This window comes from Pyrus communis, chromosome 12, assembly GCF_041283825.1.
Source record: "Pyrus communis isolate YQ-2024b chromosome 12, ASM4128382v1, whole genome shotgun sequence".
NCBI classification, from domain to species: Eukaryota; Viridiplantae; Streptophyta; class Magnoliopsida; order Rosales; family Rosaceae; genus Pyrus; species Pyrus communis.
In genome coordinates, this window is record NC_142576.1 from 3665901 (window position 1) to 3806599 (window position 140699).

Consider the following 140699-nt stretch of genomic DNA (forward strand, 5'->3'; position numbering starts at 1 on the left):
GTGAATGATTAAACAAAAAAAGAAGTGCACTTAACACTCTTTTCTGCCTCCTTATTGCTGTCGGACTATCTCATATCCGATCATCATTATATTTGGTTGATAATGCAACCTTTTGAACACCAAAATATACGGAGCTAGGAAAAGTGTAAAAGAAAGGATCCGGGTTTTTGTTTTTTTGTGTCTCACATGATTTTTCTAATTGATTACTTAACAACATTGTCTTCTCTTAAGCATCAAGGATTGTCCTCTAATGTTATTATGGTAAATACAAGATATGCCATACAATAGTAAAGGAGTGACCAAATATATTATGGTGCTTCCGAGCAAATGACTGCATTTCCCCTTAGTTTACTTCAATTTGTTGTTATAACATCTTCTTTAGTCATCTCTTTAAATGAAAAGAAAAATATTAAACAAGGGCCATTTTGGAGGGAAAATAGTGGACTTTCTTTATATAATCAAGGAATGCTAACACCTTGAACTTTCAACTTCTATTTTTCTTTTTCTTATTTTGCAATGTTGCATGAAAAGATTACTTAGGCAGATCGTTGACTCCACCAAATTGGCTATTCATTTATTTTTTGACAAAAGGTAGTATTAATGGGTTAAATTGTTAATTGTTAGGATAGAGAGGAATCAGTGGAGATTGAACTCAAACCATACTACATAAACATGAATACTTTTGTCACTAAAGTAAAGTGTCGTCTACAAATTGGCTATCCCTTTCAATGACCAGGTGATAAGTTATTGATATTTGCCTAGAAAAATAGTCTTCCACCGCCATAATTTAGCCTTCTTTTTTATTTTTTTTAATAAACGATATTATTTATACTAGGGATGAGGAGGATGAGCTTAGTCTCATAATGAGCTAGTAATAATATGGTTCAAATTCATCTTTGGCGAGAATTGACCTCTCACATAAAAGTAAAGAGAAATACCATTAGATTGTAGTACTAAGTGACAACCTTTTTTTTCATTTAATTCTACAAAATTGCAGTCCTTGTCGAAGAGGAAATAGACATTAGTAATTTTGTGGCAAGGTTAATTATGACAATAAATTAAGGGTCAACACAAAATAGGAGTTTAAGCATGCTGTCCTCAATTGATAGATTCTAAAAGCCAGGTGCTGATGAAACTAATGCATGCTGGCTGGAAGCAAAAAATGCAAGGAGTCCCCACGTTTTTGGTTGTAATTATATGCTCTCACATAGCATTCTGCTGATGATATAGAAAGGCTGACAAGCAAAGCCACCCAACAGAGAGACTTACATAAAACCAAAACAGAGATGGATTGTCTGCCCTTTTCATCACATGCTCTTCTTATCCCCTTATATTTTTATGGTTACGGTTAATCCACGTCAACATTTTATATTTTCATTGCTTTTTATCTTATTATTTCTATAAAAAAAAATCAAAATAAGATGTTGACGTGGCTTAACCGTGACCGCATAAATAAAAGAGAATGGAAAGGGTATATGATAGGGGAGGGCAGACAATCAATTTCCAACGAAAACACCATAATTTTGGTGTCTCAAATTTATCATGTTGACAATGATAAGATGTGCTTAATTTATTGATGATCACGTACACGATAAATTTGGGACACTAAGGTAATTAATAAAAAGCAAAATACATTTGAAACACGAAAACAAAAGCCGAAATAAATTTGAGACACTAACATGAAAGCGTACTCGTTTCGCATGAGTTCTTATTTAACAAGCCAGCTATTAGAAGTAGAGACCACTTGTGGCCACGTGATATTGAATTCAGATGTACCATGAAAGAGTACTGACATGAAGAGAAGGGCAACCGGAATTAGGTTAGTAATTGTAACACTTTCCGAGTACTTTCCACAATAACAAGCAAAGAATCAATGACTAATCTCGCTTAATTTTTCTTTACTTAAAAAAAATCAAACAACCAACAACAGCTGGCTGCAATTACAGCTACACAATCAATCACATAGAAAGATACACAATTTTTATTCACTGATTTTTTATAAACATAGCTCTCGTTGCTTTTTTGGGCACCCAAAATAGGTAGGGTTTGTGACTTTCCCTTGCAAGATACGGCATCTAAGTGTATGCAATGAAAAAGGAGATGTCATAAAGAGGTAAATAGATATGATGGTGTGTCAAGCATAGTCCATCAATCATATTGTACCTAAAATTCATGTGAGGGGTTCACACATATAGGGAATAGTATTCTTTTGGTTACCAACAACAGATGTTTCGTTGTTTCAATGTCGTCATTCTCATCTTTCGATTTCTATTCTTTCGCTATTGGAATCATATCGTAGAAGTATTTTTCCTACCTTGACCAGTTTCTCATGACTCTTTTCAAAGCATGATTGGCCCATTAATTTACCTCCAAAACTAACAAAAGAAATTAAGGACAAATAAGTGTGCGAAAATCATTTTTTAAGAAAATAATTACGGTGGCAATCGAAAGAATAAGCGATTTTATATGGTTTTTTTTTTTTTTTTTTTCCGGCGAAAGGAAAGCAAGGCTTGACATGACTGATTAACCTATGCATCAGAGTCAGTGGTGCAATTCAGTTGCTGACTTCCATAGGCTTTTCCCTCAAAGAGGATTAAATATTTAAAGCATTACGAGCTGTTTTCGGCTGTTTTATGATTATAGATATGGTTTGATGAGATGTGAATGTGTATGCACGTATCGGTGTTGTATCTATTTTTTGTCTATCACTCTCGTCAAATAAATTCTTTTTTTTCTATCTATTTCATCACATGAATGTAGCATACAACATGTTACATGCGAGCATCTGAATAGCAAGGATTTTCTGGAGAGAGAGAGAGAGAGAGAGAGATGCATACTCCAAACTACAAAGAACATGCTACATTGTGTAACTCTAGCTCAATTACAGGAAAAAGTTCGACATAACTGTCGATAAATTGGGCATGGAAGCCCTCAAGTCAGATGATCAGAGTCGTCTAAATTTAGAGCTAATTATCCCAAGATACTGCCTAATACTTTACAACATCGATTACTATTCAAGCTACATACTAACACCCAGCTGCCTTGAGGAAGTTGTCAAATGGACTAGCAGGAGGCAGCCTCATAGCCAACCAGGGATCTTGTGCCGATGCAGCTCCATGAGCAGGTCCAATGTCACTCGTTATCTGCATGAAAATTAACATGCGCGTCGAACATCAAATAAAGCATAAAAACAAGTACATTGCTACGTTACACAGTTGCTTTCATGGAAAGGAATTTAAATATCAGAGATTCTGAAAAACCAAACTGTCCCGTGTGGTATCTCAACAATTCTTCCATAAGCATGTCCACAATGCAATTCACTGTAACAAGCGAAAAAGAGAGAGTAGGGAAATCAAACAACGCCCGACCTTCTGGAGTGCTGTGCGTCCATCTGCAGGAAATGCTGGAAAGATTCTGTCCGAGACACTGCTCTGATAATTTTCATGGGCCAACCAGTTCGAGAGTTTCTTCCTTGTCCCTGTGCCGAGGGCTTCGCACTGGCTTGCTATGGTGTTGTAGGGGAGAGGTGATGTAGAGACAGCTGTTCCCGCTACTTGACCGGCTACCTCAAGTGCCTAAAAACAATTTTGTTCAGTTTTTGTCAAATGTACAAATACAAGATGTCAAGAACCTGACAACTGTCAAATGATTCAAATCTTGTTGTATATGTGGTTGTGTTCTTTTGTACACAAAGATGCTTGTAGACACAGAGGGAGGTGGGATAGGGTGCACGTGGTTACCGATTCCATCAGCTGTCCAATGCTGATAACATGGGGCGGCACAGAGGAGGATGTAGGCATTCTGGGAATGAAACGAGAGAGGTCAGCAACAGATGCTTCACTTGTTGCATCATCCTCCTCTGATGAATTTGTCGGAAATTCCTGCAACATGAGGTGAAGTCATTGAGAATGCTCATACTTTTAATGCTATAATTGTTATCGTTGTTTTTCTGAATTGGCATGATACATGGTTGTGATCAATGTGGAACGTCACTCCAGCAGTAGCAAGAAAAGCTAGACTAAAGAGTATACCCCATCAAATGATGATTCCTTCGAATGGCCTGGCATTTGATTTTGGTCAAAGTCAAGCATTGACTGTGGGCCAAACATGAATACATCATCAGGTGTGAATGACTCTGAAAGTTGCTTCGCCACATCTTCTGCCTTCATCTTTAAAAAGAAAACCAAGCACATCAGAATTCGTCTGGTTGTATGTGTGCGTGCATGTGTGCGCGCGTGATTGAGAGAGAGTGGCAGAGAAGGAAAGAAGAAAATTGTGGTCCATAGTTAGCCATCATACCTCAGAAACCTTCGATAGAAACTGAATCAAAATTTCCATCATGATATTGTCTGATTCGTATATTTTGTTCCGCAAATCAGATAGTAATGATGAAGCCATCTGGTTATCGGTAACAGATCCATATTTACTAACATCTGCATCAGGCTTTACATAAATCTGAAGATCATCACTGATGCCCAAATATGGATCAACCTGAATCTGAAAGATTAAGGAGATTTGTTAAAATTATAATATGCTCTAACGCTCCTTTCACTTAAAAGCTAGAAAATGTCACACTATGATCATATTGCTGCACATAGTTTCTAAATAGCAAGAGTATTCAGGATGAGGATAAGGTATACTCACATCATACGGTATTAATGACTTAAGCAAAGGAATGTGATAGATCTTAGCCGCAAACATCAACATGCCAATCGATAGTACAAGCATAGATCTCCGACATGCTGGAGGCAACGTCCCTGCCAAGCATTTAAGAAGTTTAATCACAACTTAACCCTTTTCATCAGAAGTAATGACTGTTTAAGGATTTTTTGCTGCCCATACCTTTGTTAGAATCAAGGGATATATTCCTCAGAGACAGCAGAAGTTGAATGAAACGAACCATAAGGTTGTCTGTTGGATTCTGCAAAATTACAAATTAAAAAAAAAAAATGTAAGCAACTACAGAAACACTCAACCATGCCGTCATGGCCATGGTCCCTAATAGAGGTGTAAAGGTGAAGCGGGAAGAATAGAAACATAATACAAGACATAAATGAAGAAAAAACATGTAATGTAAATAAAAAAAACTTTACCTTCAAATGTGAAGAAATAAGCACTAAACTAAAAGAATGGGCTATAGCTTCAATATTTGAAGGCAAATTATCTGGGAGATTGGCTTGTATCCAAAAAGCAGACAGCAAGTGTGATATTTGATCCTCACTAAACTTCATAACATACGGATCCTGAGGAAAACAACAAACCCAAACGTATCAACTTAGTCAAGCAAGCGAAAGTACTCTCCAAATGTTACCAGTTATAAAATAATTAAACTTCTTAATATCTTACTGGCTCTATTAAGCTGATGGTTCCAGCCGTCCAGTCAATAATAGAGCTAATTTTGTAAAAATTAGGGGAATTTTTTCGGTTACGCCCCTGCTTCCAGTCTTCTTCAGCAGTCTCTTTATCTTTAAAATCATCACAAGCATTATTGTTCCCGTGCTTTTCGGATTTGGGGCCATCTTTTTCCTTCCTTAGCTTTTCAAGTCTGGTTGTGATTGAAGCAAAGGTAGATGCTGTATTCGACTGCCATCCCCTTGATTGGTATCCAAAACCAGATGGTAGAGATGAAGCTTCATGTCGGGACCGGTTAGAACTTGGAATGAGAAGAATAGAAAATATCTGGTGTGCTCCAACACGGACCTCAACATCTGGATGCACCATGACTTTCAGAAGTTGGACAAGAAGGGACTCGGGAAACACCTACAAAGACAAAAATGAAAAATGGTTCAGTATGCCGTATTTTAAAGACAATAGCAGAGAACAATAATGTACGTTCTGCCATGACTCATGAGTCATATCTAGTAGATGCTGTTCCTTATAAAACCAATTTATCACAGTACTGGAAGCATGTTCTTCAATTAAATTAAATACATGTTATTTAAAAGTGTGAACCAATTTTTATATAAGTACGAATTACATATCTACCAATTTACATCTCCCTTACGTACAAATTCAATTTATGTCACCGGAAGCCATTGAATCAAAGATCAGCGCTAGCCTTCCCTAATACAATTTTCAATTATGTGATCAATCCAGGAAAAGAGAGGGCAGGAATGCATAAAAACCTCCAAAAGCAGCAAACTACTCAAAGTTCCCTCACCTGCTGTGTACGTGAAGAGATCAATGCTAATGAGATCATGTGAGCAACAATCATTAATGATCCAATGGTAGCCCTAGCAACAATTCCAGATGGAAGCTTCTCCAGAGTTATAGCCATCATGTCAAATAGTGGTCGTACGTTGCCAATCTATTAAAATAACCAGCGCAGGCTTTTAGTAATAATAGAAGCACCACATACTGCAGCGACTACAAAAACCAACAAGTATAAAACTTACTCCTCTCGAAATTTCTAGTAAGCAGTCTTCGATGGAATTTTGTAGCATGATGTTAATGTTTGATTCTTGCTCTCCAACTGATTCAGCAGTGGCTTGAAGACTCTTCATCAAATGCCTACATAGGTCAGACACAAATCCAATTTCTGCCAACACTGCACCAGATCGAATCTGGCTAGCCAGAGCACTAGCAACTTGAATGACAGAAGATTTGAGTTGCGGATCATGCGAAATGTTTTTGTGGTCAAGATGACGGATCACATAGGCTAAAATCAACTGCTGATTCCCTGAAGCCAAATGTTGACATTAGAAATTAGCATCCCAGTAAAGGGTTTTACGTATGTAATTTTGCAAAAAATATCAAGATACCTGAAGCCTCCATAAAGTATGACATATCAGACAAAACCAGCATGGCCAACCCTTGTCGAGGAACCCAGTGGTGCCCAGAATCAAAGTAGACAAACATTGGATCCAATACTCGGCGCAGTGTTGTGCTCTCCTTGGATAACTCTATCATTCTCTGAATACAAATTTGAGCCCACACTTTTGGTGTTTCCATCTCTTCTCTGAAACAATGAACCAAAAGTATTACAAAAGGGCAAATGGATCAAAGCAAAATGCAATTAGCATTGTATACAATTCCAAGTATCAACCAACAACTACAACACCTCCCTTTTAGACTTCCAATAACTCCTACCTTGTCAGAAGAGCAGGATCCTTCTTTTCTGGTCGTGGCCTGATGATCTTGCAGCTAGGGCTAGCGTCATCGCCAACTACACCAACTCTGCTTTCACTTCGAACCACTTCATCCACCCAATTATGATGTGGCTGCCCTCTCTCATCATCTTCATTATGTGTATCTGGCTCATAGTTATCCAAGGTGACATGTACAATCTGCACTCACGAGAAAAAGGTTTGCAATGCTCAATATTTATGAAAGAGTGGTGCCACTAGCTTGATATCTGATTTCGGAAGGACTAGTGCAACAACTAATTAGACATTTAAATGCCCCAAAAAGTTTGTATAAGAACAATAATCACTGAAACATTTTTAATAGCTTGAAAGAATGATACTGGAAAAAAACTAACCTCATCAAAATCAACAAAAATATATGAAAATTCTGCCATGAATCGCACCTGCCAAGGTGGAAATTTATCAAATTAAGATTGTTCCAACTGAAAAGAAAAACAGTTCTTAAGAGTTTCAATAAGTCAAATCATAAAACTACCATGGCTGAAAGGCATTGCAAACTTGATGCTCTCAAGCTTTGATGAACTTCACCACTTTGACGTGCAAGCTTACATACTTTGTGAACCAAACTCTCAATGGTATGTGTGTAAGTGCCGTCTGTCTGTTCAGTGATTGCATCAACAAATGTAACAATAGGTTAATCATATGTATTAATTTTGTACAGAAAACTGAATATTCCAACCATCCATTAACATAATAAGAAATGACATAGGTAATATCAACCATTATATATACACCATTGTCAACCTATAGAGTTACGACACACCATTGATAGGCAGACCAAACAACTATTTAGAGAGTGTAACTTCGGAATCACCTGACTATAGATGAAATTCGTTAGGGTTTGGCATCCAAGTATGCGCATAGCATCTTGCTTAGAGTTGTCCAGGAGCTCAGTGACCACATGCACCAGACTGACTGCAAAACATGCCCTGAAAGATACGAAATATATTCAATACAACAAGAGAATTTCATGCAAAAAAGAATTCCCTCCATTTAACAACTTTAAAGAGGCTGGAGTGAAAATAAAAGGAAGAGTGAGCGAGAGAGCACATAAAACACCATTAATGGGCACAAATCTAAAAGAGCACAAAGTGAAATTGTGACTTGGTAACTAGCCAATCACACAAAAATAGTTTCCATCCACGAGATAATCATCAAACAGACTTTTTTTTCCACAAAAATCACTAACAGACCTCTATTAAATGGTGAGAGAGAGAAAGGAAACAGCTAAGACTTACATCTGCTCCTTACACAGGCAAAGCAACTTGTTGTAAGCCTCCACAACAATATTGATGAATTTGATGTGCTCCAATCTAAGCTCTTTGTAGCATCTATCTTCAAGATATTTGGCAATCTGTTGAAAAAATAAGTAACAACTTATGGATTAATAATAGCCTCAGCCGTAGGCAATCAATTTACGGTAAGCTCACTTTTATTGACCAAGACATAAATAAATGGGATAGAAAATTTCATACCTTTGGGATTCGAAAAGGATTTTTGGCAGCATATTCGCATAACTTAACAATTTTTCTTTCATTGGGAGGGCCATCCTGAAAATTTTGGAACACTTAACTTCAGTATGCCAGCTACTGATGAGAAAAGCATACATAGAATAAAATTTTCGATCTAATATAGTTATATAGACTAGCAAACAATTCCTTGGGGAGCATGCTCTGTTATTTGCTGGTCAAAAAAACTTTCAACACTCAATTTTGGCTTAATTGAGTCCCTGGGTCCAAGTATTCTAAACCTCATGTATAGATAGAACAAGTTTCTCTTTCCAAACAATCAGGTATCACATGTCGCTAGATTCTCAATCGTGATAACATCATAATCATTTAGACATAAGCCTAACAAGAGAAGATTGCCATACACACACACACACACACACAAACATACACCATGTACTATGGGCATAAATGTACTGCTGATATACAAGGAAAGACCCGTTGGGAAAATAAGGATGATATCTAAGCTCCATTCAGACTTAATAATTAAAGGACAAATGAAACATAAAAATTTCAATTGAAAATCCCTTCCTCAAGCATCAAAACCTACTTTCTTATTAATTTCAATTGTTCTAATAAAAAATGGAGGGATAATGTTCAAGAATGAGAAACTAGATAAACAACTGGAACGGAAAGTAGAAAGTATGATTTTTTCTACAAATACCAACTCCAAGGCACATGATCAAGAAGTCAAAATTACCAACTACTATCTGCCGTTCACAACATGTCTGTCTGCAATGTCTTAAAATCAAAGGGTTTAATATAGTTTTATACTCACAGGAGACTTGGGAAAGATTTCGGCAAGCAGCTTTTTGTAACGCTTAACGGGTTGTCTAGATCTTGACCTCATAGCAGGGCAGCATATGCACATACTCTCACACGCTGGGAACAGCTTTCTGGAGATGACCCCCATTTCCTGAAAAATTGAAAGAGTAATGCTAAGGAAACTGAATTTGGAGACTAAATTTTGGAAACTAAAGGACATGTAAGTTGATAATTGGTTTATTACTTAAGCGTTGATAGACATGCTCATTTCTATTGGTAACACATCATTTAGTTTGCAATTTTAGTCTCTAAATTTAGTCTCCCTAGCATTACTCAAATTGGAAAAAAAAAAAATGAGAATAAAAAACAGATTGCAAAAAAAACCCAAAAATTATTCCCTGGGGACATGAATAGCACAGTTCAACTAACCTAACAAAATACATAAAACAGGAACTTTACAATCCCAGCAGAAAATCCCATATCATACAGAATAAAATATACTATACATACTCAGACACTACAATCTAATATTTTTAAGTACAAAGAGAAAACACAAGGAAAAAACACCCAACAAGAAATATGTAAGGAAGGAAAGAGGTAGATAAAGAGAAATTTTATCTTCCTCGGTTATTTACACAGACCAAAGGAGAAAAGGGTGCTGATAGGAGATCATCCGAGACTGCATTGATATGAACATGAACAAGTACACACAAAAGTTGTATCACAGGAGAAACAAACATGAAAAAAAAAAAAAAAAAAAAAAAACTGATCACAACCAAATAAAAGCATAAAACAACCATAACAAGCCAATAATGACAACCCAGAATCGAAACGAACATAGAAATCCAAGTAAACGTGTAAAGTCTTCAACTTTGATAGAAGAAACAGAAACCCAGAAGAAAATTACAGAGAAAAACATGAAGTAAACAAGCCGAGAACTCACCTTTGTTTTTGCAGAGGCAGATCTGGGTAGGGAAAATTTTACCTCCAATGGGGGTTTAAACAGAAGAACAAGTGAGCATGGGGGAGAGAGAGAGAGAGAGTTGAGCTGCTTCAGTCCACGTGATGGGTTGTCAGTTTTCTCTCCTCCCCTTCTTCCCTCGCACTGAAAAAAGGGGACTTTGTTGGGTTTGTCAGAACTTGGAAGACTACAAAACTGTCCTTTATTGGTTTTTGATGTTTGAATACTTAGCTAATTTAGGAGGTAAGATTTTGTCCAACCAAAAAAACGTTGGATTGTGTTAATTAATCTTAAACAAACACTAATCCAATTGAATGATTTTTTTTCCTAGCTTTTGTGAATGGTAGGGGCATAAAAGAACCTGAAAATTTAACTTTCCCCCTCAAAACTCTCTTTTTTTTTTAACCAATAACCCGTCATATCATATTTATTTGAATAAAACTCAATAATTAAAATTCGACTAAGCAACTTACCAAATTAAGTGTGTGTGTCAATTTTATATTTTTTGGATTCCTAATATACTCTCATCTAAGCCAATATGGAAAGGTCTTGTAATTACGTTTTAATTGATCAAGTGCATTGAATTTGGCAAGGTATTGTAGCCATGAAATTTGGTTCTAGATATAGGAATTGATTTGGTATTATTTTTAATTTCAACAATATATTTCAATTTGAATATACCTAATTTAGTGTTTAATTTCAACAATATCTACTGTATAATTATATGAAAATAATTTACCTACCATGAAAATAACTTACCTACTGTTTATTTTATATGAAAATAGTGTACCTATCTTTGAATTTTTACAAAGTTAATGTATCTGCTTTTTTAATTTTTAACAAAATTAATTTACCTACTTCTTTTTATGGTATTAGTATACATAATGTAGAATATATGTCCGTATATAGCTAAATAAACACAAATTCATGGACGCCTTTTATTTAACGTGGCATCATATTCAAAATTTAGATTTTGTTTAGAAGTTATCATTCATGTGGGTTTTTGTCAAGAATTTAAGAGTTGTAAAGGTCTAAATCTAAGGAACCCTAAAAGAACTAACCTTTTATTTGAACTCTTTTTGGGTCTAGACTTTCCTTTGAACTCAAATATGCAATGGACAAGGAGATCTTTGTGTTTTTTAAATTCTGTAGGGTGACATTGCGTTAAGCGTTAGGCGTTAACCGTTATTTCAAGTCAGAGCATACATGCGTTTTTACTTTTTACGTTATCGACTTTAGATACTGTTATAATCTAGTTGCATAAGCATTTACTAGAAAATAGTCATGTGCCAAATTGGATCATTAACGAATAATTTAATGGAATGACTGTTTACTTAATTGATTGAAGAAACTAGGGAGTTAAGAACATCTCGATGTTAAAACGTTTACCATGAAGTTGCATATTTTTTTCTTGTTTCACGAATTTATTATGAATTGTTATTGACACTTCAGAAATTTAATTATGTCATTTCAATCTTTCTATATTTAATTTTTTTTAAAGTGCCAAAAATATGTAATAGATAAATATTTTCTTTGTGGACAGGTAATAGTTTAAACAGCGGACCGGTAACAAGTTAAACATGATTAACAGTTTGAAACAAATTTATATGCGATGCCCCATATTGTTCAGGACAAAGGAGGGGAAACCCCCCAAAAGAGTACAAATAAAGTGAGGAACCCCACGCTTACTTGGTTTTTGGGTTAAAAATCTTTCCCAATAATCTTTTTGGTTTGCTAAAATAATGCCCATATTTGATCAAAATCAACAACTAGACCAAAAAGTTGCTTTCATAGGAATCATAATTTGCATGTTAATGCAGGTAGTCAACATCTGCATATATTGTATATTAAGCTTTGTCTTCTTTTTCGAGCAATTGGTTAGCCCAAATTGATTTGATTAATCTTATCCAAGACTTTTGTGACATAATGATTTTTGTTCGTTGAAGAAATTTTGAGTGTATCTGCCATAGGTTGCTTCGTAGAAGGATCGGGATGGTTTCAAGATCACTTGAGATCTAAAAAAAAAGTCCATGGAAGTCTTATGAGGATCCTTAAAATGTTTGAGCAAGGATGATCGTTCTGTTCCTAGAATTATATGTTCTACAATCAAAGTAATTTTATTTGTATTGTTCATCGCCATATAAACTTAAAGAGTCTAAGCAATTTCATTAAAGAGGGTGAATGAGTTGTAGGCTTGCAACAGACTCCTCACAGGGAAAAAGATCAATGTAAAACCCTCTCTTCTCTTTTAAACGTTGTTATTCTTGATTTTCATACTAATTTTAATGAAATAGTATGGATATTTTTTTAGAACGGATATAAAAAAAGTCTATTAATGGACTCATAAATTGAGGGGACGGATTATTTTTATATGAATGACCTTGCAAAAAATAATGCTTACGATTTAGGCTTCGTAACTTGTAATAAATTAAAGAAAGAGTGATATCACGTAAGGATGAAAAAATCAAACCGAAAAATTTCTCATTGCTCATTGTAGCGGGGTTAACACGAAACGAAAGTGGTAGGTGATTCATGATTGTGAATGGCACGTGACCACCACGTGTGCAATCCAGAAGACCCCGGGGTCCTCCCCATATACTCATGGTGGTGACTCTGATCTCAAATATGTTGTTTAATGTTTCTTTTGATAAAAAAGGAGAGCTACGGTAGTCCACTATTTCAGAATCGAAAAGATTCACAGAAGCATTTAACCTCTTCTTAGCTATCATCATACAATTTACTAGCGCTAGAAATCAAACTCAGAATAGACCGTATGGATACGGGCCTAACCACTAACCACCCCATGGTGATTAATAATTAAGGTAGTCAATTATAAGTAGGGACATGAAGAAGTAGGTCATCGCCATTAACTTTTTGGACCCCCGGTTGAACGTGACTGAACAATAGAGTACGAAGGTCCAACCAACATAACATAGACGCTCACAAATGCACGTTTTCTTCACGGTCACATGAAATACAGAAATAGCAATAATCTTCTTCCTGAAAGTTATGTAAAAAGCTTGGTTTTACAAATTCAATTTACAGATGAGGCAAAATTTCGGTTTTTTTCATCGCTTGAGGCAGTACTTTGCACGCAGGTTACCAAGCTTCTCCGCATACTCGATTGGAGTTGCCTCATTGTAGAACACTTCATCCCATATCTTATCAAGATCTGTTTGCAAAGTTATTGGGTTAGTCTGTTACACGTTGTACTCTACGATATGCAACTAACGGAAAATATGAAACCTAAACCCCATTAAGATAGGCAGGAAACCAAGCTCAATCCAGCATATGAGCACGTAGTAAACGATAAACTTGTGACACATTAGGAGACCTTGCCCTATAGCCATTTCTGGTTTCTCAAAACCACATTGACTAGACATGCTCTAACGAAAATAACATTTGAAAACTAGGTTACTCTTAGCTTTTTAGCATTTCAAGGAACAATTTGAACTGTAAGGATGCATACCGGCCTTGTTTGAGGATGACAGAAAAATGATGAGTGTGTCAAATCTTGGAACCTTGGTCAAGTTCTCCAAATAATTGACGGCCAGTTCCATTTCTTCACTGCCAGAGAAATCAAAGGTGGACATAAGGCCATTTCATCAAGCTCAACAAGAAAAATATACTGATAACATACAAAGCATTACTTACACAAAAAAGGTCGCCACGCATTTGATAATGTCAATTAGTATGGGAACAGTCAAAGCATTTTTGAATATCTGTGGCAATGCACTAGGAGATATAGACTGCATGGAAAATGAACAAAACTAACATGAAACCGGTATGGAAAGTCAGAATTAGTTATGATTTCCTAAGCAAATACTAACTATACATACAATTATCTCACTCCTTAATGGAAATGTGAACTTGTTAATATAAATAGGTTTAATTGGGAACCTCTTGGATGGCAGTGGTCAACGAAATGGATGACCATCATGCAAAACAAACACACTAAAGGTCACCCACTTTGAGACGACAGAAAGAACACATGAATCTTGATTTTGGAATTCTAAATTATGAAAGTAAAGCACAAGAATATCTTTTCAGACCTTCAACAGACTAGCCTGCAGAGCACTATCTCCAGAGAGATCTCGCCAAGAAACCTCAAATTGATATGCAGTAGTTGGTGGGGTGATGTTTTTCTCTGCAGCTACAACCTTTGCTTTGGAAGCAGCTCGAGAAGCAAGCTCTTGTACCGATGCCTTCACCTCTTGCTTCTTATTTGTATTATCTCCCTACAAAACAATCATACAAAAGCAATTAAAAATAAGAAGATAATGCCTTTATGATAAAAAGACAAGGTAGGAGTAACTGACGTATAAGTCTGGTAGGAAGCTAACAAATGCAGTTGAATACGGCTTCATAAACTAGTCTATTTTACTTATTAGTACTAAGAACAAAAAGAAAAATCAATTACAACGAAACAAAAATGAAGTAAAAGGGCCAACAAAAGACCAATCCTTCATACCTTAGTATGATCTTGAACTGCAGTTATTTCTGTTATTTGAGCTTTGCTTGAGACAGGCTGGATGCCTTTTCCATTTACTTTGGTATCCGACTTTCCCCTTTTCTGCATTTCTTGTACAGAATTTTTCAGTGCTCCAGATGCCTTCTGAAGATTTGACTGGCAATTAACAATGACAATGAGTAAACCCAATAATTCAATGAAATAACCTATGAATAACCATGATATTAAACCATGAAAAGCCATTCTAACTTAACTCCATCTAGCAAAAGTTTGTACCGACAAAACAAGCACGAAGTTCGACTCAAGCCTGGATTAGGCATGCAAAAGACCTCTAAAAAGTCAAGGCAAGTTTATCTCAGATTCTTAAGCATGCCTAACATGTAAATATAATAGTTGTACTAGCAGAAATTATACAACGAACAGGGAATGCTAAAATGCTCTCTCTCTCTCTTAATTCATGCACACAGTTCAAAGTTTACATACGCACAAGGGTAGGTTTTTCTAAAGATTTAAGTAACAATTCCATGGGTGAATCAACACTACTAAAATGGCCTTCAATAATATATTGTAGAAACTTAGAACCAACTGCAGATGTGTGTGGAAATTGACTTACTTTGTCATACAAAGATTTGGCTTCCGTGTACTGTCTCTTGATTTCTTGGTTGTGAGGCTCCAACCTCAGGGCAAACTCAGCATCTGCAGTTGGCTATTCTCATTACATCGGACAGATCAAGATTATAATATCAGGAAACAAGGTCATTGTTTAGTTTTCAACCAACCCTCAAATGATTCTTTAAGCTTTCCAAGTTCTTTTCTAGCTGTTGCACGTCGTGAGTATGCTTTTATATAACGATCATCCAAATTCAAGGCCTCTGTACAGTCATCCTCAGCTTCCTGAAATCTAAAGAACAAGATGAAAAAACACATATGCTTCAGAAAAGTACAGTACCTAGTAAGAGCCATATGAAAACTATGAAAGCCTACTGGAATCCAAAAACTCAAACTTGCATTTTATAAAATAGCGGAAATAGATAAATAAAGAAACAAAATTGCATGCAAGAATTCTCTTATTAAACAAAACAGAGTGAATGGGGCAACGCTTGCCTTTTGATTTTGATATATGCCATTCCCCTATTTGCATACGCTACTGCAGATGGGGACAAAGCGATGCTTCTTGAATAGCAGTCGATAGCTTCCTTAAACTTCTTCTGCTTAAAATACTCATTACCCTATAAGTTAACAGGCAATAACACAATCAGCATCAACATTGACCCAGTTGTTCTGAGTAATCTTAATCCTGCAGTCTTAAACTTATAACTACAGCATAACATCATCAACTCCTACCAATTCTTTTTCTGAAGCAGCATCAGGAAGACTATCTTCGGATCTCAAACTACTTGATATTCTTTTGATGGCATCAAAATTCCTTGAGTAGTCATAATTCTCGGAACTGGTCCCGGAATCTCTAGTCTTCTGAAAAGACAACACTTACATAAAATTCCAATACAAAAACATATCCAAGATTAACAACCCAATCATCAGCTTAGCGAAAACAAAACAGTAATCGCAAATTACGCATCGATTTATGAAATGTTGCCATGCTACAATGAGAAGTGTAAAAAAGCTACCGGCTTTTCCTGCTGTGAAACTTGTGGTCTCATTTTCTTGTCCTTGTCCTTGAGAGAAAGCTCCCAGTCCTGCAAGTCACTCAAAAACCCCTGGAAATCCTGGAAACAGAGGACCAGCACAAAAAATACGAAAAACCCAATACACTACAATCATTAACTAAATACCTAATAACATATTCATAAAACGAAAAACCAAAACATGAGCTCTTAATCCGAAACTTAATTACATTCTGTTGGTTGAAAACTTGGGAATCGGAAACTGAATTTCACATGTAACCCCAATCATCAATTCTAGGGTTTGATTACATTTCAGAATCCAAATGAAATAATCCTTCAGTGGGCCAGTAAGTTTCTGATTTTCCCTCAGCTTTCCCACCTCCCAAACAGATTATTAAGTCGAGTATTAGCTAAAATAGTTGGAAGAAGTGATAGGGGAAGTGAAAATACCAGAGCTTGGTCGCGGCCGTGCTTGTTCGGAGGTCTAGCCATGGAGGACGCGTACCCGATGCTTCTGGTACAGAAGACAGACTGAACGACACGAACACGAGGGACTCTTGAGGTTTTTATCCGCGAAAATTTAGCAAATGAATAATAAATTCCTCCTCAAAATTTTTTTAAATTGTTCTTCATGTTTATAATCATAACATTATAAATCACTTTAAAAAGATCGTATTTGTAAAAGATTGATGACTAAACAATCTTAGTTTTAATTTATTTATTGTAAAAATGATCTTTACAGTGTGATTCATAGTATAAGTATAAAATTCTATGATTAAAAAAACTAAGATTTTTAAATATGAGTTCATACACATTTTTAAGTAGTCAAATATTATTTTTTAGCGAGGAATCCCTTTAGCAATTACCCTTAATTATATTCCCTTAAATATTTAATTTGTGCCGATGTGTACTTAGGAGACACCTTTTTTTATCGTTTTGTATACACATTGTATTGTATTTCAATGATGTACGGTTAACCTAGAAATTTTGGCCAATAAAACAACCATGTCACATTCATTTCAAAAATTTATTGTGAACAACTAAAAATGTACACTAAAAGGTACATGATGGAAAACTTAAAGGAATTACAATGAGATGACAATTTAATAGTTTCGTTCATATGACATTTTTTAAAATTGATATGACGAGTGTACAAGTTCATATGACATTTAAAAAATTTCTCTCTCCCTTAACTATCATCCCTAAAAAAAATTAACAAATAAAATCATTTGAATCGAAGACCGTTTAGGTTTAGCTATCCAAATGACAAAAACAAAACAATGATGTAAATACCAAGTAACATATGCAAGACGAACCGTTTATTTACTTGGTACATTTGAAGGATAATTTTTTGTGCGAATAATCTTCAAATGAAGTTTAAGAAGATGAAAAACAAACCATGGATAAATCCAAGCAAATCTTTCTTAAATCCATGGACGTTTCTGATTATGAAGTTCATACGATTAAGATACATTATTTATGAAACGTGGGATACGATGCAATGCAAGCATACGAGGGAAACCTGGCCAAAGACACGGTTTGTTGTAGCGCGCAAACAAGCTTAGAACTTTCTACAGAATATGCAGGCAGTTTTATGTATGATTTGTGTATACAAATTCCCTCCATATATACAGCACACCAATGTAATTAAAGTACATATGAAGTGGTGCCGGACTATCCAGCAACTGCAAGTCTGCAAAGCCGGTTTCACAGAATCAACAGGCAGATAGAGGGGCCATCTTTTCATGTATTGCCTTGTAACACCGGAGACTGCACAAAGGGAGCTTCGACTGCGAATCCCGGTACTTGTATGGATTTGTACAATATGGTCCGGCACACTTTTCTCGGGGAGGAGGGTAACTGAAATCGGCATAAACATAAAAACAAAAAACAAAAAATTATCCGATGAACTTCATGATATATTTTGTTTTCTGGAGCTAGAGATGTGTGCTTAAAAACCAGGTTTGAGACATTTGAGAAACACTTAAAGCTCAAATCGCTATGAAAAGGCTCCAACAGTCGCGGAGGCTGAATATTAAGGGTGGGTTCAGAAAAAAGCACGATGATATAGAATTGTCCAAGATCGAAGAGATGCATCATTTACGACAGCAATAGAATTATAGCAGTATCTAGATTTGAGAAAAGAAATTACATATAATCACAGAAATAAGTATCTAGAATTTCCAAATGCTCTTACCTGCAAGGCTTGGAATCGAATATAGCTGGCAAGCCCATTTCATTGGGGAAAGTTACAACCGATCCTGATGGACCCATCACCCATCGGACAGAATCCGGCGGAAGTATGAAAGCATTTGCAGCCCTCTCCTGCAAAAGAAATGAATGTACCATTAATCAAGAATCTATCGCATGATACACACAGAGAGGATGCTATTATACGCTATCTGTTACCTGAGCCATATCTTCTTGCCGTTTCTTTATCTTGTCTTCTCGTTTCTTCCTACTGGAATCTTGCCCCAGAATTTTTCTGATTGCCTCAGCCTAAGACGGCCAAATTTGAAAGAAAATGATAAGCAACTTCTTTCTAACACATGTATATCACAGGCAAAACAACAAGCTAAAAGACAAGCCAAACCTCAGATTCTCGAGTTGCCTTCTCTACTTGCATCCTACGTCTCTCCGCCGCCTCAGTTTTCTTGATTTGCTGCTCCAATGCGCAGGGTTTCTCCTTTTGCTCTATCAGTAAAAGCAACAATTACCATCATCAGAGATGTCAGTGTGTATTCAACAGAAGTTATTTATGATAAAAGGAAAAGGAAAAAAAAAAAAAAAAAAAAAACAAAATCTCGTACTTCTTGGTGGAGCCGGGGGCAACCCATTTGGGAACTCAAATAAACCTGCACCAGAGCTGGAAGAGACATCTTTGCCAGTGTTAAGAGCCCTTTGACGAGTAGTGACTGTCATCTCCTTCTTGTTATATGAGGATGATTCAACAAAGTCCTTTCTCGATTTTTTGCTTTTAGTAATATGCTCACTATCAGAAACAGGTTCCTCTTCCTCTTCAACATAATCAGTATCATCAGATACGCTTCCTACTCTGGACTTCTTACCATCCTTGCCTGATCTTGGTAAGCCATAATCTCCCAAATCTACACTTAGTCCAATACCACTCCCCTTCATCACAGTCGAAATCTTCCTTTCTTTTCTAGTTTTCCTTTCCTCATCCTCATTGTACTCAGCAGTATAATCTGAGGTGACCTTAGATGTTTTGAGTTTTTCAAGGTATCGAACTTCCATGTCATCATCATCTCCATCATCAACCGTATCCAGGATGCGTCTCTTAGGGACCCGTTTGCTCTTGCGCACAGGTTCTTCAGCCTTCCCAACACGAGTGACAGTTTTAGATGTATCCTTCCGTGGGACTCCTCGTAACCCACTTCCTTTATCTGAACTAAGGGAAGGACTATCATCTGAGTCTTCCTGCAACAGTGATAGAGTTAGATGTAGTCTTGATAATCCTTGATCTCTATATGACCTTATTAATTAAACAACTAAACCCTTTTGTGTGAAGGAAAGGAAGGGAAATTATGAAGCCAAAGACCTCAAGGAATTGACTAGATGAACCAAAAGAAGTAACTAAAAAATGAAGGATATCCAAGAAACTAGAACAGAAAATGACAACCTAGCAATCAAATATCTAATAAATTTTGAAAATTTGAAGTTATTAATCTTTCCATCTCATCTAATTTTTTGTAAAAGCAGTCCATATTAATATGCTACCCAATTCAAGATGTCTCCCTGAACTATGTGGATATTGAAATAAAATCACATCCAGATTTGCCACACACAGTGCTAGTCAAATTTAGTAAATCTGGAAGAATATTTCAAGGCAGACTAACCTGAAGAATCAACTTCTGGCGTGGTCGAGGGGCATCTGAAATGCGAGAAGATTTTACAGAAGACGGACCAACAGTAGATGCACCACCAGATGTAGACTTGGCCTGAATTGTGCGTGTAACACCACCAACTTTAAGCTTAACCATTTTCACTTTATTCTCATTCTCTGAGCCATCTGAAACAACTCCACCAGGCCCAAGCTTGTTTGTGCCTTTCCAATTAGCAGGGGCAAGAGCACCCTTGCTGGACCTTTTGGAATCAATCCCCCTATGCCTATGTTCATCACTGCCTCGAAATGAACCATCGTTTGAAGCTTCCTCAGATTCTCCAGAACCTCCTCCCTCACCTTTATCCATATTCTGGACAGTCTCAGCTTCCATAATGTTACTAAACGAAGCCCTTGCGCTGCATAAGTTCAAATTAATGTCTCTCTTTCGAGTAATTGAACCATCATCGTTATTCTCATCACTTTTGCTTACATCTTCCGAAGAAGGAGTTGATGACACATTATCACGACAATCCAAAGGTAGCTGCGACTCGTTCCGAGGACGACGAGACGTGTTACTCCTTTTCTTCCTCACAGCATTGCTTCCATCGCTGAATCCCAAACCTCCAAAACCCTCCATCGTAATCAGAAAACCGAAACAAAATCCTACTGCTGCCTTTATTTTCCCATAAAGGGAGCTGAGAAAGTCATGAGCAATAAGTTAGGGATTGTAAATGTCATACGCATAAGCATAACAACAGACACTAAGGAGATATTCAACTGAAATCTTCAATCTTGGAAACCAATAAGTGCAAACATTGTAACCGGACGAAGATAGTAAGAAATCAAAGAAGCCCTTCTCAATCTTCAATTAGTAGTCAACGAAACATAACTAGTTCAAAACAGTCTATTCTCTGTAGCGCAGAACACAAAATCATCTTCGTTTTCCTAAAGCTAAAATGTCCGCTGAGCTAAACCGAAAGGTTGCAGAATCAATTCAAGTTTCCTAAATCTAAACCGTGATCATAAATTCGTTATAAAAAGATCACCGGAAACATCTTTCTGCCCAAAGAACAACAATGCTTCCACTGAAAGTACAACCATGGAAATGCAAAAACCAAGCTAGATTTCAGAACATTATCACAAGAAAGCAAAATTCAACACAAATCAATTATCCCAAATTCTCAAACGGGAGAAATTATATTAACATCAATTGAATCCCCCATCAAAATTAAGAACAAACTTCATCTTTATTCCCTTATAAAACAAAATTCATAGAAATTCACACACAAAAACACGACAATTGGGCAAAAACAAAATAAAAATCACAGAAAAATTAACAATTTGAAACAATCGAGCAAGAATCGAAATACCCAGATAAGAAAATCAAATAAAATCAGCAAAAACTCATAAGGAAGACCAAATAAATCGAAAGATCTTACCTTTAAATTAAGCAACGAAGACCCTCGGAGAACCTTGAGATGATTATCACCCACAAGATTGCTCCGATCCAACCAGAATTAAAGAGTACGAATTGGGTTTGGGTGAATAGATGGCGTGATGTGATTGGAGGATGAGAGGTGGGGAGGAGGAGAGCTGGGTGAAAAGTCAGGGTTTTCGTTGCAGGGGAGGGGACCAGATTTTTCACCATCGTTGTAGTAAATTGAATAGTGCTGGGTTTTTGCTGGGTTTATTTTACCGCCTTGTACGGTTTCCTGTTCACTCTGTCGAGTTCTCCCGTCAGACCGTTGGGTTTGGTTCAGGGAGTGCGTAGGTTAGCAACCAACGCACACCTGGTGCGCATTAGCCTGCATGCAGTTTAAGGTTTATTTTTCTTTTCTTTTCTCTCATTTCCTTCCTTTTTTTTACTTGATATTTACATAAGTAAAATGATTATTTTGTTCTATTTTTTTCTCCTCTTTTTCCAGCTTGTTTTTTTCAGAGTTAAATAATGAATATTTACAAGGGATTTATCAAACATATGGTAGTTGTAAAATTAACAACGACGAGTTCAATTTCGACAACGAAAAAAAGCGAAACACTTCAATTTTTTTTAAATGTACAAGCGATATTGAAAAAATAAAGATTTATTTATTATTTGGTTTAGAATTTGAATACTAGAATGACGTTTTCTATTTGGAAATAGCCTATTCAGTAATCTTTATGTTCTTGATCATGTGTTAAAGAGTTAAAGAGTTATGTTAAGGTCAGTCGTTCACGTGCAAATAAGAATTTTCTTATTATAAATTAGCGTGTAACTCACTTTTGATCAACAAATGCGCTATGTATAACCAACTAACTTAACGAAATGACGACGACGAGAACAACAAAACTAGTTTCTGTAATTTTGTGGTGTCGAAGTAGCTCACTAAAATGCATAGTGAATTATTACAACCACCCCATTAGTAGAACAACGTTTCTTAAAGTCATTATTTCTCAAGTCTCATTGTACTCAAGTAATGATCAAATCATTCCATTGTCTAAAATAGTACAACTACTTTACGCTTTGTTTTTAAAAGTAGTATTGAAAGTTTTACAGATTACAGAAAATTTTATACCATTGTCGATAATTTGAAGATGCCACTAACTCAAACTTACCACTCGTAACTTAAAATAGTTTTAAATATCGTCTTGCCAAAAATATCACCTGTTATTAGTTAGATTTAGAGTTCAATATAAGATCTCTTTTCATTTTTTTTTTCGATACCATGCTAGCTTCCAATAAATGGAAAATTTGATCAAGTTTGTTGGACTACAGTAAGACAGCAATCTTCTATATTGTCCCTTGACACGTACGTTCCAAAGATTACCCCACGTGTGATGGTCTCTTGGGACCCACACCAATAGGTTGAGATCACTCCGAATCTTTGTATTTGAAGTCGTGGAATGAGATATTTAGACTATTTAATTTAATTATATATTTTCCATTAATTTATCTATTAATTTAATTATATATTTTCCAATTGAGCACTAGATCAGAGGGCTTGTAGACTCCACGAAATTTGAAAGGGCCAACCGTCTAGCCCATTCCAGCCAGCCCAGGTCTGGCCCAAATTTTTTATTAATACTGTCGAATATAACCTACAGGAATAAAAGCAATAGTGTAGGTTATAACCAACACGAATAGTAGGCAAAAAATTGAATACAACGGATACCTGATAACCGACACGAATAGTAGGCAAAAATTTGAATATAACGGCTAGCTGACGTCAGCTAGCCGTTGTATTCAATTTTTTTTTTTAATGAATTTAAACCCTTTTTTTTCCTATAAATACCTAAGTCATTCCTACACTATTTCTCACATAATTTTCACCATTCCATTTATAGTTTTTAAATTTAAGTTAATGTTGTTTTTAAATTTAATTTGTAGTTTTTAAATTTAAGTTGTAGTTTTAAATTTAAATTGTTGTTGTTTTTAAATTAAAATAATAAATTATGTTTGGTCCTTAGTTGGAAACGATTTTTTGTGACATAGCTAAAACGAACCTTATGGTCATTTGACCCTCGGTTGGAGATAGAGTCAAATATGTTCTTGTAATGTTCATTAAAATATTAATATCTTTGTGGGTCAGAAGGTTAAAACGAGCCATTTGACCAGCTCTTGGTTAAAGATGGCCTAAGAGGTTGCCTACTTCCGATATTATCAATTGATTTTATGATGAAACCTTCTTCAAAGACTTGTGATTTTTTTCTCTCTTAAACGGTCTGATTTTAGAATTTTTGTACTTCAAACACAGAGATGCAGAGAGAATCTCAAATAATGAGAAATGTGAGGAAATAGGGCATCTGAGACAGACAAGTCAGGAGGGAGAAAACGTACGTGGGTGACGCAACCGCCAATGACGGACAAAAATCTGAGGACGGGTGAAAAGACGGGGGACGTTAGAGTGACCCCTCTGACCGCCAATATCAACAACGATCAATCAGTCAATCACAAAGGACCATGGTGGGGTGACGTGGAAGATAGATCCGACGGTTGACAGTGACTCTGAGGCCCCACTTTTCCTAGACACCACATACACGACAGTAGCCCGCGATGCGCGGGTGCTCCTTTTGTGCACTCCATCCCATGTTATCAAATCAAAATCTCTCCTCCAAAATATTTCACCTTTTTCTTTTCGCTTTTGCCTAATTAATCTTTTTCGTTTGTTTTTAATTCTTTACACCAACTTCAACCCTTCGGGTAAATATGAGTTAAAACTCAAAACTTATTTCTCAGCCAAATTTAGCCCAGGATTCCTCCTAAGGTTAGTGGAGTTGGCCTATCATATATGTATATTTTTTTTTTAGTTTTATATTTATAAATTTATTGAATCCAACATTTAATATCTAATTTGATGAAATTCAACAGTAAAAAATATATTTAACGGACCAAATTTAAATCTAACAGATAAATAAAGTAATAAAAAAAATCTTTTGTGTGTTTCATATTTTTTTCATAGTGTTTAACGAGTTTCATGGTGTCGGTTAGTGATTTTTCAATATTTGTCACAATCTAAATATTTTTAGGTTAAAATGTTCATAAAATTAAATTATGATAGTCTATATAATTTTTTCTTTTAAAAAAAGTTATTTAAGAAAAAAAATTTAGCCTAAATTCATTCTTTAATAATATGAGGCTAAAATTTTAACATATAAGGATTAGTGCAAAAAAGTTGTTTCTGGGTTAAAACCTATATTTTTTGGGCTAAATTTTTTAGATTTTAACCCAAGGATTGGAGATGGTCTTTAGAGTTCATAAAGAAATATATGGAAAAAATTGGATTGGTCCTCGAATTTTAATTTAATTTGAACTTTTTACTCTTTTAACTAAAAAACTTTAGTGTTGGAATTTATGCATCTCATTTGCACAATTATTCAGCGTCCAACAACAACACACTATTAAGTCGAAATTTACAATTTTTTTATGAACTTTTTACCAACCCGTTAATTCATTCAGCATTCTCGTTTGCAGGGAATCGATGGTGTAATATTGGGTCTTAAAAATAAAAAAATTATACCTAGCTAGGGTTTCATACATGGACTGGTTGTGTTTGCTTCGATTTCACTTTAGGGTTTTTTTTGCTAGGATTTCGCTTTAGGGTTTTTGTTTTTATTTTCTAAAAGTTTTTATATTTTGAAAGTATTAGATTTATTTTCTAAAAGTTAATAATTGAGCGGAAAGAGAATTTGAAAATTTAACCGGAAATACAAAACATGAGTTCAATGACTTAAAGTCACAAATCAGTCGCTCTTTTTTCAATGTCTACACATAAAAAGTTGAGTGCTTCACTACTAATAAAAATCTTTATATCCATAAAATTTTGTGGTTTTAACGTACTCTATATTTCGTTACCTCAATTTTCATTAAAAGTTTATAACTGATTCTTTTTTCACATATTCTTCTAGAACATTATGCGAATAAGCCTTGAAAAATCTAGTAATCTTGGCACAACCATAATCATAATGCTAATTTACTAATATCATAATGCTAATTTACTAATATATTAGAAACTCATGACTAGCTAAACTCATAATATTACATTGACTGCAGACATCATACCAGCCGATCATCTTTCGACACAAAATAATTAACTTGCGACCAACTAATATGTGTCTACCTTACCTATCTAAAATCACAGATTCTTAAAAACCAAGTTACCATAGAAATATATGCCTATATATATATGTATGGTTGTCTCTAAGATCCACCAGGTGGACTTCCTGGTCCCCCAAGTGTTAAAAACACACCAGGAAGATCACTTCTTTCTTTGGCTACAGATGGATTGGCTCGAATGACCGAAAATGGTCGAGCAACCTGAGGTTGCACGAGGCCCAGGCCAGACTCCGGCATGGAATTCCTCATTGGTTGCTCAGATAGCTTCAAGGGTGGCTCTGGATGATTCGAGTTTGGAAATGGTTTTGCTCCAGAAATGGGAATTTGGCTTGTTGAAGACGAAGGATTTTGCACGAAAGCTGGCCGTCTTGAGATCATCTGGGGTCCCTGGTTTGACACATAAAGTTGCACAGACAAGTTAACATTGATTTTGTAGGCACATTAATGAATGGGCAGTGTGATTTTCGGACACCTTTTTTCTCCCCCTGCACACCTTTATTGACAAAAATAAAATGACGTGTAGAGGGAGAAAAAGGGCGTGTGGATATCACTTCTAACGATTACGTGTCAGTTTTACAGTGTAGTTGAAATAGGGAAGCTTACTGGTGCAAATAAGACTCCTCTATATATCTTTCCATTAACCATCGCAGTCATTAGGAAACCTGAGTCGAATGCTCCATCAACTTTGCCTTGAACCTCAGCACCCATCTAAGGAGACACAAAACCCCAACAAAAAGCCATGCATTGGCAAAACGAATAATTTTTTTGCCAATTATCGAAACAAAGTGAAATTAAAGGAATGCATACCATGTTCTGAATAGGCCCTGCCTCGAAGTGTTTTTGTTCTACTGCTTGAAATTGCATACTTGGTCTACCAATGTTGACATGATGATACTGTTCTCGTTTTGGTTCGGTGTGACACTCTCCTAACAAGTTAAGGTCTGGAGATCTTTGTCCAGAATTTCTATTAGCTTTATGGCTGCTTGTGACATTGGGAGATTGACCATTGCTCGGACTATGATTGAATTTCTTAAACAAATGAAAACCTCGAGAACCTGGGTTGGAATCAACAATATTAGGATTCGGGATCTGCTCTTGATCTGAGTGTGATGGTGATGAATGCTGGGAGAGTGATAGAGAATGCTCCTCTTGTTCTGATTCGAGGTCTATTGATTTTGTACTTGCGGTTCTTCTCCTCTTTGGATGTAAAGTATCTACATTTATGTTTACGAATGAATACTCATTAACAATGATTGTGTATACCTAGAAGAAAGAGTGAATTTTTAAACTATATGCTAACCTGATTTGAATTGAAGAGACCGTCTTGCTTCTGATTCTGGTCCGTGGGTTGTCTGTCGTACTACTACATGATTCCCCATTAGCATAGTTTTCTGCTTGAAGCATTTACAAAAACACTCCTCTTCATTATCGAAACATAAAGGATGCACTAAAGTACTGCATTGTTACAGTAACTTCTGTACCGTGTTAAAATCTGTTCCCTTTGAGATCCTCCGCCTCTCTTGGTTCCAGTGGCTTCCAAAAATTTTGCACATGGAAACATTGTAACGACCATTGAGATGTTCTGCTCCAAGATGCAACACCAACAACTCATTCAGAGGGCGCTCGTCCTCACCACACCTACAAGTTGAAACCAGAAAATTAAGAGGGAACCGAACTATATGGACAGGACTTAAGCTGTATAATTTATATGGCTAATTACCCTCCGTAGACGGCAATATCAGAATCTGTAACAACAGCAGTATGAGAGAACCGTCCTTGTGGATGTTGGCCACATATTTCAAGTTGAGTCCATGAACAAGTAATCACATCTAGGACCCAAACATCGTTGTAATAATGTTTGTCTCCAACCCCTCCAATGACATAAACCTGCATTTTTTCCTTTAGGTCAATCGCTTTCTCTTCTGAGAATAAATGCTACAAGGTGATACTTGAACTTCGTTAAATGTTAAATCGATCATGTACATGATTCAAAGATGGACAATTACCAAAAATAACACTAAACATTTCTTTTCTCAGAAAAGAAAATCTTGTAAGCATCGATGAAATAACTTGCCTTTGTCCCGATACTAACAGTTGCATGACCTGCCCTGGCACCCGGTGAAGATCCTTGAACAGCCAACTGTTGCAAAACAACCACCACAACCTCCATTTGACTCAATTTGTAGAAGAACTTGCATGAACTGTACATTATTCATTTATAAAACTAACATTGAAATTCTGACAGAATAAAAGGAAAACCATACCCTCGACCAAGTCAGTGTGTTCATGTCAAGCACATCTACACCACCATAATACCTATCACCACGGTCCCCACCATACACAAGAAGCTTCTTCCCCATCACAATTGTGCTATGACTGTCTCGAGGAACAGGACTATCGCCCTTCACCTCAGGGGAAGTCCATCTCATGGTATTAAGGTCTAGAACATGAAGATCATTCAAGTAATTTCCTTTACCTTCTCCACTACCCCCGAATATCACTAATTTTTCATCACCAACAAGGGTAGCAGTGTGACTTTCGCGGGGTGAAGGTGGAGTACCCGTACATTCTGGCCGTGTCCATTCTTTGGTCACAAGATTCAATATGTGAAGATCATTTACCTTCTTGGAGCCATTAGTTCCCCCGAAAACTATCATCTTGTGCCCTAGAACAATGGCACTATGGCTGTCTCTAGGACCAGGCCCTTGACCGGTTGACACAAGAGTGTTCCATACCATTTTCTCAAGATCAAGCACAAGAACATCGCTGAAATGCATACCGCCACAACATCCCTAAATTGGACAAACTAGAAGGATGAGATCAAGATACAGCAAGGCATCACATTACATTGAAAAAAGGCTAAAAGTTTCATAGCTTTCTCGAGTACCATGTCCTACAGAAATGAGTACTATACAGAACAATCCGAGGACACCGAAACACATAGAATCGAATGAACAATTAGTTATCACCATCTATTGACGCCAATTTCAACAAATGGAATGTAGGATTTTCTAGTCTGCTATAAGAGCTGAGCAATTATCGATCTTTGATGGTGTAGAATATCTAACAAATAGGTCTCAAAATGTTCAGAATTATTCAAACATAATCTGAATTATGATAATCTTAAGAGTCAGAAAAAATGCATACTACTAGCCACGTACATATAACTTTAATCCAAATTTATTTCTTTAATAATATGTCCAATTGAACTAAATTTCCTAAACAAAGTTTAATGCAGGAAAACACAAATTTTAATCCCATAACTAAGAGATTAGTGAGAGAAACGCGAATAATTTCGCATTGCACAGGTAAATTCAAGTTAAACTATCAGAAGGAAAAATCTGAAAATTAAAAAGAAAAGAACACAGAAAACTAAAAAGGAAAAACGAAATATGCTAATTACTACATCTGGTTTTTATTTTATTTATGCTAATCACTACATCTGGTTTTTATTTTATTTATGCTAATTACTACATCAAGCAAAGCAGGAAGGCAACTATCACTTTCCACATAAATGTCCTACTAATAAGAGAAATACAGGAATCAAGGAAAAAGCATTTTGCCATTCTCAAAAGAATTAAAATAGGAGAAATAAGGAAACCACAACACCCAGTTCAAAAGGCAAGTCTGTCATCAGCCAAGTATAGACGCATTCCAGATACCAAGAACAAGAAAAATAAAAATATTACTTCATTTTTTACCAAAACATGCATCCAGAAAATCGACTTTTCAAACTTGCAAAACAGAAGAACTAATGCACATATATATACATAATACATGTGTGTGTGTGTGTGTGTGTGTGTGTGTGTAGGTGTGTATATATATTATACATATATACAAACACAGAGATAAATATCATGCAGGGGAAATTATATTATAGAAAAGGAGAAAAAGGAGCATAATTTAATTTTCATGGAAGAAGATTTAAGCATACCCCAAAAATATACAAAACCCCACGAGAATAGCAGGCAGAGTGCCCCCATCTTTCAGAAGGATTAAATCCCATGATCTTTGGATAGAGCCACATTGCCTTCTTCCTTGCAGCTTCACCTCCCAAAGACCCCATCTCCTCTCTCTCTCTCTCTCTCTCTCTCAAGGCTAAACTTTGAGTATGTATTACTTGAACACAGTGTTGGACAATGATGTAGAAATAGAGGGGGAGAGAGAAACGATATAAAGGGTAAAAAAAGTGGACATGAACAAAGCAAAGTGATGTATCAACTATCAGTATCAAAAGACATGAAAAGATGGGCGCTTTCAAGTTGAAAACACTGTGGCAACCAACAGAAGCTCGTGGTGAAAAACAAAAGATCATTTCTTTTCCCCCTTTGGATAAGAAAGATCTGTGTTTCAAATCAACTAAGGTCACGTTTACTAATCTATAATTAAATTAAGGAGGAATTAAATTGAAGAGGAATTGAATTGAAGAGGAATTGAAATAAGGCGGAATCATAATCAAATTCATGTTGAAGTTGTTTACTAAAACTGTCTGGAATCGGAATAGAATTTCATAAAACTATTTACTAATTCAGCATAATTAGAATATAAATTAGTATGATTACTAAAATGCCCTTGGCCCAAATCAAATATTTTATATACTTTTTAATAAAATTTGATATAGTATATAATAGTAAGAAAAAATTAAATTGCTTTTTTATTTCATAGACATACTAAAATAATTTTGTTTAATTTTTTTTTTATAAATTTAAGTATTTATTTTAATATCTAAATTTTCTCGCTCAAGTTATAGTTTTTTCTCTTCGGCATATGTATGGAGTTGTCCATAATGTGAGTCTAGGGTTAAGGATAATCTTGGAAATAATGAAAGTAAGTGAGGGCATAAAGTGAAGAAAATTATCATCTCGATTGCTTGGGCAATCCGGAATCTAAATATCTTCTCTATGTTGGGAATCCAAATCAGCCAAATCTTGAAATTAGATTCTATTTTTTGTGTAGACCCCACGCACTTTTGATTCCTCCCAATTTTAGTAAACACATGTATAATCCGTAATTGGAATCGGATTCCTTATTCTCCTTTTGATTACTTCCGATTACGGGTTTGTAAACACGCTATAAATATTTATCATTTGGAATTTTTATGTGAAATATTAGTTTGAAATGTCATGACAATGATGTTCTTAAACCAATTAAACATTGTTATCTGTTTTATTTTATGTGCAATTTATTAGTTTGAGATACTGATACAATGACGTTTCTAAATTTATCAAACGTTGCAACTTGTTTTAAATTTTATATGCGACGTAATTTTATTAGTTTGAGATACTTCTATATGTTGCAAAACTAATAGAAAAACTGCTATTTATTTCAAAGTTTTTTTATTTATCGTGGTTTTATTTAGAGATGCTCCTACGTTATCATAGTTTTCAAACACTGCTAGTTGTTTTAACTTTTATATTGGACATAGTTTGATGGAATTTCCTACAAGTGATGTAAAATCATGGAAATATGACTGTAAGGCTGTAACTCTTAATGTTTGCATTGCCTTGCAGTAATTATCTAATGCAAGAGTCGGTCTCATCCACTTTTCACACTTGTCAAAGCGAAAATGATGGTTTTGTGGGGGGCCGTGGGTCGTGGGAAATGATGAACAAGTGTTTGGGTTAGTTCAGGTAAATCTGGAGAGCATAGGTTATAGAGAAGGTAAGAGCTTTACTTTCTATTTTTATAAACTCACATGGTTTGTTTTGTTTTCGTTTCCTAGCTTTTTGCAAGTGTGATATGATATTGGGATTGATGGGAGTGGATCTATCTCTCGCTCTCTCTCCTCTCTTTCTCTCTCATTAATTTGCTTTTCAATTTTCAAGGTGTTTGGTTTTTAAGTTATTGAGAATTGTGTCGTTTGAAGGGGGAGTTTTTTGGGGCAAGTGTTGTGTTGGGTTTTGGTGTTTATGGAAATTCATTTTTAGTTTTGGGGAAATGGGATTGGTGTTGGTTTTAGCTTTAAAAAGGTTGTGTTATTCGTACTATATTTTGGTATCATGTTTTTATATCATTTTAAGTGGTATTTGATGTGAATAGCCACATTATTTGAAAAATTTGCAAAATTCAAGGAAATAAAGGAGAAAGATTCTTCGTATACCACAATCATCATTTAATTAACTAGTTTTTCTTAATTATTAGTTTATTAAATAATGAACTAAATTTAAAAATCTGATTAATTCAAATGATGTAGATGTCTACATCAAATGCCAGCTAAGGTTGTATGAAAATATGGTACAAAAACATGATATGAATAGTATTACTCAAAAAGGTTTGGGTGTTTTCTTGAAAATTGCTCTATTTTTTTTTAAAGGAGAAATGATAAAAGCATTCTCTCAAAAGTAAAATTCTTTGTAGACTTTCATAATTTAATAGTTTAACGTTAATTTTGTACTAATATTATAAAATATTATGTTAAAAATATATGATAGCAAATAATTCATAGAAGTCTTATTTTTGAGAGAATTATTACAGGAGAGATTCATAGCTTTTTTTTTCTCTTATGAAGATCGGAATTGGATCCTCTTCGAGGTAACCCCTCAAGATCCTCTTGATCGGGATTAGTGGGCCGTTGAATTTTTATCCAACGGATACAAACAGATGGATTCTCTAAAAGTTATAATAATTGTAACCGTTGGATAAAAATCTAACATCCCACTAACCCTGATCAAAAGGATCCCAAGAATTTATCTCAGAGAGGATCCAATTCCATGAAGATCGAGTTGTAGCATCACTGTTTCAGCCTAGAGCTGCCTAGTACCCATCTAGTGATTTGAGCCCTACTTTTGACTTTTTCCCAACAAGTAAAAATGAATTTGATTCATCAATCAAACGAAAAAAATAAGAAGAATTGATTCCAAATAGGAGAAGCATTAGATGAGTAGTGTAAAGTGTTTTTTATTTTAGTGTGAAAGTTGGTCTCTAATTTGATTTGGATCTCATGGTTTCAAGTAACTTAGTAATATTAGATTCAACTCTTGAGTTAAATTTAAAAGTTTTAAATAACAGAGTGTGTGAAAAAGTATTATGTTTAAAATTAATTATACGTATTTAAAATATACTTTAAATTCTCATGTACAAGAGAAAAACGAGTTTTTGAAACTCTAACTTGTTATAATAGAAAGGAATCGGATCTCTTAACCTAATCTAATCGTTCTAACCCTTTCTCCACTTAAACTAAACAATTAACCAAATTTGAGAGCTTATCTTGGAATTCTGCTCAAATAAAAAGAATGTAGCTCTTGCTAACAAAACATCAAACACGTTTCTAAATTCAGCAGCACCTTTAAGTTCGGTAGTTCTTGTTCCATTTAGGCCACTATTTTGCTATTTCCATGAATTTTATTCACTGAAATTTTTAACTTTAATCTTAATTATTGAAAACAGAGTTTAATAGCAAAAAACCTTGATGACACTCTCACTATTTCATCAAGGGAGCATTTTTGCTCATCACCATTCAGTGTAGTGTATGCTCATTATTCTATTTATCATCGTTAGATGAGTTTGAATTTCGAGATTCTTGTAATAAATAGGCATAAATCTTAAAATTCAAATTCATTTAAAGGTGATAAATAAGATAATAAACATACACCACACTAAATAATAGTGAGCAAAAATGCACTCATTTCATCGAAAGAAAAGCTACGACAGGACATAACAACAACAAAAGAAGAAGAGTAAGTTAACATTAATTTTGGTAAATCATACCATGCAATTATATAATATAAATAGTGACGAGAAGTAAAATATCGCGAGTAGAAGGAAAGCACTCTTACCAACGTAAAGTTGACAGCAGCAGCAGCAGGAGGACCGGACCGGAGGAAGAAGAAAGACGTAAAATGCACGCGACAAACACGGGGGCGTGATATTTTAGGGTTTGCAGTCTACATTATTAGATATGCCGATTACCATAACTAATTGTTTTTTAGGTTATACTTTAAAAATATGGGATTTTAAACATTAATTCTTGTAAAAGATTAAAATTTAAAAAAAAAAAATCTGATGCTAGATTACATATTCAATTTAATCTCTTGAAACGTACTTTTATCAAAATTTATATTCAATTTTTTGTGATTTAATGTGTATTTTTTTTATTTAATCTCTCCATATTAAAATTTAATTTTATTAATATGCACATATTTAGTTCTTTAATTATAAATGAACATAAATGAGAAAGTATTAAAAGAAATTTGTGATACAAAAATATATAAATACATAAATGTATAGAAATGACTATGCTAAAATATATAAAATTGACTTTTTTTGTACCGAAATATTTGTACCTACATGATTGTACCGAAATATATTATAATGAACCTAAATGTATGTACCAAAATATAGTATATTGAATTAATGTACCTAAAAGTCAATGTTCAAATGTGTGTACCAAAATGTACGTACCGAAATGCATTAGATAATTTAGATTGAATTAATGTACCTATATGTTTATATAGATGGATATACCGAAATATTCAAATGTATAAATGTACCTAAATGAAGAACACACAAAATTGTTATCAGAATATATATATTATAAAAAAATTAGTTGCCTAAACGTAGACATTAAAATATATTAAGATGAATGAAATAAAAATTAAATTTAAATGTAATTAATACATTAAAATAAAAATAAAAAGATAAATAAAACATCAAAATATAACTAATAAATGAGATGATTAAATGTACTAGGGACTAATTTTAATCTTGCACAAGGTTATAGTCTAAAACTCATCTTTTTTAAGGATTAAAATGAAGTTTTCTATTAAAAAATTAGCCCCAACATGTGTATTTCAAGGTAAGATAGAACAAATTCACCTTACATGGTTTGAGATGAAAAAATTTAAGGAACTTTAACGAAAAATTTATAGTATTGTTCAATTTAACGAAAAATCATATTTTTACACTAAAAAGTTAATCCTGGTACCATTTACTTTACCTTTTTATTTTGTCTTTATCATTAAAACTTAAAATTTTCAAACTATTTTCATTAATTTTTGTAAAATTTAATCCTACAATATTTGTATATTGATTTTGAAGGGTAGCCAGAGGCTATAACTGAAAATGACCTTAATTTTTAACAAAGTTGTTATTAAAAAATGACTAAAATATAAATTTTGAATTATCTTGCAACATTAACGATGATGAGAGTCAGAAGAATAAAAGTTCTAGCATTTCATTTATTTATTTATTCTTTTTTATATTAAAAAAAAAAGTAATAAGAAGTAGGTGAAGTTTTTTGGTAAATTACTAAAGCGAAGTGATATTGAAATGAAGTCATGAATGACAACTATCTTTTCAGAGTAAAGCAGCATTTAGTTTCTCTTAATTAAAAAAAAAAAAAAACAAATGATTATTAGTCAAAACTCAAAAGCTTTCACTTTCAAGTGACTTATTTTTTTTTATTTCCCAAAGCTGATAGATTGATTATACACAAAGATAGTCTTCATATTTTTGACCAGGAGTCGAGGACTACCATGACGGTATGACATTGGTTTTCGGAGTATTTGATCTTTTGAGTGTTATAATTATTAGATTTTTTTATTAGAAGCATAAAAATCAAAATCTGATGATTAAAACTTTCAGATTATATTATATTCTAAGGCATCATAAATATTTTGTTGATCTAAACGGTATATACTGTTTTACGACATACTATTAATCTTTTTACTCTGATATATTTGACGATTGTGATACTTACAAAGTTAGTTTATGATTGTAAAATCAAATTGAGAACATATTATTTAACTGATCGTATATTTATATTTTGTAATCGATATGTCATAAAACTAGGTCATATAATTTAAGAGAGAGAAAATCCGATACACAACCGGATATAATCCATATTGGACTCGGCTTTTCTGCCCTCCTACTTCCCATACATTCTCATTCCTTTCTATTTTTTGCGGTCATGGTTAAGCCACGTCAACATTTTATATTGATTTTTTTTTATAGAGATAATAAAACAAAAAGCAATATTAATATAAAATATTAACGTAATTTAACCGTGACCGTACAAATAAAAAATAATAAAAGTGTATAAGAAGTAGAAGGGCAGAGAAGCCAGGTCCATCCATATTTTGCACTAGATTAGAGGTGCTGAAGTGAAATCAATAGTCTTTTGATTAAGATATTCAATTAAGGTGTTATTTTTTATTTTATTTTTTTTTGAAACCAAGAACCATATCATAAAAGGCCTACAGAGAGGCAAACATAAAAACAATACTAAGCAGTGTGAAGGGAATCCACAACGACCCCTCCACCAAGTAGAGGCGTCATCCCCATCACCACCATAACCCATTAATGAGGGCACGGTAATCCGTCATTGTTCAATACATAGACCAACGAAGATGGGGGCCTAACGACCCAAACGACATCACTCATCTCCGAAAAACCAATCGATGCAATCTTGTGAGCCACGCCATTAGCAGACCGTGGCACCCAAGACCATCGGCAATCAATGAATTCCCCCCCCCCCCAACTGTTTAACCCGAGCCAGCATCGGGTATGCCTCCCAACTACCCATAGACAGCGAGCTAGAGAGACATTTAATCGCATCCAAGGAGTCCGATTCCAGAATTACATACCTTACACCCAACTCTGCACCTAGCCTGCACCCGTGCAACAACGCATAGGCCTCCGTTGCTGCGGCAGAAGGAGCAGTAATAGGATGCCTCGCAGCAGCCACGAACTTACTCTCCAAGTCCCTCACAATCAATCCAACAAAACCCGTCTTTGATGCCTTGGACCAGCTAGCATCCACATTAATCTTCACAAAAGGGTAGGCCGGAGCACACCATCTCGTAACCTGAAAGTTTCTCCTGCCGTCGCCCCCTCCTCTATCCCCATCCTTTGCCTTTGCACCAAAAAACGAACTCACCGCCTCAGAGACAGCAGCCAGGACCATTAACGGGTTAATGGGCACCCCTTTGAAAACAAAATCACAGCGAGCCTTCCATATGCACCAACAGGTAAAAACAATATAAGATTGTCTCCACCTTATATCTTCAGAGTTGCATAGATTCGGAGAGAAAACCCCCTGAATCCATTCCGACCAAGAAGGGAGAGAAAGATGATCCATTTTATAACCCAGTGCCCCTCCAAACCAAATTGGCTCAACCCAAGAGCAGGAAAGGAAAATGTGCTCAATGGTTTCATCATGGCAGCAGCAAATAGGACAAGTAGAGGTTTGAGAGGACCTTCGTCGGAACAGTGCATCCCGAGTAGGAAGACAATTGTGAACAGTAAGCCATAAGAAATGCCGCAACTTGGGGGGCACCTCCAGCTTCCAAATCCCCTTCCAAAATGCTTTGGGAACCCCACGAACAGAAGACCGACGCAAATCCCTTCTCGCCAGCGATCTTTCTTGCAGCCATCTGTATCCCGACTTGACCGAATAAGAACCGTTCTTACTCATATCCCATATAAGCCTATCTTTACGACTTAACTCTCCAAGAGGCGTCTCCTCAATAGCCTGCATAGCCTCCCCCGATATGAAAGGCTGTAAAAAGCTGATGTTCCACCGCCCCGACTCCGGACAGATAAGTGCACTTACCCTTAAACTGGGAGTAACCGCAACCTGGCCAACCGGCACCGGATGTCCAAGGGGCAAGGATGGAAGCCACCTATCCTGCCACATCCGTACCTCCTGACCACCCAAAATCTGCCAATGGGAGCCCTCCCTAATTAAGGTGTTATAATATCCATGCATGGCACAGATACAAACATAGAAGTTTGACAGGAATAGTTTTATTATTTGTTCTTGGAAGAAGGGGTCGAACAAGCGTGACGGGTACGTGCTGTTACTGTTAGTAAATTGGAAACCCAATGCCCGCAGATGTTTATGTTAATGTAGCAAACTAACAACAATTAACCTAGTTTTCCTTAACTCTTACCCCCAAAACAGAAAAATAAATAAATAATGTAGGGTTTTGTATAATACGAGGGAGATGAAATGCCATAACGCAATCTGGCAAATTTCTATGTCCACTGTCAGGACTCGGTCTCTCACTGCCTTGCATTCTTGTTGTAATCAAAGTTTTTGGCATATTATTAAACATATAAAATTTTCAATGTACAAAAAACATGAGTTTATACACTACAGGTCATAATATAACTAAATGAATACAAAAAATATATATATTCTCATCATTTATATATGACACGTGATGTACTGACTTGTGTTTTGAGTACTTAGAAAAATCTCTCCATTAAACAATACTAGCAGTCACTAATATTATAATAGGAAAATGATAAATACATACCCTTTTTAACTTCTTACCTACTCCTGTTTAATTGTGGTCATTGATTCTTATTCAATGCAATGGCCAAAAAAAAAATTATGTGTGAAATCACTTATAATAAACTATCTACCACCTTGAATTCATGCAGCCACTCGCGCTGATTGTGCACTCAATTTTTTGAAGCTGGACCACCAGAATTTAAAGAGTTTGGGGTGGATTTAGGAGAGCCTAGGATTGCTTCGATAGATTACAGAAATATTTTTTTGGAGAAGCATTTGTCATGTGATTTGTCAAGAAGTACTTGGACTTTTGATAAAAACTTGACGTGTTTCTGCTACCAGAACTGATAATGAGCATAAGTACTTCCTATATAAGCAATACTAAAAGAGCACTTGTGAGAATAATTTACCTCGACAAAAGTCCAATTCATTTGTGTTTTTGGAGGGATGTAGTTTATAAACACTCGGTTAGTGGGCAAAATCTTAAATGTAACCAAAATATGTTCCCTCCTCTGTCTCGATCCTCTCTCAACATATGATAAGTCAAATCCAACACTCTATCAAGTACAACAGTTTGTGCAAACAAGGCCAAAAGGAACGTGCAAGGAATCTAGGAGCTAGTTTTTGTGTTGATCAAGATCTAGTACAAACCAATTGCAGCAGCCCGTTTGAAATTATTGGTGCAAAATCCGCTGCTTTTCAACTTTGTGTGCTCATACCAAAAAGATAGCTAATTTCTCAACTCTCGGTGCTTTTTTTTCGCTGCTTTTTTACTGCCTTCATGGCTTTAATGAGAAAGCAATGATGCACCAGGGGAACAAGATGCAAAGTTACCACGAATGAGGGAGCCTCAGGAGGAAAAATGGAATATGATTCACCGCAATATTTCAGCAACCCTGTGACGGAATTCAGTTCGCACTTCGAATAAAAAGCATGATTGCCAAGGAACAAAGATTTTGAATAAATTCAATGCTTTACAAATGTTTCAAAATGTATGTACAAAGTTGAGCCTGTTGGAGCTCATGATGCTCATCCATATATATATATATATATATATATATATATATATTAAGCGTATGAGCTACGACCAATAAAACGTATGAACAAAGATATTATACAAAGGCGTGTTACAGATTCAACACTACGGCCAATAAAACGCATGAACTGTGACCATCAGCGACAAAATATACCTCACTGTACTATCGATAGAAAAACGTGGGCATTGTAAAAGGTAGTGCTATATCTTGGTTCTGATTAACGTAGAACAGCCTTTGCACCAGGGCCACAGAAAGTAAAGCTGCAGATAATGCAATTAAGATAGTACATTCGGACTTGGCAGACATGTAAAATGTATAAGAATTAATGGACTCAAATGAGCAAAAAGAACTTACATCAAATTATTGACACCGAGCATCGAAAGAGAAAAGACTTCTCTGTTCATCAGTTGGATTCAACAACCACCGGCAGAACATCCACGCCGCCCCAACCACTGATAGGAGTGATAGCACTGCTAGAAAGCCAAAATGTGACACGTCGTTGGCAATTATTGCAATTCCCAACATTGTAAACTCTGCCAGACTAGCAACAGCTACTTCTGTTGTGCCGATAATATTTGCTTTGGATGATGGAATCCCAGTTTGAAGAATCTGTGCTGCCACAACATCGTATGACATGTGCCCCAGCCTTGATAATACCTGCATATAAAAAGGTACACAAAAATAAAGATACAATAAAATGTCCAAAATGCGTGACAAAACGCACTTGTTCTCCAATATTCTTTCTAGTACATATAATTGCAAGTGGAGCATCTGCTAATACAAATGAAATGTTTACTTTGATGACTAGTCGATGCAGGCAGCAGGCACTACTGAAATCTCCTCAGAACAAGAAACCTCAACATTACTCAAATTTACAGATTTAGCAGAGCAATCTAAGAATCACCAATTCTGAAAAGAATCCATCGTCATGCTCTAAGATCCAACCTAATATCATAAGCCCCATTTCTAATCGAATCACTACTTGATTTTCTTAGCAGCTCATATGTAACTATCATCCAAATCCCAAATCTTGTTTAGAAAAAACAAGAATGATAAATAATTCTTACAATCAAACACAAGAAGAATAGAAGGGGGCTCTGCTGGGAGGAAGATCCACTACAATAAACAGCAACAGCAACGGTGAGAAGTGAAGCTTGAAATATTAATCCAGCTGCTCCTGCCTGGAAAAGAAGCTCCATTAGATATAGACAGACTAAAATGTGACAACAGAATGTAACATGATAATTATGTAAATTAGCCAACCTTTAAGATGCCCAGTCGCCTGACAAGGCTTGCGGACACAAATGTCGCTGCAACACCCATAAAAGCACATAGTCCACTAAAACCCCCAATAATAGATGGATTTAGACCTGTTAAACAATGTCACAATATCTTGGAGTTAGAATTGGGCTTACAAAGAAGCCATCGAAAAGATTTATATAGCCACATCATAAGAGGCATATAAATATGTCTATATAGTAAATTGATGATGAAGTCGTATTCACACTAAAGCATGATTTAAGCAATCTCCTTGTTTTGCCTACACTGTAGATGTAATAAACAATATGCATGAATCAGCAGGGTCAGTGACTACTAGATGTTGTGCTTGAAAACCTTTTCTCATCACAAATGAAATTTATTGTTATTAGCACATGCATTAATTGGGAAGCCGAACTTCCTTATTTTCCCATCCATGTATTTCCTCCCCCTGAATAATGTTTACTCCTAAATGCATGTTGATTAGAGCCTGTTTTAACCGAGCCATTCAGTGCTTTCAGAACCTGTACCTTGAATTTATTGAAAACAAAGGTCTTTCATAAGATGCATGTAAAAGGCAACAAACTTCCAACCAAAAAATATAAGCCAAAAAGGCATGACAAGTACCACTTTGCGTTAAAAATGCTGTCATCAAACTGCCTGGAGTGAGTACAACATTAAAATAGAGCAGCACATAGGCTAGGCTAGCCGGAAGAACTGGTTGCTGCATGTACTCCTTCCATCCAAGTTTAATAGCTGCCACACCTTTATCCACTGATTAAACAGAACCAGTTAGGAACTTAGGACAGTATCAGAAGTATCTTTCAGTATCTTTCGGTTACAAAACCAGTGGTCAGACTTATTTGTATAAAGATAGAAGTACCAAATTTACCTATATCATTGGTATCAAACAGAGATACTTCAGTGGATGTTCTACAACAAGTTTGCGAACATTTTGGGCGGTCAAGAACCCCACTAGAAAGCTTGTTGGTCAAACATGTGAGAACAATCTGAGGAATGGAAATTCCTAGTCAATAATAAAAAAGCATTTTTCAAGCAAAACATTGAAACAGAGTAAGAAGAAGAGAAATTACGGCAAAAGGCAACGACCACACCATCAAACCTCCCGAAAATTTCAAGCATGTTACTGGGTCATACTTTGATAGAAGAATGCCAAATAGGGATGCTCCAGCAATCTGTAATTAATACAAAGTTATAAATCTCCTCAAGCTTCCCTAAACATTGTCATCCTTTTTCTTTTAAGTTTTGACCTAAATTATCATCTACCAGATTTAATCTGAATATTATGTACAATAACCATAATCACATGCCGAAAATTTGTTTAAATCTAAGGAATATTTGCATATTAAATTTCAAATAAAAGGGCACATATTTCACCATTGACATCATATGAAAAATCCATGAGTTATCATTAAAGAAAAAATTATCATAAGATTACAAAATACCTCACAGAGAAGATCAATTCGATAAAGAACAGCATTTGCTTGGGCAAGCGCAATAGGCCTGTTCACTCCTGCCAACTGTTTACATGGGAATTCTAGTTTAGGCCAAAGATAACTTGGAAAGATAAAACTATGTGCGTGCATGTGTATGTATCGTAACGAAATGTCAAAATAGCAGTACCAGCACCACCCAATCACGCTCCATAGCGACCCCCAATGCGGCACCAGATAGCCTCTCTACAGCCCCAGCTAGTACAAGTACAATGAACCAAGGGCGATGAAGAAGGGATGACGCAGAAGGAGGAACACAATGCGCATGGATTATCATCGCTGCAGATAACAACTGAGCAGCTGCCTGAGAGAAAGAAAACAGTTAGAACACAAAAGTTTAGGATATTTGTCCTGCACACATCTGTGGGTGCAATGCAAATTAAACTACTCACCTGGATAATATTAAGGCAGTTACATGCAGGTACTCTGGGGAAATGATCCATAAGTGTGCCAACTAAGGGGCCTCCAGCAATTATCGCAAGCTGTTTAAAATGAATTTGATCTAGTTAGGAAGTGTAGTTTCCTACTGCTTTTTCCTATTACTTAATTTATCTCAATGGCAACCTTACTAAAGAAACCTATGAACGCCACCGGTAGAAGGCTTGGATATATCAATGCGATAGCAGAGGGCCAAGCGAAATTCCAAAATTGCTCCACTAAATTTCCAGCTAGACAACTAGCATAAAGAGCTGAAAAATTATGCCCGTCGGGTCAGAAATCACCAGAAGGATTCCAAATCATTCACATCAACTATTTTATAATTCAAATGACACATCAAAGACAGCATAGGAAAGACACATCACCATGCTTTACTTGGACCATTGAAGGAAGGCACTTACCATATAATCCCATTGGATGGGCCGGAGTAGCTGCAAGTGTATGTTGCTCCTCTTTTGATAAAACCTAAACAAAGGGAAAAAATGGCATAATAAATCTGACAAGACCTAACTGTAATGCAGTACTGAAATGGTAATGAAAACGAAAAAGAAAAGGTTAATAGACCATCATGTAACTTACTGGCAGTGTCGTCAAAAGACAATCTACATAAGTATCTTCAGTTAGTAAACTCAAAGATTCGGTGTCCAGCATATCAACAATTGGGACCGAGCAACTAGAGCAACCAGGCTCTGCAATGGATGATTCCTCCTGGACCTCATTGTCAGTTGCCACGTGGCTGAAGTGTGCATCGGTGTTGGTTATTGAGCACCTTGAACTAAAACTGTTGAATCTGCTATCCAAGGAGCAGGAAAAGTAACGGGGTTAATAAACACATTTCCGTAGTTCTGTCAAGTCATGATCCATCGTTAGATTTTTTTTCTCACTTACTTTCCTCTAACTAGTTACTTACAATTCAAGATTCAAAGTGTTTTTCAACTACAGTATTGCTATTGCTTTAGAATTTTTGAACTCAACTCTTAAAAGGAATCCAACAATTTATTTTATGCAAACATAAAAAGAACCTTGATAGATACCATTAAATACAAGTCCCACTAAGGTATAACAATTCAAAATTCAAACTTTCTGCCCTTCTAGTTTCTCTTATTTTCCCCTTTCATCCCATTTTCCTTCACTATTTATCAATCAAACAAGCTTGTCATTAACTTGATTACAACTTTGACTACCAATTGAAGTAACAACTTTCAAAATTCCATAACATTCTTCTATTTTCTTTCACTTTCTCAGCAAAACCAAAAGACATACAAACACAAAGCACAAAGATTACCTCTGAGAGCCCACAGATAGGTGCCTCAAACCCAACCACCTGCGAGAATCGATTCGATAGCGAATTCGAGAGGAAGGCCGTGGTTGCCTCAATAAAACAGAAGCACGGCAAGCAGAAAATAAGCTAGTAAATGAATTGGAGAGAGTAACCCCGCAACCGCAACCCAAAGCCATTGATTCTGCTGGCTCCAAAGCTTCAAATCCCAGTTGGGTTCTTGCCCACTCATGCAGACTCCACAACTAAGCTATCCTTTTGCTCAGTTTCTCAGTTTGCTCAGAGAATCACAGAGGGCAACCTCAAAATCTTAAAGTTTGGGTTTTTGGGGTTAATTGTTTCTATGTTGTTGGGTTGTAATTCAAAAGAGAGGAACTTGGTGCAGATAAATCAAGATTTTTCTGATGTTTTGAGTTTGCCTTGCAGAATTGTTGACAATCCCAGATTGGTTCCTTTCAGACTCCATGAACTATGAATAAAAATTAGGTTTTTAGGGGTGGAATTTTTGTGAGTAAATTGAAAGAGAGGGATTTGGTGATATAAAATTGACCATTTCAATTATTTTCTGGGGCATATTTTCTGTGGGTTTTAGCTTGGTTACATGGCCTTATCCATGTCTGGTGTTTCCTGAGTCCCGCTTGGCGGACAGTTCAAAGTGGTATTTCTATGTGGTGAAAAGAGTTTGAACTTTGAAGGTGTGTAGGGTTGAGGATTGCGGGCCATGAGTGGCTACGTGGACAAATAAATGGACACCTTGTCATTATGGATATCCAATTTTACACGTAAGCATTTGGAATATAAAGCAACTAATAAAAGAAGGGTTTTTTTTTTTTTTTGACAAAAAATAAATAGAAGGAGGATTTGCCTTCGAGATTCCTTAGTGTACCTAGAACACGAGTTAGTACATTACGTGTCATAATATAAATGAAGAGATACTAACAAAATTTATCATGTCTCAATTTAGAGGGATGTATTCTATTGAGATTTTAAAGAGTTTATAAATATATGGAGTTTAATAGAGTATCACAGACTGTATGTGTATTTTAGATGAATTCATTCAAATCTTAGAGGATTTTTTTTTTTTTTTAATTATTGGGTGGGGTGAGGGGTTTGGGGTTGGGGTTGGGTTGGAAGTCTGATTTTCCAAAGCTTAAACAACACTATAAAATCATAAAATCTGGCTTGTGTTTTGTGTACATAGAAAAATCTTTCTCCCCTCAAGAAGTCTAGTTTTATATGTTTTAAGGTTAATACAGAGATGAGTCATCAACTCACTACTTATCACATCATGACTTTTATAATAATGACTAGATATCATGTGTTTTTAAGTTCTCACGATTGAGATTTAAAAAATAGGACAACGACCTACTATTAATGACGTTAATATTGTCCACAACCTGCTTCTTACCACTTATTGGCCTAGCATGTTTTGATTTTTTTTTTAAAAAAAGATATTGGTGCAATTAGGGTTTCATTTTGCACATGAAATGTGGAATAATTTCCCTTGTTTTCACAGGGTTGGGAAGTAGAATTTTTTTTTTCTGTTTTCGATAATGCTAAAAAGTAACAAGGAAATCCCATTTTCTTGGGATATAAAATTTGACATTTTCAATTGTAAATGACTCATTCGAGAAGTCTATAAAAAATTAATCCCATTCCACTTGCATCACTTGCAAGTTGAATAAAAAATCCAAGTGAGTTTGGTATATGAAATAATCCTTCAAGATTCGAAAGGAAAAATGTCACAACCCGTCCCGGAATTTTAATTCCGAGGACGTGAAGTTATGAAAATGCCCTTAAACGGGACTAAGGGGCGTAAAATATGTTGTAACTTGATGATTTGGGGATTGGGTAGGAACCCCACATCCCTCAAATCTCTCCCCCATTTCTGCATCTTGTCTCTCTCTCTCCTCCCTCACAAATCTCTCATTCTCTCTGTAAGTTCTCTCTCTCTCTCTCCTTCGAACTCACACGGACCACCCACAAAACCACCCTAAAACTATACCAACGAAGGATCTAAGACCACCATCGTACTCCTGAAGACCACACGAACACGATGGTACCAATTTCAGGTGAGTTTCACTTCGGAAAACATGGATTTCAATTTCACTGTGCGTGTGCACTGTTCATGCACACGTAAAGCTTGATGTTTTCTGGGATTTTGAAGCTTGTAGGAAGCTTGGTGAGGTCCTAAGGAAGCTCGGAGTGCTTCGTTTGAAGGATTTGGACGTCGGGATCACGAACTGTAAGTCCGGCCGAATTTTCGTGATTTTTGGAAAAATTTGATTCCGTTGTTTTTAGGCCCTAAAACTAGTCCAACGTGGTAGATTATGATTAGGGCTTCATTTTGGTATAGATTACGTGAAAAATGGACGTAAGAACAAGGAGAATGACAAGTTCAAAGTTTGGCCGGAGCTTTCGGGGCGTTTTCCGGCGAAACCACGGCGAGTTAGGGGTCAAGGCAGGTATGGATGTGTTCGTCTCGTCAATACCTTCATTTTGATATATAGTACGTCGAAAATGGTTAAGAAATGAAGAAGTTATGACACTTTGAAATTTACCCAGAAATTCCGGCAAAACACTATTTCCGGCGAAACCAGTCCGGCGACGCGAGGAAGAAGACGCGCGCGTGGGCAGCGCGTGAACAGGGCGCGTGGGGGCGCGTGAGAGCTCCAAATTGAGTTCTGAAAATTGTCACGCGTTCGTGACGTCGTGTAGATCACCGTGGTATATTCATACACCCAAATTGAGCAACGTATGAGAAAGTTATGGACGAATGTTTGGTGTATGCGCGTTAAATAACGTCAATTTGGTTACTTTTTGTATAGGTGAAAATTATACAGAGGAAGAATGTAACCAAGCTAGGGGAGGTTCAGGGACCTACGAGACGTCGATGTGATATGTGAGTGGGCAGTTATTTTTCAGTATATATATATATATACGTATGCTTGACGTATTTCCCAGAAACGTATTTTAAAAGAAATACGAATTATATATCCTGTCATATATGCATCATATTTTAATATGTGCATTACCATAATTATGCATATTGTTGCATGGTGCTGAGGAGGCCCAGGTAAGTGCCAGGTAAGTGGTATTCATGTTTGTATGCAATAGTAGTAGTTGAGATGTTTAGAGAGCTCATAATCTGCACCCCGGTGTTAGTGCTCCCGCCCAGGGCCAGGGCACAGTCCTTCACGTGATGTTCACCAGCACCACACGCTCGCCTTGGATCCAAGTTAGGTGCAAGCCTTGTCGTACAGACCACATTAGGTGGTTCCGACTCGTAGGTGACCCGCGATTATTCGCACAGTCTTCACGTGATCGTAGCACTAGAGCGTATATATTACACCCAGTCCTGTCGGACAGACTACATTAGGTGGTTCCGACTCGTGTGCAGATTCAGATATTGAGTTGAGAGTGGAGCTCTAGATGCAGCCGTACAGGTCACGTTAGGTGACTCCCGACTGCTAGATTATATGTTATTGATGTGAATTACGCTTGAGCATTTATATTTGATTATGAGATTCTGTTGTGGCATATTCTCAAGCATGAATGGCATATTGTGAGCATGAATGGCATATCATGGAGCATGATTGACATATCTATACATACGTATATATGTTCATTTTCTGGGAAACTATATTTGTTTTACGGCGAGGGGTTAGTATATTCAAAGAGAAAAGAAGGTTTTGAATACGTACGTTTTGCTGACCCACTCAACTTTGTTTTGCGCCCCTCCAGATTCAAGAATTGCAAAGGTGTGGTGACTACGAGGAAATTCAACGGTGTTCTGACAGAATGGACCAAATAAGGACTCACCTTCGGGTGTTGCATTTTAGAAGTAGTATATTTTTAAAGCTTCCGAACTGTGCAAATGGTTACGTCACTCTCACGTGACGGCCAGCATACCCTCCTTCGGGACGGGGTGTGTCAAGTTGGTATCAGAGCCTAAGTTTCAATCTTGGACATCTTGAGAAGTTCTAGTGAATTCTGTCAGAACTACACCGCCTCGTAGCAAACCACGTAGTTAGAGGAACTTAGTCTCCCTGATTTAGCTGTTAGGGGAAACTATTATTTTGGTGATTCAGTATATTATCAAAAATGGACATTTTAAGATGGGTTATGAGTTGAATTTGAATCACCTTATGAAATGATGAACCTGAGGGAGCAAAGTGATGGATTAACCAATTGGAAAAGATGTTTTGGATTATGCAAGTAAAAGGAATCTTCCTTTTGACAGAAGGGTTGAGACGACTACCTGGTTTGAGTTATGAACTTGTATCCTGGTGGAAACAGGAGTATAATTCGTTGTCACCAAAGGAAACAGCCGATTGAGAATTGTTTAAGGACTTGTTTAAAGAAAAGAATTATTTCCTTTGGCATCTTATGATGGTAGAAAGCAAGAGTTTGCAAATGTGAGACAAGGAAAGCTGACGATCAATGAGTATTATAAAAAGTTCTCAGACTTGCCTTGTCCCATTCGAATATTGCCGCTATTTTGATTGAAGTGTTATATTGTTTTAGGCTGGGTGGCATAAGGCAATGGTATTTTGGGTGACCACTATCCATTGTAATCCTTATCAGGAGTATACAAGATGTTGTTGAGCCTTAAGGACTCTGAGATTATGTTCAGCGAAAGTAAAGAAGAATGATAAAAGAATGGGAATCAAAAGAGGACGATAAAGTTAATGATTCGTCATATCAAGAATATAGAAAGATTCGGAACTTCAAAAGAAGTGAAGCTAATTCTAGTTCTTTTGGCAAAGGTTTTAATGCCATTGACCAGAAGCGAAGTGATAGATGTATTGGTAATCCCAGATCTCAGAGACAAGGTGATTTTGGTAAAAGAAATGTACCCTTGGGCTGTAGGTACAATAATGGACACCTTTGAGAATGTAGGCGAGAAAGCAGTGGACGTTTTACAAGTGGATAGATGGGACATAGAACTGCAAATTTTGTCCAAAACCAACAGAAGCCCTAGCAGTTTTCTTTGCCATAACTGGCGCCGATCCAGCAAGTTCCTGGATCTATTAATTATGGTCAGTTAGGCCGTGGTGTACACGAGCGAAGTATTTACACTAATAGAGGTTGTGGGAGACAACAACAAGCCCAGGGATGTGTTAACCACACATCACTGCAAGATACTCGGAATTATTTGGATTTGATTAGGGGTACGATAATTATTCTTAATGACTTAGCTAGAGTCTATTTGTTAATAATGTAGAAATTTTACGTTATTAATGTTATTGCCTTGAAAGTAGTATTTAAACGCAGTTGAGACGTGTGTATGTATTTCCCGATAAGTGGCAAAATAGTAATATTACACCCTCGAGAGTTGTTGCTTACTTATCGAGACAACGATGATTTATCAGTATTGCGGGCTGCAGACCGTAATATTAATAACTTATTCGTGGATTCGTTAAGCAAGTAAACCGATAGGTTATCCTATGCTAGTATCGTACTTATTTAGAGTGCTCGGTAATAGTAGAGTGTGTATTGTTGCTAGCTACTTTTGTTCCATTAGATTGTAGATTTCGATGTTATTCTAGAGCATATTATGTTATATACATGATATGACGAGTTGATTATGAGCCATATATGCAGCCGAGGGCTGAGTTGATTAGAATGAAAAAGTATGAGCTATGTTTATAGCCGAATGTTGAATGGATTATATGTTATTTTCCATCGGTCTGGATGACTAGAGATTACTTTTGTAAGTATGCAAAGTGAAGTGAGGCAGACCGTTAATTATGCTGTGAGAGCAAAGAGATTATTATCAAAAGGCTGCCAAGGATACTTATCTCATGTGGTGCTAAAAGATGTCACTTCTAGTAGCGTGGAAGAAGTGGGAGTAGTCAAACATTTACCTGACGTTTTCCCTGAGAATTTACCTGGATGGCTACCAGTTAAAGATGTAGAGTTCACTATGGATTTGTCTCCAGGTACAAACCATATATTATAGAATGTTGCCTTTTGAACTAAGAGAATTGGAAATTGGTTGATAAAGGTTTTTATTCAACCTAGTACATTACGTTGGGGGAACCCCAGTTTATTGGTGAGAAAGAAAATGGACGTTAAGGCTGTGCTTTGATTATAAGCAGTTGAATCGAGTAACAATTGAAAACCGTTATTCGTAACCTCACATTGATGGTTGTTTGATCAGCTTCTAGGTGGTTGTATATTTTCTAAGATGGACTTGAGGTTTGGATATTATTAGCTGAAGATTATCGGTGAGGATGCCCTTATGATAACTTCCAGGACTCGTTAAGGTCATTTCAAGTTTTGGTGATGCCATTCGGAGTGACGAATGCATCTACTACTTTATGAATTTGATGAATGAAGTATTCCAATGATATCTAGACCGATTTGTTGTTGTTGCTATTGAAAAGATTGATAAGACTAAAGCAAAGTATGCTAAACATCTTAAATTGGTATTGCAAAGATCGAGGGAATGTCGATTGTATGCTAAGTTTAGCAAATGCCAATGTTGGATGAATCAAATTGCATTTTTGAGATATGTTATATCTGCTTCAGGTATTCAAATGAATTCTTAAAAGGTAGCAGAAATTGAGAATTTAGAACAATCACAAATCGTGATTGGGATTCGGAGTTATCCTAGCTTAACAAACTATCTTGGACGGTTCATGAAAGATTTTTCAGTCATTGCTTTGTCATTGACGAGATTGTTGAGAAAAGAGGTTAAGTTTTGAGTGGGATGATAATTATGAGTAAAGGTTTCAACAGTTGAAGTATTCCTCACTCATGCACGTATTTTAGTATTCCCAGAGATTAGTGGTAATCATAAATTTTTGGTGATGTTTCTTGAATGGTATTGGATGCATGTTGATGCAAATGTTAGGGTGATTACATACGTTTCACGACAAAAGGAACCTCATGAAATGAATTACCCTACTGGTGATTTGGAAGTCATGATTACCATTCTTGCTGTGAAGTTATGAAGACATTATATTTGGTAAGAATGCAAGATTTTTACAAATCCAAAAAGTCTCCAATATCCATTACTTGGAAGGATTTTGATATAAGGCAGCGAAGGTGGATTGAATTGTTTAATGAACATGATTGTACGACCAGGGTGATCGTAAAATTGTTCTAGGTGATGCACTTGGTGAAAAGACGGTGGTAAGAGTTGATGTCTGGCACGCTTGCCAAGATTGTCTTCTTGTGGATTGGAAATCAACTGAAGTAAAGTTGAGAATGGAAGTTTGAGAAGAAGTTGTAATTGTTAATTTTCAAGTTAAGTCTTTTTAGTAAGGTCGTACTCAAGACTCAAATGGTTAACGAAGAAAATTAAGAATTAACCAAGGCAAAGAAAGAAGGGAAAAAGAAAGATTGCTGAGTTCGAGAATACGATGGTTATGATTGAACTTGAAGTGATAGTTGATGAATGTACCAAGTTAGTACATTTACTCCAGTGTTGAGTAACAACCACAGTACAACAGTACTTATATGTTTTATGGAGAAAAGATTTGGGTTACGGAACTGCTGAGTTTCTTAAGTATGTTGGTTGCACAGTTTCCAAAGTAACGCCATAAGGACCATGAAATGTGTCGATTTTTGTTGATTTGTGGAAGAAATACTTCTGGATTGAGAAGATTCGATCACGAAAGAGTTTTGGTAGGCCCTGAAACTATGGATGAGTCTTCTCAAAGTATTCAGGTGATTAAGTTTAACCAGAGAGTAGCCAGGAATGGCAAAAGAGATTAATAGTTGAACATGTCACTAATCGAGTGTTTAACTTAGATAATCTTATAATTTTGAAGTTTTCACTTTAGAAAAGTATGATACGGCTTGGAAAGGAAAGCAAATTAAGTCCTAAGTATCTCGGACTTTATGTGATCATCGAAGAGTAGGTGAAGTTGCTTGATTTACTTCCAGAGTTTGTAAGAGCATGATGTGTTTCATGAATCAACATTTTTAGAAATTTCATCACGAAAAGAAATAGTGAGATTTGGAAAGGAGACAAAATAAGTCTTAAACACATCAGACCGTTTTTGACCACTAAAGGAATCAATGAAGTTGCATACAAGTGGTGATATCTTCAGAATTTGCTAAGGTGCATAATGTATTATATTTCGATGCGTTGTCACTAGGTGGCAGATTCGTCACATGGATTTCCGGTGCAACTATTGAGAATTAATCCGGATTAAACTGGTTGAGGAACCAAGGACGACATTGGATTGGAAAAAGAATGTATTGAGAATTAAGACAGTGTAATTGGTAAAGAATTTGTGAAGAAAGCATTCAGTGGAAGAAATTACGTGGGAAAAAGAGAATCGGATGAGAGAGATTTATCCGAAGCTATTGTATGAGTTTAGATGATTAAGTTGGTTGTTGGAATTTCGGGGACGAAATTCTATAAGGAGGGAAGGTTGTCACAACCCGTCCCGGAATTTTAATTCCGAGGACGTGAAGTTATGAAAATGCCCTTAAACGGGACTAAGGGGCGTAAAATATGTTGTAACTTGATGATTTGGGGATTGGGTAGGAACCCCACATCCCTCAAATCTCTCCCCCATTTCTGCATCTTGTCTCTCTCTCTCCTCCCTCACAAATCTCTCATTCTCTCTGTAAGTTCTCTCTCTCTCTCTCCTTCGAACTCACACGGACCACCCACAAAACCACCCTAAAACTATACCAACGAAGGATCTAAGACCACCATCGTACTCCTGAAGACCACACGAACACGATGGTACCAATTTCAGGTGAGTTTCACTTCGGAAAACATGGATTTCAATTTCACTGTGCGTGTGCACTGTTCATGCACACGTAAAGCTTGATGTTTTCTGGGATTTTGAAGCTTGTAGGAAGCTTGGTGAGGTCCTAAGGAAGCTCGGAGTGCTTCGTTTGAAGGATTTGGACGTCGGGATCACGAACTGTAAGTCCGGCCGAATTTTCGTGATTTTTGGAAAAATTTGATTCCGTTGTTTTTAGGCCCTAAAACTAGTCCAACGTGGTAGATTATGATTAGGGCTTCATTTTGGTATAGATTACGTGAAAAATGGACGTAAGAACAAGGAGAATGACAAGTTCAAAGTTTGGCCGGAGCTTTCGGGGCGTTTTCCGGCGAAACCACGGCGAGTTAGGGGTCAAGGCAGGTATGGATGTGTTCGTCTCGTCAATACCTTCATTTTGATATATAGTACGTCGAAAATGGTTAAGAAATGAAGAAGTTATGACACTTTGAAATTTACCCAGAAATTCCGGCAAAACACTATTTCCGGCGAAACCAGTCCGGCGACGCGAGGAAGAAGACGCGCGCGTGGGCAGCGCGTGAACAGGGCGCGTGGGGGCGCGTGAGAGCTCCAAATTGAGTTCTGAAAATTGTCACGCGTTCGTGACGTCGTGTAGATCACCGTGGTATATTCATACACCCAAATTGAGCAACGTATGAGAAAGTTATGGACGAATGTTTGGTGTATGCGCGTTAAATAACGTCAATTTGGTTACTTTTTGTATAGGTGAAAATTATACAGAGGAAGAATGTAACCAAGCTAGGGGAGGTTCAGGGACCTACGAGACGTCGATGTGATATGTGAGTGGGCAGTTATTTTTCAGTATATATATATATATACGTATGCTTGACGTATTTCCCAGAAACGTATTTTAAAAGAAATACGAATTATATATCCTGTCATATATGCATCATATTTTAATATGTGCATTACCATAATTATGCATATTGTTGCATGGTGCTGAGGAGGCCCAGGTAAGTGCCAGGTAAGTGGTATTCATGTTTGTATGCAATAGTAGTAGTTGAGATGTTTAGAGAGCTCATAATCTGCACCCCGGTGTTAGTGCTCCCGCCCAGGGCCAGGGCACAGTCCTTCACGTGATGTTCACCAGCACCACACGCTCGCCTTGGATCCAAGTTAGGTGCAAGCCTTGTCGTACAGACCACATTAGGTGGTTCCGACTCGTAGGTGACCCGCGATTATTCGCACAGTCTTCACGTGATCGTAGCACTAGAGCGTATATATTACACCCAGTCCTGTCGGACAGACTACATTAGGTGGTTCCGACTCGTGTGCAGATTCAGATATTGAGTTGAGAGTGGAGCTCTAGATGCAGCCGTACAGGTCACGTTAGGTGACTCCCGGCTGCTAGATTATATGTTATTGATGTGAATTACGCTTGAGCATTTATATTTGATTATGAGATTCTGTTGTGGCATATTCTCAAGCATGAATGGCATATTGTGAGCATGAATGGCATATCATGGAGCATGATTGACATATCTATACATACGTATATATGTTCATTTTCTGGGAAACTATATTTGTTTTACGGCGAGGGGTTAGTATATTCAAAGAGAAAAGAAGGTTTTGAATACGTACGTTTTGCTGACCCACTCAACTTTGTTTTGCGCCCCTCCAGATTCAAGAATTGCAAAGGTGTGGTGACTACGAGGAAATTCAACGGTGTTCTGACAGAATGGACCAAATAAGGACTCACCTTCGGGTGTTGCATTTTAGAAGTAGTATATTTTTAAAGCTTCCGAACTGTGCAAATGGTTACGTCACTCTCACGTGACGGCCAGCATACCCTCCTTCGGGACGGGGTGTGTCAAAAAAGGTTAGGATTTCTAATGTTATTAATTATATTTTGAAAAAAAAAATGTTATTAATTATAAAAATTTGATAAATCCTACTCATTAGTGGAAATTGATGTAAAAAGTAAATTCTGATTTACGAGATATTAATTTACATGAATTATTCATCTATCTTATCTTTTCATTAGTGGAAATTGATGTAAAAAGTAAATTCTGATTTGCAAGATGGTAGGTCGTCCACTCCTTCTGTTCATGCTAAAAAAAAATTGGATAAAATTCCATAAACCACATGGAATACAATACTTGGTACAGAAGAATAAAGTAATGAGACATAAGAAGAATTAATTCATTAACAATACAAGGGCCTTTAATTTTAAATGTTATTTAGCTAAAAATCAATAACCTTTTTACCGATTAGCCATGTATATATTAATGACCTATTTTTGTTTTAGGCCTAATCAACGACTTATTTTTATTAATTAGACATATGTTACGATGAATGCCATGTGGACTGTAGATCATTATACAACATGACTCTTTTATCCTTCTATCTCTCTCCACTTTGGAGGAATGATTGTGAGATCGTTGAGACCCTCTCAACCATGAGTTCATGGTAAGGAGGGGTTACAAGTTAATTTGCTGGTTTTGCTATCAATTTAGACTATGCAATGCTGTGTATGTTTGACTACTCACAACTAATATTGTATTTTTTTTATATACCGTTTGAAATAATAAATTTCCTTAATTCGACAATAATAAATAAGATTATGTAACGCATAACCTAAATTTACAGATTCTACGTAACAAAAGTTGCAATACAGTTTTGAATCTGTATTGACCTATTTCAAAATATAGAAAATATGAGAAATGAGGTATTAGTTGTCGTGGCTGCTAGCAGTAGTGATGAATTCGATCATTTCGTTTATTTTGAATTTGAGTATCACAAGACATGATTGACCTTGTTATAATTAAAATAAATATTGTTGATACATTGTTAATATTGTAGTTTTTTATGGATTAATACAAAATCACCCTAATTTTAATTTGCTCGAAGGATTTTATTAAAGTGCTTAATTTGGGTGCTTTTCTAGCCATCCATCTTGGTTTATGAAAGAAGATATATCTGTTAAACTCCTCACTTCCTGAGCCGTTTGGTTCTTCTCCCAGTCGATACGGTGTTCCGTGTTTGCTCCATCTCCTTTGCATTCCACCTCTGCAAACTCAATTGTACCCCTGCAGTTCCATATGTCAAAAGTAATTCACTAAATTGTGATTTTATTTTTGGGAAAATTTATTTATTTTTATACAAGTGATATTTTGTTTTATATGAATCTAAATTTCGAGATGAGAGATTCAAACTCGGATACATAAAGAGGAGCACGTTCACTCTAGCCAAAGTGGCTTAGCCTAGCCTCTAGACAAATCAATATTCTAAACAACCATAATCCACGGATTGGAGAATTCGACCTTAGATATAGATGAGCAACACCAACTAACCTAATTCAGTTCCCACATTCCATAGCTTAGGGTTTTTTTTTTTGTAGATAGGGTCTAGGGTTTAGAGGCGGCTCATTGACTGGCCAACTAGCCTAACTCGGAGTCCAGTTATATGTAATATTATCATTCAAAAAATCGACTAGGAGATTGAAAAAGGATTACAACTTACTCATGGCCTGCATTCCATGGATATAATATTGTCCATGTCTGTCCGGTAAAACAATACTCTTGAATGAGTCCCATATGCCCTTCCCAGATTCGCAAGGCCACTTCCAGTAATATGGCAATCTTTGAATACAAACCCAGAGGGGTCGTCAGCTCCACCTCGACCATTGGCTGTAATATGGGCAGTGCCCCCTATTACGTCCGTTCGTGAAATTAGTGAGCATTTCTGAAAACAATTATACTGATATTTAAGGTTAATTAATCAAAAGATCATGAGGAAAATAAAGAACGTTAATTAGTTAATGAAAGGATTCAGGTTTTAATCACCTCATAAATTGATTGGCCATGGCCCCAAACGAAGTCTACAAGTCCTTCAATGGTGCAATCATAGAAATAGTGACGACCTTTGGCATCACTCAATGTGTCTTGCAAACTAGAAAAGCTACAGTGGTAAAAACTTGCTTTATCTCCAGATACATCTAGGGCAACTGCCCATGCAGTGGTCTTCCTTTTTCCATTGACATCATATAGGTCAGCAATAATATTGTCGTATGTATTCTGTTATAGACAATTTTATTTACACAATTATGAATTAATTATAACCAAAATATGTAAGTAATGTTGAAGAGTTACATATTCAAGATAAGCCGAGCCGTACAGTATTGATTTGCAGCTAACTACCCAAGATATTAAAGTGATTGCTTGTATAAAGGTGAAGATAAGTGTGTGAGAGATTTGTCACAACTCCACCCTAAGCCCTCGAGTTTGTACGGCATAACGGCCCAACTATTGGTTAGCGACCTTTATGTGTGGTACAAATTAAAATATCATAAGTTTAAGCTAGGCTTGATATTTAACCTTGAAGATTATATTCCGTGCCACAAAATTATCTGCAAGTGCTTTAAATGTAGGACTAGTGAGAATACTTCCACCGTCCGCATATTGGATCACAGGTTGGTGATCAGAGTCTCCTTCAATATAGATGTATGGTTTGTCTACTGGGATCTGAACTTTTTCACTACATACATAAAAGTAGCTAGCGGATTAGAGCAATGAATTAATACTACAGATTAGAAACAAAAACTGTACTGAACTTTGAGATGATAGTTTACTTACGTGTAGATACCATAGTTGATGTGAATTGGAGTCCACGCAGTGTTATTTGGTGCTACGGAATCAGTGGCTTGTTGCACCGAGGTAAAATTTCCTAGGCCATTCGGATCGACTATGATGGTACTTATAACATTATCTTGAAGATTATAGATCCCTGGGACATACCTTGCATCCACTTCACTCAACAAAAAGAAGAGAGCCAATGTTGAAGATATAATTAGAAACTGCATTTTGCTAACAATATTGAGAATATAAGATACTGTTCTTGACAGATGAAGATGGTGAGTTTCATCATCTTATATAGGGTAAAGAAATGTTCGACTGCAATACACTATAAGAATTATATTTGGGTGGCAGATTAGATTCAGGCTACCCAATCTACTGGTGTTTGGAAAAAATGGATTTTAGGTTATTTGAGGTGAAGGAATAAATGTCAACGGTGAGGTGAACAAATGTCAACGATTCATCTACGAAATCTTCAAAAATAATTGGGATTAATATGGTGGTGCTTAATCCTTTCCTTAATTAATTACGTGCCACATTGTACAAGAACACAGTCTGATTACTTGGTAGTTGGCTAAGTGGTTGCCCTAGTAGTGTCTTGCATGGCATTGATGTAGATTTCACACTTGGAACGTTTTTTCTTGATCATTTTTGTTAACTAATTTCTTAGTCCGATTACACTCAAAAGTTCAAATTTGTGATTCCAATAATATTAACATGTGGGAAGACTTAAGATTTAAAGCGTACATTGTCACTGTTTTGTCGATTAATAATATTACGTCATACTAAGTTTTTCTCAACATACATGATAGTGCATTATTGGCTTGAGTGATTTTCAATACTCTAATCAGATTTTCAATAATATACCATGTTTTAAGTTTTCATTTTAGTCGCCACTAGTACTATAGTTTGATAATATTTCTTTTCACCTGTAAGTGAAATGTCTTATATTTAACTCTTGTAGATGGTTCAACTATAATTGTTTTTCCCAGTTAATAGTTCAGCTCACCTAATCTTCAATTAGAAAGAGAAATCACGTTGAACTTACTAAAATCCAGACTATCCAGTTTTAGTTCCAACCCCGGCAGTGGTTGCAGTCGTTCAATTGTGTAGATGGTCATGAGGCTGATGACATGAAATCTTCAATCCCTTTTTTTCTTTGAGAAGAAATCTCAATCCCTTCAATACGGGAACATATAGGATTTCTTGCCAAATATTTTGTTTCATTTTTATAATCGGATTCTTGCCTCTTTTTTAATAGCAGACGTTGTAGATCCACAAGCTCACGAGTGAGACGGAAATACTGTTCGAAGGAGATAGCGTTTGCGCTAGCCTCTATCTTCAATTCATTCAAGTTAGTATCATTTTAATTTTTTGTTACTATAACATAATTGCATTATGTATTACAAATATTTTTGAATAATAAAGTATAAGTATTTTGGTTCTGTATTTTTGTTATTTTATTGTTTCTAAATTGTTCTCCAACAATATATATATATATATATATATATATGTATATATAGACACACACATATATACAGGGTGACATATACATGACTTTTCTGGATTAATTTTTCGGTGAATGTTGGTGTTTTGTTTTGGGTTTACATTATGAATTTGTTATAGATTGCTGGTGCATTCTGGTGATTTCTTACTCTTAGGCATCTTGTTAACCTAATAAAAATTGGATTAGTTAATAGTTACTAATCCTCACACTTTGTGTTAGTTGAAAATTTTCGGTTTTATTTTCGAAGTTCCTTACTTATGCGTCGGTGCCACTGTGCTGAAACTGAAAGGATGTGGTTTTACTGCCATACACATGAGCTAGCTGCTCGTTATTTAGTTAAATCTTCTTAGTTTGGATAATCAAAACACAACGTACGAGCATAGGAATTATTTAAGCGTACGGGACTTTTTGGTAACTGGATGAGTATCTTTTGGTTGCGTCCACATTCACTTTTTTATTCATTTCACTCGTGATTAGTGCCTTTTGGGCTCCGTAATAGGAAAAATTTTTAGGTGTTCCGGGTACACCAAAAAATTTTGGTGTACCCACACTCATTAAAATTTGATTTTATTATTTTATTGAAAAAAAAGTGAGGGTAGGGTCCACCATTATGAGTGAGGGTACACCAAATTTTTTTGGTGTACCCGGAACACCCAAAAATTTCTCCCGTAATAGGAGGTGGGTTGTCTGCCTTTTAATTTTCATATTTTTTTCATGACCTCTTATGATGTGTGATGACAGTTAAGTCACGTCAACATTTTATAAAAATAATACAACAAAAAGTAATAGAAATATAAAATATTGACGTGACTTAACCGTGATCACACAAACAGAAGAACATAGGTAAAGTATAAAAATGAAAGGGCAGACAATCCACTTCCATTGTAATAAGGTACTTGTTGGTAATTGCATGAATTTTTGTTTGTTTTAGATGGAAGACGATGGAAAGCTGCTTTGGTAGCTGTATTACACGGTCTGCGGTCACTCTCCACCCTTGCCCGTTAGTATTTTCGACGTATTAAATATCATAATACAAATAATTAGATATTTTAAAAAATTTAATATTATCCGTTCATATTCTTAATACACTACTTAATTTACAAGTAGTTAGTATTACAAAATTTAATTTACAAGCTTATATTTCTAACACGCTAAAAAAAATTTCGTGCCTAACAATTGAGGCCATTAATTTACATGTATGAACCATATAAAAATATTATTAAATATTTAATCGTACACGATGTAACTAGTGTTCTTGTTACAGATAATATTTTTTTTTTCACTCTGAGAGTTGTGGCTCATAATTGAGGTACACATAATTAAATGGAAGAGAAATGTTAAGAAATTTTTTTCAAAGTGAAACTTTTTAACTACTTCACAGTATAATGTTAATTTTTATATTAATATTATAAAATATAATGTAAAAAATATGAAGTGGTAGCATTTTTAAGTGAATATTCTTAGCATAAGTGAAACAAAGGTTAGTTTGAGATAGAAAAGGCTTTGGTAACCACAGTAGTAGTGGGAGGATACGTGTAAACACACAAGTTAATCCATTTTGCAGCAACATGCGCATAATCTGCATGTCTATATGTCGACATCTGGCTTCTCTTTTCGGGATTACAAATGTAGAAGTGCAGTGGAGTGAAGCCATTCAAGTAAAACTCTCTCTCCTCTTTCTCTAAACATGGAAACTACTGAGAGCAAGAAACAAAACATGAATTCCAATGTGACAGTTTCTGAGTCTGATGGGAAGAGTTTGCTGGAGAACTCGGAGATTGAGAGCTTCTATCAGAGACTTATTAAGCTGCATAATTCATCTGGGATCAACCTTGTGTGAGTTTTGCTAATTTTTGAATTTTTGATACTTTTGTTCTTTTAGGTTTTTTTTTTTCTCTGTTTTTCTTATATTATTTGCTCAAGTGGGTTCAAGCAAGGATTTTTATGATGGGTTTTGTTCGCACACACACAAACACATATATGTATATGTATGTATATAATATATGTATACATGCATGCATGCAATGTTTGGTATTTGAGAAACTTATGTGATTGGAATGGTAAATGCCGGTACAGATATTTTAACCTGTTCCCAGTTGGCGATCTCTGATTGGTGTGTTTGTATATGAAAATCGGTGTCTTTCTTGCATTGTGCAGTTTTGATCTCAGACAATCAATGCTGGATTTGCATTTATGTTACAAAGAAGTTACTGCAAGAGGAGGGTTTATTCAGGTAGGTTGTTACCAATCGTTGATGATTCTTTCTTGTTTATGTAGTCAAAACGAAAAAGAAAGTCGATTAGACGATTACCATGTTAATCATTTTGTTAGTTGTATCGTTCGAGTTTTATCGATGTTCCAAATGGACTAATAATTAATTAGAAACTTTAACGAAGCTTCCGGTACTGTTCATCTTAACGAAAAACCAAATTTTTACACTAAAAAGTCAATCCTGATACTATTCACTTTTCCTTTATTTTGTCCTTATTGTTAAAACTCAAAGTTTTCAAGCCCTTTTCATTAGTTTTCCTTAATTAATTTGTTTACTTTGGTTGTGTTGATTGAGTCATGGAATGATAAATTTTCTGAAGTTCTGAACTTACACAATCGGGATTATCTAGTTTGAAATTAGAATGTCATGGTGGTTTAGGAGTGATTGTTGAAGTGCTTAACAGTGCAGTCGCAGTTACAAAATCATTTATTAGATGAAGCGGTTTTCAACTTTTCACCTTAAAATTTGAAGGGATGAAGTTTCGGGACCAGATATTAATTAGACATATAACGGTTACTTTCCAGGTTACCGCTGATGAGAGATGGGGCGAAGTTGCACTCGCCTTAAAATTGGATGGGGACAATCTGCAGGATCCTCAACCTCTCTTAAACCTTTATGTACACATTCTCTACCAGTATGAAAAACTTTACTACTACAGGGAACCTCATGTGAAAGCTGCTTTTACTCTAGGTAGAGTACTCCGAAAGCTAGCCAATCGTTCTCGAGCCTGTTCTTATATCAGACAAGACCAAGAGAAATGCATGTTTTCTATATGTTTTTGTTACCTTTATTTTTCTGATTAGGATGATATGTCACAGGTCATGCTTTTTATAATATTGGGGATGTCTCAGCAATTGAAAGGAAGTGTACGGACAATTCATCCCAGATGTTACCGAATTTTGAAAATACTCTTGTGGAGAAGAAGGTGGCGAAAGAGAATTGGCAACCAACATTGATAGGTATGTCGCCGTTGCTTACTTGGTTGATTGAATTCAGCAAACTGAAACCTTACATGTTTCAGTTGTACATTTAGTGGTTATCAAAACTTCTGAAGGAACAGAGGAGGTCTTGGGGCTGATTGTTTTCTTTGTGATACAAAAATTGTGAATCAGAAAGCTAAAACATTACATGTTGGAATTTGATTAGGTTCTACATCTGCAGAACAGAAGCGGTTCCCCCAGCTGCACTCACAAAAGAAAGAGATGAAAAGACGTCGTGGTTTTCCACGAGGGACACAAAGTGCTTATACTATCTTCCTCAGGAAAGAATGTGAGCGGTTGAAAAATTCTGCTTCAGAGCAACTTAAGGGTCAAAGGATCTTAGACTTGGCCGTCAAGGCATGGAGGTGCCTCCCTGAGAGTGAGAAACAGGTAGAATTACTCAACTTATACATAGTCTCCGTTAATGTTTAGCCATTTTGTTGCATTCGTTTTCACATGCTTTGTGGTATGGTATTTGAAATCAATCAACCCCATTCCTTTAAAGCTTTCAAACTATGAAATCAGTATCTTTTACGCTCTCATTATGTTCGGATCCAATATAATTGGAAAGTTTATTAGCTTAAACCGAGTCTGGAAGCAAAGTTAACAAGAACTTATGCATTTGATTCCCAAATTTTCATATTAAACTAATCCTCTCATACGACGGATAGTGTTGAAATTGTAAAAACAATTTTTTCCTAATACCGTGCTTCAAGGACGATCAGTAATTTATCAAGTGACAATGTTAAGCGGCATGACATAGAAAATACAGGCTGATTATTCCTCTTTCTTTCTGCAACTAACATCCTGCCTCTGAATGTCGGTATGTATTTATTTGTTTTCCTTGCAGCCATATATTGAGGCAAGTAAGAGGGTTAATGAAAAAAGAGCGGCTCAAGAAATGATGGCTGATGAGGAAAACCATGGCATGCAAAATGCAGAAAGAGGGAAGAAGCCTTCACAATCACACAACGGGAACTGCCGCGCGGCATTGCAATCTGATACGGAAAAATCCTGTGTTCAAAATCAAGCAGTGAATTTTCAAGAAAGTCTCCTAGAAGGGATCTACTGGAGTAAGTAATGTCGTTCACCCAAGGACTCAAGAATTTCAGGGGGGGTTGTTTTTGAAATCGGAAACTCTTTATATTCCGGGAAAGGTGGATCTTGAACATTTCATAGATATGTTACAATCTTGTCGATCTTTTGTATATTTTGTAAATGCGTACCCTCTGGATGGAAATGTGTGGTAAGTCTAGCCTTTATATTTTTGGTGGTGAGCCGGCTGCAAACGCCAACCGGGGTTCGAAAATGTATCCTCAGACCCTTCCCTTAGTGTAAAGAAAGGTATTTTGCTATATCATCTTTTGTTTCACGCTACTTTTCTTGCATTGTATTTCTAAACAATCTTTCACCGAAGAGAAGCTGCTTCTTAGAGGCATGGAGAATGATCGACAGTTGATAAACGTTTCAAAGGACAAAGTTGGTTTCGGTACAGAGAAAATGCACCGCGTAATGAACCGATGAATGCAAGAGAAAGAGAGCTTACCCTCGAATTTTGAAACTTTGGTTACCGGTTAGATCATTGTATCCTAGTGCGCAAACACCTCCAGAATTAGCAGCATGTATGTAAGGGCAACTTTTTGTTTAAAATGTCCTACTATTTCGAAATAATTTTAGAAAAAAAAAATTCTGGGAAATAGTAGACCCGGGTTAGAAATTAGTACAAAACAGGACGTTGGTCATATATGAACGTGTTCTTACCGATAAGAACATGTTCATTAGTAGAGCTAAAAAATTTACCCATGTTCCTACCGGTAAGAACACGTTCATTATTTGAGCTGAATATTTACACACGTTCTTACCAGTATTAACTTTTGTAAATTTTTAGCTCAATCAGTGACCTTCATATATAATTTCTTACTATGTTGTAGTAATTTCCAAAAAATAATTTAAGGATATGGGGTCTACTCTTACCTAGATCTTTTTTTTTAACATGCATTTTGCCAACACTTTGTTTACTATTTCGGAATAATTTAGAAGCGAGGCTAGTGTTGGGGCTAACAACGATGTTTTGGCGTGCCACGATGCGAGAGTTAGCGTGTCAAAGTGTTAGAAAAATGCATAGCATGACACTCTAACCCTCGCATCGTGAAACGTCAAAACATCGTTGTTGGCCCCAACATGACAAACGTCGCGAATTGTCGGTAGAATGCATGTCATGACACGCCATGCATTCTATTGACAATTCGCGAGGTTTGTTATGGCGTGCCATGATGTGAGAGTTAGTGTGTCAAGATAAGTCATGGCTTGTCAAGACATGTGACATGTCATTGCATGCCAACAACAATGTTTTGGTGTGCTACGATGCAAAGGTTAACGTGTCAAAGTGTTAGAAAATGCATAGTATGACATGCTAATCCTTACATCGTGGCATGCTAAAATATCACTGTTGACCCCTACATGACAAGTATCGCAAATTAAAGCTAAATGAAATTCGATTTTCAGACAAAAAACATTCCAGTCTCCACGATAATTTTGCCTATCACAATCGGGCTTCAGTGTTGACGAGAAATTCTCTTATATCATCAATTTATAACATGTTTATTGTTTATTAAATGAATAGTGCACTTTAATATAACATGTTTATTGTTTATTAAACAAGTTTGTAAGCATTTAATATATGATGATAATACTCAAAACAAATCTCGTTTATCAGCATACCCACAAGTTAATTAATCCATTTTACATCCACATGCGCATAATCTGCATGTCTGTATGTAGACATCTGGCTTTAGTTTTGGGGATGACAAATGTTGAAGGGGAGCAGAGTGAAGTCAATGAAGTGAAAGTTCTCTCTCTCTCTCTCTCTCTCTGTGCAAACATGAAGACTGAGAGCGAGACACAGAACATGGATTCCAATGTGACAATTACTGAGGCTGATGGTAAGAGCTTGCTGGAGAACTCTGAAAGTGAAAGCTTCTATCAGAGACTCAACAAGTTGCATAACTCATCTGGGCTGAACCTCCTGTGAGTTTTCTCTGATTTGGAGGCTTTTTGGCTTCTGGGGTTTCATTGTTTCTCTGTTTTTCTCCCTCTTTGATTTCGAAATGTGTCAGAAAACAATGATTCTTGTGATGGGTTTTGTTCATATCATATAGGCTTTGTTTGGTTTTGATAAACTTGTGGGAAAGGTAAAAAAAAAGAAGCAAAGTGGAACCTTGTAATTCAAAAATCAGAAGTTGCATGTAGGATATATAGGCAGCTTATATGTATATATCTTTCTTGCTATGTGCAGTTTTGATCTCAGACAATCAACATTGGACTTGCATCTGTTTTACAAAGAAGTTACTGCAAGAGGAGGGTTTATTCAGGTTTGTAATCACATTTTCTGCCTCTAAGTTTATTCTTTAGTGAAAGAGTCCATGACCATGTAAATAATTTTGTTACTTGTATCGTTCGAGTTCGGGACTAATAATTTGGTTACTTTGATTGTGTTGATTTTGAGTCATGGTATATTGTTTATCTGAAGTTGTGAACTTACACAGTTGGGATTGATCCGGTTTGAAATTAGAATCTCTTGGTGGTTTAGAAGAGAACATGAACTGTTGAAGTGCTTAACATTGCGTTCCTATGCAGTTACGGAATCATTTATTAGATGAAGGGGTTTTCAACATTTCACTCTAACTTTGGAAGGAATGAAGTTATGGGACTAGAAATCAATTAGATTTATAATGACTGCTTTCCAGGTTACCACTGATGAGAGATGGGGCGAAGTTGCACTCGCCTTAAAATTGGACGGGGATAATCTGCAGGATCCTCAACCTCTGTTGAAGCTTTACGCGCTCTTTCTTTACCAGTATGAGCAACTTTACTACCACAGGGAATCCCATGCGAAAGCTGCTTCTACTCTAGGTAGAGAAGCTACTCTGAAAGCTAGCCGAACCTTCTAGACCGCAAATTTATATTAAACAACTCTAGAGAAATGCATGTTTAGAATATGTTTTTAGTATGCCTTTATTTTTCTTATTAGGATAAACAATTTCAGGTCATGGTTTTTATAGTATTGGGGATAGCTCAGCAATGGAAGGGCAGTGCAGTGATAATTCATGTCAGATGTTACCGAATCTTGAAAATGCTCTTGCAGAGAAGAAGATGCCCAAAAAGGACTTTCAACCAACACTGATAGGTATGTCGCCGTTGCTTGCTTGGTAGATTAAATTCAGCAAACTAAAACATTAGATGTTGGAATTGTACATCTAGTAGTTGTCAAACTTATGAAGGAACCGAGTAGGTCGTGGTGTTAATTGCTTTTGTTTATGATATAACAAGAACGTAAATATAGGCTATTTCGTGATTCATTCAACTTACTCAGAGGCCCTTGTTTTGCAAATTCGATTAGGTTCAACATCTTCAGAACAGAAACAATTCCCCCAGCTAAGTTCAAAGAGAAAAGAGATGAAAAAGCGTTGTGGCGCTCCTCGAGGGGCACAAAGTGGTTATCATATCTACCTCAGGAAAGAATGCGAAAGGCTGAAAAGTACTGATGCAGGGAAACTGAAGGGTCAAAATTTCCGAGCCATGGCAGACAATGCATGGAGATCCTTCTCTGAGACTGAGAAACTGGTAGAATAACTCAACTTCTACACGGTCCATGCTTAATTTAGTTAATTATTGAAGCTTTCAAACTATGCAGTCAGTATCTATAACAATAGGTTCATGAATCTCAAATTTTTGCATTAAACTACTTCCACACATGACATAGAGCGTTGAAATTCAAACACACCATTTCCGATTAGCGGACGATCAAGAATTTACCAAGCATTGGGAATTTTAAGTGGCATGAATTTTAGAAATACAAGTTGATTGTTGATAAGTCTTTCTTAAAGCGATGTCTACCCTCTGAATGTTTATACGCTCGTTTATTTGTTTTCCGTGCAGCCATACATTGAGGCAAGTAAGAAGGTTAATGGAAAACGACTGGCTCAACAAGTGACTGCTGATGAGGAAAACCTGGGCATGCAAAATGCAGAGAGCGAGAAAAAGCCTTCACTCAATGGGGACTGCCACTTAACTAACCAGAAGATAATGTGGTTCACTAAGCAAATGAAGGAAGTCTAGAGTTTCCGTTGGGGGTTGCCCTTGAAGTCGAAGAGGCTTTATATTCCGGTGAAAGGTGGATGCTGTATGTCATCATCAATTACAACCTAGTAGGTCTTGTTTTGTTTATTTTGTACATATGATCCCCTGATGGAAATGTCGCAGTTTTTATACTTTTGGTGGTGAGGCAGCTTCAAACGGTGTCCGAAAATGTATCCTCAGGCCCTTCCTTTGGTGTAAAGAAACTTCTTAACAATCTCTGACTTGAATAGATTACGTTTAATTTAGGACATCGAAATTTTAGTACAATTAATTGTCACACTATTTATATAAACGGAGAGACGACTGGTTTCCTACTAACCGTAGTAATTTAGTTAACCACAATCACCATAACAGAACAGGGAAGAACTACCTCTCTTCTGCAAAGGTAAACACATTTCTCTTTTTGTTTTTTCCACGTTTCAAATTTTTTTTTTATTTCTTGCATACAAACCCTAGCAAATTCCGAAGAGATTTGGAAAGTCTGTGATCTTTGGCACTTGTAATAATACGACATGTCGTATCTTCAAAAAAAGAAAAGATACAAAACGACACGACATTATCTGCAGCCTGACTTTACATTCTGCAATTCGCACCTATTAGCCAAAATACTGGATAGCACAGCCTATGAGAGCAAAAAGATGAGCACATCCACCACCACAAATCTTCCTCACAACATCAAACCAAATGAATCCTCAGAAGATATCAAATCTCCCACCCCCAAGCTCTCCCAGAAAACAATCTTACACATCGTTAATACGAAATGCGCGACTTCGCTGCAACATCTCAAGCAAGCTCATGGTGTTGCCCTGAGGTCTGGCCACTTCCAAGACCATTACGTGGCCGGGGCTATCGTGAAATGCTACGCAAGCAACAACTTCGGTCTTGCGCTGAAGGTCTTCGATTGCGTGTGGAGGCCGAATGTGTTTGTGTGGAATATTGTGATCAAAGGGTGCCTAGAGCACAATGAGGCATTCAGTTGTGTGTCATATTATTGTAAGATGGTGGATATGAATGCCAGGCCTAATAAGTTCACGTATTCCATGTTGTTCAAAGCCTGTTCGTTGGCTCAAGCGGTGGAGGAAGCCCTGCAAATCCACGCGCATGTTGTTAAAAATCAGTTTGGTGAAGATGGGCACATAAGGAGCGCTGGGATTCAAATGTACGCGTCTTTTGGGCTAGTGGAGGAGGCAAGGATAATGCTCGATGAGGGTGGGGAAGCGAACGATGTTGTTTGTTGGAACGCGATGATTGATGGTTACATGAAATGTGGAGATGTAGAGGCAGCTAAAGAATTGTTTTATAAGCATATGGCGAGTAAAAATTTCGGTTCTTGGAATGCAATGGTGAGCGGTCTTGCTAGGTGTGGCAGGATTAAAGAGGCGAGGGAGTTGTTTGACGGCATGAGTGAAAGGGACGAGATATCTTGGAGTGCTATGATTGATGGCTATATTCAAGGAGGGTTTCACAAGGAGGCCTTGGAAATTTTCAATGAGATGCAAAAGGAGAATCTAATTAGTCCGAAAAAATTCGTGTTGTCAAGTGTGCTAGCTGCTTGTGCTAATGTGGGAGCGCTTGATCAAGGAAAATGGATTCATGCTTACATCAAGAAGAACAATATTCAGTTGGATGCGGTTCTTGGGACTGCTTTGCTTGACATGTACGCAAAATGCGGGCGGATTGACATGGCGTGGGAGGTGTTTGAAAATGTCAAACAGAAAGAGATTTCGACATGGAATGCCATGATTGGAGCGCTTGCTATGCACGGCCGAGCAGAGGATGCAGTTGAACTTTTTGCCAAGATGCAGATGCGTAAGTTGGAACCAAATGGAATTACATTTTTGAATGCCTTAAATGCTTGTGCTCATTCAGGTTTTGTCGAGAAAGGTCTTGAAATTTTCAGTTCTATGAAGAGATTTTATGGCATTCAGCCTGAGGTGGAGCACTACGGGTGTGTGGTTGATATGTTTGGAAGGGCAGGGAAATTGGAAGAGGCAGAGCAGCTCATAAACTTGATGCCAATCGAACCCAATGCGGCAGTTTGGGGGGCGTTATTAGGCGCTTGCAGGATACATGGAAATGTCGAAATGGGAGAGAGAGTCGGAAAGATTTTGCTCGAATTGGAGCCTCAAAACAGCGGTCGCTACACATTGTTATCAAACATTTACGCGAAGGCAGGCAGGTTTGATGATGCTGCAAAGGTAAGAACTTTGATGAAGGAGAGAGGGGTGAAGACAAGTCCAGGGATTAGCATGGTCGACATTGGTGGCATTGTTCATGAATTCAAAGTGGGAGACGGATCACACCCGAATACTAAGGAGGTCTATTCGATGCTGGAGAGGATCATAGAGAAGCTGCAGACGGAGGGCTATTCGCTGAATAGCTCACAAGTCTTGTTTGACATTGCAGAGGAGGAGAAGGAAAATGCATTGCAGTACCACAGTGAAAAGCTTGCCATTGCTTTCGGAGTCCTCAACACAAAACCCGGAACAGCCATTCGCGTCACGAAGAACTTGAGGATCTGTGCGGATTGCCATTCTGCAGTAAAGATCTTCTCAAAAGTATACGAAAGGGATGTGATCGTTAGGGACCGGATGCGGTATCATCATTTTAGAAATGGAAGGTGTTCATGTAAGGATTTTTGGTAACTGAGGTCTTAAGGCTCATGATGGAAGCAAATGTATGTAATACACAAGAGATAAGATCGATTGAAGCGTTTTCCTTTGCTGATTTCGATGAACTTTTCAACTCAAAATTTCGATTCCCTTCCCATCCTTTACCTTGTTGGTTTGCTACCCGAAAGTAGAGAGTGGGGTGGTCTACTACCCCGAGTAGTATAGGGCGTGCTTAGTAGGACCTCACTCTCCGTAAATGGTGATTTGTGAACAGATTCAAATACCTTTATCCACTTGACTCAGGCTTCACCACAACTTAGTTATAAGCCTATGCTACTGGGTTTGGTTTGCCATCTTTACTTTGCTCAAAGATCAAAGAACGGATTCCTGTCAAAAAGCACTTCATTATTTTGAAAGTTCTAAAAAAAAATTATTCTAATTGCTTGTTAAAAATGTAAATGTTCGATAATAACATGATCCCTCTTTTTAAGTGGCCCTGTCGAAAGAAATTTTGAACTTGTAGGTGGCAACAGGACTCCAAGAGTCTTATCGATGTTCTTAATGGTGAATCTTCTTCTCCTTGGCACCTGCTAACCTTATTCCCAATATCCAAAGATTGATTTGCAAATTCCAGTGCCTTCCTTTATGTCATTTTTTTTCTTGATGCTAATTTTGTTGCGGATGCATTGACTTTGTGGGAAACTGCACTTCGGTAGAAGCAGAGCTGATCCTGAGATTTTACGGACCCTAGAAAATAAATGGGCTCTTGTATAAGAACTCTTGCTACAAAGCCAATAAATATGTTAGAGTTTATTATTAGTAGTTGTGAGTTATACCTCAAATCAGCAAAAATCATGAAAAAGAAATAATAAAAACATAATTTAGGGCAAAACCAAACTAGCGATTCCTCTCATGCATATGGAGGCCTTATTTTTCTTATTTACTTGTAGAACCTATAAATTTTTTTAAAGATGAAGTTTTATTTTTTATTTTTTTTCTCTCGCAACAAATCAAGTTGATATATATAGATAATATCGTCTTTTAGGATCCCTTTAAGATTGAGGCCATACGCTAGAGAACCTATTGCACATTTTCAAAACCGTCACTGAGTATAAGGTGATAATACCCTACTCAATTGACATAACATGTATAAACATTCAATAGAAATCAAAGAAGACGTGAATGAGGGAATGCTTGAAGAAGTGGATAACAAGTCGAACGCGATCCAATTTCTCCACCACTAAAAACAATTTCGATCTCGTCGGACGTACCTTTAAATCACCAAGGAAAATGACCAGAAACCCATACTTATTCCCACGTACAATCCGGCAAAACCAAGGGCATTCTCGTCATAATGCCACAATACATAACTAAATCCCCTTCCCCGCCACACACAAACAGAATCAGTTGGCTGTCAGCTCTCAACTCAAAAACCTCCATGGCCATGAAACTACTATCGCCACCCACCTCTCTCTCACAGCCCACCAAGCTCTGCTCTTTATACGGCAGCTCGAAAGGATTCAAACCCATTTCAGTCTCGACCCGACTCTTCCAGTGGAGGCCGCAACGGTTCGACTTCTCGAAGAAAATGGTTGTGAAAGCTGGTGTGAAAGTGGAGGAGAAAAATGTCCAAGAATCATCAGGAAGTGAATGGGGGAAAGTGTCTGCTGTGCTGTTTGACATGGATGGAGTTCTCTGCGACAGCGAAGAGCCGTCTCGATTGGCCGCAGTCGACGTTTTCGCCGAGATGGGGGTGGAGGTCACGGTGGAGGACTTTGTGCCATTCATGGGAACTGGTAAAAATTCAATATTTCTTTCCTACTGCTATGGATTCTTGACATGAAGTATTTCTTACAGTGTTTGTTTCGTACATTTGACTTTGGGATGGAAAAATTGCAAAGAAAACCAGAAGAATTGTGGTTGTGAATTTTGTAGTTGCAAGTTGAATAATCTGTAATCGAAAGTACAGTAGATTCTCCCTTCAAATTTGGAATTTTAAAATTATTTAAAATATCTCGTACTCAGTTTGAATACATAAACCAAATTTCTTCCAGCGGTTCTAATGTTAAGATCCCTGTTGTTATTTAACTATTGTGTGAGTTAATTGGAACAAAATCGATGTGCAGTTTTGTTGTGAAAAAGATATTCTTTTTCCTAAAGTTGGTTTCCATTTTGCATCAATGTACTAGGAGAAGCGAACTTCTTAGGAGGTGTTGCTTCCGTTAAGGGGGTAAAGGGATTCGATCCTGAGGCAGCAAAGAAGAGGTTCTTTGAGATATATTTGGATAAGGTTAATGATTCTTGCTAGAGTCTATCTTCTTTAACACTAATTTTGAATCATTTAAGTTGCAACTAACCCCAACGAAATGTTCTATTTCTTGTAGTATGCAAAACCAAATTCTGGAATAGGATTCCCAGGTGCCCTTGAACTCATTACTCAGGTATTGAGGACGCTAAGCGTAATTGAAAAGATATTACTATTCCGCTACTTCATTTAGTAATTCTTAATAGTATTCTCTGCAATAAAACAGTGTAAAGAAAAAGGCCTTAAAGTTGCTGTTGCATCTAGTGCTGATCGAATCAAGGTTAATGCAAACCTAGCTGCTGCCAATCTACCGCTTTCAATGTAAGCCCATCTGGTCATGTGCTGTGCTTCTCAAGTTTGTAGTTGTGGGATAGCAAGCATATACAATTTTCATTTTTGTAGATCACTGATTTTTTTCACTCTGGTTATTTTGTTGTCCTTTTTTTTTTCAGGTTTGATGCTATTGTGTCAGCAGATGCTTTTGAGAAACTGAAACCTGCTCCTGATATCTTCTTGGCTGCATCCAAAATCTTGGATGTCCCGACTAGTGAGGTTCAGAAGATTTTGCCATTTTCTTTAAAAGAAGATTTCTTTTGAGCAAAATAGGAGAAATTTGAAGATGTCATTTTCATGTTCTTATGGTGTTTCAGTTTGGTTCTTTCGATTTCCATTTTCATGTTCTTATGGTGTTATATGCCTGCCTATGTCTTGGCAGTGTATTGTTATTGAAGATGCATTAGCTGGAGTGCAGGCTGCCAAAGCTGCCAACATGAGGTAAAATTGCAAAAGTTTCATATTTTATCCAATATATATTGTGGGGGAATGAATCATGTGAATCGTCACATGAAGTCGGATCTGTTCTTTTTATCCCTGTGCCAATTACACGAATCATTTGTTTTAATTTTTGAATACTTAGAACTACAGATTATAGTTTTGCAAACTGCTAATCTTGTTCTGCTACTTGTAGATGCATAGCAGTCAAAACTACTTTATCAGAAGTGGAGCTGAAGGCTGCTGGTCCATCCCTAATCCGAAAAGAAATAGGAAATATTTCGCTCGATGATATTCTCAGTGGCGGCTCTGGCTATAGTATGTAGTTTTGAGAATATGATGCAAATGCCTTTTGTACCCTCAAGAATGTAGAATATTAAAGCTACACTAGTGACAATTTTTAAGGAATATTATAAGACCTATTTTCTTGTGAGCAGCATCCTCTGTATTGAAACTCTTTCTCAATTATTTTCAATGCACCCTTTTGATCTAATTGATCTATAGTCTGGTTTCTTGTACCATTAAGACAGTATCTCATAAGCTTATAACGCCATTCTCCTACCATATTTTTTGCAGACTAATCTTTCACTTTTTATATCTTCTGGAACATAAGGTCTTATGTTGATATGCCACTGCAGATGGGACGATTCAGGGACCTCAAGTTACTTATTTGTCATCTCAAAACACAACAGAAAAGGTCACAGAAATAAATTCTGAGTTGATACAGAAAACCGGTGCTTCCAATGGTGGGTTTTTCTCAGATGGAGGGTAAGAAGGACTCTCTAATTACAACATTTGAAGTACTATTGTGATTAAGTAATCCATTTCTTATTTAGCAGCATCTATTTTTTATCGTGTATATTTCAACCTATTAATCAAAGTTATCAAACTTTACATTTTACCTAACAAATCATTCTTCTAGAAACAGCCTAAGGTGTATTTGTGCCAATTTTGTTTTACACATCTGTGTGCCATGTGTTATTGGGCTGTGTAACCTGTTAACATGAGAAAATTTTCACATGGTTGCATTTTTCGATTAAACAGACAGCATATTGCACCCCCTTAGCTTGAGGCTGCAGAATAATTTATGAACAGGTTGCAGGGTTCTTCGGCGAGATATAGTGAGATATGGAAGCTTGGGGATTTCTTTGTCTTGTCTTGCCTTTGCCATCTCAAACTGGAAGGTATAACTCAAAGAGGAGAATTCTTGACGAGAGTAATTTTCAAGTGACCATTAACATTAAAAGATGACATCTTAGATTCTTAATCTTTTCCTCTTCTTTATTTCGTAGCTTCCGTAATTTATACATTCTATTGAGATTCCTCCACAGGCAATGCAATATACGTCACCTCAAGCTATTTGGAATGTGATATTTGGGATCAACCAGCCATCTCTTAAACAGAAGGAAGGTAATGGTGTCACAGTGGTGTTGGTATATTCTTTTATCTGCTACATTTTCTTTTGATTTTGTTTTCCTTTCTATTTCCAAATATCACATCTCTTTATGAATTCGTAGTTACAGCAGAAATGAAAACCACAAATTTCTTTTCTACCATTAATTATTTTATAGGTGAATCAAGATTTGAAAGAATCCAACAATTTGTCAACTATATATCTGACTTGGAAACCAGGTAAATAAGGATTTCACTGCCCAACCTTTTTCTATGTAATTTGCATTAGTGGCTGTCTTCATATTCGTATTCCTATATCATTGTTGTTACTTTACATAAATATATGTATAACCTGCTTGATGAATGGTCTTTTTACTTTGCAAGAGGAACTGCTCCTATCGTGCCAGAATTTCCACCAAAACTTGATTGGTTGAATACAGCTCCCATTACGCTTAGCAGGGTAATTTGTATGCAGCTTGAACTTCTATATGGTTAAACCAAGATTTACTGCATAGCTTTAGTTTTGACAAGTACTTTTGGCAGGATCTGAAAGGAAAAGTTGTTCTGCTAGATTTTTGGACCTATTGTTGTATAAACTGTATGCATGTACTGCCAGATCTAGAGTTTCTGGAGAAAAAATACAAAGATATGCCGGTAATATTTTTTTCCCTATTCTTTCAAATTTCTCAATTTTTGGTAGCCTCAAATTTATTATGTTACAGGCTTCTGCCTTTATCATATTGCTTCTTGTGATAAATTAACAAAGTCTTATATATCAAAATGTTCAATAATATTTACCTGGCTTTACGGAATTATATACTATTGCCTCTCTGGTTGATGATATGTTTGTTCTCATTCTTGTATAGTTCACTGTTGTGGGAGTCCATTCTGCAAAGTTTGATAATGAGAAGGATTTAGAAGCCATTCGCAATGCAGTGTTGCGCTATGGCATCACTCACCCAGTAAGCTTCATGCTTTGTGAATTGTGCTTGATAGAAATAAATTTCTCATTTTATTTGGGTGTTCTAGTACTCTGAGTCCTTTGGTAGTGCTTGACCATCTATATTCAGCTTATAAAGTGCCAAAGTTAATTCAACTGTTATCTATAGCCAGAAGCTATTATTATCTTGGTTTAATATGTAGAGTGTAGAACATGAATGTTGAATAATGTGTTGCCATGCATAACATGTCAGTGCCTTTGGACAGGGTTATGCTGTCGATCAGAATTTATGAGTTTGATTGAATTTCCTGCTTCTCAACCATAGTAGTGGCAAATAACATTCTGCACTTCTGATATAATTTGTTTATATAATCTCTAATTGCATGGTGAAGTCTATCCACCGCTATATCTTTTATACCGTTTACTGTTTCAGGTTGTCAATGATGGAGATATGTATCTATGGCGAGAACTAGGTATCAATTCTTGGCCAACATTTGCTATTGTTGGACCCAATGGTAGGCTCCTTGCACAACTGTCAGGTGAAGGTCGCCGCAAGGTACTGATAACAAACTTCGATTTTTTTTTTCTCTTTCATTTCAGGACTGTTATTTCATATTTGTTGTATTTCCAAGCTGTTCACACTTAATTTGATGGATTTCTGATTATTAATTGGTCAATGAATAAAGCATATTCTTTTTTTTTTTTTTTTTTTTGGAAGGATCTTGACTCTTTGGTGGAGGCAGCTCTTTTGTTTTATGGCAGAAAGAAGATGTTGGACAATGCACCGATTCCTTTAAGTTTGGAGAAAGATAATGATCCTCGTTTAGTTACATCCCCGCTAAAGTTTCCAGGAAAGCTTGCAATTGATGTTCTAAATGATAGGCTCTTCATTTCAGACAGTAATCATAACCGCATAGTAAGCTCTCTCTCTCTCTTTCTCTCTCTCTCTCTGTAAAGAAAAGTACGATAATATGTTGATAAATTCACATAATATAGCTTCTGAGCTTCTTGACATAGGTTCTCTTCAGTGGAGATCCTAATTGAAGAGTATACCTCATGTCTGTGGTTCAATGGGGGTACCCAAACTGTTTCGCTTTCCTATTGACAATAATTTTAAGACCTCTCCTACTAATTTGTGATAGCAGAAATTCAATGTGTAATTGTGTATTGGATTCTTTTCTAACCATCTTGTTGTGCATGGATTTCAGGTGGTAACCGACCTAGATGGAAATTTTATTGTCCAAATAGGAAGTAGTGGAGAGGAAGGTTTTCGTGATGGTTCATTCGATGATGCCACCTTCAATCGGCCTCAGGTAAGAAAATAAACTGTCTTTAGGAGCATGTCATGCTTGCATTCTGAGTTGTTTCATCTCAAGTTTCATGTTGAATATTGGCTGTTGCATATAACCTTTGGTCATGTGCTTTACTAGGGCCTAGCTTACAACCAAAGGAAAAACCTCCTCTATGTTGCAGATACTGAAAACCATGCTTTGAGGTACATGGTGGCCCCTTGTTCATTTTACTATTTCAAGTTTTGTTTCACAAGCTTGATCCCCTCTTCTACCATACGACATTAAGTTATAATTATTTTGACATTCTATGTGTGATCATGTTATAATCTAGCTTCTGTTATTGTAGGGAGATTGATTTTGTTAATGAGACAGTCCGTACTCTTGCTGGAAATGGAACCAAAGGCTCTGACTACCGAGGGGGAGGGAAAGGAAGTACCCAGGCAAGATTACCAGCTAAACTGGACCATGAATCTTGGTTTAACATCTACACTTTGTTAATAAATTTGTAGCTACATTCTTTCAGCTCCTCAACTCACCATGGGACGTGTGCTTTCATCCAGTCAATGAGAAAGTTTATATTGCCATGGCTGGCTCACATCAAATCTGGGAGCACAATACAGATGATGGAGCTACTAGATCATTTAGTGGTGATGGTTACGAAAGAAACTTGAATGGATCAAGGTAATAGATAAAGTGAAGAAGCTCAATGACATAATGAACCTTTATCCGATAGTAGTACTTACAGACCTGACAAACTCATTCTTATTTGTACTTTTTTGTGATTCGCATAGCTCTTCAAGCACATCGTTCGCACAGCCTTCTGGAATTTCATTATCTCTTGGTAATGTGTTGCAATATTATGCCACAGTTCATCACTTTTGACATCATATAAGGAAATTATATGGCCTTTCACAGATTCTAAACTCTTTTTTGGGTTGTAGATCTCAGGGAGCTATATATTGCTGATAGTGAGAGTAGCTCCATTAGGGCACTTGATTTAAAAACAGGAGGGTCGAAATTGCTAGCTGGTGGTGATCCATATTTTGCGGAAAATTTGTTTAAGGTGATCTTAGCTAATGGTTTTTCCCCTCTTCATCCATTGCATCCACATTCGTATAATATTCTTATGACGTAATTCTGTACAGTTTGGTGACCACGATGGAATAGGGTCTGAAGTACTTCTTCAACACCCCCTAGGAGTCTTATGTGCAAAGAATGGTGAAGTTTATATAGCAGACAGTTACAATCACAAGGTAGTTAGATCATGACCGACAGTAACCATTCTGAGATGTAACATGTGCTTTTGAGTCGAAAGCATCAATTTGATTTTTACGTAAAGTTCATCTTGAGAGATATTGTGATAGCTTGTAGCAGTTTTGGTTCAAATATTAACTGATCTCTTTCCAAACTCCAGATAAAGAAACTAGATCCAGCTGCTAAAAGAGTGAGTACCGTAGCAGGGACAGGAAAAGCTGGCTTCAAGGACGGAACATCTCTAGAAGCTCAGGTTCGAAATTATGTTGGTTTTCATTTAACGAATTCTTTTGGATGGTAGCGGTGCAGATGTTAGGAAAAAATGCGCTGTATAGAAATTTAGCACTTATATTCTTCCAGGAAGTTAAATGATCCTAGAAAATAGGGAGTAGGTTCACCATATCGATTCATTTTGCTGATAAGCGGTTATCTTCTGGCAGCTTTCAGAGCCATCAGGAATTGTTGAATCAAAAAACGGTGATGCCTCTTTATAAATGCACATGCCACTTAAAATTCAGCATCATTCGAAATTACATTGGAATCTTGTAAATATGAGATTCCATTATATTCTTTCTTATCAGTAACAAGCTGGGGTTTAAGTTTGTCTCTTAATTTTTACAGGAAGAATTTTTGTAGCTGATACAAACAACAGTCTAATCAGATATCTAGACTTAAACAGGGAAGAAGCTGAACTTCTTACTTTGGAGCTGAAAGGGGTTCAGCCTCCCGTAGCAAAATCCAAGTCTTTGAAACGCCTCAGAAGGCGGTCATCAGCTGACACGCAGACCATTACAGTTGATGGTGGCCTATCCAGCGAGGGCAACCTGTCTATTAAAATATCAGTACCTGAAGGGTATCATTTTTCAAAGGTCTCCATCCTTCTCTTCATATCAAAGAACACATACTAATAGCTTCCAATTTAGCAGTTCTGTTTTGCATTGGTTTCTCATCCTATTTATCAAATTTTCTGGCGTTGCATGGCTTTCCGTATTTGTCACGCGTAGATTTTTAACTGCAGGAAGCTCGCAGTAAGTTTAGCGTTGAAACTGAGCCTGAAACTGCTGTTTCCATTGAGCCCGTTGATGGATATCTTAGTCCAGAAGGATCAGCAACTCTTCATTTCAAGAGACCATCTCCCTCAGCTTCAATGGGGAGAATAAATTGCAAGGTATCACTTATTTTTCGCGTACAAACTAATCATGTCTGCCAAAAAGATCGAATTCTACGGGCTGTTTCAACAATCGTGAACTAAATCAAACTTTGCTTGTCTTGCAGGTTTACTATTGCAAGGAAGATGAGGTATGCTTATACCAATCGTTATTATTCGAAGTACCATTTCTCGAGGAAATTCCAGGATCCAACCCAGAAGAAATCACACTGGCACACGTTGTAAAGCCGAAAACTTCAACAAGCAGCTTACAACTACCGGATGCGCGCTGACATCAATGTTTTGTACAGATCTTGTCTAATTTCTTCCTACAACCATTTGTTCACGGTGAAAATACGACACCAAATTACACACAGCAGCTATAGTTACCAAAAAGTTGTACTTATTTGTTCAAGTTGGAGAGATTATCATTGATCATAGCCAAATTACGGTAATAAAAATTAGGAAGATCCCTAATTTTCTTCTTCTACAGCATTATCAATATTGTTGTTAAGAGTTTTGCTTCTAACTAAACAACCGACCATCCACAGTGGCGGATTCAGGAAATATTATTGAAAGATCAATAAGAATAGCGTGCACACCGTGCAAAATTTTTTGGATGGAATAGCATGCAAATTGGTGTTTTGTCGAGCTTTGGTAGGCCTCAGGTCATTTGCCAAGTCATATTGCACACATGTTGACATATGCCAACAACTTTCGAGCTAGCATGTCAACTGATGTCAATAGCTTTTGAGCGAGCATGTCGATAGATGCCAACATATCTTGAGTGAGTCTATTGAAAGATACCCATAGCAACTCATATAAAGGCATGCGGCTAGCAGCTATCCTGCCCAATACTTATAAAGGCAATCCATCGAGCAGTTGGAGGGAAGCTTTTCAGGACGTCCCTAATTTTCAAAAGGCAACCCAACTCCAACTCTTCCGTTGAGAATTACTAAACTTAGGGTGGGGGGAGGGTCAGTTGACCCACCTTGCCCCAAGCTGGATCTGCCCGTGACCATCAATGAGTGTGTGACCCGTGTGGGTAGACTGGCAGTCGTCGATGCATTTGAACTCAAGCAAATCAACGGTTGAGGCGATTCGTCTTAGCCTTTGCTTAGTTGTAAATTGTTGTCATTAGTTTAACACAAAACACCATGATTATGGTTCTTGGGACAAGCAAAGGATGGCTTGCTCACCAAGACATAGGCACCCGTGCGCACCTGTCTACATTTGATCAAATGATGAAAGTGTCATCACTTAATTAGGACTAGGCACCTGCTTAGTGGGTACCTAGAAAAATAAGTACAATTATTAGAGTAGAATCAATCTTTGACAAAAGCTCTTAAGACATGATCAAATCATGATGAAAGTGTTATCGGTTAACTAGGACCATGTTTGTTTAATTAAATTATATCAAATAAGCCCTACTCATATTATATATTAGAAAATGACAGCTTAAAACGTGCTTCTGTCACCAAATTCCATGTTTATCTTCTTCCCAACATTATTGTCTGTTGAATACTTAGTGCATTGCACTAATTGGCTCTATGCACCCACTTGTACTAACCTCATCCTAATCTAGTGGTTCAAACATGAACTTAATGTTTAATTATGCACCTCAAATTAGGTTTTATTTTTCTTCACAAAATAAGCCTCTCGTAACTTCTTGTCACGATCACAAGTAGAGGTGGCAAATCAACTCATTGGCTTATCAACGAGTACCCGTGAAGACCCGTTTAATTTAATATCATCATAATATAGAGATGAGATGATAATGGTAATGATGATGTAAGATGAAATCAAACTAAATAGGTCTTAATAGGTACCCAAGAACAATCCTTAACTCTAGAACTTCCAGAACTTCCTTACCAAGATCCCTTAACTTCATAACTTTCTTACCAAGATCCCAAATCCCAAATGGGTGATCAGAGGTAGAAACGAAGCTACTTAAATTCGATAGACAATGCCTGAGGATATAAGACTAAAGATGTGATGGTTTTTTTAACAGTTAATTCTTAAAGTGTCTCTCACTAACATTAAAAGTTGTTGTCAAAAAGAACTCTACTAATTAATCTATGTGAGTTGTAGTTTTCAAGTTTCATGATTTCCCCAAGACAAAAAGTTGGAGTCTTCAAGTTTCATGATTTCCCCAAGACAAATAGTTTTAGGAAACCAAATGGAGGCTTGACCAGCAAGTTTCATTCAGGTTGGAAATGCTACTACATTGTATCAGAGTCAGTGACCTAACAATTTAGAAAAACATCCCCCCGTGACAGACGAAACCAAACAGATATATAGTTTGCTTGTCAAATTAAAACATCATATTTAATTACCGATTAATGAGATAAAATATAATTAAAAAAACTAAATGACAAACATTTTTAATAATAAAATGAAGAAAACCCTGTTAGGGAGCAAGGCTGCACCAAAACCAATCAAGGGTTTCTTGTCTTATGCAGTCACAACTCACAGATCTTTTGGTTCATCTTTGAGATTCAGTTATTTAGTCCCAATCAAATTATTTTATTTAGTGGGGAACACCAAAAGAAACCGCATTGGCTGATTTTTCAATTAGTTTAGAGAAGGGGATAAGTAAGAATATTATGGAGGATGCAAAGGAATTAAATTGTATAGTGAATTGGCAAATCGCAAGAAACTTATGGATCAAGTCGTTAAAAACAGTTAATTTTACAATTGAGGTCCTATATTCGATAGTTATTGTTTTTGGCTAAACTTGAGAAGACTATATATTGTCATGGTCTTGGAATCTTTCTACCTTACAATACAACTTGCATTACAATTTAACGATCCTTGAAATTTTTTTGCACGACTCGTTAATCTAACACAAATGACAGATTTTGGGTCAACTTATTAATGAGTCGGATTGTTATTGGATTATCCGTTAAGAGTCTGTTAACGAGTCATGTTGTTATTAGTCACTCGTTTAGAATCCCATAAGTTACTGTTTGCCACGTCCAAACATTGAACATGACAAGTTATTGCGTGACCTGTTAACTCGACATGAATGACACGACCTATTAACAAATCAGGTTGTAATCGGATCATCTGTTAAGACCCTGTTAAAATAACGCATATGACAAAACAAAAATACAAACACAATAAACACGATTCATTTGTCAGACCTATCCGGGAGGGCAGACTCAACCGGTCTCATCACATCTTTAAAACAGTTGATGTATAGCATGCATTATTTTATGCTAAAAATTTCCGGTCCAGGTGTGTGCACTGAATCAAATACTATATAGTAATTTTAATTAAACCATACTTTCTGGTAATGAAGTCTGTCTCACACAAGGAGACAAGCTCTCTGGCATGTAATTAGTATGAGGGATCTGATTTTTTTCAATTGTTTATCTTCCAATTTGTGAAATCAGGCCCCTTAATGTGTTTACACATATTTTAGGGTATAAGATAATCTAATCAATTAAATGTGGAGGAATTATTGTTATTAATTAGTAGATGAGATATTTGAAAAATAAATTAGCAGAGGAAAACCTAAAGAGCATGTTGGAAGATAAAATTGTGAGGTAGGCAGGGAGTGTGGATCGAACAAGGCCACATCGTTACATTGGGAGGTCGGTCCAAATCATCTGATAGATAAATGCATAATAAAGGCCCAGATGATCGAAAGTGCCATGAAAACGAGAGATTTTTTTAGTGTGTTAAGAATGTGGCACAAACATCACGTGTTATAATATAAATAGTTAATATATTTTTTGTATTTAACTATTTGTATTATGATACTTAGTACATAGCTGTTTTAATGGCACGCTAAAAAATGACTCCAACAAAACAACCACATCTCTCTCTCGTGTTTTTATTTGGTGCATTACCTACTAATCATTGCAATGGTTCTGAGCTAAAGGACAAATTCCAATTGTTCCTTGTTAAACCAATTGGATTTGGATGAATCCTTATATCTTAGTCATTCATCGCGCATTGTGCGGTTATAAATTATTTGACTTTTTTTATTTAAAATTAAACACAAATATTATCTGATGAAAACTAACCGCACGATCTATGATGAACGTGAGGATTCCTAGGATCCCCACAAAATGAATCCGGAGATGTTCCTCTTCCAAACCAATTGATGGAAGCCAACAAATTTGGGTGTTGCCAATGACCTATTTCCACATCATCAATCCGCCAAAAATAACTCCATAAATAAAAATCAATATATTTTCTCAAGTAGTGAATGGATATTTCTCAAGTATCTACGGAAGCAATGTTAGGGAGTGGAGAATTAAACTTAGGATCTCAGTTAAATGGAGTGAATGCACTTCAGTAACTGAGCAATAAGCATCTTGCATTATCTCAACTTAAATATCATTTCATGCGACACATAGCGGCAATTTTTCAATTGACAAAAACATATGATAGTCACTTGTTGGTTACAAATAAATGATATTCATATATATATTATTTTGTTCAAATTTGAATTGTGTTCGATTTTAATTGTTACATATGTGTTGTGATCGTATCTACCTCAATCAATACACAAAACAATATAAAAATGATGATGCATTAACTCATTATTTATCGTGACCAAAATGAGAAGTAGTATTATGAATATAATATTAGCTGAACGGTGTTAATCATGTCCAGTTGTGTACACAATAGATTTTATATCCATATGGATTTCAAGTTATAAAGTGTAATGTTCCAGAATGTCACCCCAAATAAAATACTACTGTATCAGTTAGGACTTAGAATCATTTATTTGATTTAACACATTCAAAACTTTAAAACCCTAATTAGATCAATAAATGGATTTAGTGTAAGATTGCAAATATTATAACAAAAAAAGGCATGTCGGCCTTGCAAGACAAGAATCAAGATGACCAGGCAGACCCATGTTTTCTTTTATTTTCCTTATTTTCCGGTGAAAAGTAGCCCTAGCATTCGTTTAATTTGGACCATGGATTGATGAATGATTTGGTAAATTTCAAAGTGCATGTAACCTTTAACCACTACAAGGTGACTTAGTGGTTAGAGATAAATTTTAGATCTGTATTTTATATGACATGTCATTGGTTCAATTTATGGCGCTGATGAATCACACAATGATGATCATGAGATTGAAATATCTTTATAAGTCTTTTTAACCTTTGAAATAATAGACTGTTATGGCAAAACTACCCGTTAGTCCTCTTGAAAAAAATAGTACATGTAACAGTTTTGGTAGTAAAATTATTGGAATACAATGTGGTACGTTTGAAATGCTTCCATCCTGTGTTAAAGAGACACGAGGATGTGTTTCACCTGTCAGGGTGACGTACAACTCAAAACATTGATACCACCAAACACTTCCCAACTCTCTTTAGTTGCACCTAATGAAGGTTTATCTGCTTTAGTTGACCTAATTAATCTTTCATTTCTTTCATTCTCTCTTCTTTAGGCTTTTTAGTCAAAATGGTTTCTGAAATAGGTTTAACTCCTCACTTTTGTTTTTGACAATGAAAATCGATAGAAGTGGTCTATAATTTTTTCTCCCGTAAATCATTTTGATTATTGCTTGAAAAATCTACCAATACTCTTGTCAAGTGGAGAAGTTGGTTTGATAAAAATACTTTTTAAAAGGTGGTCACTTGGTCATTACGTGACAATTTAAAGAGGATATCTCCAAATTTTTCACCGAATGATCAAAATGATTTACGGTGGACAAACTCATGGACCACTTCCATTAATTTTTATTGTCAAAGATCAAAATGAATAATTATACTAATCTCATATACATTTTTTGCTAAAAACTTTTTTTTAATATATATACGAGCAATATTTGGAGAAGGGAGAATACATGACGTGAGTGCATGAGCTAATACTTCCAGCCATTTAGTGCTAGCCTGAGATTGCATTTATAAGTACTTCTGCTCAAAAACTCTTTTGAAAGAAATTCTTTACTAGAAATATGTTAAAAGTTTTATACAAATTTAAGTGCTTCCAAGCACTTGTAAGCATTCTTGTCAAACGTAGTTATACAAGAACAGCTGCTTTTGATTGGTGACAAAACTAGAATTGTGAGGATGTGGGGGAGGGGGAATGTACTTAAATTTTTATACAAGAAATAGGTCAAATTGGCGAGTAATGGATGGAAGCTAAATGTTTTCTGACTTATTCATGTCTAGATTGTTAAGAGGGGGCCATTAGCTTTAGTTGCATGTTCATTATTACCTTTATATAATATCACATGCATGTAGTAAAAGAATAATTTAAATCCTAATGACTTTTTATTCAAAATAGTCTATGAGATTGATATAATTATTCATCTTAGTCTTTATGTGAGAAATCTTCATTAAATTGAGAGTATTTTTATCAAATTAACCCCTCCCTTGAACTAGTGATTTCTTCAATTTAACAGATATTTTTCACAGAACGACCAAAATGGTTAACAATAGATAATCTTAGGGACTATTTTTATCGATCTTAAATCTCAAGAACCAAAATAAAGAGTTATGACAATCTCACATAGCTTGTGGCTAAAAAGCCAACCCAATATACGAGTGACTCCGTTACTGCTTTTAATTGTTAAAAAGCAATTTAGCTGTTCCAACAACAATCCAACATAATGTTAAAACTGCAAAACCCATTATATTTGTTTGAATCGTTTTTATTATCTTTGTTCACAAGGCTTTATGAACATTAATAATGTGAATTTTGTGTAACACACGCAATGAAATGTCGTATCCACTAATATAAAAAATAATACAACAAACATTGTCCGATTGCACATGCTCTCAATCACTAGCATGTTCCATGCGAGGCTCTCTTTTGTTCTTTAGTACTACTACTAGTGGTCTATTATTTTTTAATCAAACTTTAATGTTACTCTAATTCATCCTAACGTCTCATAACTGCTCATTTGCCACACACGTGAACAATACAAATTCGGTAACGTAGAGTGCATGTGGCAGTTGGGTTTCATACATGGAACGACATGCTTAGATACTATAAAGAAAGTTGAGATTGCATCATAAAACCAATTAGCAATATGAGAAGTAGTTCAACCTCTTGTAAGCCCTTACAAAAATTATTCTTTCACCGATGTGGAATACTTTTAGATTCACATCCTCACATGTATTTTTGGTTTCATTCCTGCGTCGTTCTCATCCTGTTTGAGAGATATTCTGTTCATGATCAGTGAATGACGGTAATCTAACTTCAGTTGTATCTGCGAGGGTACACTTATCGTGTGTAAGTGCTGTACTACTAGAGCTGTAAATCCAAGTAAACCAAAATAAGAAAAGAATAGCTGAGAAATATCACACATAGACTTCTATGAAGAACAAAAGGTTAGTAGATTTTTGGTTAGATGGACGGCCACCTGAATATATTATTAATCACACTAGTCATTAAATAATAAAACTTTGTTTTACAGACGAGTAGTGATTTCACGTGTTAAATTATTGAAATATGAAAAACTTCTAATTGCATTATTAGTCCTCTCGTGATGATAGAAAAGTTGAAAGTTAGATTTTGTGATAAAATTTAATTTAAATCTTTGTGGTGAAATCCGTTAGGATTTAGATTCAAAATTAAAAGTTTCGTTAAGTTTTTGTTAATTGTTTGTACGTGAAACTTGTGTGCTAGTAATTAACGAAAATTTGATAGAACTTTCAATTTTGGATCTTATCCTAACAGGTCTCACTACAGCAGTTTAAATCTTAATTAACCATCGTTTAACTACCTTATCACCACTAGACTATTAATCCAATTAAGCCTAAGAAACATAAATACCAAATATGAAAGCTTTGGCCAACCAAAGCAAAATGAAATATTCTTAATAAAAAGGAGAACAAGGATAGAAAGGTGGAGGGAAAAAGGAGTAAGAGCGCCAATAAATGTGATTAAGGTAACGACGCGTGGTTCCCGTGAACGGCTTTTATATTCACTCTCCCATCTTTCACCAGCCTCCCCATTCCCATTCCCCTTCACCCCCCCTCCTCTCTCCTCCTCTCTCTAAAAACCTCCACCCAAACAAACAACTCGAAACTCCTCTCTCTCTCTTTTATCAGGTATATATATATACCATTCCCATTCCCCTTCACCCCCCCCCCCCTCCCCTCTCCTCTCTCCTCCTCTCTCTAAAAACCTCCACCCAAACAAACAACTCGAAACTCCTCTCTCTCTCTTTTATCAGGTATATATATATATATACACAATTGTACATGTATATGTACACACACACACACACACACATATGTGATTTGCTCATATTGTTTTCATCGTAATAACAATCGTTTTGTATGATTATATTTGCAGGTGTGTGTATATACACATATATACTATATATATAGGCGATTGTTGAATTGCTTTCTCAACATATTTCGGATATCTTCTTCCATGGCGGCGTCGATGATCTCAAACCTTGACGGAAGCCTCGACGCGTCGTCGATAGAGTCGAGCAGAAAAAAGCGGAGAAAAACTGGAGTCGTGGAGGAGGATCGGAACCGGAGCTCAAAAGCCGGAGTTCGATGGGGATCAGAGACGGAGCAACGGATCTACTCGACGAAGCTCGCGCAGGCCCTTCGTCAGGTGCGACAGAGATCGTCTACGTCATCGTCGGCTGCTGTGGCTAAGGTATCGGGCGGCGGGAGAGACGTGAAGGAAGCGGCAGACCGAGTTCTGGCTACGGCGGCGAAGGGGACGTCTCGGTGGAGCAGGGCGATCCTAAGAAGTCGAATGAGGCTGAGCAAAACGCTTCACAAGCGGAGAAGGGCGAGGGTAACAGGGGACAACCGGTTGAAGAAAACGGAGTTTAGGAGAGAGAGGAGGAAGTTACCGGCTGTGCAGAAAAAAGTTCGGGTTCTGAGCCAGTTGATTCCCGGCTGCCGGAAGACGTCGTTGCCGAACCTTCTAGAAGAAACTACGGATTATATATCAGCTTTGAAGATGCAGATCAGAGCCATGGCGGCTCTCGCCGAGTTACTTTCTGGTTCGCCGGTGAACCGCTCCGGCTCGAGTGTCAACTCTTCGAGTTGACGCTGAGAGTCGCCCGCCTCGGCTTATTGTGCCTGGTGTTTTTTTTTTTTTTTTTTTTTTTTTTTGTAATTTTTATAAATATTTAATCTTATGAAATTTATTTCGTGTATTTTATTGTATACGTAGCTTTTTCTTTTCTTCGCTTCCCTGCTATCATTTTTTTTTCTTTTTATTTTTTAATCTCTAATTTATTGAATTGATGGAGTATTCCACCTAGTTGATTTCCATCTATCGACAAAGACTGTTAATTAAACAGAGTCTCTCCAACTTTAATTTTTTATTTTTAGAATTGTTTTTATCATTCGAAAATAATTATGTATTTTTTTTATTGAGCAACCGCATGGGAAGTATTTTTTTAATGTAAACAACGATTTCGATCTCAAAAGAAATGATACCCTCGTTCAAAAAAAAAAAAAAAAAAAAAGAGAAAGAAAGAAATTTTACTAACATACTTCGGGATCATGCCTGATTTTACTTAACTTTAAATAACTGGTTGCTTTTAATATAAATTAGTATAGATTATCGTTTGTATTAAACTAAACTTTGAACAGTTTAACCATAATTATTCACATAGCTGTGTTGATTTTGCTACACAACTGTTATCAGATTATCAATGAATATTATAGAGGGTAGTGCTAACTACATATTCATTTTTCTCGCACATTCCTCTCAATTCTCGTAAATTCCTCTCAATTTTCGATTCTCGCACATCCCACTATTCTATTATGCATTCGCAGTTCAACAATATGATATAATAATCCATTAGCTTTAAACCTACATAAACGCATCAGCAGAAGAAGTGTGGTTAGTCTTGCGTTTAAATCTCGCCTAAACCAAATCTAAAGTTATCTATGCAGAAACAAAAGCCATAAAGGGAAAGTGATTAGCTCGTAAGTGCGATTAAGACCTATGATACTACGTTTATTAATATTCCCTACTTTACTTTGAAGCTAAGCAAATAATATGAGGGCTAATTTTCCGTACTTAGAGCAGTGTGATTTCTTGTGTAATTATAAGTCAACCTACAAAAAAAAAAAAAAAAAAAAATCTCTTTCTAGACGAAATAATTTTGTCAAGTAAAATAAGATTTTATTGCCTATTCATATGATGAAAAATATCATCGGGCAATGTCTATCGGTCAAATGTTTGCTCGACAAATTATAAAACTCCGTTGAGCAAATAGTCTTTGCCCAACGACTAAAAATTTGCCGTCGAACTATGTTCGTCGGGCAAAGATTTTTGAAAAAACTAAAATGTTGACCATGTTTGCCCTATCAATTATTTCATTCCGTAAAAAAAAGTTACTGTAGCCAACAAAATATAATTCGTTGGGCAAATGGTAGTTTTTGGTACTGCAAATTTTCTTCTATGTAGTTTAAATTTGTTTGGATAAAAGAAAACAATTTCAAGGTCTAATTCATTTTGGGTCGATCTTTCCCAAAACGAGAAATTAATCAACTTATTTTTTAAGTCAAAGTTGAAAGCAAACTTGAATTTTGTTAAGTTGACTGAAGCAATGTGCTCTTTTCTTTGCACTCAAGTTTGAAACCTTGCTTCCGTTTAATGTCAACTATATAAAATCAAAGTTTGAAAAGTACAACTATTAGTTACAGCAACATCTAAGAGAACCAAAAATTTATCAAAATTTACCTTACTTTTGATTTCTATGAAAATGGCGAAATGGTAAGTTTGGCTTGTTTGGAAGCAAAAAATTGGTCTTGTTGTAAGTTTGCATCCAAATGATGAACTGAAATCGGTTCACGCCTCCTGACTGAATTCTACTCCATTTCAGACTGCATATGACCATGTATGCATTCTCATATTAGAGTTAAGTACAATTAATCAGTTATACTCTAACTGTTGTGGTCAATTATGTCCTTTCCCTTAAGGCCCACCACATGAATGATGGAGATTAGAGACCATATATGCTTAATCTTCCAAAACTTCTGCAATGTTACTCACCCTGATTGCCATACAAAAATGGACCAGCCATACAAAAATGTACAAAAATGGACCTGCAGCTTATCCCTTGTATTGTATGGCACTCAAGATTTTCATATTGTGTTTGTCATGTTAGTGTTGTTTTGTTGTTATATCTGTTATCTTAACGGGTCATGTCGTTTCAAACCTCATTATCTTAACGGGTTATTTTCAAGTGCCCAATAACGACCTGATTCTTTATTGGATCATTTCGTTTCATGTCGGGTTAACGGGTCATGCAAGAAATTGTCATGCATTATGTCTAAATAAAAAACGATATCTTATCGGTTTCTTAATGGGTGACTCGATAACGACTCGACTTGTTAACTGGTTCTTAACAAGTGACCCATTTATTGATTACCTTGTAGACCACTTATTTAATAGAAGTGAACTTCATTTGTATATGTGAAATTCACATGTATTAAAGAGATGGTCTAAAATGTGATTAAAATAGCAGCACTCTTCAAGCAAATAATTTGTAGCTGGGTCAGTAAGAGCATTCCTCTATGTACCACACGATTATGCACGTACGCTCCAATAATTTAGAAGATAAATTGAAACCAACCTCAAAACGAAATGAATAAATAACCATTTTCTTGCATGGTCATCCATAATGCATGCATCTGATCCGAATACTACTATTTGTACTGTCCTTCTCAATAGTCATTAGTCAGTAATGAAAAATAATAGCAACCAGATTTGAAAATGAAATTTGAAGGTTGGGAGGGGATTCTCTGGCAATTTTGGATATTTCTGAGATATGAAATCGCGCATAAGGAGGAGGTGGTCGGAAAGAAAAAATAAAAATTAGCCCCACTGCCACAGAATTGCAAGCCAACTTGGCCTTACAAGAAACAGCCGCACATCATGCGCCTCAGGGACCCTACAATTCCAAGGGCACTGAACCTTCAACGAGTCCAAACCCTAATCTCAAAGGCATGCATGTGCGTCCAGAACAAAACTTCACATGCTATTTTAACCAAATGGGACATGCCCTATAACTAAAGGGCACTCAAAAATATTGCTCCACAAGCATTCAAATTTTAGTACGGGGGATTGAATTTCTTTTTTTAGGAAACATCGATGATGTAAGGAAATTTTTATTGATATGAAAAACAAAGTTATACTTACTGAGGAGGACATAAATCTTATCCATTAAAAGACAAAAACAAATATATATATATATATATATATATATATGAAATTATAAAATATAGTAATTTCTAAGAAAGCAAATGGCAACACCCCCTGGACTTGCCGTAAAAGATAGTAATTCCTAAGTAAACAAATGGTATTTTACTTCCTTTGAACCCCAAGAAGCGCTTAACCACAACTTTACGATCCATTGAAGTAGAACCCATATAAAAAGTACTTTTTTATCCCTTATTGATAAATTGATCAGGGCGCTTACTATAGCTATCGAAGAAACTTTGTAAATTACGCAAAGTGACCTTATCACCTACATACGTACATTACATGAGAAGGAGAAATACAACCTCTTGGAGCATAAATTGGCTTAGTGAGCCGAGCTAATTAAAGTCGACTCAAACCCCTTGATAAAGCCTTCTCTGCTAGGCAGAAAATCAAAGGAGAGAGGGGGTCTCCTTGTCTCACCCCTTCCCCAGAATAAGAGAAAAAAAATCACGAGGGGGAACCATTAATTAAAACGGACAATTTAGCAGACCTTAAAATAGTAGATGTGGAGCCAAAAATAATCTAAAAATCGTGAAACTGACAGGTGGACTTTTACTAGCGAAAGACGATAATGCGCTTATTAAATTGGTGAGACCCACATTTAATCCACACACAGTTCAATATCCTTAAAGGTTTGAGCAGCTGACTACAACCTCATCAGGCTTTTATAGCAAGGAGAAAAGTCAAGGGCACTAAATATATGATTAATTACTAAATCTTATCTTTATGCTTTCCTAATTGAAGATTAACTCCATCAAACAAGGAATCACAATCATATTCCAAAATCAAGGATATTACAAGATAATCCCAAGATATTATTATCTTTAGGATGTTTCTTTCCTCATCCATCTTATGGATGAATGACCTTGGCCAATTGAATGCTGAAACATATCAGTGAAAACCATACACATATGGTCGACCCAATGCTTTATAATTACCTCATTCTCCACCAAATTTTGGTAAGCTCTTGCTACACAATCAAGTCCTAAACTCTCTCTTTAGAGAAACTGACTTTGGCACCGGAGATTCATTGGCAAAAAACACACCCCTACCTCGTGGGCGGGCGTAGCTTTAGTCTTTAGTAAAAAATGTTTATTTGTTTTGTAGGTACAAATCCGTCAAGATTGCAGCCGCTGATTTTTGATACCACAGTAGACACCAGTCCACAAAAAAAGTAGAAAAATCAAAATTATAAAGCACTCGCGCGCAAAGAAAGACCAATTTAAGGTATCAAAAGCCTAAACTATATCAACTTTAACTCCAATATGTTACAACTATGAGTTTTTGTATCAAGCACATGAAAGCACTTGGGAACAAGGCCAGTGCAACCTGTGATACGTCGGCCAGAAATAAAAGAAGCTTGCTATAAAATATTTATATAAACATTATGGTCTAGAAGAAGGTTTTATAGGGCATGTCCTATCACCAAATGTCACTCTTAGGCATTTCAAATTCCTATTTGGGAGACCTTATCACGTTGCGAATGGAGACATGAGGGGGGAGATGCCTGAGTGGCATCCCTATCAAGTTGTCCGTATAGAGATCAAAAGGGTTTTTCGAATCAAGGACCACATATTTTGTGTTTTTGTAAGCTTTGCCAATGCATGCTCTGTACGTTTTACGGATCCACATTATTTGTGTGCTTTTTGTTCCCCCATTTATTTTTTCGTATCAAACACACACCATATACTCACATGCTTCCATGTGCCTTCTTTTAAAACCTATCTTTTCTTTCCTTTTGTTATTTTCGTTATTATTTTGAGTTATATGGGTCTACCACACGAGATATACATGAAATATTTGCACATCTTTTCGTTCGCATTACTTGAAAACTACGTTATGAGGAACAGAGAAAGAAACCGAGAAAAGGACAATGCAATGTGAGTAGCTTAAGTTTGATAATTTCGTTTTCACCTTTAAAAAATCAAAAGATTGAGAACTTATTTGGTATCTGTTTGAGTTTACAAAATTTGGCTTGATTTTGATTTTGACTTATTTAATTTTTTTTTAAATGATAACTGAAATAGTTATCAAATGGACGATTAGTTTATAGTTCTAGTGTGGATTATTTAGCACCCCCTCACAATTCCAACTCTTGCACGTCCTCTTGATTCCCTAAATTTAAAAGGGAAACATTAAAGTATGCTTTATGATATGAATATAACCCTTTGAAATAGACAGCGGCATAGTTACATTGATTAGAATGAAAGTGCTTTTTTTTAGGCACCCGAGTTTAGATCCTCACCTCCTTCCACTTTAGAATAGTTTAAAATATCGCTTGTATCAAAACAAATAGTATAACCCTCCCCTAAATTCAACTTATTCTCCTCTTCCTCTAGCTAGTTTGTACGAATGGCAGTGATGCAATTATCTATATATGACTTAAAGAGAATGTACGAATGGAAAAATGTACTATTGATAAGATATATAATATCAATCGTGTAATTTTATGATAGCTAGTTGTTGAAAATTTTGAGTAAAAATTTTATTGTCCCACATTGACCATTTCCAAAATGTTTCCTCACTTTATAAGGCTTTTTCCCTTATACAAAATGATTGGAGTGATAGGCCTTGGAGGCTAAAATTGGGCTCACCCTTGGGGTTGGGTTTTGGGGTGTAATAATTAATATACAATTAATTACGAATTTAATTAATTAATTGTTTTTTTATTATTACCAACATGAAGAGTTCAGAAAAAACGCAGAGCAAAGCACCATTCTGAAGAGATGTCTCCCAACAGTCACACCCCAATCTCATACCTGTTGCGAACAGGCATAATCCCATTATATATACATCCATCTGCATGACATTTAGAACATAGAAAATCAACATTCTTCTTCTACAATCATAAACATCATTTCTTTTCTGAGAGAACCACACAGAAATTCGCCAGAAGTCAATTTTCTGGTGCTGGAATTCCTGACTTAGATCGTTGAATCCTAGTGAAGCAGACGTTCGTAGAACTACAAGTACTGAGTAGGGACGAAATTTCTATTTTAAGGACATTGCGGTACGCAAGCCTCGATCTTCAATTTTCTTGTTTAATATTATTTCATTGTTCATACTCTGTTCAATATTTATTAGTATTTATAATTTATTAGCATATATAAGTTTATCACTTGATATATAACCAACACTAGTCTCCCAAATGGTCCAAATAAATTTGAGCTCAGGAGGGTGTGCGGAGGTCCGAGAAATGGAATTGAATCCTCTCCTAAGCTTAGGAAGATGATCCTCCTGATCAATACATGTGGGTCGTTTGATTTTTATCCAACAACTACAAATAGATGATTCTTTTAAAGTTATGATAATTATAACCATTGGATGAAAATCTAACGGTTCATGTGTGTTGGTCAGGAGAATCTTCTCCTTGGGATCAGGAGAGGATCCAATCCCCGAGAAATAGCCTTCAAATTCGGCTTTTCCATTTAAATTGCAACACCCGTTCCAACTTGGCATGCAACATGTCGTTTTCTGGTTTGGGTACCTTATTCTGACATCGATAGTGAATGTGCCAAGTGACATGTCGCCCTTGGACCAAATCATCAAATAGTGCCCGCATATTCTTCTACATTATTTTTCTCATATTCTTCATCCTCCTGGTTTCTATCGATCGATCGACAGATTCTGACCAGGTCACATACTTGACATATACATATCCCTTCAATTTCATAACATTTGAGATTTACTTCTCACAAATGTAATTTTTGTCATGTTCTTCCTAAGTTAATTTTGTTGTAAATTGTAGAGTTGAACTATTTTAAACTACATGAAAGTTTAAATAATAATATCGCTTGTAATAATATTAAAAAATAACTATGTGAGAAAGTCTAAATTCATTCCATTCATGAGATCGTCCTCAATTTTCAACATTAACCATATAATGTGATGAAGTTATCGTCATGTGTTTGTTTCTTCAAAAATTTTAATATATAGCTCCATGTGTTTTTCGTGCATAAACAAAATGATAGATAGTGTTCCATTTTCATTGGTTAGAGCGGTCAAATTATTGTTCTATGTCCTTGTGTTGATCAATCTCCTCTTGTTCTTCTTGTTTTATATGAAACCACACATTTGTAGATTTTCTAGCACCAACAAGCATGTGTTTCTCTTTCTTTTTGCTCACACCAAAGTGTTACACACAATACATTCACCTACTAAATTTCTATTTAACTCTCATATGTTATTTAATACAAATGATATTATGTTTTTAATTTAACTCTATTGCGAGAGAATAATTTAAACCCAAATGTATAGAATACAAAACTTGCATTCTAGCTAATATGACGACGCCTACCCTTAAGTTAAACCTAATTGCAATGATTCCACACAAGAGAGAGAACATATAAGTAAAAGCTAGGGATTTGCCATCACCACGTAAGTGAGGTTAAACGACAAATTAGAGGAAGCACTTTAGAATTGTCAAAGTCCAACAAGCACCCAATAAAGAAAGGCCCCGACAACATTTGTCGCACGTGGAGTTTGACCCAAAGCCAAAATGTGTGTCAAACAAGCCCTTGTTTGGCAGGGGACCCTGCAGCCACTTTATTTTGAGAAAAATTAATAAAAGTGATTTGAAAACTTTAAGTTTTAATGATAAAAATAAAATAAAGAGTAAAGTGAATAGTATCAAGATTAATTTTTTAATGTAAAAATATGATTTTTCGTTAAATTGAACAATACCAAAAAAATTTTCCTTAAAGATCCCTTTGTTTTGTGGTGCTCTCCATAAAATTAGATAATTGGCAACTCGTGGCACAACCTATGAGCACGCACATGCATTTCCATCTCTAATCTTCTAATTCCTTATCTTGTGACAAAGTTGACTGTTGATATCAATTATCATATTATCGCATAAGGTTAAATATCTTAGTAAATATAGTATTGGATTTTTGTACTTGCATTCTGTTTCAAATTTCTTAATCTTCTTAATTATTATAATAATTTCGAACTTTTTTTCCTTTTTTTAATAATTAAAAAAAAATATTTAAAAAAAAATAATATTATCTACGCTCAAGAGATTCTCTTAATAATATTAAATTTTAAAAAATATATATCACATTACCAAAGTTTTTGGGGACCCTTTTGTTATTTTGCCGCACGTGGCTTCTTGGTGGCAAAAGAAAAGGACCCCTAGGGTTTTGCTGTGCTTTGATGCTTCACTTGTTCCCAACCATTAATTGCTGATTTAGGACTTGGTTGGCATTTCAGATCAAAAAAGGGTCTTGGTTGGCATAAGGACTCAAAAGGTAAATGTTATTAATCACCAAGGCAAAAATCGGAGGAAAGGACAAAAGAAAGATCGATGCCTACATTAAATCAATTGAGTCATCATGGTAGAGAAGAAAATCGGCGCACGTATCGTGCTCGAGCTTCGGATGAATGTACCCAGAAGCAAGGAGTATGCTCGCGTGTTTCAACCTCCTAAACTATTGTTAGTGTCGGGTTCAAGAAACTTTCGTGTTAGAAGAGATGTCTAAACACCACTTTTTTCATTTATGCTTAACAATTCTAATAACTTACGCAACTTCATCCGTCTCCCTCACTCCTCTTGAATTACTTAACCCTTTCAAGACTTTTGTGAAACATCTTGCCCTCATGTCAGGAGCAATAAAAGAGAGCTTTCATGAAATTTCTGGAACATCATAGGTAGCAAAAAGGGTTGTCTCGTCACCAAAATCATCAAAATTTTATATTTGTATATGCTATATATAGATTTTTCCTTTACAACATTGCAGGTTCTGGCTTTATTCAAAGAAGGTAATATTGCCACTCAATCATACGCCTAGCTAGGCTGCATATCCATGTTAGGAGATTTCGCGACGAGATAGTCCCAGCAATGGTCTCTCTTTTAAGAAGAATATCATATGTGTATAATTGACGGAATTGAATGATCAAGGTATATATACTCGAGTGTGCTCCAAGGTCAATTGGAGAAAGTTTTGCTCACCCCATATCTTGAAGAAAGTTAAGATGAAGTTAGAAAATGGCACGCACTACAAAAAATTTGAGCTTTGGGTATAATACAAAGGGCACAATTGAGAAGGTTGTGTCTGTTTGACCACCAAAAAGCTTAAACAATTCCCATTTCATAGAGGGCACCATCTATTGTGTCCAATTTTAAAAAAAGAAGACACAAAACAATAATGGACACGGAAACCGTGCCGAATGGGGTCAAATGATAACTTCTTTTTTTTTTTTTTTTTTTTTTTTTTTTTTTTCTGAAAATGGGCAAAAAAAACTTTTTGTGTCTATAAAAATTGTTTGTCAACAACACTTTATGTGTTTTTTCATTTGTCTTGACCTCTAGCAGACCAAAAAATTAAATTTATAAAATTGTGGTAAATAATGGTATGAAGCTGTTTATTACTATGCAGTGTTATGGCTTCAAAATATGTTAGCAATACTATTGTTCAAAATCATTTTGGGCGACAACCGAACCTCAGATCTGTTACTTACAAGTAAATAAGAATACCACTACACCGTAGTGCTAAGTGGCATGCTTTATATTTACAACAGATCATTTCCATATGCAATGAATGTTTGTTAGATTCATATCTTTTTGAACTGCTTTTTAGATTGTTAGCAGGTTTGTTTTGATACTAGGTGATATGGTTTTTGACATTATCATAAGTGTTTTTTTTTTTTTACTGTAATAAAAGTCCTTCTTGCAGTGACACATTACCAACAATTGTGCCCTTAGGGTCATCGGTCTCCATGCAAAAGTTGATCGGTCTTTAGATATACAAATGAGTTGATAATTATAAATTCCTTTTTTTGACACAAATATTAGAAATTGTGTCCAGTCAATATAAATAAATAATAAATCACTGTATGTTCCATTGGGTCTTCAGATAGACAATATATCTTAGTAATTAAAAATTATTTTTTATGACACAAATGTTCGAAATTGTGTCTAGGAAATATTAATAAATAATAAATCACTATATAGCAAATGAATATGTTGGCACAATTATGGATTTGTGCGTTTCTTCTTTGGTGGCTTTAGGGGGTGTCTTCAATTGAGAATTTGAGAGATTTTAATGGATTTATAAATCCATGGATTTTTATGGAGTTCAATTGATTTGTAGAGATTCCGTATAAAATTTTGATTCAATTTCCTCGAAATCTCATGAGGAGAGGTGAGTTTTGTGGATGCTTAAAATACACTACGAAATCTCTCCAATTCCCTCTAATTCTTCAACTTTCTCAAATTCTTTAAAATCAATTTCTAATTGAATACACCTTGAATGTTATAAACTTCTTTAAAATCTTAATTGAATACACCCAGATTTCTAAGGATTTTAATAAACTATCTTAAAATTCTAATTGAATACAACTTGAATTTTAGAGAATCACTTAAAATCCTGATTGAATACCCCTGGATTCATTAAAAGAATTAAAATCTTTCAAAATCCCAATTGAATTCACCTAGCAATGGAATTTTTTTATTAATTTGCAATGACACTATTATTGTAATTGTGTCCTACAATTTAATGTATTTAAAACAAAGGTAGATTTCTTGTGCCCTTTGTTTAAAATAATGTCTTAAACAAAACGCTTTCCTCAATCTTCACGCCTCACTATCTCCTCATTTCCTTCATTCTGCATCTCTGTGTTTCCCCATTCGAACCCAACCTCTCTTCAATTCCTCCGCCTTTCGTCTCTCTCTGGCTCTCCCTTTCCCAATCGAAATGAGCCACTCTTCAACCCTAGGCTCTCTCTCTCTCTATATATTTTTTCGAATTTTGCTATTTCCCTCTCTCTCTGTCTCTCTCGCCTCTCATCTCAATTCTCAAGTCACGCAAAAATAGAATTTGCAAATCCTTCCCCTTCAAATCTCACACACACTGCGAATAGGTGGGTCTCAACTCAAGTCTTTAGTCGAGTACACACATTCTCACAGACTCTGCAAATCCAACTCCTTCACACATAATTTGCAAATCAGTCGGCCTCAACTCTCATCTCATCCCCAGTTCCCCTTCAGTTCAGTGCCCGCATAATGTGATTCCTTCCTCTCCACTTCATTCCAGGTAAAATGGTAACAATTTAGAACTTGTAATGCTTAATTTAGTTAATAATTTGTGATTAATTTTAGGGTTAGGGTTCGTTTGAAACACAAGGGAACTGAGCTTTTTTCTCTTTTGGGTTATAATCAAAAGGGGATTTGATCTGGTTCAGATTCAAACAGACCCATTTTTGCTTCGAATGGAAAGTGACCTGTTGTATATGTACTAATTAATTTATTAGCCAATGGTATATTTGGCTTTGGAAAGCTGCTATTCAGTTTGAAGCTTCTATATGTGACATGCTTTTTCGTATTTTTTACTATGCATTTGAGGGTTTCTTGTTTCTTGATGTTACTTGGTTGATATAAGCAGCACGGATGAGTACTGGAAGAGGCAAGATGCAGCACAAGTTATGGCTTTAGTTAAGTAGACAACTACCAATTTCAATCATTTGAGCAAGTCATTGATACGTCCTACTGTTGGTTTTTTTAATAAATACTTTTCCTCCCTTCGTAATGTTTATGGTTTTCCCTGAGCTTATAAAGTTTAACAGAACAAACAACTCATGAGAATAAATTGGTGGCAATTTTTGTGCTTGCAGTTAGTTTGGGAAGGACTTGGGCTTGGAGGGGGAGTTGCTGTTGGAAACTGGAACGGGTATATTGGTTTTCATGAAAAGCTCATGTCTTTGTTTGCAATTTTAACCAAAGTTTGATACTTCTCTAACTTCATTTTCTATATTATTGGCGCTCTAGGGAGAAGGATAAGAATAAAGTTCTTCTTGGATTAGGCGGTGGACATTATGCTCCTCGGCATATAGATATTGTTCTATAAGTTATAGTCACTTTACAGTTCATCCATTTTCTTTCAAATGTATAGCATTGATTTCTTAGTGGCAATGTGGCATGGCATCCAGCTTTATTCTTTGTTTCCTTCTATGTGTGGTTTGATGCATAACTTATTAACTGTGAACTGAACCTCTTTATTTTGATTGATCGTGTCAAAGTAAATATGGTAAATAAGTCTGCTATAAATGAATGGGATTACTAGACTACAGATGATACTTTCTTCATCCCGTTCGGAACTTCGAGCTTCTGCTTCCTCCTTCCTTTTCTCTGTCTCTGCAGCTTCTGTAACACCCATAAGTCCTGCATTACCCTCCCAGCCCCTTCTTGCTTCCTCTTCCATCTCTATCAAATGAACTGGCACTGGTAGTACTTTGATCTATTATTGTCAAATTGCTCTGGTACTGGAAGTGGCAAATGATTTATTTGTTTAAGTCTCTTCCAAATTTTCTCCTAATCTTCCCTTTATAGTTAATTTTATTTCCAACTAGCTTTTGTATGCTCTCGTCAAATTGCTTGATATGATGTTGTTAATTTCCAACTAGCTTTCAGCTTTGGCAAACTATATGTAAACTATAAGAAAGCTAGTATTTAGCAACTGTAAGAATCCAGCTACAATTCATTGTTGTGACTTATGAAATTCCTATTACCTTACTCTTGCTAAGGGTGTTGATATCAGATATATTCATCTGTTTCCTTAATTTGAGTTTTATTTTTAATGGGTTAAACAAATAATGATGAGAATTGAATTTGTAAGTAAAGTACTTGTTTGGCGTGTTTGTGATGTTATAGGAAGCAGGGTCTAAGATAAATTTGTAGAACTTTGAAAGGAAGATGGGTTAAGCGTTTATGGTTTTTGTAATTCCAAATTTCAAATTTGTTTTATTCTATTTCTGAATATGTAGTTTTAACATTTTTTTTAAGGGTACAATGCATGTTAATTCTAAGAAGAGGAGATTTGAATTTGTAAAGTGCAGGTCTCCAATTGCTCCGCTCTCATAGTGTAAGTACATCTCTACAGATCTTTATTTCCTCAATTATATTCGACTTTGTTATGTTGGGTTCCCAAGTTAAAGATCTTATACTATCTATTTGTAGCTTTCTAAAGTTTGGAATTTTCTTGATATGTGCTTACATGGTGCTTAACTTGGTTTGTGCTTACTTTCCGTTTCATGGTTGTAGGCTGTTTTCATTTTATGAAAATTTAAATTTTTGAATTTACTCAATCCAGTTTCAGTTTTTTAAATTTTGATTTTTTTTATATTTAATTCTTGCTGGCACAATTATAATGTAAGTGTCAATATGGCTGGAAAAGGTCTTCTGATAAAGTAGTCAGAAATAGGCACAAATAGTGGTATGCCTGTTTGAGCACCAAACAGTATATTGTGCTCTTTTAGTAAAGGTGACGCCCATAAGGGGCACAAATGCAAATATAGTTGCTGCACTGTTGCTATTGGTCTATGGGCACATATGTTGGTGCTCTTTGGCCTCAAAGGGCACATATAATTTATTGTGTGTAGTGCTCGTATTTTTTGTAGTGATGAGGCTTTCCAATGCTACCATTGCTTTAGAGAAATAAAGTGAAATTCAGAAAGCTCTTTTGATATATTCCAGATGTTAATTTATGCGCAGTATTACTGAAACTTACAGGTCTACTGGGGCAACTTGTTTAGATTTCTAAATTTTCAGACTTTAACAGAAGTTCGTTAATGTTGTACTGGCAATACTGCTATACGGTTGGCTTTTTTAGCCTTTTGTTTACTTCTTGATTAATGTTTCGTTAGTTGATTTTCGAACGTTGTTGTTTCAGTGTTTCCATGTTCCATTGTGGCTCAGTATGTCCATGGAGCATATGCGAATTAGGCAGTTGATCAGAGGACTCTGCTCTCCCTTTACACTCAAGTTTGAATTTTCTTAATTACTGTAGAGATGAAAGGTTTTGTATAACCTTGTGTATCAGATTTTCTAGAAGTTGTTCCAAAGTCGAAGCTTTCAATTTCTACATTCTACGAAAACACAGGCGCTACATACTTTTTAAGGTAGGGATCTTGGGATCACAAGTTCAACTCAAGGTGTAAACATCATCACATATAACCAATCAATTTAATGTCAGCATCAAATTAAGACCTTGACTACTTTCCCTCGCCATATATGTTGGATTCATATAAATCATCACCTAGAAACTCCTTCAGAGACTGATTGACTTTAACTAATTAAGATGAAAAATGGGCGTATGCATCTGTAATTCTCGCCTCCAAACTTTTTAATCTGTCGGACACTTACTAGTTGCAAAGACACATGAGTTGGTCATGTCAAAATTGCATTTCTTGAATTCATTTTATGCACATTCTTGCATTCCAAAAATGGCGAAAATGTCAATTATTACGTTTTTCAAACTCCAGATTAATACAATGTATTTTCTTCTTAATCTGACTTTCCATTGCCCTATGCATATGGAGAAGGAGTCTTTAATTACCGTTCATTACCAAGAGGATAGGAATGGTCTGGATTAACATGATCATCAAAAAGCTGTGTGGGATTTGATATCAAGACTCAATCAAGCTAATCAAAATTATTAAGTGATTTTCATTTCATAAGAAAAAGGGCAAGCCTTGGCGCAACGGAAAGTTTACTTTTTTGTGACTGAAATGTCATGGGTTTAAGTCGTGAAAATATTCTATTTGCAAAGCAAGGGTAAAGCTGCCTACGATAGACATTCCCTCCCGACCCTTGCAAAGCAGGGCACCTTGTTGGCTTGTTTGTGTTCGCCCTTTTTTTCATTTCATATGAAGGATAGGCATAAAAAAAAGGCTGGAATCTTAGAGTGTCTTTCCAGTATTCTATACATATCAAATTCATTATGTAATTAAGTTTTAATAAATTCATATGATCATCAAATTACTCTATGTCACCAGTTAAGTCCCATCAATTTCGTCCCGATACCATGTAACAAAATAAGTTCCAATAAATCCACGAATTAAACTCAATGGTCTCAGACTCTCAGCCTATGTATATATACAAACATGCATCTTTTTGTTTACGTGGGTTTTTTTTTTCTTTTTAATTTCAAAATGATCCCTTATCATATCCTATCAAAAATGCGTCCCTACGAAGTTGAAGTTCACGGTGTTAAAGTAACGGTAAGTGTAGTGTCCGGAAATGCTCGTTTGATTGATGAAAAATTATTATGGTTGAAGTCGCAGAAGCATAGTAACCGAGTTCTGGGGATTGAACTTAAGTTTTCTAACATCTCTCGAAAAGCCAACATGTTGCTTGTTTGTACTGAAAGTCGTTGCTTGATTATCCCAAGGCTTGATGAGTTGCTCATGCGTTCTTACCCAAAATATGTTTCTCATTCTGGACTCGGAAGGCTTCTTTCTGATCAGAGTGACTGCTTCGTGGGCACAAATATTAGTAGCTATGTATTAGTACTTCTGCACTGACAGATATGATAAAGAATACGGCGGTTGAATTGGGTTACTTGGCGGCTATGGTGCTGAAGAAACCGAGTCTCCAAAAGAAAGGACTATATGAGTGGGCAGGTGAAATTGGTGTTGATGTTAAGCCATTGACTGGGGCTTTTCCCGACACGAATTCCGAAGTTTTACTGAGGAAGAGATCAAGAATGCAGTTCATGATGTTCATGCTTCCTGTCTTGTTGGGAACAAGCTTCTGGGGATGCTTTAATTTTTTTCATACTTGCTTTTTTGGCAAGATTATCTATCTGTATGCACTAGTCCTATTTCCAATAATCAGATCATGAGAAAAAGGAATAAGAACCTTTTGGATTGCTTTAATGCGTTTGTTTTATATATTCTCTCTTCTCCAACTTATGATTTGTATTTTTGTTTGTTGCACTGGATTATCTCGAACTGGATTAAATTTAGAAATTAAACTAGACTAGTTTAGTTTAGATTAAAGTGAAATAATTTAATGTAACGTTTGGTGCATTGTTGGACTAATAATAAAAATTAATTCTCTTTCTCTTTTTCTTTTTCTTTCTCTTTTTTCTAGGAAACTCCATGCTCTTGAAAACAAAGGGAACTACACATATAAGACTATCTCCAACTATTGGGCTAAAAGTCAAATTTTTTAACAGGAAAATTTAGCTTTTAACCCATAAACAGTTTTTTTGCTCCAACCCTTCTGATCTAAAATTTTAGCCCAAGATTATTAAAGAATGAACTTAGGCTAATTTTTTTTTTCTTAAATTATTATTAAAAAAAAAATTATGTAGACTATCGTAAATTAATTTGATGAACATTTTAATCTAAAAATATTTAAATTTCGATAGATATTGAAAAATCACTAAATCTTTCCACAAAGCAAGTCAACTTTCACCAATCTTTCAACTGTCACCAAACTTTCAACTTTCACAAACCGTTCAACTTTCAACTTTCACCCAACCTTCAACTTTCACCAATCTTTCAACTTTCATCAATCATCATTTATATAAACACATGTTCAATATCAGTTGATCACACAATCTTTCTGACACACCCCGATCGAGATCAGGGCATGCTGGCCGTCACACGAAGGTGACGTAACCATGTGCACGTGCGGAAGCTAATAAAGTAGTAATATAAAAAGTACGAATAATTAAAAACTAGCATACAAGGTACTAATACAAGTGCTAGCGTAAGTGAGACGCTAAATTCAGAGCATTTCTACAGCAGTCCAAAAGAAAAGATGCAACAATAGTACACCCAAAGGTGACCCTACGCTGGTGAATGTCTGTCAGAAAAGCCGGGAGAACCCTCTGGGAAACCACCGAACCTGCTAAGCAACTAGAACCTGGAGGGACGCAAAACAAAAGCGTGAGTGGGAAAAAACAAAGCTTTTCGAAAACCATTAAGAAAAATACATTTTAACCCCTCGCCGTAAAACCTGTATACTTCCCAGAAAATAAATATACGTATAGTATACATGTCAAACATGCTCAATAATATGCCATATCGAAACCTCATAATGATATGCAAGTGCTCAGGTATAATCATATCAATATCATGTAATCTGACAGCCGGAGTCACCTAACGTGACCTGTACGGCTGCATCTAGAGCTCAAATCTCAAACTCAATAACTGAACCTGCCCACGAGTCGGAACCACCTAAAGTGGTATGTACGACAGGCTTGGGTGTAACATATATATACGCTCTAGTGCTACGATCACGTGAAGGCTGGGCGACTAATCGCGGGTCACCTACGAGTCGGAACCACCTAAAGTGGTCTGTACGACAGGACTGTGCACCTAACTTGGATCCAAGCTGAGCGTGTGGTGCGGGAGGTGAACATCATGTGAAGGACTGTGCCCTACTCTGGGCGGGAGCACTAACACCGGGGGTGCAGGTTATGAGCTCTCTAAGTATCTCAAACTGCTACGGAATATAAACATAAATACCACTTACCTGGCACTTACCTGTGCGTCCACAACACCTAATATGCATATGTATATATATATGCAACTATTAACATAACCAACGATGCATGAATGACGATAATGTAATGCATGGCATAAACTAATAAACATTTATTCAATTTCTGGGAAAATATAGTATATAGGTATATACGGAAAACCAAAAGCCCACTCACTGATAAGTGGAAGGGTCGTAGCCCCCCTGCCTCGAGTGACCGCGCTCGTCCTCAGGATACGTATCACCTATATGCGAAATAACTATAAAAACGTTAATTTTAAAGCACATAACCAACTTCTCGTAACAACTTCTCATACATTGCTCAAATTGGACAAATGAATATACCAACGTACTCTACACAACCTCAGGATCACACCCAAATTTTTAGAAAAATTTTCCACCGCCGCACGCGCCCCCACAGGCCGGCCACGCGCAGGCACGTGCCCCCAAGGGCCGGCCACGTGCAGGCACTTGCCTGGCACGCTGACGGCGTCAGAATATTCCGTTAGTTCTAACAGATTCCGTCAACGGCGTCAGGAATATTCCGTCACCTTCTCCGGCGAGCCTCCGGCGACGTCACCGGCGCCGGAAACTGGAAAAACCTGCAATTCGTGTTTTCTCACTCGTTTTTCAACCGTTTTTCGTGATTCTTGCACCAAAATGACACCTAGAACTAGGAGAACACGACCCAACAACTTTTAAGAGTTAAAACTTACGAAATCTCACCTGTCACCAACCTCCAAAACCGGCCAAGTTCGAACAGGGCGATCCCGACGTCCAAATTCGTCCAACGAGTTACTCCGGGACTCCTGGGAACCTCACCAAGTCATCTACGGGCTTCAAAATCCCAAAAACGTGGTGAAATAAGTTTGCATGAATAGTACCCCAAACGGACCTCGTGAAATCTACGTGAAAACGGTGGTTTTCTCACCTGAAAATGGTACAGCTGCACTCATTTCTGCCCCACGAGCTCGAATGTGGTCCTGGTTCCTTCGATATGTGGGTGAATCGTGTACTTGTGTGTGTGTCCGTACGTTTTCAGAAGAAGGAAGAAGGAATGGGGTTCTCGGGGGGAAAGACAGAGAAAGGGACAGAGAGACAGTGAGAGTGTGTGTGTGTGTGTGTGGCCCAACACATGCCAACACCACACAAACAACCAAACAACATAACAAAAACAAACTAGGGGCAAAAGGGTCATTTCGCACGTACGTTTTAATAACCTCGGGACGGGATGTCACACTTTCAACCTTCAATCATCCTCTATATTCACCAATCTTTCAACTTTCAAAGCATTTATGTAATAATTTTAAGTGTACTATGTTGATATTTTCTAGTAATAAATTTAAGTGACTTCTTGTGCAAAGTATTTTGTCTGGTATGTTGGATAAATTATTGAATGAATGTTGAATTATTGAAGGCATTTATTCTACATCAAAGTGTGGAATAATAAGTACAATAATTATTGAAGGCATCTAGATTAATAGAAACAATAATTAATAAGCCATAAATTTAATACACACGACAATTAATAAAATATATGAACTTAATATAAATGACAATTAATAAACCATATAAACCACATAAACTTAATGCAATCGATAATTCATACACTACATAAACTTAATAGTGATATTCACCATCTTGACTTGGTGATGGTGGTGGACTTGGGGTGTATGGTTGAGATGATTTACATTTTGAAATATACTCCTTGTGGTATAGTTTCTTAAAATTTCATTTTGCTTACCACGTAAGAACTTCTTCTCTTTGGAGTGGTATTTGTTGAGGTCATCCATCATGAAATTAATTTCAAACCTATCTTGCTCCCTATCTCCTTCTTCCTTCAGTTGCAAACGCATTCAGGCCGTTTGTTTTTGGCGAGCGCTATGGGTTTCGCTCAATCTTGCAATTACAGTAGCAATGTGTCAACTCATCGGATCTTGGGACTTCCCTTTTCTCTTTGCTTCCTTTTACTTATCTCTTTCCGGGGGCCTTGCAAAAGAAGGAGTTGGGGTCATTTCATCGACACCTTCATCTCCGACATTTGTCGATGCGGCTCCATTTTGAAATAATTTTTCCCATTGTTGATCCGCATCGGTTCCCCACCTTGGACAATCCTTGAGGACGTCCCAAGCATGTTGCAACTTAAAAACTTGATTTTTTGGTGTTAGTCTTGTCTTTTAAATTTCCATTGTGTTGTCACCCTATGCAAAAAATACATAAAAACAATTAGTTGCAAAATAATATTATGAACATGACAAATAAAATATCAAGAAAAAAACTCACAATTTATGTGGCGCTCCTTCCACTAGCCATGCCAACCACAGTTCTCTCCAAACTTCCTTTCCATAAAGTGCATGCTTTGTTGATAGTCTTCCACCAATCGTAAACACCACCACCGTCCCTCCTGCCGCCATTGTAGTTTTCATGAAACTTTTTAATGATTTTATCCCACAAAACCTTTTTATTTTGATTCGTGCCAACTGCACCATCTCTGTTAACAGAAACTCATGCCAAGCATAAAGCAACATCTTCCTCACAGGTCCAATTACGACCTCTAATATGCTTTCTTGCCATGTTGAACAATTTGGAAATGGAAAGAAATGGTAGAAAGAAAAATTGGAAGAATTGTAGGAGAAAATTGAGTTTTGTGTAAATGTTTGAACAAATACATAGGCATTTATAGAGTTTTTGGATGAATTTAGAGTTAAATAATTTTTTTAATTATTTTAGCTATTGGATTTAAATTTGGGCCTTTAGGTCTTTTTTTTTTACCTTTAGATTTGATTATATTTGATCTCAGCCGTTGGATTCAATGTATTTTAAAATAACATTTAAAAAAAAAAACAAAATGTGAATCTGGACCTTTGGATCAACCAACGGTCCAAAAATGCTAGCCGTTGGATGCAGAAAAGAGCCATTAGGCTCTGGGTTGTGGTTGACAATGGGCCCCCTGTCAGGAGCTAAAGGCTCACAGGCCGCGTGGGGTGAGTGGGCGAGTGAACGGGCTGAGAGTGGGGTAATTTTGGGTGAGTTCACGCATTTGTGGGCTAAATCTTGGGGGGTATTTGGCCTTGATTTGACATTTGGCTTGGGTTGGGTTGTGTTTTGGGGGGAAGGGGGAATAAGTGGGGTATTTTGGCTTTTAGCCCATGGTTGGGTGTAGTTTAATCATGCACCAAATGGATAAAATAAAATAAAAAAAAAATTGTGCCCCAAAATTTCCCTATCTAGAACCCTCTATCTCTTTCTCGAAAGTTGGAGAAGGAATTTGGTTTGCAGAGCATCCTTGGATTTGGTTATTTCCTTTTGGATTTAGGTTTTGCAGAGCTTCGAGCGAACTTGGTTTTGCAATTCGAATATGGGATTTGAAATTTGTGTCTGGGTTTTACGATTCCAATATGGGTTTTGCAATCCCAGCGAATATGGGTTTTCATTCATGTGAATTTGTGAAGATGTGCACATGTGTGTAGAGAGAGGACGATGCAGAGAAGATGAAGTTGTGGTTGCAAAGAAGATGAAGTTGTCGTTGCAGTGAGGACGCCAGCAGAGCAACGCAAGAAGCAGGTCTTAGCTAGTTCCGTGGTTTTCGGGACTCCCGCTGAGAACTATTAGCTCAAACACTGGACTAGACTAAGAGTTAGTCCAATCTAGTCCAATGAAACTTAGCAAGTCAAACAAACGGGGTCCTTACAAGCCTTTGCAAGGTTTTTCCTTTTCATCAATGTGAGACTCTTTTACTTCACATTCTCACACTCCCCTTCACACGTATGAGGGATTCACGTTTGCACGAATGGAGTGATGTGGAGCACGTGTGGGAGTTAGTCCAATCTAGTCCAATGAAACTTGCGAACGTAGTGATGTGGAGCACGTGTGGGAGTTAGTCCAATCTAGTCCAATGAAACTAAGCAAGTCAAACAAATGGGTCCTTACAAGCCTTTGCAAGGTTTTTCCTTTTCATCAATGTGGGACTTTTTTACTTCACAATCTCACACGCCCCCTCACAAGTATGGGGGATTCGCGATCACACAAACGGAGTGATGTGGAGCACGTATGACCGTTGTGCTTTACACGTGAGCCAACTAGGCTTTGATACCATGAAGAAAGTTAAGGTTTCACCATAAAACAAATTGACAATATGGGAAGTAGTCTAACCTTTTATAAGCCCTTACAAAGTTTTCTCCATTCATCAATGTGGGACTTTTTTACCTCACATTCTCACGCAACAAGTTAATATCACTTAATCCACTATTTTATTTTATTTTTAAACAGAAGTTCTAGCACAAGAAACAACACCAATCGAATAGGGCAGTCTTAAATTGCATTCAACACGGAACCAAAGATTTGTAGAAGCTCCAAAATTGAATGTTCTAATTTCTACATGAAATTAGTATATGCTAGTCTAAATCTGTTAGGCGGCAGTGTTAAATTTCAGGTAGACAAGCTGATGGCCCACTCCAACAACACTGATACTGTCCCCACTTGGCCACCTGCTCAATCCTTAGGAGTGAGGTTTTATCATAAAAGGTCTCGGTATTAGTTAGAATGGGGTAATTCTATTTAAACTCTTCTCTCCCTCTGTCCGATGCGAGACAATGGATTCCAACAGGCAAATTGGTAATGTTGTAGGATTCATTTTTGGATTACTTGATGGACCACTAAATCAAGCAATATTATTCGAAATTTCACCTCCAAACTTGTTAATCGAAATCTCGCCATATATGTTGCCATGAGGAGAAAAGTGGTCTGCATTCATATGATCATCACCTAGAAACTCCTTCAGAGGCTGATTGACTTTAGTTCTTTAAGAATCGAAATGAAAAATGGGTGTATGCATCTGTAATTTTCCCCTCCAAACATGTTAATCGGTCGGACACTTAGTTGCAAAGACACATGAGTTGGTCTTGTCAAAATTGCATTTCTTGAATTCATTTTATGCACATTCTCTCTTGCATTCCAAAAATGGCGGAAAATGTTAATTATTACGTTTTTCAAACTCCAGATTAACACAGTGTATTTTTTCTTAATCTGACTTTCCATTGCCATATGCATATGGAGAAGGAGTCTTTAATTACCGTTCATTATCAAGAGGATAGGAATGGTCTGGATTAACATGATCATAAAAAACCTGTGTGGGATTTGATATCAAGACTCAATCAAGCTAATCAAAATTATCAAGTGATTTTAATTTCATACGAAAGAGGGCGAGTCTTGGCACAACGGAAAGTTTGTTCTTTTGTGACCGAAAAGTCACAGGTTTCAGTAGTGAAAACATTATTTTTGCAAAGCAAGGGTAATGTTGAGTATGATAGATGTTTCTCCCGACCCTCGCAAAGCAGGGCACCTTGCTGGCTTGCGTTCACCATTTTTTTCATTTCATATGAAAGGATAGGCATAAAAAAAGACTGGAATCTTGAGTGTCTTTCCAGTATTCTATACATATCAAATTCATTATGTAATTAAATTTTAATAAATTGATATGATCATCTAATTACTCTGTGTCACCAGTTTAAGTCCCATCAATTTCGCCCCATACCATGTAACAAAATAAGTTCCAATAAATCCACCAATTAAACTCAAGGGTCTCAGAGCCTAGCTATATATATACGAACATGCATCTTTTCTCTTTACGTCCTGTTGATTTTTTTTTTCTTTGTTTATTTCAAAATGATCCCTTATCGCATACTATAAAAAATGCGTCCATACGAAGTTGAAGTTCACGGAGTTAAGGTAACGGTAAGTGTAGTGACGGGAAATGCTCGTTTGGTTGATGAGAAAATATTATGGTTGAAGTCGCCGTAGCAAAGGAACCGAGTTATGGGGACTGAACTCAAGTTTTCCATGTCTATAGCCAAAATGTTTCTTGTTTGTACCGACAGTCGTTGCTTGATTATCCCAAGGCTTGATGAGTTGCTCAATTATTCTTACCGAAAAGATGTTTTCTCAATCTGGACTTGGAAGACTTCTTTCTGATCAGAGTGACTGATTCGTGGGCATGAATATTAGTCGCTATATTAGCTGTTCTAGCACTTCTGCACTGACATGTATGATACAGAATACGGCAGTTGAATTGGGTTACTTGGCGGCTATGGTACTGAAGAAGCCGAGTCTTGAAAAGAAGGGACTATATGAGTTGGCAGATGAAATTGGTGTTGATGTTAAGCCCTTGACTGGGGCCTTTCCCGACTTGAATTCCGAAGTTTTTAGCAAGGAAGAGATCAAGAATGCAGTTCATGATGTTTATGGTTCCTATCTTGTTGGGAACAAGATTTTGGCATGCTTAAATTTTTGGGTTATTATGCAAAATGATCTCTGAGATTTGCATGACCAATAGAAATGGTCACTGAGATTTGCATGATCAATAGAAATGGTATTGAAAATCAATATAAATGGTTCATGAGATTGTCCACCATCCATGATTTTGGTCATTCTATTAAAAAGGATTTTGGGCAATTTTCAAAGCTTTGTAATTCAATCGTTTCTTAACCAAATTCGATCCATAATATATCAAAATGAAGATAGGAAAGTATAAAATAAGATTATACCTACTTGGAAGCCCAATGGTTGCCTGAGATGGCCGGAAAATAGCCTGAAAGGTGACTGGTCCGTAGGAAAATTGGAAAACTCGCCAAAAACTGGGTAAACTTTACACGTTCAGAACTTCTTCAATACTCAACTAAATCGAGTGATTCAAAAATAAAAATAATACTTCCTGACGAGACGAAGAGAATGGTACCTTTTTCGAAGGCTAGCCGTGGTTTGGTTGGACAACGACTCAAAATTGGTTAACCATTTTCGATTTAGCCACTTTTGAGTAGTTTTCCGGCCAAACCACGGCTAGTTATCAGTAAATAAAGATACCATCCTCTTTTCCTCGTCGAGAAGTATGATTTTCATTTTTGAATGACTCGATTTCGTTGAGTATTGAAGAAGTTATGAACATTTAAAGTTTACCCAGTTTCCACCGAGTTTGCCAGTTTTCTCTCTAACCAGTCACCTTTCAGCCTATTTTTTGGCCATCTCTGGCAATCATTGGGATTCTAAATAGGTATAATCTTGTTCTACACTTTCTTATCTTCGTTTTGATACATTATGGGTTGAATTTGGTTAAGAATCGATTGAGTTATGAAGCTTTGAAAATTGCCCAAAGAGTTTTTAACGGAATGACCAAATTCATGAATGGTGGACAATCTCAGGGACCATTTCTATTGATCATGCAAATCTCAGGAACCATTTTGTATAATAACCCTTAATTTTTCCATGCTTGCGTAGCAAGAGTATCTGTATGCACCAGTCCTATTTGCAATAATGAGATTATGATACAAAGGAATAAGAACCTTTGAGAGAGTTAAAATGGTTTTGTTTTATATCTTTTCTAGCTTCTCCAACTTTTTTTTTTTTTTTTTTTTGGTCAAGGAAGAGAATTTATTCAAACAAACACACAGTACACAAACTTACAACCGAACAAAGGCCCAACAACACCTATAAATAACCAAAAAAGGCCTAAAAAAAAAACATATACATAAAAAAGCCCAAAGGCCTAAAAACGAAAGAACATTCAAGAAGCATCCACCACCAATCCGAGGAGCTTCCAGCTAGCTGATTCTCCAACCACCGTTGATTATAGAGTCTTCCTCACTGATTGTGTGAGATCTTCAGTTTTAAGCACTTTTGGTGGCACCAGCCCTAGCTTAGGCTGGGGTCGATTGCTGGGTCATCTTCTCCCTCTTATCCTTCTACTCTTCCTGCATCTACTGCTAGTTCTCCCAAATTTTCAATTCGGCCAATCCAATTCCTCAACCCCCGAAGGTTTTCCTCTTCCTGGCCGTTCCTTGCTTCGATTTCCAGCCATGTTCTTTGTGGAGTTCGTGTGTAGAGTTTTGGTGCTCTCACCGGCTTGGGTGTTTCCAATACCACCATGTTCTTCTTAGTGTCTGTCGTTTCCAGCAGTGTTGCTCGGGAATTTTTCTGAGCTTCACACAGGTGGTTGGCCTCTTTCGTTTGGGTGCCGATTACCTCTTGCTTATGGCTGTGCGCAGGAAATGAGTAAGCTTCTCCAACTTATGATTTGTACTGTTACATCTATTATTTTGTTTCGATAGCAAGTTCCGCACAACCAGTGTAGAATCCTTTCCTTTTAGGTGGGGTTTGAGGTAGATGCTCTCTGTCCTACATCGTCAGTCATCCTAGTCGGACAACTTAATATCACTTAATCCACTATTTTATTTCATTTTTAAACAGAAGTTCTAGCAAAAGAAACAATACAGATCGATTGAGGCGGGGCTGAAATCACATTCAACATGGGATCAAAGATTTGTAGAAGTTCCAAAATTGAATGTCTTGGTTTTTACATGACATCAAAACATTGGTAATGTTTTAGGATTCATTTTTGGATCATGCATTTGCAATATGAGGATTTGGGTTTTGTATATTTTGTATGGCATTCAGAATTTTGCTAGCTCTTCATAGTAATGATACTTTATACACGAAAAAAATTAAAAGCACTTTCGGAACATGTATATCCTTTACTAAGGAAACGTTGATCTCGTTTGGCAAGGCATGTTAAAGTAAGGGTAAAGTATAAAAAAACTATCTCAACTACTGGTGTCACGATACTTTCATACCTCATCTTTTTTAAATGGAAATGTTATACCTCATCTTACGAATTTGTGTCAATGGCATACCTCCTTCAATTTTTCTGTTAAGTGCTAACGTGGCTAGATACGGGGACCACTCACTAATCCAACTGGATTAAAATATAATTAAAAATTAAAAATTTTTTAAAAAAATTTATATTAAATCTCTCTCCCCTATCTCTCTCGCCTCTTTCTTCTCTCCATCCCCAAAACCCATTCCCACCCAACCACCCCCCCCCCCCCCCCCGACCCCTTCCTACCCGTCCCCCCCTTAACCTTCCTCCACCACCCTCTCTCTCTCGCCTCTTTTTTTTCTCTATCTGGACACCCACCTGCATCCTTCAAACCCTTCCCACCCGTCCCCCCCCCCCCCAACCTTCCTCCCCTTCACCCTTTCTTCCCCTCGCTCCCTATCTTCCCCAAACTCAAAACCAGAACCACCCAACCCAGATCCCACCCCGCTCCAAACTCAAAACTAGAACCACCCAACCCAGATCCCACCCCGCTCCCGTCTTCTCCGTCTTCCCCGAATGGTTTGGACCACACCCAGATCCTACAATCCGTCAACCCGGTGTACAACGTCCCGTCGTTCGACACTGCCAACGCATTCACGACGTCCTCATGTGCCTTGACTGGCTCGACGCAGCGGAGATCCGAGTCCCGCCAAATCTTCAGGCTCGACGCAGCGGAGATCCAGGGCATTTCTCGTGGCCCGATGCGGCATAGAAGAGGTTGTGGTTGACGGCGAGGCAGGTGATTAAGAGGGAGGGGTGGCGGGGCAGGAGAGTGGCGAAGCAAAGGTGGGATACGGAGAGGTTGATGGGCTCTAGATGGGAGAGTTTTTGGAGGGAAAGGTTGTGCAGAGAAGATGGGAGCGGGGCGATGAAAGGGTGAGGGGGAGGAAGGTTGGGAAGGATGCGTGGGAAAGGGTGGGAAGGTTTTGGGGATGCATGTGGGTGTCCAGAGAGAAAGATAAGAGAGGCGAGAGAGAGGGTGGATCCATAATTTTATATATAAAAAAAAAATTATTTTTTATTTTTTAATTATTAAAAAATATATTTAATTATATTTTAATCCAATTGGATTAGTGAGTGGCCCCAGTATCTAGCCACGTCAGCACTTAACAGAAAAATTAACAGAAAAACTGACGGATGTATGACATTGGTACAAATTCGTAAGATGAGGTATGAAAGTATCGTGACACCAATAGTTGATGTAGTTTTTTGTACTTGACCCTAAAAGTAAAGGTGAATGCTTTTTATATTTGTATTGGATTAGACATGAATGAAACTTCACCCTTCTCATCCAATCACGTTAGAGAGGATTGGAATTAATAATTTTGTTCTTGAGCAATATAATACCAACCAATAAGTTGCTCATAATCCTACCATTTTAAAATTTAAGTTTTTCATTTCTTGCTTGAATACTTTGAAAATAGTATCTTCATGTGTGCCACTTGTGTAGTGAATTGATCGAATCACACTCATGTTTGTGCCAATACGATGGTGATGCCATGGTGAGAGAAAATACACTCGTAGTTGGCAGGGATATGTTAAATTCTGTGGTTGAAATTTTTACTTTTTCCAAAAGTATCCAACCATTTGTATTATAACACTTGGTGTATCAGATCGTATTTCCAGTATACTGAAAATTTTCTTGACTATGAGAAGCTTTACTAAGGTAGTGAAGAAACCTAATTTCGAAAAAATGTGGATTAGTGAAGTTGGCAAGTGAAGTTGGTTTTAATATTAAGTCAGCTGCTGCAGGCACAGCCCTAGGGGGAAGGAGGTCAAATCTTGTACACCCAAAACAAGTATGGCTTCTTTATGGTCCCAATAAGTGTTTGACACATTTTTAGAGAAAATTAGAATTAGATGTCTAATTTTAGACTTTTGTAGACCAAACATTTATGTTTTTTGAGTTTTTGATTAAGCATTTGAAACATTTGATTAAGATACTCAGACTTGAACTACTTCAGATTAATTGAAATTAATTTACATTTAAATATCTGCTATTTATTTTAAATAATTTCAAGTATATTTAAGTCTAAAAATTTTAACTTTTTAAATCTAAATGTACACCCAAGCCAAATGGAAACGAACCTACATTAAATGAAAAATGAAAACGTACCAACTCCAAATTAAAACGTACCCAATTATAAACTATATTAAAATGAATATTCATCTTTTTGGATTGTTTAAAAATATGTTTGATTCATACACAATGCTCTAGATAATCTTGTTTTTTTGGTAGATAAGCCTTTGGAACAACTTTTAGTTGATTAGAGAAAAATCCTTATTATTGTAGATAATGCTAAATAATAACGATAAATCATAGAATTTTGAATTAACAAAAAGGTTATTATCTGTTGCTTAATGACTCTTTCTAGAAAAAAAAAATTAATTTAAATAATTTAAACTTTTACATTGTTAACGACTCTTTCTATATAAAAAAAAAAATTAATTAAAGTAATTCCTCATTATTAGGACAAAAAGTAATAAAACTTATGTTTTAAAAACAAACGTACCAAAAATTCAAACGTACCAAAACTAACTGTACCAAAAATTCAAATGTACCAAGAAGCCAAATGGACCAAAAATTCAAATGTACCAAGTAACTAAATGTACCATTATAATCAAACGTACCTATCAACGAGTTTTGTTACATTCTATTTAATTAACTAAAATAACTATTTTAATAAAAAAAATAAAAAAATTCTTAAATCATCATAATAAGATATGCATAAAAATAGGAGGAAAAAAGGGAATGCCAACGTGAATAAACTTCTAATGAAATAAAATTAAAGTACCAAAATTGTAGGAAAAATGTTTAATCAAATTTGTAAAAGTAATAGATGTTTAGTCTATGACATTTAAAAACGAGACGTCTAATTCAAAACGTCCCTATTAAATTTATGGCAACAACACTAAGAAAAGTTAAGATAATAAATACGTGTCAATTACTTATTAAGGCCACAAAAAGATCACACCTATTTTAGATGTAGAAGAATTGGTCTCAAGTGGAAGTTGCATTGTTCCTGCTTGGAATGCCAATGCTTCATCTGAGTAACTGATCAAGTATGCAATTCATGATGATTATGCTCCCCACCTTATTGGCAAGAAGCCCAAAAAGGCATGCTTTAATCAGTTCGCAGAGCTTTTAGGCATGAAAATGGGGGCTTATGTCTCTTTCTTTTCCAACAACACTACAATCATACCAATCATTCTTTTTTCTCCAACAATATTCAATGCCTTACTACTGTTTGTCTGCTTTTGCACATGATTTTTCATGTAAATTTATAGCAAGTTCTTGACAAAGAACTAAAGGTCAGTTTAAAATGAAAAATCATGAGTAGTAAGGAAAAAGAAAAATAAATGAGTTTCTTAATTAAAAGATAGAGCTCTCTTTTATCAAATTCCCATCATTATAGCAATAGTGTTATAGAAATAAGAATTTAAAGTGCATGATTCTTAAATAAAGGAATTAAACTTGCCTAAAATATTGTAGAAGGCCTAAGTTAAAATGTCACAATAGTTGTCCGATTCCAATAGGGCAACGAACAAAACATCCAAGACATATGATCCCACTTAACTAGTTAGCTTTTAATTAGCTCTTGTCTAGTAATATTTTTCTTGGTCTCAAATTTTTATCTCCCTTTACTATTCCCAAAATTGAAAGTTTCATTCTCCAAGTGACATTGATGCTAAAATTACTGACGACGGTTTAGTAATTGAGTAAGAGACAACTTAATTGGGGCAAGAAGACGGATTTTGTATCAGATCAGATGAGTAATGCTAGGAAACTTAATTTGTGAATAAAGTTTTGTAAACTAAATGACATGGAAGCAGGGCCAACCTAGGCCTAGTGAGGGCAGGGCGACCATCCGAGGCCCAAAAAAAATTAGGGCATCAAAATTATTAATGTGGCATATTTATATACGTTTTCATAAAAGTATAAATTTATAAAATTTGGTTTTATTACAAAGAAATTTAACTAGAACTAGTGATTTTGTTGTTTGAAATTAATGAGGAGGTCTTGGATTCAAAACATCATGTGTGCTTATTTAAATTCCAATTTTTATAAATTTCTTTTCATAACAGTATAAATTTATAAAATTTGGCTAAATGATTAGAAGTTTAATTAGAAACAATGGTTTTTGTATTTAAAAATTAACGAGAGGTCCTAAGTTAGAAATGCTATGTGCATGTATTTTTTTTTTTTTTTTTTTTTTTTTTCAATTTTTACAATTTTTTGTTTGTTGTTAATTTATTTTTAATTACTAGATAGTAACTATCTAGGTTGCTATTTTGAAACATTCGTTCCAATTCAAGTCTAATCTTCAACAAAGGGTAATGTGTAGACTAAATTTTTAGACCAAATTTGCAAATCATATGACGTGTCATCAAAAGGTTTAATTTGATGCTCATTCATTCCTTATACATATTCTTAAAGACTTGAAAATATCATTATTTTTTTTAGTCCACTACAAAAAAAAAAAAAAAAAAAAAAAAAAAAAAAAAAAGTCCTTTTGGGACGGTAAAAACGCGTCGCAAAATCTACCAAAAGAGTCACAATAGGCCTTTTGCGACCGCAAGTAACGCGTCGCAATTACTATGCGTCGTAAATGTTGGTCGATTATATGCGACACTATGAGCGCATCGCAAATACTATTTACTATGGGCTTGTGACGGCAAGAAACGCGTCGCAAATAATTACCACTAGGTTTAAAAAAAATATTGGGCGTCAAATTGGACGCCAATGACATTATTTTTAACAACTTCAACAAAAAAATTCATGTGAAATTATACTACAGGTTCCAAACTAAAATGAAATTCAAATCAATGTTACAATTCATAATTTACAAAATGAAAAACACTTATTTGGAATCTTTGAGATTTGTAATGTATTTCATTTGGAGTAATTAAACATATATACATGGTTAGACATTTATATAGTCTATAATACTACATCAGACCAGTGCTTCTCTGTCGGACCCAGCAAGAGATCCCCTTGAGTGTTTTTCCTTCTAAACTTTATGCCTCTCCTCTTCATCTTCCAGTCTCTGTAGTTGACAAGAATTTACTACCACAAAAATGATAACAATAATGACAAAGGAACAAAAGTAACTTGCAGACCACTGATACAACTATAACAAACGGCACAACGCCAGCATTTGTATAATTACTTTCATAAGAACAATTTCAGTACCACTGATACATCTATAACTGAGCTTATAACCAGATGTCATATCAAGAAATGGAACTTAACCTAGAAATTTTATGTATTACCTGTTATAGTGGAATTTTGATGCAACTCATCCCAACAACATCTGATTTCACTCGACCTTAGCTGTAGCTTTTACCCAACCAAGCCAATTTCTAGGGAAAGAGGAACAAAATAAGGGGAAAAAACACAAGAAACAAAGATGGAGGGGTATAGAAGACACCAATTTATAACATAGATCAACCTTTTATACAGACCAAGTTATTACAGCAAAACAACACGAAAGTAGCTACCTTTCTTAAAGATAAATTAGTGGAGTAATTCTTAATGTAATAATAGAATTAATGGTCTAACATACATGAATCGGTAGAAGAAGCTCACGACAAACACATGATGGTTGAATGTGGATGATATCATAACACTTTGAAATATTTAAACCATGTCCAAACTAAATCAAACATCATTTACTGGTTTCTAGACAACTCACTTCAAAAGGTGGTGGCCATTCTTAAAAAACGAACTCAATTAACCCAACGTTTTAGTAAGTTATTAATCAGAAATATTAAAAGATACAGAGCAAATTAATGCATGACATTTATGTATGCAAGGAATGCAGAATCGTTTCTTCTTACACTTTTTGTGGCGAACTTGAGCAATTTTGTTAACTAATGACATAAACATAGATTTTTATACAAGTCACAACAAATGACAACATAAACATAGAATACCACTTCTGTATGCATACCAGATCAATTACATTATAAATCACAACATTAACAACAAATGACATAAACATAGAATTTACAAATTACTTACTTTCTTGGACTGCTTATTTACTTTTCTTTCTTCCTGCTTTGTGTGATCCTTTATGGCCCCAAGAAAATAACCTACTTACTCTCTTGCTTCTTCGCAAACCTTTCTCTATATCGATGTCATCAGAATGCCCCACTTCATCTTCTACCTTTAAACTACACCCCATTCCCACTTTTCTTAGAGGCCTGCTTTCCATTTTCTCCTCCATCTTGCTCGGATTTCGACTCATCATTCACCATTCCTTTCCAAACAGTTCTTCCCTTTTCCTCTACAAATCTCACATTTTCTGACCACTCCATGCTTCTTCACAAAAGCCTCACCATTGTCTCTGCATTCATCAATGCTTTCTTCCTCATCCTTCTCCAATTAATCCACCCCCAAATTTCTGCTTCTCTTGCTAATTGAGTCGCCAGTGCCATTAAAGAATAAACAAACAAAATCAAGCCAGCAAACTTCTTTGACTGGCTCCAATTACAAAAAATCCTTCAACAATATTAGCAATTAGTAATGAAATTGAACATAGAAAAGAAAAAAAAAAAAAAAAAACCCTAAACAACGGGAGAACTAATGGAAAATAGATAAGGCTGGAATTTGCGGAAAATGATGAAACAACACCAAGGAAAAACAAAAAATTCCTCAAATAATCTTATCGAATGAGAATGGATGAGGTTGAAATCAAATTTCTAGCAGCAAAAGAAAAAACTGAGAGATGACAAAAAATATCAGGGTTAGGGAAATGGGAGATTTGAGAGAGGAACAAGAAACATAAATCCTTAAATGGTTCAATTGTGTCTCAGCATCAGTGGTTGTGGCAAGAATGGCAAAGAAGGATCTATACTTTGAAGAGAGGGAGAAAGGCGAAGAACGAGAACGAGAGAGGCAGAGAGCGAGAGGGAGATGAGAACGTGCAGTTGTTTTTTTTTGTTTTTTCCTTCTACTTATTCACAACAGAGGTGTGTGCAACGGAACTTATTCCTATTGCAAACAACAGAGCGTCAAAGTTTAGCGCGCATAAAATAATGAAATTTAATAGTTATTGCTAGGGCCGCATCACGCGTCGTAAAAAAGGTGTCGCAATTACCATTTTTTTTTTGTAGTGGTCTTATATTGACGAGGTTGGTAAATAAGAAAAAACATCTCACGATTTATACAAAAATACTTTAAAAATTCAGATGGAAAACGAAACTCATAATCTATCTACTTGTAAGCATGAAGTTTTTTGGTTTCCTTATTTCGATACAAAATAAATTAGTTTTTCCTTGTTTCTAAATTACTGAGTTTGAAGTGATTTTCTAAATATAATTTTATCGATGTCTTACGTGTAAAAACAAATAATTTTTTTATATGAAGTGAGGGCACATTTTTTGGTATCGCCCGGGCCTCAAAAATCTCTGGATCGGCCCTGCATGGAAGTTGATAATTGAATTATTACTTAAGTGTTGATAAACTTGCTCATTCTTATTGGTGACACATTATTTAGTTTGTAAATTTTATCTACAAATTTAGTCTCTCTAATATTATCCCAGATCAAACTAGGCTACATTAACAAATGTACATGCTCATGCTCCTTACCTATATAATTTAGGGAGTTTTAACGAAATACACCAGGTACTGTTCACTTTTAACGAAAAACCATATTTTTATCTTTCTCTGATATTATTCACAACATCTTTATTTGTCATTTTTTATTAAAACTAGAGTGTTTTTTTTTTTTTTTTTTTTTCACTTTTAGTTAGTTTCCCTTATAATTTATTGAAATCATGCTGTGGAAATCCGGGAATTTGGGTTTTGCATGTCCTGTGGGCTTGTGGTACACATATTTGTGTTTTGACTTTGGACCTGAATTGCCTGCCCTCCCCATCCCATACTCTTTCCATCCCCTTCTATATTAAGTAGTCATGGTTAAGCCACGTCAGCCTTTTATATTCCCATTGTTTTTTGTTTTATTATTTCTATAAAAAAAATCAATATGAAATATTGATGTGCCTTAATCGTGACTACATAAATATGAGAGGATGAGAAGGGTATGGAATGGAGAGGGCAGACAATCCAAGTCCACTTTTGCATGCAATCTGGGAATTTGGGTTTACGAGGCGCACTGTTTTTTTCTCCATGCCAAATATAAACCGAACTCGGCCTACATATAATATATTACACCTTCTTGCATGTGTCTTTGTTAGAAGAATAATGCTAAATGAATCAAAATTTTAAGTTAAATTTGCAAACTAAATAATGTGTCATCAATAAAAAATAAGTACGTTAATCGACATTTAATTAATGATTCAATTATCTACAACCACATCATTTGGTTTGCAAATTTAGTTTAAAATTTCGGTCTCCCTTGTATTATCCCTGTTAGAATATGAGCATAAATGTAGGAGTATTTTGGCCAGATGTTTGGGTTCAAATTGATTTGAAATGTCTTATTGAAAGAGGTTTAGAATTGGAAATTGATACTATATTAGTCACTTATGTTAAAATTGGAGACAATGTTTGTTTCTTACAAGGATACTAATAGGATATTCGTAAAGATTGTTTGCCAATATAAATAGTGATCACTGCTATCACAGAAAGAAAAAAAAAAAACTCATTATTGGACTAAAGGTCCATTGTTTGGTTGAACATTGTGTATCTGGTAAAGAGGAGAAACTTACTATTGAAGTCTGCTATGATTTCATCTTCTTTGGTTTTTAAAGTTATGATGTTTGCTTCCACTATTTCAATTGGAATTGCAAATTGTGAGGTATGTTGTGTAAGTTCAATTAATTTTTGGATTTATTCAGGATATGTGAAATCTCAGATTTGCCATTTTCTTTGAAGCTAAAATTACGACGATTTCTGCTTATTTGAACTCACTAGAAAGATAATTTAATTGGTATTCACATAGTTGTGATCAGAATACATATTTGATTCATGAGTATTTGATCTTTTTGTAAAACTAACCTACCATGAAGATGAATTTTGAGTTTTGTAGAAGTAGTGGTCTTGATTATCTTGTGTTAATCAAGACATTATTGTCATATCTAGACATTATAAAATATTTTGGTTGATCTTTTTGATGGATAATGAACCAGTTAGGATTAAATTGAGTGCAAAAATGTTGTGTTTGATTTTCTGATTTTGATCATAACAGAAAATGTTCATTTTGGGTTTATGTGAGATAAGTTTTCCTCAAATGAATGAGACATTTTTTTAGATTATGCATTATTATCTTGGTGACAAATTGGGAACCAATTGGTTTATATATTTGAATTCTTTTTTAGTTGTGCGATACTTTCAACTTATGCTCAAGTGGGAGAATCATATGTTTGAATGTGAGCATAAGTCTAAGGGTATTTAAGTCGGCTATTAGTTTTAAATTATTGGGTAAATTGCACAAAACTACCTCAACTATTGGGTCATTAACACTTTCATACCTCGTTTTTAAAAAGTTTCAATGACATACCTCATCTACGAATTTGTTACAATTTCGTACCTCCCATCAATTGTCTATTAATTCATCAGTTAAATGCTGACGTGGCTTGAGACATGGCCCATTTTTTATTAAAAAAAATTAATAAACTATTATTAAAATAATAATTTACCCTAAAAAAATTAAAAAAATTAAAAAAAAAAACCCACACCCTTCCCTACAACCCAGATCCCTTCCCCTTCCCTACAACCCCCGACCCCTTCCCCACCCACACCAACATCTCCACCCGCCACCACCTCATCCACCCCCGACCCCTGCCCCACCAACGCCAACAACTTCAACCTTCCCTGCATCCTCTCTTCCTTCTCCATCCAACAGCTTCAACCCCCTCTATACCCTTCGCATCTTCCCCGTTGATCCCACACCGCCCCCCCCCCCCCGCCCCCCAAAACCTTCCTTCCAAGCCCAGAACCCTTTCCCTGCAACCCACCCCTTTCTTCTCCCTCCCGTCTTCCCCAAACCCATCGCGCACCCATCCTGGGGGGAGAGGTTAGTGAAGCAGGAGGAGGAGGAGGAGGAGAAGGAGGATGAGGAGAGGGAGGGGAAAGGGGAGGAGCGCCATGGGAAGGAGGAGGAGATGGAGGAAGAGTGGGCGCAGGGGTTCTAGGTTTGGAAGGGGGGACGGATAGGGAAGATGGGAAGGGGGGATGGGATCTAGGTTTGGGTTTCTTTCTTTTTTCTTTTTCTTTTTTATAATATTTTTTTTATAATATTTAATTAATTTTTTAATAGAAAATGGGTCTCGTCACTTGCCACGTCAGCATTTTGACAGAGGAATTGACAGATAACTGACGGAATGTATGAAATTTTAACAAATTCGTAGATGAGGTATGACATTGAAACTTTTTAAAGACGAGGTATGAAACTGTTAATGACCCAGTAGTTGAGGTAGTTCTGTGTAATTTACCCTAAATTATAATTCTTGTCATGCTTTAAAATCGTTTCTTATTTGACAAGGCATTTGGTGTAATTGTACTATAATTATGCATGGTGTTGCTTACGGATATTTTTTAAGATTTTTGTTTAAGCAACTGGTTGAATGATGATCATGTTATTCATTATGTTTGAGTAATGAGATAATTGAAACGAAGTATTAATTGTAAATACTGAGTTTGGCATGGATGAGTGGGGCAAACAATTTTGGTTTTGTTTCGCAAGTTGGTTCATGTCTTGTGAAGTTATAATTTATTTTGATGCTTATGAATCACAGCAAGTGGTTGAATTATTACTTTATTACTCATTGTCTCGGAGTAATTTGAAAGACAGCAAGTGGTTGAATTATTACTTTATTGCTCATTGTGATGGAGTAATTTGAAAGTTAACAAAATTTGTTGTTAGCTGAAGCTTAACATTATTGTTGTTAAGTTCGGTGAGATAAGTGGAAGCAAATTATTTTGAGTTGGCTTTGTCAATTTGATCACAATGTTGATTATGCAAATTGGATATCAGTAATCTTTCAATCCTCTGCATTATGTTTGTACTGGTGGTTCTTTGATTCTATAATTTGAAATGCATCCGCAGATGTTTGAGTTCAAGTTGGTTTGGAAAAGTCTTATTAAAAGAGGTTTAGATGTCCTAATTTATATACAATTGCTATTGGAAATTGATCCTTAATTACTCACTTATAGTAAAATTGGGAAATAATGTTTGCTTCCTACTAATATTCTAATAGGATAAGCGTAGGGAGGAGAAGCCTACTATAGTAGGCTATGCCTCCATCTTTTCTTTGATTTTTAAAGGTCAAATTATTTTGACATTTTCCCAACTAATTTTCCACTTCGGGATTTGTAAGTTCTACTTGGTAACACAATATACAGTTCAGCATGATACCTTACCATTTCCTGGAGAAGATGGGTAATTATGAAGTTACAGTTCATGGTGTCAAAGTCAAGGTAAGTGTTGTCACGGATGTTCGTTTGATCGCTGGAAAAATATCAGAGCTGATGAGTTTCATGGAAACATGTCGCGTTATGGGACTTGATTTTAAGGTTGATCAATATAACCGAGACGTCTACCAGTTGCTTCTTTGTGCTGGAAATCACTGCTTGATTATCCCAGCGATTTTTAATGATGGTAAACCCTTGCATTATTGTAAAGAACTCATGCTACTTCTCTCTGATGACACCATCTGTTTTGTAGGTGTAGCAATGAGATCAAAGGTGAAGCTTTATAGTAGGAACTTTTTTATATGCAAGGCAGGGGTAGAGTTGGGTCATTTGGTAGCTAGGGTTTTGAAGAAGCCCAATCTTGAAATGTGCAGTCAGGTGGTAGTATTGGGAGGTGAAGTTGGCTTGGATATTAAGCCACCGACACCACTAGGGGCAGAGGGGAGTGGTGCTGGGGCTTCTAGCTCTCGGGAACCTAGTTGGAGTGGCAAAGTAGTTTTTTCCGAGGAGGAGGTCAAGTATGCAATTCATGATGTTTATGCTTCCTTTCTTATTGGGAACAAGCTCTTGGGAATGCTTTAAACATTCTACTTCTACTTCTTCACCACAATGCATATGTTAAAGTATAGGGATTTTGTTTTACTGTGTTTATGCTTTGATGAACGATTTCTCATGAGTTAAATTTAGTTCAATCATGTTCTTTTTTTCTTTTTTTCTTTTTTTCAAAAGGAGAAAGATTAGGCGAGATTAGCTTTTCAGCAATGATCGCGTAAAAGGCACCAATCCTCTCCCGAAAGTTCTTCGTTTTTGTTTCTTGTTTGGTTAGTGATTATAGCACGGCACTTTTTTTTTAGCCTCATGCACTTCTTGTGAGAGGATCGTGTGAAACCTTGGAATGTAAATCTGAATTTCTTTAATTTTTTTTTTGCCAAAATCTGGAATGGATTTTCATTAATTGCTTTACTAACAATTGTCCCCTTTCTGATGATAAATATTTGAAAATAATATTGAGGCTAATATTGTTCTGATGTTATCAAGGATATAGTTTAATTAGAATTCAGTCACAATTGTTAGACATAGCAGTTCATCTGTAGTACACTTGACTTCAAACTTGTTGTTAGAAATTTTGAGTAGAAATTTATTTGTCCCACATTGGCCATTTCCAAAAGGTTTCCTTACTTTATAAGACTTTGTCATTTATAGAAAGTGATTGAGTGATAGACCTTGGAGACTAAAATTGGGCTCACCCTTGGGGTTGGACTTTGGGGTAATTAATTAGTTAATAATTAATTATCAAAAGATGGGCCTTGGGTGATATATATATATATATATATATATATATATATATATATATATATATATATATATATATATAATTAATATATGCTTTAGTAAGAGTGTTAAAGTATTTGAAAAATACACTTAACTACGGATTACACTACACCAAGTATACACCTGTTGTAGAAGGCTTCAATGATGCCAATTGGATTTCTGACACTACATAATCCAAGTCAACAAGTGGATATGTTTTCACCTTGGGAGGTGCAGCAATATCTTGGAAATCCTCTAAACAGAAATGTATAGCTCGTTCCACCATGGAATCCGAGTTTATAACTTTAGACTTGGCTGGCGACGAAGCCAAGTGGCTCAAATATTTTTTGGAGGATATTCCAGTGTGGCCAAAGCCTGTAACTGCTATATGTATACATTGTGACAGTATGGCCACACAATCAAAGGCCAAAAGTCATGTATATAATGGAAAGTCGCGACACGTCAGGCGTCGGCATAATACTCTCAAGAAATTGCTCTCCAATTTAATAATATCCATTGATTATGTAAAGTCAAAGGAAAATATAGCTGATCATTTGACAAAAGGCCTACCAAGAGAGCAAATATTATTTACATCGAGAGGAATGGGTCTCAAGCCAATTCAATGAATCGAACTAGACGGAAACCTAACCTAGCTGATTGAAGATCCTATGGTCTAGGTTCAATAGGCAAACTAGTTGAGTTTGATTCAAATGTTGAACACACAACTTACCCATTCCTATGATAAAATGTATGTTGTCTGTTGAGTTTGAAAGGTTATGTTTTATACATTTAATGACATTAATATCTTGTTATCAAGAGGAATATGGCAGACTATTCTTAATGAATGTCACCTATATAGGAGTAAATGGGGCCGCATTTATGAGAATTGAAATGGCTAAATTCTCTAAAGCTCCTATGAAATCCGAGATCTGTTCAGGGCCAAAATGAACACAACCGTATGAATTGACGTGTGGGAGACGTGATTTGTGTGTAGCATATTGTCTCGGTTTACTACTGCGGTGAACAATTCAAGATCTTCCACATCTATTAGTGTCACCAAGTAAACCCGATATGTTTTCACTAGGGTAAGTTCAAGTCCAAAAGACACTTCACCCGATGCATATCATGTCTATTATCTCTCAGTTTTAGGCAGCCTAATCATACATTTGCATTCAAATGTGGGGTTATTGTTGGAGTTTGAATGAAATTTCAACTCAAATGTGGGGTATTGTTGGAAATTTTGAGTAGAAATTTCTTTGTCCCACATTGGTCATTCCCAAAAGGTTTCCTCACTTTATAAGGCTTTATCTCTTATAGAAAGTGATTGGAGTGATAGGCATTGGAGACTAAAATTGAGCTCACCCTTGAGGTTGGGCTTTGGGGTGTACTAATTAATTAATAATTAATAATTAATATATATATATATATATAATTTTTATATATATTTAATATATAATTAATTATCAAAAGATGGGCCTTGAGCCTTAGGGCTATGAGAATTAAATTCTTTAATTAATTATTTTTAATTAATTTTGAATTTAAATTATTTTTGAACAGACTCATCTTTTCAGATGAAGTCTGAAGCCAATGAAAAAACTCAGAGAGCACAACACCCCTATGAGAAGATGTCTCCCAATAGATGCATCGCTTCCTCATACCTGTTGCAAACAGGCAAATCATATTATATATACATCCATCTGCATGACATTTAAAACATAGAAAATCAACATTCTTCTTCTACAATCATAAACATCATTTCTGAGAGAACCACACAGAAATTCGCCAGAAGTCAATTTTTCCGGTGCTGAAATTCCCGACTTAGATCGTTGAATCCTGGTGAGGCAGACGTCCGTAGAACTACAAGCACTAAGTAGAGACGAAATTTCTGTTTCAAAGACATTGCGGTACGTAAGCCTCGATCTTCAAATTTTCTGTTTAATATTATTTCATTGTTCATACTCTGTTCAATATTAATTATTTATTAGCATATACAAGTTTATCACAAATTGTTGACAAATATCCAACACTTGTATACATAACTTTTTGTTCATCAAGTTCCACCTGCACAAGGACTCAATATCCATCCAATAGGGCAAAGGTCCAAAGGCACGCACCACATTCAACAAGGGGATCCTCCGTTTTTCTTGAGAATGACTTATATAGCATGAGTACACAGACACTGTAGTATTTTGTGCCAATAAAATAAAGATATGTAAGTTTCTGTTCTCATGCCCTTATTTCTTTGGCATGAGACACCACGTAACAGTATACTCGTGTCATGTAAGTTGTTCTTGTTTTTCTTATATAAGCGGTTGTGAAGTTCAATTCGAAATCTCGAGTAAGAAGATATATGATCTTAATCCACAGAGTTACAATAAGACATCAAATTGAAGTTTTTGTTTTGAATAGGAAATTATACCTACAAAAAGGACAAGAGTACCACTGTCTTCTTATCAGTTAAAACATGTACATGCTCAAGTCCTGCTGCTTACCTATATATTCACTTCAAGAAAAAATCATTTACTCTAAATTTTTCCTCTTATATTTCTTGATATTTGGAGCGCAATGTAACCTTTCTGAAGACCCAACAATAACGCTACCCTTATCAGAATCATGGACTTGCACTGATCTCTTATCAATTGATAATATTTTCAGCATGTTTCCTTATCAGTTCCTGCAAAAATCGGGTAACTATGAAGTTGAAGTTCCTGATGTTAAAGTGAAAGTATGTGGTTTATGGTGCCTGTTTGACTGCTGAAAAACTATAAGAACTATGAGGTCTTCTGAAATCCGAAAGTTCTGTTATGGGACTCTACATAATTAAGACCGGATCTCCGGTATGCTCGAATAGTGCTGATTTGTGCAGGAAGTCGTTGCTTGATCATACCAGTGCAGCTTTATGAAGCACAAATGCGTATTGGTCAGCTTGATTGGGTTGGTGTTGGTAAACGTCGATCACAAGAACTTGAACAGCTTCTTGTAAGAAGTAATCTGAAAATCAACAAGTTACTAGGATCACAGATATAACAAATATAATTACAATGAACCAATCAAACAATTAAAGGGAAATAAACTTATCTTCGAAAGCGGAGGAAGAAGAAGCCATGACTGTTAGGGTTTCAAGGAGGAACTTCTACACTCTAGCAGCCAAGAGTCCTTATGCACAGAAATAGGGTTTTGCACTAGAATAGGATAATGCTGTGAGTGCAGGGACCTCTTAATATATAGACTCTCATCCCTTTAATCCGGCCTATTAACTGATTAAAGGGACATTCCAAGTCAATTAGGATTTCATTATAGTCCTAAATGGTAACGAATTCTTTGTCAACTAATTAAGGTTTTTATAATTAATTGCACTAAATAAGGACTCCTAAACCTAACCAAATAAGGCTCCATAATTTTCTCAACTATTAAGTCGGATTGACCAAGTTACCTATATGTCCAAAAACAGTGAGCACATATTCTTTGACACTCACAACTTACACTTCTCGCTAATGACACTATGCTTTGTAGATACAGGAGAACTTTAAGGATACGATTTTTTTCTTTCATTAAGCTTTAATATAAGACTTGACAACGTCAATACTCTTTTAAGTGGTAGAACATGTGTTGACATTGTAACAAAGAGACACGGAATGAGACAGCCATTTGGGAACAGCAGACCCGCGGCCCAATTATAAAGCCCTTGCCCTTGCACGCCGACAACTGGTTCAGCGAAAGGAACTTAATGTTGGAGTCTGGGCCTGTGCACATCAAAGTTGACTTTCCAGTGCCCCGTATATTCACATCAAAGGACTTGTGGCCTGGATTCATATTATCAATGTGTTCAACTAAATCCATCAATTCGTCTAGGTACCACGCTGTTATCCAATTAAATTCACCAAACTCGGCCTATATATGAATATCTTCGTGCATTTGCTTCCTCGTTAGTTTTCCTCTTGGAGTTTTTTTACGTCTGCTCAGGAATATTATACATATCTTAACATGATACCTTACCAGTTCCTGTCAAAGATGGGTAATTATGAAGTTACAGTTCATGGTTACAAAGTTGAGGTAAGTGTAGTCACTGATGTTCGTTTGATCGCCGGAAAGATATCAGAGCTGATGACTTTTCTGGAAACACGTCGCGTCATGGGTCTTGATTTTAAGTTTGATCTATATAACGAGACGTCGAACAGTTGCTTCTTTGTGCTGGAAATCGCTGCTTGGTTATCCCAGCGATTAACAGTGACGGTTGCTCGGCTCCTTACGTTATTGTAAAGAACTCTGGCAACTTCTCTCTGATAGCACTATCTGTTTTGTAGGTGTATCAGAGTACAAACTTCAGCGTTTTAATAGGCATTCTCTTGTTTGTAAGGTAGGGGTAGGGGTAGGATTCGGTCATTTGGCAGCTAGGGTTTTGAAGAAACCTAAACTCGCCTGGTGCTGTAAGGTCGAAGAGTTGGGACTTGAAGTTGGTCTGGATATTAAGCCACCCGCTAGGAACCTCATTGGAGTGGCAAAGTAGTTTTCTCAGAGGAGGCGATCAAGCATGCAGTTCATGATGTTATTGTTTATGCTACTTGTCTTATTGGTGACAAGCTCTTGGGAATGCTTTAATATGTGCTTACGGCCGGATGGATTTTATGTTTGATCCTTTTAATTTTCTTAATTTGATGAATAATCTTGGTTACATTTGTGGATCGAGATTTTTACACTTGACTTTTTAGTTTCAAATTCTCTACTTTTTAAACCTGTTTGTCTTTTGAAAGGTTAGTTCTTAAAAGTGGTAAGAGGAGTGTCAAATTCTCTTGCTCAAAACTATCCACATTCCTTCTTAAAACTTGTTTATTTTAATTCACTTTTGTTCTTTTCATTTTCAATGATCATCTCTATGAAAAGTAACATCAATAACTTTTTAATACAAACGATAATGATAGGTATACAAGTCATCTTGTTTTAAGAATAACTTTGCTAAGTACATGCTAAAAGGAATATCTCAAAAGTAAGAATCTTTTACAGATTCCAGTTTAACGTCCATTCTAGTATCAACATTATAAAATATTATATCAAAAATATAAGATGAGCTGGGAATTCATGAAGAATCTCACTTTGAGATATTTTCCTCAGCTTTTATCTAGCTACAAAATCCTTCAATTAACATCAATAACCTACTATAGATAACGGTAAAAAATCATTTCTCATTGACTTTTGTACCAAAAAGAACAACAAAAATGAAAGAATCTGGCCAAAAATAGAAACAGATACGGCGTGTCGTCTATAAGGTAGCGTTTGGTACGCAGACGGGACGGGACGGGACGGGACGGGACAGAACGGGACGGGACGGAACAGATGTTCTGTGTTATGTTTGGTACGCGCAGGACGGAACAAGACGGTTGTTATGTCCTGCGTTTGGTAGCACATGGACGGAACGGAACCAAAAGATTAAAATGACTAAAATACCCATGTTCCGCTGTTGTTTGGTACAATTTTATGGGCGGAACGGGACATGACTCTTTTTTTTTTTTTTTTTTTTTTTTTTAAGTTGTTCAAATTTGAACACTATTATCCATTATTTGTTTTTCTTGGTCCAAATTTTAATAGGTATATATTGTGTTTCACATGCAAACCCCTTTAAAATTTGTAATTTTTCCCGTTTTCTACACCTCCATTCGAATTTTCACCACAAACCCATCAAATTTTATTGTGCAAATTGCAAAACCCACACCCCAATTCAATTTTTAGTCCCTAATTTTGGTCCTTTCAATTGTGGGTTGTTGTTTAAGGAGTTTAGGTTCTACAAACATTAGGGTTTAAACATTTAGAACTTAAACAAAGAAAATGAAATATGCATAACTTAAACATGAAATTTCCGAAATCAAACATTCGTCCTGACTTAAAAAACAAATAATGTCTTGCTAAAGTAATAATGAAAACACTTAGAAGTTGATAAAGTTCCCCATACTAAAACCACAAATACTAAAACCTCAAAGGCTCTCCATAAACACTTTAATGAAATCTGGCTTCTGTGAGTCATCCAAGGTGGTCCAAATACCCATCAGATCGGTATCTTTCACTAACTTCATTGAAATTCCAAAAATCTGAAAGGGACAGTTTCCCGAATCTGGAATACAAAATGAATCAGACACGCACAATAACGATCCAACAAAAAAAAAAAAAGATCCAAACCATATAAGTTGATAAACATGCAAAACTCACAGATAAATAACGATCTTGGGCTGATTTAGAATCACGATTCGTAATATTAGTCTTCAGACCTGTAAGCGACCAACAATCTGTCAGAGCAATACCATTTTGTTTTTCCAATAATCCACATGAGATCAAACCCAAACATGTCAAAAAAATTTGTGCCTTTCAACACAGTCAACACATGGATTAGTCCATGGAATTAAGATAATATTGTCACAGAAATGAGCCTAACATAGAATGAGGACAAAAAATATTTCAATCAGAAATTAATTTCTTGATAGTTTCAAGACAGGAAATGAACAATGGTAGGATTTTAACAATCACCTACAAGGGCACCAGTCACCAATTCTAATTCTATATGCTAATCAATGCTTTTTAGTGGTCGATCCTTCAATATCCTCACAACAAATATCAGCTTGTCCACAAAGTAAGTCTCAGATTAAACTTCAAGGGCTTTCCTAAACAGCATAATTTGGACATCCCTAAAAGCATAATCTGACATCCGCAAAAGCATCCCTCACAATCCCTAACTACTTTCATGTCACCCAATCAATATATCTTTTCCTCCTGCTAATATTAACTGTTAAGCATAACCAATCTTAGCCCAGTCCTTTGGAAAATTGAAATGTAATTTCCATTGTTTGGTCAACGATGAGAAAGTGGCTGGAGGTCTGGGTAAAGGCTAAACAATTCATAAGTTTCTTCTGTCAAATAACTGCAAATCCAATAGATGCAAAGAAGATGAAGGGCGAAAGTCCTACTTAGTACTTACTTATGGAAGACTCTACTGGAATCCCTATAAAGATCGCTGCCAGCCTCTACAACAGGAACTAACAATCATATGAAGCTTTTTTCTGAAACATGCATATTCAACTACATGTGCCTTTGTACAGAGAAAACCATATCTATATGATTAACTAAAACCTCACCAGAATCCTTATCAGATTGCGAGTCACTATCCTTGTCACTCCGTCCAGTTGAACGACTTTCCCACCTTCCATGGATTGGCCGTGAATAACCAGCTACATCCCCTCTAGTAGGTGGAGATGGACCATACTCGTTTCGCCTGAAACTATGAGCTGACAAACCACTAGTTCTCTGTCGATCTTTGAAAGCATCCTCGAATTCACTGATTTGAAAAGGGAAACAAAAAGGAAAATATCAAACATAATGAACAAGGCCTAACATGGTAGATGAGTAAAAACAACCATCTAAATCGAACTACCTTCTGCGACAGAAGCTATAAATACAACAATCAGACCATTCAAAATAGGAATCTAACCTTAATATTGACTGGTCGAAGTTTTGTCCTTACAAGAAAAGAGTCCAAGTTCACAGAGCTGCTACACGGAAGAGGACGAGGAGGAAGGTTGCGAAGGGGACGAGGAGGAAGGTTGCGAGGCTGCACAGAAGAAGATGAGCAGGAAGGTTGCGAAGGGGAAAGGGATGAAGATGAGAAGGAAGGTTGCAAAGGGGAAAGGGATGCAGAGGTGAAGAGAAACGGCTGAGAAGAAGAGATTTTGTTTTTAGGGTTTGTTAACTGATTTTGAAGTTGTAAATTTTGAAAAAGACCAAGGGCATTTTTGTCTAAAAATATTGGAAATTTCTGTCCCACAGGCGTGGAACAACCCGTTCCAGGGTAGGGGTGTGGAACAAAAAATCATCCAAAATCTGTTCCGTGGAACAGCGCGTTCCACTCATTTTAGGCGCACCAAACGCGGGACGGAACGCCTCGTCCTACTCTGTTCCGTCCCGTCCCGCGTACCAAACGCGACCTAAGGTAGCGTTTGGTACGCAGACGGGACGGGACGGGACGGGACGGGACAGAACGGGACGGGACGGAACAGATGTTCTGTGTTATGTTTGGTACGCGCAGGACGGAACAAGACGGTTGTTATGTCCTGCGTTTGGTAGCACATGGACGGAACGGAACCAAAAGATTAAAATGACTAAAATACCCATGTTCCGCTGTTGTTTGGTACAATTTTATGGGCGGAACGGGACATGACTCTTTTTTTTTTTTTTTTTTTTTTTTTTAAGTTGTTCAAATTTGAACACTATTATCCATTATTTGTTTTTCTTGGTCCAAATTTTAATAGGTATATATTGTGTTTCACATGCAAACCCCTTTAAAATTTGTAATTTTTCCCGTTTTCTACACCTCCATTCGAATTTTCACCACAAACCCATCAAATTTTATTGTGCAAATTGCAAAACCCACACCCCAATTCAATTTTTAGTCCCTAATTTTGGTCCTTTCAATTGTGGGTTGTTGTTTAAGGAGTTTAGGTTCTACAAACATTAGGGTTTAAACATTTAGAACTTAAACAAAGAAAATGAAATATGCATAACTTAAACATGAAATTTCCGAAATCAAACATTCGTCCTGACTTAAAAAACAAATAATGTCTTGCTAAAGTAATAATGAAAACACTTAGAAGTTGATAAAGTTCCCCATACTAAAACCACAAATACTAAAACCTCAAAGGCTCTCCATAAACACTTTAATGAAATCTGGCTTCTGTGAGTCATCCAAGGTGGTCCAAATACCCATCAGATCGGTATCTTTCACTAACTTCATTGAAATTCCAAAAATCTGAAAGGGACAGTTTCCCGAATCTGGAATACAAAATGAATCAGACACGCACAATAACGATCCAACAAAAAAAAAAAAAGATCCAAACCATATAAGTTGATAAACATGCAAAACTCACAGATAAATAACGATCTTGGGCTGATTTAGAATCACGATTCGTAATATTAGTCTTCAGACCTGTAAGCGACCAACAATCTGTCAGAGCAATACCATTTTGTTTTTCCAATAATCCACATGAGATCAAACCCAAACATGTCAAAAAAATTTGTGCCTTTCAACACAGTCAACACATGGATTAGTCCATGGAATTAAGATAATATTGTCACAGAAATGAGCCTAACATAGAATGAGGACAAAAAATATTTCAATCAGAAATTAATTTCTTGATAGTTTCAAGACAGGAAATGAACAATGGTAGGATTTTAACAATCACCTACAAGGGCACCAGTCACCAATTCTAATTCTATATGCTAATCAATGCTTTTTAGTGGTCGATCCTTCAATATCCTCACAACAAATATCAGCTTGTCCACAAAGTAAGTCTCAGATTAAACTTCAAGGGCTTTCCTAAACAGCATAATTTGGACATCCCTAAAAGCATAATCTGACATCCGCAAAAGCATCCCTCACAATCCCTAACTACTTTCATGTCACCCAATCAATATATCTTTTCCTCCTGCTAATATTAACTGTTAAGCATAACCAATCTTAGCCCAGTCCTTTGGAAAATTGAAATGTAATTTCCATTGTTTGGTCAACGATGAGAAAGTGGCTGGAGGTCTGGGTAAAGGCTAAACAATTCATAAGTTTCTTCTGTCAAATAACTGCAAATCCAATAGATGCAAAGAAGATGAAGGGCGAAAGTCCTACTTAGTACTTACTTATGGAAGACTCTACTGGAATCCCTATAAAGATCGCTGCCAGCCTCTACAACAGGAACTAACAATCATATGAAGCTTTTTTCTGAAACATGCATATTCAACTACATGTGCCTTTGTACAGAGAAAACCATATCTATATGATTAACTAAAACCTCACCAGAATCCTTATCAGATTGCGAGTCACTATCCTTGTCACTCCGTCCAGTTGAACGACTTTCCCACCTTCCATGGATTGGCCGTGAATAACCAGCTACATCCCCTCTAGTAGGTGGAGATGGACCATACTCGTTTCGCCTGAAACTATGAGCTGACAAACCACTAGTTCTCTGTCGATCTTTGAAAGCATCCTCGAATTCACTGATTTGAAAAGGGAAACAAAAAGGAAAATATCAAACATAATGAACAAGGCCTAACATGGTAGATGAGTAAAAACAACCATCTAAATCGAACTACCTTCTGCGACAGAAGCTATAAATACAACAATCAGACCATTCAAAATAGGAATCTAACCTTAATATTGACTGGTCGAAGTTTTGTCCTTACAAGAAAAGAGTCCAAGTTCACAGAGCTGCTACACGGAAGAGGACGAGGAGGAAGGTTGCGAAGGGGACGAGGAGGAAGGTTGCGAGGCTGCACAGAAGAAGATGAGCAGGAAGGTTGCGAAGGGGAAAGGGATGAAGATGAGAAGGAAGGTTGCAAAGGGGAAAGGGATGCAGAGGTGAAGAGAAACGGCTGAGAAGAAGAGATTTTGTTTTTAGGGTTTGTTAACTGATTTTGAAGTTGTAAATTTTGAAAAAGACCAAGGGCATTTTTGTCTAAAAATATTGGAAATTTCTGTCCCACAGGCGTGGAACAACCCGTTCCAGGGTAGGGGTGTGGAACAAAAAATCATCCAAAATCTGTTCCGTGGAACAGCGCGTTCCACTCATTTTAGGCGCACCAAACGCGGGACGGAACGCCTCGTCCTACTCTGTTCCGTCCCGTCCCGCGTACCAAACGCGACCTAAGGGCACCGCGGTGGTCCTAGGACATCATTCCATATTAACCCCGAGTTTTGTTCTATATTTTCGAAATAGCCCCAATTAAGCTCTCAGCTGGCTGCCTGCCCGTCTCTCCTTCCTCCAGCCTTCGCTCTGCAGCCGCAAGGTACGTGCTTTCATACCATTAAGATTCCGATCATGCCTTTTCAAATCTGGGTTATGTTTGGTTCCCGAGAAAATGCTGAATAAAGGAAGAAATTAACAAGCTTTGGGAAAATTACAATCCGCATTGTCTTTCTCTTTACTTGGATTGAAATGGGGAATTGGGCAACCCAATCGAGAAGTGTAATATTATATGCGAGTTGGATTTTATGTTCCCTATCCTTACAATCAGAAAATGTGAGTTAAAATTGCATAAATTGCTTTTGTTTTCTTGCTTTTTCTCGGGTGCCAAACAAACCATGAAGGTTATAGGGTTATTGGAATATGATTGTTGTTTGTAAAACTGCATTTTTAATCGGATAAACATTTCGTAGTTATTCGACAGTTTTGTTGTGTTAATTTTTTGTATTTTTGGTATTTTGTGTTGAATGCCAGGATATGAGAACAAATGGGCACTTTTTTGAGGTTAGGTTGATGACACTGTTGTAAACCCTTTTCGCTGTTTGGGATAAGCTTTAGTTAGGGAAATTCAGAAGTAAATTTTATAGCTTTTATGTATGATTAGTTCGTAATGTAGGAAAAGACGGTTTCTTGCTTGAGATTAAGGGTTTGATGGCTATAAAGAGGTGTCATTGATCTTAGGAATGCCTTAGCGGACGTAGCTGAAAATATTGTATAGGTTGTTCTGTGTTTGAATCAAAGATTTATGGCTTTGAGGTGTTAGAGGCTAAGAGGGAAAGTCCAAAGTTAGGTATGTAATGGATGAACTAGGTTCTCGAGAAAGTGATCTGGATTTTGACTTGGAAAGTGGTGACACGGAAAGCTCCGATGAAGAAGAAGTACATGAAGAGTCAAGTTCAGATGGTAAACGTCCCAGGAAAACAATGGCTAGGGCAAGAAGTGGATACTTGTATGTTGACGGATCAATAGCAGCTAGTGATGAGCTAAGCACAAGCAAGAATGTTTCGAGTATTGGTGAGAATATGGATATGTTAGCTAGTAGCATGGGGAAAATGGCAGAAGGAGGAATGGAGAATAGAATGGGAGATAAACAGAAAAAGAAGATCCCTAAGAAGCATCCCAAGCCACCTCGGCCTCCTACAGGGCCATCATTACATGCAGCTGATATAGAATTGGTCAACGAAATTTCAAAGCGTGCGAGGTTGCGGCGTGCAAGGAGAGAAAGAATGAATGCATTGAAGAGAATGAAAGCTGATAAAACCTCGTCGTCAAAGATCAACTTTTTGGCAATGGTCGTAACCGCTATCTTCTTCCTTGTGATAATCTTTCAAGGTAATTCTTTCTCTGCTTGTGGTTACTACTTGCTTTGATTTTTTATGTTACTCTTCTTGGGCTGACATATTTCCATGACAATAAGGTCTAAATTTTGTACTTAAGCTGAGTCAATTCTGTTTAGATTTTGGCCATGGAATTTTTTTTCTATATCGTTTTTCATATATTTACCATTATCGATATACTTCTGTAACTTTTTCATCCACAGAAGGCCATAATTAGAATTTACTATAGTTTGGTCTTAACACTCTGTCAATATACTTCTGTAAATTTTTCTCAGCGATAACACTCACTTTTTCTTCACTAACATTTTCTCCTTATTTGGATGGTTTCAGAGCTACAAATCCCATTTTACTCATTTCATAATCTCTCTTCAGGTTCAATATTTTTTTGTTCAATTACGGAGGTTCTTGAAATGTCTAGTACTTTAACTGCAAAGTAATTTTCATCATTAGGATTCAATATACCACTTGAGAGTATTTTGTTCGTGAATTTCAGTGTGTCAAACGACATATTACAAAATATTATACCAGAAGTAGCAATGGCATCACCAATAGGGAGATAAGATGATAACCAACTACTCGTTGTTGAATCCGGTTTCTTTTTGTTTGTAATACATGCCTACAATTTAATAAGCATGACACAGTTTCACGTATGTTTATCGTTGACTTCAGGAATCTTGGGTTCTCGTGCATGAACTACGTTTTCATAAATCCCACAGTACAGACAACCCCATCTGCGAGTGCAACTCATAGGCTGGCTCTCTCTTTACAAGGTAAAAGTTCTTTTTCCTTTCCAACTTCTGATGTAGAATCTGAATACCGTCTTCAGCTTATTTTCATACCGTTCGATTTATCTGGGAAGATCCTTCGTTTTGCTTGCAGGCGGCGTAGTGCAAAGACAAGAAGAGGCATACGAAATCATCACAGCTACATTTATTTTCCTTAGTCATGGTCTCTGAGGTGTAACTGGCACTGGTTGTCTACATTCAATTTTCTTTTTCACCTACTCCAGTACATTGGGGTTGAGCAGATTCGGCTTTTATAAATTTTGTAAAACCTCGTGCACCGAAGTTTGCATTCCACTCTACTAATTTTATTGTTGAAAGATAGTCCGAAGTTTTGCTGCCCCTGCATCTTGCTCAATTGCACGTCTGCATCCTGCTCGATCGCAGGTTTCATCCCTTATACATACTTTCTCCGTCGATACAACATCCCTTCCTGATACCTTCTGCAACCGAGGTGCCCGTCTCTAACATAATTTATTCAAAAATAAAAATATAAGAGATTGACAAACAAAAACATTCTTGAACATGCCGTACTGGAACTGTATGGTGAGAGAACAATCCGCTATGAATGTGTGATGGGATACCTTTCATATCAAAACTAGATATCTTCTACCTATGGTTATTTTAAGCATAATGGGTCACACGTGAGGTTTGACGCCATACAATGGACAACAAGATTTTACATTTCTTTGTTATATTATAATTAACTGGTCGTTTAGCGTTTAGTATTACAGTCTTAGGTTCGATTCTCGTTAAAGAAGAATTTAAACTACATTATTACTAACTTATTGTAAGGTTTTAGTTCACTCCCTGTTTTCTTAAGATATATAATATCGTCTGTTTGAGGAAAAAAAAAAAAAAAAAAAAAGCTTGGACTGGTGATTCCGTACACGCGTCGTATACGAATATAATAAGATGGGCCAAGCCTCAAACCCTCCTATTATATTCCCGCCTACTCACGCGCACTCTGATATCCGATTCCCTTGTTGCTTCGCTGTGGCCCTGTCCGAGTAATTTCATCGAACAATCGGCGGGCGCAATAACGCAGAAACCCAGAAGCGAAGCAAAACCCCACGAATCCGAAACGTAATGTCTCTGCGGCCGGGCACGAGGACCGATGTGCGGAAGAAATCGTACAAGACGGGGGTCGACGCGGAGGAAGCACGGCGGAGGAGGGAGGACAACTTGGTGGAGATCAGGAAGAATAAGCGGGAGGATAGTTTGCTCAAGAAAAGGAGGGAAGGATTGAGTCAGTCCCAGCAGCAGCTGCTTGATGGGTCCCAGTCCACCGTCGTTTTGGAGAAGAGGGTACTGCTTCGTATTTTTGCTGATTTTTGTTTGAAAGTTCTTAGCTTTAATTTTTGTTTTGTTCTTTTTGATTAGTGATTAGGGG

At 36.3% G+C, this 140699-nt stretch overlaps 13 protein-coding genes, 4 long non-coding RNA genes and 1 pseudogene across 31 annotated transcripts in view; 9 read left to right on the top strand and 9 right to left on the bottom strand.

Moving 5' to 3' along the window:
• Nucleotides 1-2844: 2844 nt before the first annotated feature.
• Nucleotides 2845-10705, bottom strand: LOC137745057 (protein SEMI-ROLLED LEAF 2). 4 transcript variants are annotated; one of them, XM_068484924.2, is made up of 21 exons: nt 10362-10570; nt 9663-9741; nt 9432-9569; nt 8621-8695; nt 8384-8499; nt 7960-8074; nt 7621-7743; nt 7481-7528; nt 7090-7286; nt 6762-6958; nt 6396-6679; nt 6161-6307; nt 5347-5760; nt 5094-5243; nt 4843-4921; nt 4645-4757; nt 4300-4497; nt 4032-4169; nt 3741-3881; nt 3369-3575; nt 2845-3143 (listed from the first exon to the last, which is right to left on the bottom strand). In XM_068484924.2, the coding sequence occupies exons 3-21, from the start codon at nt 9564-9566 to the stop codon at nt 3027-3029; spliced, it is 2994 nt and encodes a 997-aa protein (XP_068341025.2). In that variant the 5' UTR covers nt 9567-9569; nt 9663-9741; nt 10362-10570; the 3' UTR covers nt 2845-3026. The 4 variants fall into 4 exon arrangements, with proteins under 4 accessions (XP_068341025.2, XP_068341023.2, XP_088537972.1 ...); XM_068484922.2 differs by lacking the exon at nt 9663-9741 and having other exon boundaries at nt 10362-10705; XM_088681846.1 differs by lacking the exons at nt 9663-9741; nt 10362-10570 and having other exon boundaries at nt 9432-9638.
• Nucleotides 10706-13224: 2519 nt separating this feature from the next.
• TPR5 (Tetratricopeptide repeat (TPR)-like superfamily protein) lies at nt 13225-17094 on the bottom strand. 4 transcript variants are annotated; one of them, XM_068485754.2, is made up of 11 exons: nt 16926-17094; nt 16479-16577; nt 16195-16323; nt 15955-16079; nt 15630-15751; nt 15464-15546; nt 14851-15006; nt 14432-14617; nt 14034-14128; nt 13849-13946; nt 13225-13551 (listed from the first exon to the last, which is right to left on the bottom strand). In XM_068485754.2, exons 1-11 carry the CDS (start codon nt 16965-16967, stop codon nt 13448-13450), a joined length of 1239 nt encoding a protein of 412 aa, XP_068341855.2. In that variant the 5' UTR covers nt 16968-17094; the 3' UTR covers nt 13225-13447. The 4 variants fall into 4 exon arrangements, with proteins under 4 accessions (XP_068341855.2, XP_088537970.1, XP_068341856.2 ...); XM_088681844.1 differs by having other exon boundaries at nt 16195-16320; nt 16479-16547; nt 16926-17084; XM_068485755.2 differs by having other exon boundaries at nt 16479-16547; nt 16926-17084.
• Nucleotides 17095-18013: 919 nt separating this feature from the next.
• On the bottom strand, nt 18014-22061 carry LOC137744790 (HIT zinc finger and PAPA-1-like domain-containing protein). Of its 3 annotated transcripts, none has more exons than XM_068484586.2 (7): nt 21759-22061; nt 20333-21014; nt 19286-19913; nt 19069-19169; nt 18885-18974; nt 18673-18800; nt 18014-18335 (listed from the first exon to the last, which is right to left on the bottom strand). In XM_068484586.2, exons 2-7 carry the CDS (start codon nt 20954-20956, stop codon nt 18191-18193), a joined length of 1716 nt encoding a protein of 571 aa, XP_068340687.2. In that variant the 5' UTR covers nt 20957-21014; nt 21759-22061; the 3' UTR covers nt 18014-18190. The 3 variants fall into 3 exon arrangements, with proteins under 3 accessions (XP_068340687.2, XP_068340688.2, XP_088537474.1); XM_068484587.2 differs by having other exon boundaries at nt 20333-20992; nt 21759-21971; XM_088681348.1 differs by lacking the exon at nt 21759-22061 and adding an exon at nt 21690-21741.
• A 3720-nt stretch (nt 22062-25781) lies between these two features.
• LOC137745497 (uncharacterized) lies at nt 25782-30107 on the bottom strand. 2 transcript variants are annotated; one of them, XM_068485454.2, is made up of 9 exons: nt 29847-30107; nt 28177-28704; nt 27987-28052; nt 27633-27799; nt 27394-27550; nt 27213-27303; nt 26720-27126; nt 26516-26620; nt 25782-26299 (listed from the first exon to the last, which is right to left on the bottom strand). In XM_068485454.2, exons 1-9 carry the CDS (start codon nt 29976-29978, stop codon nt 25997-25999), a joined length of 1956 nt encoding a protein of 651 aa, XP_068341555.2. In that variant the 5' UTR covers nt 29979-30107; the 3' UTR covers nt 25782-25996. The 2 variants fall into 2 exon arrangements, with proteins under 2 accessions (XP_068341555.2, XP_088536930.1); XM_088680804.1 differs by having other exon boundaries at nt 27213-27306.
• An 8980-nt stretch (nt 30108-39087) lies between these two features.
• LOC137745257 (solute carrier family 40 member 3, chloroplastic) lies at nt 39088-44318 on the bottom strand. The gene is made up of 14 exons (XM_068485175.2): nt 43682-44318; nt 42976-43186; nt 42798-42861; nt 42523-42647; nt 42351-42440; nt 42089-42262; nt 41911-41985; nt 41539-41640; nt 41337-41454; nt 41072-41218; nt 40451-40557; nt 40255-40368; nt 39542-39844; nt 39088-39447 (listed from the first exon to the last, which is right to left on the bottom strand). Exons 1-13 carry the CDS (start codon nt 43852-43854, stop codon nt 39548-39550), a joined length of 1797 nt encoding a protein of 598 aa, XP_068341276.2. The 5' UTR covers nt 43855-44318; the 3' UTR covers nt 39088-39447; nt 39542-39547.
• An 11000-nt stretch (nt 44319-55318) lies between these two features.
• On the bottom strand, nt 55319-57253 carry LOC137745501 (putative pectinesterase 55). The gene is made up of 5 exons (XM_088681626.1): nt 57027-57253; nt 56769-56928; nt 56238-56468; nt 55922-56136; nt 55319-55481 (listed from the first exon to the last, which is right to left on the bottom strand). The coding sequence occupies exons 1-5, from the start codon at nt 57251-57253 to the stop codon at nt 55319-55321; spliced, it is 996 nt and encodes a 331-aa protein (XP_088537752.1).
• A 2934-nt stretch (nt 57254-60187) lies between these two features.
• Nucleotides 60188-63140, top strand: LOC137745502 (putative high mobility group B protein 11). Its single transcript, XM_068485461.2, has 6 exons — nt 60188-60369; nt 60691-60766; nt 61330-61495; nt 61624-61764; nt 61952-62175; nt 62636-63140. Exons 1-6 carry the CDS (start codon nt 60221-60223, stop codon nt 62864-62866), a joined length of 987 nt encoding a protein of 328 aa, XP_068341562.2. The 5' UTR covers nt 60188-60220; the 3' UTR covers nt 62867-63140.
• A 1392-nt stretch (nt 63141-64532) lies between these two features.
• On the top strand, nt 64533-67186 carry LOC137744849 (putative high mobility group B protein 11). Its single transcript, XM_068484657.2, has 6 exons — nt 64533-64812; nt 65081-65156; nt 65532-65697; nt 65831-65971; nt 66185-66408; nt 66724-67186. The coding sequence occupies exons 1-6, from the start codon at nt 64538-64540 to the stop codon at nt 66901-66903; spliced, it is 1062 nt and encodes a 353-aa protein (XP_068340758.2). The 5' UTR covers nt 64533-64537; the 3' UTR covers nt 66904-67186.
• A 312-nt stretch (nt 67187-67498) lies between these two features.
• On the top strand, nt 67499-69651 carry LOC137744048 (pentatricopeptide repeat-containing protein At5g48910 pseudogene; annotated as a pseudogene). The gene has a single exon (XR_015953840.1). The product of XR_015953840.1 is annotated as a pentatricopeptide repeat-containing protein At5g48910 pseudogene (transcript).
• Nucleotides 69652-70915: 1264 nt separating this feature from the next.
• LOC137745627 (haloacid dehalogenase-like hydrolase family protein) lies at nt 70916-79125 on the top strand. 2 transcript variants are annotated; one of them, XM_068485612.2, is made up of 28 exons: nt 70916-71332; nt 71726-71826; nt 71921-71977; nt 72068-72162; nt 72294-72393; nt 72557-72615; nt 72809-72930; nt 73251-73380; nt 73715-73796; nt 73944-74022; nt 74184-74244; nt 74389-74464; nt 74548-74658; nt 74871-74966; nt 75378-75500; nt 75663-75860; nt 76153-76257; nt 76375-76439; nt 76583-76676; nt 76760-76917; nt 77028-77077; nt 77178-77299; nt 77382-77489; nt 77651-77743; nt 77931-77967; nt 78112-78359; nt 78495-78658; nt 78766-79125. In XM_068485612.2, exons 1-27 carry the CDS (start codon nt 70975-70977, stop codon nt 78648-78650), a joined length of 3084 nt encoding a protein of 1027 aa, XP_068341713.2. In that variant the 5' UTR covers nt 70916-70974; the 3' UTR covers nt 78651-78658; nt 78766-79125. The 2 variants fall into 2 exon arrangements, with proteins under 2 accessions (XP_068341713.2, XP_068341712.2); XM_068485611.2 differs by having other exon boundaries at nt 70917-71332; nt 78509-78658.
• A 7379-nt stretch (nt 79126-86504) lies between these two features.
• LOC137746055 (transcription factor bHLH149) lies at nt 86505-87749 on the top strand. 2 transcript variants are annotated; one of them, XM_088680835.1, is made up of 2 exons: nt 86505-86673; nt 86921-87749. In XM_088680835.1, exon 2 carries the CDS (start codon nt 87002-87004, stop codon nt 87638-87640), a length of 639 nt encoding a protein of 212 aa, XP_088536961.1. In that variant the 5' UTR covers nt 86505-86673; nt 86921-87001; the 3' UTR covers nt 87641-87749. The 2 variants fall into 2 exon arrangements, with proteins under 2 accessions (XP_088536961.1, XP_068342209.2); XM_068486108.2 differs by lacking the exon at nt 86505-86673 and adding an exon at nt 86680-86798.
• Nucleotides 87750-98389: 10640 nt separating this feature from the next.
• LOC137745689 (uncharacterized) lies at nt 98390-101800 on the top strand. Of its 2 annotated transcripts, XR_015954518.1 has the most exons (4): nt 98390-99244; nt 99425-99480; nt 99579-100671; nt 101479-101800. It is a non-coding gene; the product is annotated as an uncharacterized LOC137745689 (long non-coding RNA). The 2 variants fall into 2 exon arrangements; XR_015954517.1 differs by having other exon boundaries at nt 98395-99244; nt 99579-101800.
• Nucleotides 101801-118497: 16697 nt separating this feature from the next.
• LOC148692193 (uncharacterized) lies at nt 118498-120695 on the bottom strand. Its single transcript, XR_015953982.1, has 3 exons — nt 119753-120695; nt 119002-119091; nt 118498-118775 (listed from the first exon to the last, which is right to left on the bottom strand). It is a non-coding gene; the product is annotated as an uncharacterized LOC148692193 (long non-coding RNA).
• Nucleotides 120696-125044: 4349 nt separating this feature from the next.
• On the top strand, nt 125045-125729 carry LOC137745506 (uncharacterized). The gene has a single exon (XM_068485469.2). It carries the CDS (start codon nt 125045-125047, stop codon nt 125687-125689), a length of 645 nt encoding a protein of 214 aa, XP_068341570.2. The 3' UTR covers nt 125690-125729.
• A 6537-nt stretch (nt 125730-132266) lies between these two features.
• LOC148692194 (uncharacterized) lies at nt 132267-134072 on the bottom strand. Its single transcript, XR_015954456.1, has 4 exons — nt 133890-134072; nt 133537-133736; nt 132617-132675; nt 132267-132521 (listed from the first exon to the last, which is right to left on the bottom strand). It is a non-coding gene; the product is annotated as an uncharacterized LOC148692194 (long non-coding RNA).
• An 899-nt stretch (nt 134073-134971) lies between these two features.
• LOC148692195 (uncharacterized) lies at nt 134972-136789 on the bottom strand. Its single transcript, XR_015954455.1, has 4 exons — nt 136595-136789; nt 136242-136441; nt 135322-135380; nt 134972-135226 (listed from the first exon to the last, which is right to left on the bottom strand). It is a non-coding gene; the product is annotated as an uncharacterized LOC148692195 (long non-coding RNA).
• Nucleotides 136790-137094: 305 nt separating this feature from the next.
• Nucleotides 137095-139630, top strand: LOC137746277 (uncharacterized). 2 transcript variants are annotated; one of them, XM_068486351.2, is made up of 4 exons: nt 137095-137230; nt 137662-138519; nt 139194-139294; nt 139404-139630. In XM_068486351.2, the coding sequence occupies exons 2-3, from the start codon at nt 137985-137987 to the stop codon at nt 139214-139216; spliced, it is 558 nt and encodes a 185-aa protein (XP_068342452.2). In that variant the 5' UTR covers nt 137095-137230; nt 137662-137984; the 3' UTR covers nt 139217-139294; nt 139404-139630. The 2 variants fall into 2 exon arrangements, with proteins under 2 accessions (XP_068342452.2, XP_088538178.1); XM_088682052.1 differs by lacking the exon at nt 137095-137230 and adding an exon at nt 137254-137463.
• Nucleotides 139631-140228: 598 nt separating this feature from the next.
• LOC137745362 (importin subunit alpha-4) overlaps nt 140229-140699 on the top strand; it is a 4852-nt gene continuing 4381 nt past the window's right edge. The window contains exon 1 of the mRNA XM_088681302.1: nt 140229-140614. Within this exon, the coding sequence (XP_088537428.1) occupies nt 140396-140614 (219 nt within the window). The 5' untranslated portion in view covers nt 140229-140395. The remainder of the gene's footprint in view (nt 140615-140699) is intronic.

Coding starts and splice junctions, on each gene's coding strand:
- LOC137745057 (XM_088681846.1), bottom strand. CDS start 9,638: ATGTCCTTTAGTTTCCAAAATTTAGTCTCCAAATTCAGTTTCCTTAGC. Junction 4,170..4,299: donor TTCTATCGAAGGTTTCTGAG/GTATGATGGCTA, acceptor TTCTTTTTAAAG/ATGAAGGCAGAAGATGTGGC. Junction 3,144..3,368: donor GACGCACAGCACTCCAGAAG/GTCGGGCGTTGT, acceptor ATTTTCATGCAG/ATAACGAGTGACATTGGACC.
- TPR5 (XM_068485754.2), bottom strand. CDS start 16,967: ATGGCTAGACCTCCGAACAAGCACGGCCGCGACCAAGCTCTG. Junction 15,007..15,463: donor CCAAATCTTTGTATGACAAA/GTAAGTCAATTT, acceptor GTTAATTGCCAG/TCAAATCTTCAGAAGGCATC. Junction 14,129..14,431: donor TGCAGGCTAGTCTGTTGAAG/GTCTGAAAAGAT, acceptor TTTTCCATGCAG/TCTATATCTCCTAGTGCATT.
- LOC137744790 (XM_068484586.2), bottom strand. CDS start 20,956: ATGGAGGGTTTTGGAGGTTTGGGATTCAGCGATGGAAGCAATGCTGTG. Junction 18,975..19,068: donor AGGCAACTCGAGAATCTGAG/GTTTGGCTTGTC, acceptor TGGCCGTCTTAG/GCTGAGGCAATCAGAAAAAT. Junction 18,801..18,884: donor GGCAAGAAGATATGGCTCAG/GTAACAGATAGC, acceptor TTTCTTTTGCAG/GAGAGGGCTGCAAATGCTTT.
- LOC137745497 (XM_088680804.1), bottom strand. CDS start 29,978: ATGGGGTCTTTGGGAGGTGAAGCTGCAAGGAAGAAGGCAATGTGGCTC. Junction 28,053..28,176: donor ACACACTGACTTGGTCGAGG/GTATGGTTTTCC, acceptor GTTTTGCAACAG/TTGGCTGTTCAAGGATCTTC. Junction 27,551..27,632: donor GATATTGCCGTCTACGGAGG/GTAATTAGCCAT, acceptor TTCAACTTGTAG/GTGTGGTGAGGACGAGCGCC.
- LOC137745257 (XM_068485175.2), bottom strand. CDS start 43,854: ATGGCTTTGGGTTGCGGTTGCGGGGTTACTCTCTCCAATTCATTTACT. Junction 42,648..42,797: donor CCATCCAATGGGATTATATG/GTAAGTGCCTTC, acceptor ATAATTTTTCAG/CTCTTTATGCTAGTTGTCTA. Junction 41,455..41,538: donor TGTGGTCGTTGCCTTTTGCC/GTAATTTCTCTT, acceptor TCCATTCCTCAG/ATTGTTCTCACATGTTTGAC.
- LOC137745501 (XM_088681626.1), bottom strand. CDS start 57,253: ATGCAGTTTCTAATTATATCTTCAACATTGGCTCTCTTCTTTTTGTTG. Junction 56,469..56,768: donor CACGGAATATAATCTTCAAG/GTTAAATATCAA, acceptor TGTCTATAACAG/AATACATACGACAATATTAT. Junction 55,482..55,921: donor ATTATATCCATGGAATGCAG/GCCATGAGTAAG, acceptor ATGGAACTGCAG/GGGTACAATTGAGTTTGCAG.
- LOC137745502 (XM_068485461.2), top strand. CDS start 60,221: ATGGAAACTACTGAGAGCAAGAAACAAAACATGAATTCCAATGTGACA. Junction 60,767..61,329: donor CAAGAGGAGGGTTTATTCAG/GTAGGTTGTTAC, acceptor GTTACTTTCCAG/GTTACCGCTGATGAGAGATG. Junction 62,176..62,635: donor TCCCTGAGAGTGAGAAACAG/GTAGAATTACTC, acceptor TTTTCCTTGCAG/CCATATATTGAGGCAAGTAA.
- LOC137744849 (XM_068484657.2), top strand. CDS start 64,538: ATGCGCATAATCTGCATGTCTGTATGTAGACATCTGGCTTTAGTTTTG. Junction 64,813..65,080: donor TCATCTGGGCTGAACCTCCT/GTGAGTTTTCTC, acceptor TGCTATGTGCAG/TTTTGATCTCAGACAATCAA. Junction 66,409..66,723: donor TCTCTGAGACTGAGAAACTG/GTAGAATAACTC, acceptor TTTTCCGTGCAG/CCATACATTGAGGCAAGTAA.
- LOC137745627 (XM_068485611.2), top strand. CDS start 70,975: ATGGCCATGAAACTACTATCGCCACCCACCTCTCTCTCACAGCCCACC. Junction 76,918..77,027: donor AGAAACTTGAATGGATCAAG/GTAATAGATAAA, acceptor TGATTCGCATAG/CTCTTCAAGCACATCGTTCG. Junction 77,490..77,650: donor CAGACAGTTACAATCACAAG/GTAGTTAGATCA, acceptor TCCAAACTCCAG/ATAAAGAAACTAGATCCAGC.
- LOC137746055 (XM_088680835.1), top strand. CDS start 87,002: ATGGCGGCGTCGATGATCTCAAACCTTGACGGAAGCCTCGACGCGTCG.
- LOC137745506 (XM_068485469.2), top strand. CDS start 125,045: ATGATACCTTACCATTTCCTGGAGAAGATGGGTAATTATGAAGTTACA.
- LOC137746277 (XM_068486351.2), top strand. CDS start 137,985: ATGGATGAACTAGGTTCTCGAGAAAGTGATCTGGATTTTGACTTGGAA. Junction 138,520..139,193: donor CCTTGTGATAATCTTTCAAG/GTAATTCTTTCT, acceptor CGTTGACTTCAG/GAATCTTGGGTTCTCGTGCA.